Source organism: Nycticebus coucang, chromosome 3 (assembly GCF_027406575.1).
Source record: "Nycticebus coucang isolate mNycCou1 chromosome 3, mNycCou1.pri, whole genome shotgun sequence".
In the NCBI taxonomy this organism is placed as follows: Eukaryota; Metazoa; Chordata; class Mammalia; order Primates; family Lorisidae; genus Nycticebus; species Nycticebus coucang.
Window position 1 is genome coordinate 4,424,310 of NC_069782.1, and position 114,465 is coordinate 4,538,774.

Consider the following 114,465-nt stretch of genomic DNA (forward strand, 5'->3'; position numbering starts at 1 on the left):
GGCCTCCAGTGCAGGTCACATTCAGAGAAACACATCTGCAGCAGGAGCTCACAGGAACTTCCCAACAGGTTTTCCTCCACGCAATCCAACCTCCCCAGACAGCACCCCAGCCCATGGCTTTTCTTGCTCACTTAGGGAGTGGGTAGCTATAAAAAACAGAAAACCATGTAGACAGTTATTACCATGACCCAAAGTTGCTTATAGAAACTTGCAAACAGGGCTTTAAATCTCCACAGTAGGAGCCACTGTCCTCTGGCCAGCATCTGCCTGAGTTTGTGTGGGCCATGGAAGACCTGAAGTTCCCCTCTGTTCAATCACCCTATGGCTGATGAACTTAACTCTGAGTTTTTACCAAAAAGACAGTGACATTTACCTAGATTACAGTGGGAATCCCCTTCCTGATTGCATTTTCTCTCTAGTTCTCCCAACTCCCAACACCAGTCCCCAGGGCAGTCCACTTTACTAGGCTGGTGTCCAGCCCAGCAGAAGCACTAAGTGGGGGAGGACACCACCCCCCTGATTTGGGCTAAACCCAGCACTGGGAGGAGGCAGTACTCCTTGGGCACCCGGAGGCAGCCTTTTTGTTTTGCATTTGATGAATACCACTTCGTGATACCACTTTTCCCCTGCTTTTTGTTAGCCCAAAAGGATCATGACCCCATGTGTTTGTTTTACACCAGATAACAAAGCCGGTGAGTTACTGGTGATACAGGTGATGGCTTACCCAGCGCTTCTGAAGGTTAGGTGCTGGGTTAAGGGATGAGGGGCTCTCAGTGCTTAGGGGATCCCAAAGCTAAGGATATAAGCCATTTGTGGAAAATGCCCTAAAAGAGGCTAGAACAACATTGGGGTCCTCACCTGAAAAAAAATAAAGTCCAATAACTTCTGAAAATTGAAGACAGTGTAACATGTTTGCATATGTTTGAAGGGGCATTTGTGATTGTCTAAGTCTCATTTTTTTGGGAGGGGTGTTGGGGAGGAATATGAATTTAAAACAACTTATCCATTTAAACACTTACTTTACAATATGATTGCACCCTTTCTTCCCAGCCCCTGCCAGACGTGCCAGTATTCTCCCAACAGGGCACAAACCATTCTGACATTAATTGATGAAGATGGTAACTCCACGACCGTAATATTGACTAGGAGACATTAACCTCCTGGCTGCAGGCTGGGAGTTTTGAAATGCGATCTCCGCAGCTGTAGTTATAATTATTTTATGTCACATTGACCGGGCATGTTTACGATTTTTAACAACAATCTTAAAAAGTCCAGTGACATCTGTTGAGAGTTTGTTTAATTGTGAGTGTAAAAGAAAAATCATTAGAGGAACAGTCAAGAGATCAATTTTCTTACTGTTTAAACAACACGGTGGCCATCAGGCGATGGGGGATCTGGCGACGTGACTAATTTAATCTCCCAAATCGCAGCGCTCATGTATGGACAGGAGGGGATGAAAGACAATTTAAATAAAACAGAAAAGGGAGGTGGAGGAGGGGAAGAGCGAGAAAGGGAAGAGAGGAAGCAGAGAGAGCCAGAGCAGAGAAGAAATGAAAAAAAAAAAAAAAAAACTGGACATTTATCTTCCCATTGGAAAGTCCCATTAACCTCGGCGTTAGACTGGGCGCCCCGTTTTCCTGGGGTTCCACTTGGAACGAAGAGGAGGAGCACGCATAGGCGCCCCACACCAGGCGCCGTGTCCCAGCGGCCCCGAGCGGGCCGCCCCCAGCCGCCGGTCGGCGAGTTTGCGCCCCGCTCTGCAGCCACTTTTGTTCTCCGCTCCGGGCGCCGGGCCGCGGAGGGCCGACAGTGCGCAGGCGCAGGAGAGGCGGGGCGGGGCGGGCGCCGGGCCCCGGCCCCGCCCCCTGCCGCCCCGGCCCGCTCCATCCGGGCACTGCTGAATTAGCATCGTGCCGAGGCACAACTTTGCCGAGGCCCAGCGAGATCCAGGCGCGCGCGCCGGAGGAAATATAGTCCCTGCCGGCGGGCCACTCGCGCGAGCGGCGGCGGCGGGGCGGGCGCGCGCGGGGCTGCGCGGGGCTCCCGGCGCCGGGCGGTGGGGGGGCAGCCATGCGCCGGGCCGCGCCGGCAGCCCGGGGACCCGACGCAACTTGTCGGGCAGCCTAAGGAGTTGGGGCGGCCGCGGCGCCCAGCCGCCTTTCTTCACCCTCGCCAGCCCACTTCTCTTTTGGCCGTGGGGGAGGGGGTTCGTGTCCCCCCTCCCCGGAGGCCCAGTCTGCCCCCGCCCGGTCTGGCCCACGCCGAGCGCTACAACTTCCAGCGAGCCGGGGCCAAAGTGAGCGCAAAGTGCTGGCCAAGTTACCGGGATGGAACTGCAGAGCCGGCCCGAGGCGCTCGCTGTGGAACTCTCGCGCCACCAGGTAGGGGGCCCAGGATCCGGTGGGTGTGTTGGGATGTGGGGGTTCGTGGGACCAGGGCGCGACGCCCTCTCTTCCTAATGTCGGGGTCTTCTGGCTGGGGTGCTCAGAAGGGGCCCGTACTTGAGCCCGCCAGGGCGGGGGACTGTGGAATGTGCACTTGCATGGACCCCCTGTGATCTCCGTCTATTCCTTCCCGCTCAATCCTGCAGGGTTTGGGGGGCCGAGGGCTTGTGGGACCGAGCCCGTCTTAATCGACGCTGGGTCTGCGTAACTGGGGATGCCGGGAGGGGTCTCTTCGCGAGCTTGCCCCTGGGAGGGGGGCGAGGGGACAAGGGAGAGTGTGAACAGACCCCCTTCCGGCCTCCCTCTCCGGCCCCCAAGCTGGGTGCAAAACCTGCGCTGTTTGCAAAAGTAGTTTTGGCGTTGGTGCTCGGGCGAGCAGCGGCGTGGCGGCTGGAGCCCGAGCGGCATTCGGCGTGCGCGTGTGTGTGTTGGGGAGATTAGGACGCGACTTGAATATTTATGAGCTTTGCTCGACACGGACTCGCCGTATTTACTTGGCTCTTTGTTCCTCCCCCCTCCCCCGACACACACTCACACTCACTCGCACACGCACCCCGGCCTGCAAACTTGCGCGGCTCCGGGCGCGCCGCCGGGTGGCCGCGGCCCCCGCCCCGCCCCGCGAGCTGCCCCGATGAGGCGGCAGCCACAGGTAAGCAGCCCGCGCGCGCGGGACGCCACCCGGGAAACTTGGGGCGCGCAGCGGCCGGCCTGGCTCGCGGGGCGCTGCGTGGGGTGCCGAGACCCGTGGGACTCGGGCGCACCTGACCCCCGGCCGGTCGGCTTGAGCCCGCTCCTCCGTGTTTTTGCAGAACGGCGACCTCAAGAAACAGCTTCACGAAAGGCAGCCGCGGATCGCAGCGCTCACCGACAAACAAGTAAGCGAGGGGGCGCCTGGCCCCCACCTGGGGAGAGCGGGGCGGGGTCGACGGCACTTTGACAGCACCCAAAAAAGTGCCACCCTGGCGCCGCACACTCAGACTCCCAAAAGGGTCTGTCCCCAGTTCTGAAAGTTACCCACCCGGTCCCTTTTTCTGGAAAGAAAGAGCCAGTTCTTGGGGCGAAGGGGGGAGAGCGAGGCTCTGGCAGTGGCCGAAAGGGAGACGCTGCACTTAAAAGCGGCGAGCAGCCCGGCGTCCATTTTGACTTGGTGGACATGTTTTTGGAATGTGGAGATTTCTCCCGGCTCGGTATTCCGCTCCCCTCACCCCCGCCTCACGCCGTGGTGGGAGTGGTGGGGGAGGGGGGCAGTAATGGGGCCCGGACACCAAACTACTTAGAAGCAAATTCTGGGTTCCATTGCAAACCTTGTTTACAGAATCATTCCTCAGCCCCCTCCACTTCCCCAGCTTCACTTTTTATTCTTGGAACCTGACGCCAGCTCCCGGGGAACAAAAGGAAGGCGCCCCCGGGACCCCCAGCTTCTGCCCCAACTTTGGACTCCAGGCGTTGGCTGTAGGTGGGGACACAGGAGAAAGTCCCCGCTGTGGGGGGCGCGACTGCCGACCCCCTCCCGGCTCCCTTAGGAGAAGAAAAGTTGTCCATTGTGACTTAGTTGCGCTGAGCTCAGCGCCCGGGTTTCAGCACCACGAACAGATGCCGCCGCCGGAGCCAGGCCGGCCGCGCGCCCCCGCCCCATGCCCCTCCCCCTCCGCCCCTCCCCTCCCCCCTCGGCCCTCGCTCGGCCCCCGAGCTCCCGCCCTTCCCGCGCCGCCGGGAGCCGAGAACTTTGAGCAGAGCAGCCAATGGCGCTGTCGGGGCTCCGAGGCGGGCGGGGGCGGCGGCGGTGGCGCCCCGCCCTCCGCCCCCTCTCCTCCCTCCGTCCGCCCCGCGGCCCGCCCCCGCCCCCTCCCCGCGCCCCCGGGTATCGATCGCGCTTCCTTCGGAATGCCGCCGCCGCCGCGCCGTCAGCACCAAACTTGGACAGCTCCGGGCCCGCCCCGCCCCTCCCCCGCCGCGCGCTCCGCCCCGCCCCGCCCCGCCCCCAGCCCGGGTCGCCGCGTCCGGCGCCCGCTCCCCAGAGGAATTTCTGGTGCGGGGGAGAGACGTGGCCGAGATGGGCCGTGCTGCTGGCCCCCCTGCGGAGGGAGAATTCGGAGCCGGGCGTTCATTCCGAGTCTTTAAAGTTAAAAAGTGGTGGGAGGAGGCGTGCAGGAGAGGAGGGGGCCTGGGCTGCTGAAAGAAAGATGGCTGTTCGGCTGGTCCGCGCCTGGTCGGGGGCGCCGGACTGGACCGCGGCGGTCGGACGACGGCCCTGGCCCCTCTCTGTGGAGCCGCGGCCCCCGGCCGGCGTGGAAGCTTCCATTCCCGGCGGAGGGGGGCCGGCGGCGGAGTCCGGGAGTTCGCGGGGGGAGGGGACCCAGGCCGGCATTACCATTTTGATTGCTTTGATGCCATTTTTGGAGGGGGAGGGGTTGGAAGACCCTTCTCCGCGGAGCACAAAGCTGTTTAATCACTGTGTGGAATCAAACCAGATACTTTCTTTAAAAAAAAAAAATGCACAACCAAATCTGGTCCAGAGTGATAGCTGAGGGTTACTAAGCCCTTTTTTCACCGGGTAAAACCACAAGTTGTTGACTCTTGTGCTCGGAGTAGAAGATTTAAAAGAGAGAGAGCAAAACAGAGAAAATCCAATAACCCAGCAGCTTTTATTGCAACAATGTCTCTTTATGCGTGGTTTACGTGGCGATAGTTTTACTATTTGGAGTGGCTCTTCTGAGCTGAGGTTTGATCGTTTCTTCTGTATTGTAGCAACTGTTCCAAGGATGTTTAAATTTTTATGATAGTAAATGAGTAGCAATTTATTATGTGTCATGCTGGAATTTAGATAAGGCTGAAAGAAACATTTGACAATCCTGTGTGAAGGTTGCCACCCAGCTTGGGGAAGGAGCTCTGCTACTCCGGCTGCCTTTGCCTTTAAATTTGAACTCCACGAAGGATGCTTGCGAATGGACCTCCATCTTTTTGTGTGTGAGAGTGTGTGTTTAAAAAGAAAGAAAGAAAACAACAGAAAACTTTTGTTCTCCGGCCTTTAAACATGTTTCTTTTTTAAATGACTAAAAGCATCTGTTAGGCAGCCGGCTTTTAGAACTTGTGTTCGTAACTGCGAGCGTGTTGTTTTTCCGTTTTCCTTTGTGGCATTTTATGTAACAAGGGCTCATAAAAGAGGGAGGGAGGGGGCTGCGCAGTGGTGTAGCATGCTAATCAAGCTGCAGGCCTCTCCCGAGCTCCACGTTCAAGTCTCTCGGAGGTCACCTTTGAAACCCCTTGGGTAGACTTAACGTTACTCCTCCCTCTCTCCTGGGAGTGTTTGGAGGCGATTGGCACCGTGGCTGGGGAGAGGTCGATAAACAGGCCCTTGGAGGTGACACTGGGGGCTTTGAAGAGGCTCTGCTCTGGAGGACCTGAAACGTGCGAGGCAGAGAAAACGGCCAGTGTGTTAGGCTTTTTTTTTTTTTTTTAACTCAACATACCATTTATAGGCGGAATTCTTTCATAGAGTTGCTTGGGGAAAAGCTCATACCATCTCTTCCTCTACAGATAAGTGTGTGTGTGTGTGTGTGTGTGTAAGCTAGAATATTGGCTGTAAAGGTTAAGTTTCCATTGAAAGTGCACATGAGGAAGATGAACTAGATAGTAAGGAAAATGAGCAGAGCAGGGGTGACTCCGCACCCAGGCCTGTTAGAAGAGACAGCAAGCAGGGTGTTGTGTTTTTCAGTTTCCAATCATCAATTTCCCTTTCATGCCCTTGGCTCGGGAATTTTTTCAGTTACTTTTAGAACAATGACAAGTGTTTAAAGGTATTTGAAGGACTCACAGTAGATAGCTTATTGGTTAGAAATACATATAAATTTTCTGTTTAACTGTCCCAGCACCCCCTCCCCCCCATTGAGGGACTGGGGGATGAGCAGAAAATGAACTTATGTAGGGTTTTGCTATTTGAAAATGGAGTTTGTATTTTTTTCCTTAAGAAAAGAAAAAGAGGTATGGGGGAGTTGGTCAGAGCTCAGTTGTGGCTCACCCCAGACAGGTCAAGCTGTCTCTGTGCTGTGGCATCACCTCTCTGGGCTCCCATTCCCGTGGAGGATGGACCCTCTTCCTTAACAAGATATGATGTGTGAAGACTCCATTAGTTGCTCCAGTGGTTTTATACCCTGAATTTGCAGCACATGCAGAGAGGCAGTAACATTTTTATCTAAATTGTCAAGCAACAAGCACTTCTGTGTAAATAACAGACCAAGCATAAATACCAGAGGCTCCTTCTCTCCCCCCTTTGGAGTTCTTGCACAACATTTAGCTGCCAAAAGTGAGCTGGCATCTTCAGACTTGAACTTCATGCAAGTTCACCTCTATGGTAGAGTTTGAAGGGCCCCTGTTTGAATTGCAGCCCATGTTGGTGTGGCCTTGTGAGGTGAACTTGGTGCCCTGTGCACTGTCTGATCCATTGATTTGATGGACTCTGGATTCCAAGGGGCTGTCCTCAAGCACAGCAATAAAAATATGTCTTCTTGAAAGGTGTTATATCTTCCCCATGATTCACTAGCCACATTGAACACCAGAGGGATTCTGCCTGAGAAGTAGCCACCAAATGAAGCTGTAGGGTGGATTTATTCCAGCCCCCTCGCCCCCCCAACTGTTTATAGTCCTTTGGTAAAAGGACATTCTATTTTCTAAGCTCTCCTCCTGGGCCTCCAGGAGAGTAAATTTTAATCTTTCTGACTTTGAGTGCCAGTTCATATTCTTGAAACAATTTCACCACACATTAAAGAGAAAATTCATGCTGACTCCAAAAGCTCCACACTTGATGTACACAGGGAAGAGCAGGGAATTGAGACAGAAGATAGCACTTTTCGGCCTTTTGGCTAAGATCAAGTGTGAGACAGAAGAGCCGGGTCCTGGCCTCACCCTGTGCTCTCTGTGACCTTGGTCTGCCCAGCAGTACTCCAAAAGTTTCTCTTTCCTTCTTCCTCAAATCCCAAGGGGGCCTGTCTACACCCTCTCTTACCTGGAAGATGGCAATAGCTTCCTCATTGCATCCACTTTTTTTTTTTTAAACAGCTTTATTAAAGTTCAATTTGTATGTAGAATTCACCCATTTAAAGCATACCATTTAGTGTTTTTTCATACATTCACAGATCTGTGCAGCCACTGCCACCATCCAGTTTAGAACATTATCATTACCTCGAAAAGAAACCCTGTGTCTTAGCACTGCCTCCCTCCCCAGTCCCAGCCCCAGGCAGCCTCCTGTCTGTCTCTGTCTGTCTGTCTGTCTGTCTGTCTCTCTCTCTCTCTTAGCCTGTGTTGGGTTTTCAGTGATGGGATCATACTATACTATATTTATGTCCTATTGTGACTGGCCTCGTTTTCTTTTTTTGTGGTTTTTGGCCAGGGCTGGGTTTGAACCCGCCACCTTTGACATATGGGACCGGCGCCCTATCCCTTTGAGCCACAGGCGCCGCCCCTGGCCTCATTTTCTTAACATCGTATTTCAAAATTCATTCATGTTGTCACATGTATCAGGACTTCACTTTTCTTTCTGTCATAATGAAGTCCTGTTGTGGGGACAGAACACATTTATCTAGCCATGTGTCCACTGCTGGACAGTTGGCTCGTCCCCCTACCATTTGGCTCTTAGGAGTACTTCATCTTACCTTTGCTCCTTCTGGTATGCTCTTCACCAGAGTGAGTGTCTTAAAATCTGCATGCAGTCACCTGCCCACCTTCCTGGTCCCAGCCCTGGGGGGCTCCCCTCCGTGTGCACCTGGCAGCTGGGAACACCTTGCGGGCTTCCCTGCCTCTGGGGCGTTGCTTGGCATTGTCTGTCTTGATCTGTCTGTCGGGCACTTCGTTGACTCTGCTTCCTGTGCTGGACTGTGCTCTCAGGTGCCTGCGGGACTCCCCGCCCTGCAGTCTCAGAGCAGCACTGGTGCGAGGATTAGCCATGACTTGCCATCAGTACTAGTTGAGTCCCTGGGCAGTGGCAGGCGTGCAGCACATGGTGGGGGTTTAACATCGTGTGTTTGAAATGAGGGGACCCAGAGGTGAATAGGACCAGTTCCCCGCCCTTGCAGCAGGGGAAGAGTGAGGTGTGGAGAACTGTTTCAAGGAACTTCTGGAGAAGGGCTGTGAAGAGCCCTGCTGTGGGAACACAGCATCGTGTCTGGCCGAGAGACTGAGGCCAGCTTCCCAGAGGCAGCTGTGTGGGAGACGTGTCCTCAAGGACTCTGGGGGTTGTGGGCAGGAGGGCCTGCTTGCCAAGCTGCTGAAGGAAGATGGCCTGAGTGAGTCCTGCAGGTGGGAGGTATGGATGCTGGACAGTTCTCTGCCAGGCAAGCCGTGTGAGAGAGGGGCAGAGAGATGGTGGAGAAGATGAGCTGGGGGGTGTCGTGGGCTGGGATGGAGAGCTTTTGCTGAGGCAGGAAGGTGTGTGCAGAGGTCCCAGGACGGTGAGAAGGAAGGACAGTGGAGGAGACCTAAGTGCCCCAAGCCACTTGGGTGTTTGTCGCGGGCGTGGAACAGTCTTGCCAGGCCTCACTGTCATGGGGGACATGAGGCTGGGAAACTGCTAACCCCAGAGCCCCGGGTGACTGACCAGGACAAAATCAGCCTTTGGGGAATGGGGGTGGGGCTCCAGATGACCTTTCTCTGTCTTCCCTCTGAGCTCCTTAGAGCCAGAAGTCAGTAGGGACACCTCTGGAAACCTCCAGAAGGCGACTCAGAGGATCACTCTGCTGAGCTGGCTTGTGTGCCTCTGTACATAAACACGCATTTATAGTTGTGTGTATTTATTGGTTACATCCCAGTTTTTATTGATTTTATTTTGTTGACTATAACGTATATAATTATAAACAATGAATATAATTACATCGGCATATATCAATAAACATAATGTATGTGAAGCCTGTGTAACATGCACAAAATCAGTTAATAATCTGTTACTAAGACGAGAGGAAGGATTTGTTTTCGAAGTCAGGAAGAGAATCTCAGGAAGAGAATCGCCATTCTCCTACTGACGATTTTACTAAGGAAGGAGGTGCCCAACATTCTGTTATTTTTGTAACATTTAGAAGAGAAGGAAGAATTCTACTTTTGAAAAGCTTTTTTATAAAAGCAACAATGCTCATTGGGAAAATCACAGTGCATGTTTGAGACAGTCTCATATCGTCATCCTTGGTAGAGTGCCATGGTGTCACAGCTCACAGCAGCCTCAAATTCTTGGGCTCAAGTGATTCTCTTGCCTCAGCCTCCTGAGTAGCTGTGACTACAGGCGCCTGCCACGCCAGTTGTTTTTAGAAACGGGGGTCTTGCTCTGGCTCAGGCTGGTCTCAAACTTGTGAGCTCAGGCGATGTGCCTGCCTCAGCCTCCTAGAGTGCTGGGATTGCAGGCGTGAGTCACTGTGCCTGGCCCAGATCCACTTTTCATACTTGACATGGTATTGTGGAACATTTCTTGGGAGCAACTCAGGTAATTCCACAAACATTTAAGAAATTCTCCTGGTTTATTGTACCCTCAATGAATCCCCAACAATAAAAAAAAAAAAAAAAAAAGAAATTCTTGCCAGACACTGAAGGTATGGAAGCAGTGTGTGTGGGGTGTGTGATGTGACTTTAGCCATACTGACATCTCATTTTATAAAGCTTTACACTTTCAGAATGCTTTCAGTCTCTGCTCACACACATTTCCACGTGTAGTTGAGGGGCAGGTGTACTCACCATTACCTTCTGAGAAGGCCCAGGAAGGTATTTGTAGGAGATGTCTGGCCACCAGGCTCCTCCTAGCAGTAGGCAGGACCAGGTGCTATGATGGGGGTTGTGGGGAGAGCTCCAAGGAGGTGACAACTGTGCCAGTGTCTGCAGCACTGTCTCCTCAATCAGTCTGCTCCATCACCTCCCTAATGGACATATTTTTATTTGATTTTCAGAATAATCCTGTGACTTGGGTCAGGAGGCGAAGGTGAATCTTCTCTGCTGGACAGATCAGAGAAAGGCAGCTTCCCAAGGTCCTGCCCCCAGCCTGGGATGCCGTCTGGGTTAGCCCCCCACCTTGTAGGGAGTAACGTGATGTAGCTGGAAATGCAGAGGCCCCAGAGCAGTCGCTGAGGTCCGTGTCCAGCTTCCTGCCTGCTGGCTGAGTGGCCCTGGGCAAGTTGTGCTGCCTCCTTGAGCTGTTTCCCACCTGTGAAGTGGGGTGGTCCTAACACCTACCTCAGCCCAGCTGATATCAGATCATGGATGTGAGACAGCGTCTAAGCTACATGGTCAAGCATAGACATGGAAACTGTCACCACCAGGTGAGGGTTGGATTGACCAGAACTATGTGCTGCTCTTTCTGACCGTAGGAGCCCCGCACAGCTCTGCCCTGGGTACGCCCCAGGGTGGGGATGGGGTAAGCTTTTCTGAGTGAGGGTGTCGTATTTCCTATTGCCCTCCTGAAGGTTGATGGTGACTATGCCATTGTCTTCAGCCTGGCTAAGAGTTCACTTTGATATTTTAGAATCTTAAAGCACCTGCTGCTGGACTGTACAATTGATTTCAATTAACTTTGAGTTTCTTCAGTGAGATGGCGCTGATAATAACTTTGATAATCCCATGATGCCTCATTAGAGCTGCTGGCTATGAAGATTAGCCCTGTGATTTAGTGAGTTTTTCCTCCAACACCTTTGTCTCATCAGGACCCACATCCTGGGCTGGGTGCCTTGTGCGAGCTGGTAACAAGCCACCGCCTGCTCCATCCTCAGAACAGTGGGCTGGTCCTGAGGACATGATGATCCTCTTCAGTGGCTGAGGCTTTTAACACAGGGTAGACCCTTGGGATGCTCTGAGCCCTTGAGGGGGATGGTTAGGAGACCCCTTTGGGGATGTTTAGGGGTCCAGTCTGCAAGGCCTTGGCCCCAGATTCCCTCCAGGGTGCTGTTCAGAAAGCTTCTAACTTTTGTTTTGGAGAGGCCTGTCACAGGTAGATTCACAGCACAGGCTCTAAAATCCGGCAAACAGGAGTTCTGAGCCCAGCTCTGTCCTATAATTTAATGAGTGTTTCCCTTGGGCATGTTGGAGGATCGGGCTCTGTGTTTACAGGAATAACAGCGCATCTCAATTCAGGTAGCAGAGTGTTTGGCGCATAGTCATTGCCCAGAAAGCGACAGGAAAGCACCGTGGAAGGGTAAATGAGATGTGCGGTACCCAGAAGCTCCGGGCCCGCCAGGAGTCCCCAGTACGTGGGACTGGGACATTGCCTCCTGAGGCACTGTTGGAGCCACTGGGCCCTCAGTCAGCCCTCTGAGGGGTGCTGCTGATTTCTGCTTTGTGCAGGAGGAGATGAGCCCAGAGAGGTTGAGTGGCTGGTTGAGGTCTTGCACTTGGTGAGCAGAGAAGCTGGGCAGACCACTGGGCTCCCAGCTCCGTGGCCTGAACCTTTCCACCAGCAGGGCGTGTGGAGAACTGATAGTGTTTTCTGCCACAAATATGGAAAGTTGGGTGTGGACTGTTATATCAGGGCATAACATTTAAATAAAAATAAATATAATTAGAATGCCAGACAGTCCCCAGCAAATTCAGAACCATTCTGATGGTAATGAGTGTGACTTTCACCCTGAAGTAGAAAGCCAAAGAGCTTCCCAGGCTCTGGGCCTGGGCCTCGGCCTCGCATGGGTTGGGGATGTGGCAGGGTTGGAGGTGGGGGTGGGGGCTCTGCATGTGGGTCTCAGCAGCAGGATTTGGGGGGTGGGCTGACCCCTAAACATGTCTTCCTTCTTGGGCTTTTCCCATGAAGAAGAAGAGCTCTGCCACCTCTGCCCTCTGCCTTGTGACGCTTGCTTGGGCCCAAGCCCCTCGCTGTCTGGCTGGCTGGCTGGCTGCTGCCAGCCTTCTATTATTACTGATGTCATTATTTTATGCTTTAAGGTAGAAGAGACATCTTCTCATTTTGAAATGGCCTCTATTCTCTGAAAGAACAAATGTGCTTCCTTAAGTTTTTTTTTTTTTTTTGGTGGTTACTTATTGTTCGGTAGTAGCAATTTCCAGTGTGTGGGAGAAATTGCTGATGCAGCTTCCTCCGGCTACATGATGGCTACATGATGCCAACAGCGTGCCCCTCACCATCTCACGTTACAGTAGCACCTCTGTGAGTTGACTACCCAAGGGACCGTAACAAACTGGTCAGTGTGCCGAGGTGGTCCACGTAAGGGCTGAGGCCTGCGGTATTGATACATGCATGGGGGGCATGTCCAGTCTATGAAAATTAGGTCGACTTAATGGAGGTTATCAGTGCTGGGAGCTGGTCAGCCCTGGAGGTTCTGCTGTATTTATTTATTTATTTCTGGCTTGGTATTTGAACAGGTGTAATTAAAATGAAGCAGAAAGGAGCGTATCCTTGGACAGGTTTTAGGTTGGCGAGACGTTAATTGCAGTTTTTGCATTGTTGAAATTTGCCGTTTGATGCTAGGATACGTCCTTAATGTGGTTATGGTATACGTCATTTTGATGCAGATTTCTCACTGTATGTTTTTTGCTAATGACTTATTCCTTGCTAATTTACTTCATATCTATTTTGGACTGTGGAAATGATGCTAGATAAAAAGCAGATTTAAGCGGTTTTCTTCTTCAAGTTCAAAATGAGTCGTAAAGCAGCGGAGACAACTCACAACATCAACAACACATTTGGCCCAGAAACTTCTGACAAATGCGTGGTGCGCAGGGGCTCAAGGAGTTTTGCAAAGGAGATGAGAGCTTTGAAGATGAGCATAGCGGCTGGCCATTGGAAGTCAACAGTGTCCAACTGAGAGCTATCATTGAAGCTGATCCTCTGAGAAGTTGCCAAAAAACTCGGAAGAACTGAATGTTGGCCATTCTGTGGTCAGTTGGCATTTGAAGCAAATTGGAAAGGTGGAAAAGCTTGATAAGTGGGTGTGTAGGAGCTGACTGAAAATCGGAGCAATCTTGGTTTTCCAGTGTTGTCTTTTGTTATTCTGTGCAGCAATGAAACATTTCTCAATTGGATTGTGATGTGCAGTGAAAAGTGGATTTCATATAACCTGCGAGGACCAGTGGTTGGACCTCCAAAGCACTTCCCAAGGCCAGACTCGAACCAAAAATGGTCGTGGTCTCTGTCTGGTGGTCTGATCCACTATAGCTTTCTGAATCTCTGCAAAACCATTTCGTCTGAGCAGTCTGGTCAGCAAATCCATGAAAGGCACCAGAAACTGCGGTGCCCACGGCTGGCACTGGTCAGCAGGAAGGCCCAGCACTTTGCCACGTCATATAGCCGAGGTTTCAAAAGTTGAAGAAATTGGGCTACAAAGTTTTGCCATATTCACCCCGTCTCTTGCCAACTGACCACCACTTCTTCAAGCATGTCAACCGCTTTTTGCAGGGAAAACGCTTCCACAGCCAACAGGATACAGAAAGTGGTTGTTAAGAGTTCTCCCAGGCGCCCGTAGTCCCAGCTGCTCGGGAGGCTGAGGCAGGACAATCGCGGAAGCCCAAGAGCTGGAGGTTGCTGTGAGTCCTGTGACGTCATGGCACTCTACCGAGGGCAGTAAAGTGAGACTCTGTCTCTACATACACACACACACACAAAAGAGTTCGCCCAGAAGCATGGATTTTTTGCTACAGGAAGAAACAAACTTCTTTCTCAATGACAACAATATGTTGATCGTAATGGTACCTTTTTGATTAATAAAGTTATAATGATTTAAAAATCTGTGGTCCAAAACTGTGATTACTTTAGCATCAAGCTGAATGCTTTCTTGCCCGGGGTTGAGTCGAACCCTCAGCCTGGCGGATGGGGCGACAGGCCTGGCTGGGTCCTGGTCTCAGGGGAGATGCTGCTTCTCTGGGAGGGCTCTGAGGGCAGGGAGGGAGCATGTTACCCTCACACAGCAGGAGGTTGAGTAGAGGGGGCTGGTGTCAATATTACTTTATTTGATGACAATTCAAGAAAGAGGGAGCTGGCAGGTGCCAGACACGGTACTGCTGTGGGAGGGGAGAGATGTCTGTGGCTTTTTGTTAGGACAGAAGCCTCTCAGTTGCTTTTGATCCCCATAGACTGGTGTGTTCAGAGCTGGGATTTGGCCTGAGACTTTGGATTCTGTGGAAATGGAGGATACATGTCCCCAGACTTGGCCTAAAAGCACAGAATGTGAGAGTCAAGTGGGGAGAGTTGGCCAATCCCCTCATCTCTTGTTGGGAAACAGGTCCCAGTGGGGTGTGGGGGTGGAGATCACACCTGGGAACAATTAGAACAAACCTGGGGACTCTGGGTCTTCCGATCACCGTACTCCAGCTGTTTCCACAATTAGATTCTTCGTGTCACTGGAGTTTTCACTGCCAGGCTGGAGGGCAGCCTGTGTGTGAGAGTCGCTGGTTCCTGCACAGGGTAATGACCTTGTGTGGGGACAATGGGGCCATCAAGATGGACCTAGGGATACCCCAGTGATTTTCAGAACAGTTGTTAGACTCTCCAAGCAGTTGACTCCTGATTTGTACAAGTAAGAGGGGGGCAGCTTTGGCAGGCGCGATGTGTTCCGTGATTCTCCACTCGATGAGACCTATTGATCCCAGGGTGGAGGTAAGTCTCCTGCCTTCTGTGTCCTAGACTAGTTTGGAGCACCTGCAGCATTGCCACCCAGCCCCAACGGGTCTACTCCAGGGTTGGGGGGCGGGGCAGAGTCCAGTTGTGGGTTTGTGAGGTGAGAGTCACTCCCCCCCCATACCAAAGAAGCTGAAACAGCAATTTTTATGGTGGGGGGGCAGTCATTGTGGGAGAAATAACAGCTGCTTTTCCATCCCTTGAGTGCAGGCAGCAGAGTCACAAGTGTCAGCCTGGGGGGTCTGTAGGGAAACCCTGGGGCCGCTGCCTGGAGGCTGCTGCTGGGTGAAGCTGTAGTCAATTTGGGGAGCAGCTTTTTGCCCCAGGGAAGAGAGAAGGGCAGAAATGAGGGCTGGGGAGGGAGAAAGAAAGAAGAGGGGGAGGTATTTCTCTTTGATGTCATTGACTCAGAAAGCCAATCTGTGCATATAAATGAACTTGAAAACGTAATTAAAAATATATACATATTAGAGACTGTGATTCAGAACTTAATGTGCAGTGCTACTCAGAAAGTGACAGGTAGCATTTCCTACAATCAGCACTGCCGACTCCTGTCTGTGATTAATGCGTCTCAGTGGTAATAAATGTACCCCAGATAAATGCCAGAATTATTTCTTCAACTGCACTCTGACAGCCCCCCTGAATGTGGAGCTCTCTGTACCCACAGCTGCTGTTGCACGAAGGTTCCTCCAGGAACTTGTCCTGGCTTGGAAGGAGAGGTGACTAAACAGCTAGTGGTGCCACTGTGGACTGAGGTCAGAGCCCTGGCGGTGGTGACAGCCATGGCTCTGGGAAATGCAGATGTGGCCACCTCACAGAGAAGGTGCCAAGAGCCACCTGTGGCCACTGTCTTAAAGCAGGAGCTGGGACTTGTCAGCCCACAGTGTTCCACGTAAGGGACTGGAGGGCACAGAGGGTAGCAGTGCTTGCTGTGTCTGAAGCCCCTTTTCATATTCTCCAGGGTGTGCCCTGGCTCTGACAGCCAGTGTGCATCCCCAGGATGCTGCTTCCAGGTGAGGGCACCATGCCCAGGCTTGTGAGTGGCCCTTGGCACATGCCTGCAGGGTACCCGCTCTGTGCCAGCACCTTGCTGGGGACACAGCAGTGGGTAGAGGAGGCCCTTGTGCTCACAGCCTCATTAGGGAGACACACAGGATATGAGATATGGAGCAGGTTGGAAGAGGGCAAGTGCTCTGGGGACAAGCAGAGCAGGGGAGTGTGTGTGTGTGTAGGGCACTGTGTGTGTGTGTGTGTGTGTGTAGGGCAGTGGTTGGGAGGAGATCAGAGTTGAGCGGATGGTACAGGGGCTGGTCTAATGTGATGACCCTGCCATTACGTCCACGAGGTCTGAGCAGGCAGCCCTTTCGTGGGGCAGGACATTGAATGCTCACTGGAAGGTGGGTGAAGGCTGAGTTCAGCCCCAAGTGTGGAGGAATTACCTGATGTGAGAGCTGGATGGGGCTGGATGGGTTGAAGCCCCAGTGAGTTAGCAGAGGAGAATACCACTGGGCAGTTACAGAGAGATCAGGCTGGTCCTTGCCCGATGCTAAGATTCTGTGGTTCAGAAATAGTTAAGACTCACTAAGAATCCTGCTGCATTGCACTTTGTAATCCCTGACTGCAGTGGGGATTGCCAGCTCTGAGGCTGTAGGCCCTGAAGGGTCCTGCCGAGGCTGGGACACTGGGACACTGAGCCCTGCTCAGTGTGATGGCCCTGTCAAGGGGGCCAGCCCAGAGGAGGACAGCAGGGGTCTGTCCGAAGGGTCAGGGTGACCACCCACCTCCACTGGGTCTGGATGATGACGAGGAAGGAGCCAAGTGTTGTCATCTGGCAATTCCTCCCGTCTGCAGCCTCATTCCACACACAAAGCCTACCTGCGGCTACTGAGTGAGTCAGACCCTGACACAACTTTAAGACCCTAAGGTGGTAAGAAGCAGTGATAGTGCACTCCAAGAGTCACAGCTCACAAGGTATCAGATAGTCCAAGGATGCAAGAGTTAGCGGGTCTGTGGTCCTAGAGTGAGCCCCAGACTGCTGTGAGAGGAACTCAGTGGTGGTACAACCAGAGAGCTCTTGGAGGGAGTTTATCTCTCATTTAGATAAGTAAGTGGAGCTCAAATGCGTTCCTGCAAATAAAACAGTCCCACGGCTGCCACACGTCCGCCCGAGTCCGTGTCTCATTGAAGTTGCTTTATTAACGTATTCTGCTGAGTGGACTTGAGTGGGGGATGTAGCCTCTCTCATATTGTGGATCTAATTATAAACGCAGGGTCGGCACCAAATAAGCAGCCTTTGAAGGGAGGAGGGTCTGGCTGCTTGGCTAAAGTGTCCTTTAATGAACTTCTTTGGTACTTGTATCTTAGCAACACACTTTATTACATCCCAGTGCAGCCGGACCGCTGCACAGAAATTTATCCCACCCCCACCCCAGGGCCTGGGGCGAGGACTGTGCCCACTGCTTCCCCCAGTTTATGTTTGCATCCCATGCGCTTTGTTTAGTCGATGAAAAAGGCAAACACGGCTTGGAGAGCAAGAGCGGGAGCCTGGACCTTGCTGGCTGGTAGGAGGCGGCACAGGGCTGGAGGGGGGTGTGGTGGCCCCAGCCTGAGAGTTGGGCCAGTGTCCCGGGCTGGGCTGCAGTTCAGATGCTGCCTCTGTGGCTGTAGGCGGCCTGTGGATCTGCTGGTTCTTGCCCCAGCACTCTCTGGATTTGGGTGTTTTTATCTGGATTTCTTTCTTATGGTGACACTGATTTGGATATAGCGAAAGTGGGGACATTTGCAAATCTCTCATTGTGATCAGCAGCCTGTGGCTGAGGAGGGGAGACTGTTGAAGTGAGGCCAGTTGTGGACAAAGTAGACCCAAGGTTGGGGGCAGCCACACGAGGAAGGACGGCCCGAGGCTTGGGGCTGGGCTGACAGTCCGCAGACAGGCTCAGCTGCTTATGAGCCCCGGGGGTTGTGGCCAGTTACTGTCCTTGTCTGAGCCTTAAGTGTCTTCTCTGCTGCATGAGTTTCTTGTGACTGCTGGAACAGGCTGGGTGACTTAAAACAGCAGAAACTTGTTCTCTCACAGTTTGGGGAGCCAGAAGTCTGAGATTAAGGTGTCACGCTCCCTCCGGAGGCTCAGGGGGAAGATCTTCTTACCTCTTCCAGCTTCTGGTGGCTTCTGCCATTCCTTGGCCTGTGACATGTCACTCCAGTCTCTGCCTCCGTGGTCACTTGGCTATCTCCCCTCCGTGTCTGTCTTTTCCTCTTCTACGAGGACACCATTGTAGAATTTAGGGCTTGTCCTAATCCAGAAGGACCTCGGCCTAACTCATTACATCTACAAAGGCCCTATTTTTAAATAAGGTCCCATTCCATGGTTCCAGATGGATGTGGATTTTGCGGGGGAGGACATTCCAACCCAGTACAGCTGCTGGTTGAAGCTCGTCATGCCCTGGGCTAACCTAGCTTCAGGCTCGGCAGACTCAGTAAGTGGGGTATTCCCTGTGCTGTCCTTACAGCTGAGAGCCAGGTGGGCAAGTCTCCAGAACGGTGCACCGTTGTGAGCGGTGGGATAGCTGGGTTTCCTGAGCCTCTTGCCTGGAGGGTGAGGGTGTTTTGAATGTTTGGAATCAGGATTATCTGAGAAAATTTGGGGTATGTCATTTATTATAGTCTATGGCTTTTCAGAGGTGGACGGTTTGCCATTAATTTGTGTGTGCAGTTTTGAAAACCAGCCAGCCAAGAGTGTCACTCCCCAACCTCCATATCTCCTGGGCTTCTGTGGCACCCTCATGGTGGGAGGATGGAGCTGGCTCTGCCTGTCACTTGCACTGCTCAGAGGTTCTGTTCTTCCTGTGGAGGCACCACCTTGGCACGGTTCCTACCCCCGATGTGTTCTGAGGTGTGACAGGTGACTGCTTGCTGTCAGCGCAGTGGTGCAGGGCTTGAAAGGTGATGCTGGTAGGAGAGCTTGGGGGACTGTGACCCTCCTACTGCTGGGACACTGGCTGGGGGGCTCGGGCAGCCCCTGTGGCCATTCTGAGTGGCACTCTGAAGGCCACTGGGTCCTAGGTCCGGCCCATGTGCTGCTCTGGTGGGGAGCCTCATCCTGACTCCAGCTTACTTCCAGGTAGTGCTCCATGGTGACAACTTGGAGGCTCTCAAAGCAGTTGTGGATGTGGCATGTGTCACTTGCTGTCATTATCATTCCATTGGCCAAAGAAGGTGACATGACAAAGGGTGGGCTGCTGGGCTCCAAGGTGTGTAGCTGCTGGCTCCATGCACCACCCCCCAAGGCGGCCCCTTTGCACCTGTGCTTCCCACTACTCACCCCCACCCCTAGGTCCAGGAAGCAGGGAAGAATGCAACTCTGGAGCGGACAAGCCCTTTCTGTAGCACCCACAAATAAACTTCCAGTGGTGGGCAGAGGCCAAGCTGGGGTTAGGGGGCGGCCCCTGGAGCTTCCCTTCCTTCTTCCACATCACTGCTGCTTCTGACCCTTCCTGGACCCAGGGGTTTGAGGAGTGCCGACACCGGAAGGTTCCCCAGAGCCTCCTGGTGACCTGCTGCTCTAATGTGGTCCTTCAGCCTGTGTTCTGTGACCTTTGACACACTCTAGGCCCAGGGCGGGGGTGTGTGTGTGCATTGCCATGGTCTGAATGCTTGTGTCCCCTCAAATTCATATGCTGAAACTCAAGCAAGAGGCACCTTGGAAGCAGAGCTCAAGCCCTCACCAGGGAGACAGCCAGGGTCTTGTTTTTGGACTGCCCAGACTCCAGAACTGTGAGTAGTAAATTTCTGTTGTTTGTGAATTGCCCAGCCCAAGGTATTTTGTGACAGCAACCCCAAATGACAAAGACATTTGTTACTGCTAAACTTCAATAGTCTTTTCCCAATTCATAGGGAAAAGCAGTAATCTATAGGCCTTTCTCAAACTTCTTTTCATCTGGCATCAATATTTCTTTTCTTTTCTTTCTTTCTTTCTTTTTTTTTTTTTGAGACACAGTTTCACTGTGTCATCCTCAGTAGAGTGCCATGACATCACAGCTCACAGAAACCTCCGACTCTTGGGCTCAAGCGATTCTCTTGCCTCAGCCTCCCAAGTAGCTGGGACTACAGGCTCCTGCCACAACGCCTGGCTATTTTTCTGTTGCACTTGTCATTGTTGCTTAGCTGGCCTGGGCTGAGTTTGAACCCCCAGCCTCCGTGTATGTGGCTGGTGCCATAACCACTATGCTACGGGCACCAAGCCGGGCATCAATTTATCTTAATTCCTTGGTTCTTGGGTTGGAGCAGAGGACAAAAGGACATCATAAATACCAGATAGAAATTGACAGTTGGTTGTGATTATTTTGCAAACTTGGGTGGACTTCTGCCGGTGGCTTTTTTCCCACATGCTGTTAAATGCAGTTTTATTCTCTCTAGTGCAATTTGTCCTTGGTTGTGTCATGAGATTAAAGATGTCATTAGCTCACGGTGTTCTGCAAAGATGTTATCCCTAGGCCTTCCTTCCAGAGTAAGTTTGACAAACACTTACCAGTCCCCTCTTGGTTGTTCCTGCTGGTTGATTTCTTCCTGTGACAGGGAGCTCACTGTGTGCAGGGTAGGTCCACTCCAGGCATGGACTTGATTTCTTCCTGTGACAGGGAGCTCACTGTGTGTAGGGCAGGTCCACTCCGGGCATGGACTTGATGAACTGTGTTGATGGTGGGAGGCGGGTGGGGGAGTTAATGATGGAGTGAAGGGGGGCACACAGTGTGATGACCAGAGGTGACTGCCAGTGCTCTGAGTGCACAGAGGACCATGCCCAAGAGATTTCTTTCTCTGAACCCTGACCCTGGACAATAGCCTCACCTTGCAGATCCCATTTCTGGCCCTGTTAGTCTCTGGGCTCACGTGTAAGATGAAGACAGTGGGAGCAGGTGCCTCTTGAGCCAGAAGTATGAAGTGGAGTGATGGCCGCCAGTTCCCCTGCTGCTGCCTTCAGAGCATCCCCCTCTCCAGGGTCCTCCTGGCCTCAGTTCTTGCCTGACTCCAGCTCCCACCCTCAGCTTGCAGTGTCCCCTCCTGAATGCTTCTCCTACTTTTCCACCTCTGTGCCCTGTTCCTCTCTCCCCTGGAGGATTCTGGTAGCCCCCTGACTGATGTCTCTACCTCCAGTGTGTGTCCCCCACTCTGTGACCACCGCTGCTTTTCTAAGAGTTAGTCTCTGTGTTACTCTACTGTGCTTGCCCCCCATGCAGCCCGCAGCAGCAGTTTCAGGTGTTTGCTTCGCCTCTCACCCAGGAGTGACTCCCACAGAGGAGGACTGCTCTGATGGAAGCTGGGCCAGGCCCTGGAGCTCCTGTTGTACCTGCTCTTCCCCAGCTCTGGGACCCCTGGCAAGTTAGAGATGGCTGGGGCTCCAGCAAACACAGGTTAGAAGCCCATGACTGAGACATACAGTTCAAGAGCTTGCTGCAGCAACGGACAGGGTCTGTATTATTATCTGGCCTCGGGTCCCTTCAGCCTCACTTCTCAACACAGCTCCCAAACATTTCCAAGACGTACTGGACACCGGGGTTCACTGAGCCCTTTCCCGGGGTGGCTCTCCTGCTCAGTCTGCCCTCTTCTCTTTTTGTTTTCATAAGATCTGGCCCATCCACCAAGACATATGGCCTAGGTCATCTCCTTACCCTCAAAGAAGGTGGATACAGCTGGATTGGCTTGCGATGGTGGTAATGACGGCCATGGTGAGGTTTAGTGCTGATCATGGTGGTGACACTGGAGGTGGTTATTGTGGTGATGGTGACAGTAGTAATTATATGATAGTGGTGGCAGTGGTGGTGGTGGCAATACTGACCACTCCCTTTGGGAGGTATCAGTGTTTTCCCAGTGATACAGTTCAAGAGCTTGCTGCAGCAACGGACAGGGTCTGTATTATTATCTGGCCTCGGGTCCCTTCAGCCTCACTTCTCAACACAGCTCCCAAACATTTCCAAGACGTACTGGACACCGGGGTTCCAGGCGTTGTGGGAGGCACCTGTATTGTGATATAATTATCACAATACATACCCGTTAGGAAATGTTACCCCCAGAGTACAGTGGAGCAAGCAGACTTATTTTTGATGATTAAATGTGACTTCTTGATCAGGAGCTAGAGCTTGTGAGTCTTTGGAGACAGTCTTCCTCTGTCACCTGGGCTAGAATGCCATGGATGTGGCCTCAGCCTAGTTTATAGAAACCTCAAACTCCTGGACTCAAGCAGTCCTCCTGCCTGAGCCTTGTTAGCAGCTGGGACTACAGGTGCACACTGCCACACCTGACTAATTTTTCTGTGTGTAGTGGAGATGAGATCTTGCTCTTGCTCAGGCTGGTCTTGAACTCCTGGCCTCAAGAGATGCACCCGTCTTGGCCTCCCAGAGTGCTGGGATTACAGGTGCAAGCCACCTGCCTCACTGAGCTTGCACATCTTGGCTTTATCAGATTGTGGCAAATCAGACTCTGTAAGCTATGGTTTCTTGATCAGTAAAATGAAGCAAGAAGTGACTGTGTTGTGATGTGAGGTTATTGAGATTAGTGTGTCCAACAGTGACATTTCCCTTAATGAAACTTAGTGGGTGTGGAGGTGCCTTGGAAAGTGTAAATGGTCCCTGAGACAAGATGCTTGTGTGAGCACGTGTATGTGTAAAGCAGATGCAAAAGTTGCTTTGAAAGTTGTAAAGTCACTGAAGTTGACATCCAAATAATGAAGTCTCTTGTGTTCTTGAAGATGCCCCTACAGACCCCCACTGAATTAATACCAAGGTCACGTAAACAGAAAATGTTGCCAACTTCACTTTTTTTTTTTTGAGACATAGCCTTAAGCTGTCATCCTGGGTAGAGTGCCATGGTGTCACAGCTTACAGCAACCTCCAACTCCTGGGCTTAAGCAATTCTCTTGCTTCAGCCTCTCGAATAGCTGGGACTACAGGTGCCTCCCACAACGCCTGGCTATTTTTTGGTTGTAGTTGTCATTGTTGTTTGGCAGGCCTGGGCTGGATTCGAACCTGTCAGCTCTGGTGTATGTGGCTGGCGCCTTAGCCACTTGAGCTACAGGCGCTTGAGTCCTGTTATTTTCACCATGGTTTTCGTGACATTGGCTGTCACTTAATGGGTCTCAAGAATCCCAGGTCAGTCCTCTGATGCTGTCTGTTCCTCTTCTGCCCGGGTCTGCAGTTCTGTTGGCTGCCAGCGAGTTATGTGGAGGTTCTAGAACCAAATGCAGGAATAGAAAACAATCTTAATGTGATTTTTCTTGAAAAATAAAGCTTTCCATGAAGCAAAAAGACGTCAGGGCACCACGATCCTACCACCCTGCAAATTGAGTTGATACCTTATGGAGGAAGATTTCAGCACAGCCAAGTGTGCGTTTTAAGTGCTTTTGTCGTAACGCGTGACGTGTGTTCTTCATCCCAGGCGCATGCTCCCCCGCAGTGTGTTCAGGCTTCACTCAGAGCATCTGAATCCCCCGAGCTCTACTCCCCTGCGGATGCCTGGCGCCTCCCTCACACGGGGAATCTGTGGGGAGCCTGCTGCTAGCCCAGGAGTCTGTGTGTAACACGTTCCTGGGAAATCCTGGAGCTGAAGTTCCAGAACCACAGCACTGGGTGAGGTCAGCCCTTCCCTGGCCACCTGGCAGAATGGAAGGCTGGGAGGGCCACACTTCTTCAGCCCTCACTAGGTCTTTTGACTGTTTTGTGACGGTGATAATGGTGATTCTTGTGATGATAGAGATGCCGGTGGTGGTGATTATTGTGATGATAGTGATAATGAAGATGATGGTCATGACAGATATGATGACGGCGATGGTGATGGCTGTCATGCTTTGCTAAAGATCGAGGATGTTGGTGTGTGGGAGAGGGACCCAGCTCCAGGTCCTTGGATTACTCACCTCACACACTTGGGTAAGGTGTGGAATATTCCTGAACCTCAGTTTCCCCACCTGCAAAATGGAAATAATATCTTTATAAGCTACAAAGGCCTATGCAGATATTGCAGCTTTATTATTAGAACTCAGAGGCTACAAGGATTAGTGTCTAGACATTTCTGTTCATTTGCATTGGTTTTTCTTAGATTAGATTTTAAAACTATTTCTTCTATAATATTTTAAAACAAATACAAAAACTATAAAAGACCTGAAGAAGCCCCATTATCTGTGCTTTGGCGTGTATGTGGGGAGGACCTGGGTCCCAGCCCCCTCCCCAGCTTGTCTGCTGGCGCCCACAGGAGGCCCTCCTTACGTTCTTTGTTCTGGTTTCCACTCGGGGCTGAGCCACTGGTGGCTGCTCACACCAAGCCCCTGCCTGAGTCCGTGACCAAGTGACTGGGGGTGGCTGGGCCTCCCTGAGAGCCACCAGCATCAGCTAATTTTGCCTGCAGTTAACTGCTCAGAAGTGAAGGAGCCCAGCTCTATTTCCCATTTTAGGTTTTTCAGGAGGTTCCCCCCCATTTTGCTGTTACTTGCATCTTGATCCAAATCGGATTCTGTTTTGTTACGTGGAGCTTTGTTTCATTTCATAGCTCTCCTGGCTTTGATCTCCTTGGGACGGTTCAGGCATCTTCCCATTCCTGGCATCTCCTTGGAGCCCCAGGTGCCTCCTGTGGCAGAGTCTGCTGCCCCTGCAACACACACGCACCTCTAATGAGCTACTTAAAAAATAAGCATTGATTTCCAGATAAAAATCACAATTAATTTTAAATGCCCTCTGTAAACCTTGTTACAAATAATTGCCAGAAACACACAAAGTCTGAAATTAATTAAAATCGACAGCCTCGTCTGACACACGATGTGCTTCTCGTCTCTTAGCTGCATCTGAACCATGGCGCTGGCCTGGGCAGGGCCAGTGGCCACGAGGTGCCAGGCAGAGTGAGGTGGCTGATGGACTAGCTGAGCCTCTGGCCCGTGGAGGAGTAGAGTAGACCCCGGCTCGGGGGCATCCAGACCTGGCTGGCAGCCCTGCACCCTCCTGTAGCTGGATGAACTTCTGAGCCACAGGCTCCTCATCTGTAACACCGGCCCCACAGGGTTGCACAAAGCTGATGGCCAGCAAGGTTGTGCCTACCCCAGCTGATGCTCAGTGCCCGTCCTTCCTGCCCTCCTTCCCTCCCGCTCTCCCTGTCCCACACCAGCCCTGGGAAGGGAGTCATACTGTTTCATTCACTCACTCCTCGCTGTGCAGTGAGGGAAATGGAAGCTGACAGGAAACAGAGGTGGCTCAGAATGAGGATGTGATTTAGTCTCTACCGGTCCTGGCAGAACCAGGCGAGCACCTGGGTTCCGAGACCCCCCAGCCCAGCACTGTTTGTACCCACCACACTCCTGTCCTCTTGAGGGTGCTGGTGGAATTGGGGGCTGGAGGCCTGTGACACCCTGGCCCCCAGGGTAGCATAAGCCCCTTTCTCAGCAGCTAGGTGGATGTGCAGGGCGAGTCGGCCCTTCAGCTGCATTGCTATAGTAACCGGGTGCATTTGTATTAAGTTCCGTTCACATTCACCCTTTTGTCGGTTTCCATTCCAGAGCTCTCAGAATCACTCTGGTGTGTCCTTGAGTAGAGCACCCTGCGTAGGGCCGCAGCCTGCCACTTTTCTTCTTTGGTCCCTGTGTAGCTGTTGTTGGGGGACACAGAAAAACCAGCACCCCTCCCTTCCTTTCCGAAAGAACAGGTGCAGAGCCCGCCTGGCCAGGGATGGATTTTTAGAGGCCACAAGTGCTTCTCAGCCACTTAGCACCTGGGTCTTGGAAAGTGACATTTCCCCAGTCACCAGACTGTTTGTCCTTTGAGCCGGGGCTTCCTGGGTACCTGCCTCTCGCCAGGCTGTGGGGAGGGTACAGAGCAGAAAGGGACCAGCCACACAGGGTCCCTGCCTTCAACCTGCTCATAGGCAGGTCTGAGGAGTGAAATGGGACACGCAGAGGTCTGAGGGGCTCCTGAGAAAGCAACTCCCAGCCCAGCTAGGAGCTGCTGGAGACAGTGTCCCTGAGGAGGATGGGGAGGACACAGGAAGGGTGCTTGGCAGGGGGGGCAGCTTGGTTGTGGTAGTGTCCTGCCTCCCTCCCAGTCTCCAGGTCTCTGTCTGTCTCCAATCTCACGGGAAGCTTTAGACAATAAAGGCCATTCCTCACCAGATTTCTTCTATGCCTTTGGTCCCAGAGGTAGATGGGGACCCCCCACCAATGTCTCTACAGACAGTGGCTACAGAGAAGGGAATAAATCTTGGGACTTATTTACTTCTCATCTTGCAGAAATGTGTATTTGAAAGCAGCATGGTAAGGTGGAATGGTTTGATTTGATTAGCAAGTCTAAATGTATTAGCAGCAAGACAGAAACGATATTACAATTAGTGGTAATTAGCTGTGCTGATGACTCTGGGCTGCAGCACGGGGTGACAGATGTTGCTTCCTGGTCCCAGGTTAGGTTAGACAGAGAGGGCACATCACCCTTGCAAAGGGACTCATTCCCTGTGTCGTCAAGTCTGAGTAACAGCTGAGGGGTCACTTAGGAGAGACACAGGTGCTGGCACCCACTTGTGTGTAAACTGACTTCGTGGTGTTCTGGAAGGCAGTGGGCCCGAGTTCCACAGAGATGCCCTGAATTCGCACTGCAGACGACGGTGGCAGTGGCTTCCTTTGTACCCCACTCATCTTCTTGATGATTTTAATCACACATGGTCCTTCCAAACTCTGTTCACCGTGGCTGATGTGCGGGCTTTTCCCGAGCCTAGGCCCTGAGCTGCCTCTCTGGGCCCAGCCCTGGCCTGTGTCCTGCAAGGTGCTGGTTCTATGCTTAGGAGACTTCACACTGTGAGATCACATCTCTTCGTGTGTGTTTATGTCTTTGCATGTTATCAGCGACTACAGGCCAGGCTGAGTGGTGGGTGGAGACACCCAGGCCCTTGCACCTGTCCTTCAGGGCTTGCGGTCTTCTGATGGGGGCCAGACCTGCAGACATCCTGCAGAAAGAAGCCATGTGCCTCGGGGTGATGGAGATGTTCGGGAATTAGGGAGAGGCAGTGGGTGCATGAGTTTGGGAATAGGCTAAATGTACCACAATGTGTGCTTTAAAGTGGTCACTTTTTTTTGTGAATTTCACCTCATTAAAAAAGGAAGCAAAACAAGAAGGCATTTTGGAAGCCCAAACACCATACACTGGGCACATCTCAGAGGATTTAGTGACGTAAAGTTTCTGAACACACAGTCAGTGAGCGGACCTGGTCTCAGGCACCAGCTCTGCCTCTGAGCGGGGAAAGAACCCGAAGGGAGAGGAGCACTTTCTCAGGTGTGGGCCGTCTGCCTGTCCTCATGAAACATTTCTGTTCATGCCTCTTGCCTAGTCAGAAACAAAAAAGGGGAAATACCAACAGATACCACAGAGATATAAAAGATCCTCACTGAATATTATAAACATCTCTATGCCCAGAAATTTGAAAACGTGGAGGAAAATAGACAAATTCCTAGAATTATACTACCTCCGTAGACTCAACCAGGAAGAAATAGAACTCTTGAACAAACCATTTTCAAGCTCTGAAGTTGAAACAGCAATACAAAGGTTTCCAACAAAAAGAAAAAGCTTTGGTTTTAAGATAAAGTCTGAAAATGAAGTGAAACCAACTAGTGCCCTCTCCTGGGCAAGGCAAGAGTGGAGCCCTGGTGTCCCTGGCTGGAACCGCCCTGGTCCCCTGCCCCACTGGTTCAGCACCAGGGACAGGGCCTGGTGCAGCCTCTTTCTGGGCAGTGACTCCCCACTCATCTCTCTGAGTTGGCCAGGCAGCTGTGAGGAAGAGGAGGCCAGGAGCCTTGGTTTCTTCCTTTCTTCTTTATAGGGTGAGACAAGGCGGGGGAAGCTTGGGCCACACTATGCACCACGTGCTCGGAGTTCCAAAAATGGTTAGAAAACCCTTTGCTGTCAGGGGAAGGGCAGAAGGGTGGTGAGGGGCTGGGGTGAGCCAGGGCAGGAAGGCACCAGGGAGTCTTTCTTGGCATCATGTGACTCGTGAGGGACATCCCTGTGCACCCACTCTTTCTGGCCTGGCTGGGAACAGGGGAGGGACAGGAGCCCCACTGTGGCTCTGTGTGGCATCCACCCACCGGCACTTCCTGCTCTGGACCAGCATCGAGGTGGCCAGAACACAAGGCCAAGGTGCTGGCATCACCTTGGGCTCATCCCAGGATGGAGGGTGCTGATGTGTCTCAGCCAGGTGACATCTGGCCCTCAGTCCCTGGAGAGAGGAGGGTTCGAGGCACAAGGAGGGAAGTGAAGATGGGGTGAGGGCTTCTGGGTTTCTCTGCTCTCTTCTCTCAGTGAAATGAGGTGTGGTGTGGGGAGCAGGTAGAGGTGCGAGAAGAGGGGAGAAGGTAAGGACGCTTCTGTCCCAGACAGGCTGTGGCTGTGTGCTGGAGAAAAGCAAAGGGGAAGAGGAAAAACTCTGAAGATACTCTTGGCTTTAAATTCTAGGAGATTTGCTGCTCATCACAGCAACACCGGTTGTTAATTCATATTTCGTTTTGATTTACTTCTTCAGTGATTGGGTACTGAGTGGTATTGTACGCTCAAAATTTTCAGTAACAGAAAGAACATTACCCTGTTCGTTGAAACAAATTGGCTGGCATCTCTATCTCTATATACCACCTTGGTCTTATTAAATCTAAATTATATTCACACTTGGCGGTTCTGATTTGAACTGTAAACCCAGCATGGGAAGAAGGATGCCCGCTGTTTGGGGAACTCTCTCCTTCTGCTCTGGGTTCTGGTCTGATTGGACACACACTGTCCAGTGTCAGGCCTCAGCTGTGAGAGCCGGTCAGGTGGCCACAAGGTCCAGGAAGGGGCAGGTTACGGGCCCAGTGCATTTGTCTTCTGTTCAGACTCATTGTAAGTTGCACGGATATGGGACTTCGTGTGGCTTGGTGCCAGCACACGTGGGTATTTAGGGCGTGTGTGTGAAAATGTAAGCACGTGTTGTGTCAGGGCACATTAGTGCAGACCCCTCTGTCCGTGAGCATATATGTGTTTACGGCACAGCACGCAAACACTCTAGGCAAGAGAACTGACACTTCAGGCCTCCCGGTCACCTGACTGCTGAGGCTCCTGCAGAGCGACCACCTGGGCCGGCGTGTCTCACCCATGTCCCAAATATGCACCTGGTGCTGTTTCTGGTGATGGGGCCTGAGCCTTCCTTACCTCCTGGTTTCCCTGCTGATTTGTTAAGAACTGACATGGCACCACTTCCTCCAAGAAGTCGTCCCTGACTTAACAGTTGTAGGCTAGGTCTTCCCCAGCTGGGCCTGCAGCTTCTGGCGCCAGGGTCCTTGTTCTCTTTTGGTGCCCCCACCTCTTTCTCTCTCTCTCTCTTTTTTTTTTTTTTTTTGCCAGAGCTTGGAACACAGTAGTTGTATTTCACAGCGACTCCTTTCCCCTTACCCTGGCCAAGCATGAGGGGATTTTTCTCTGATCTTCACTTGGAGAACCTGGTGGGGTTTCTGAAGGTACAACCCATGAAAATGTGGGCCCCCTTCTCAGTCTGGGCCCCTAGGAGTGTTTAGCTCTTAGGCTGGCCCACACTCAGCTTCTGGGAATTTGCTGCAGTCATCTTGTGACCCTCTGGTTTCCAGCTCCAGTAGCTTCTGCTCACAGTGAGTGCGAGTCCGTCTTGGGTTTTCCCTGTGACCTCTGTCCTCGGGTGGATCTAGGAAAAGTCACTGATTTTGAGCTTGTTCAACTCTTTTCTTGTTTCGAGGGTGGGAGTGACACCTGCTGCCCTAGAAGCCCATATCTGTGGGCTGATTGGCCTTCAGTCTTTTCCATTGCTTCTTTGAAGGACCTAGGGTGCGCAGGGGACAGGATGGAGACCAGCAGCCCTACTCTTCTGTCTGGGCATGCGGACCTCAAGGGCATTCACCCCCCAAGGGACTGTTGTGTTAAATACAGATACACAGACTCCCCAGGCCTGTGGTTACTTGAGAGGGGGAGTTGGTCGTAATGTTTGCATTCAACTCTGACCACAAGCTCAGGGTCATCAGTGCCTGGAGTGGGAGCTTGTTCAAGTGACAGTCACCTGCACCATTCTGTCACCTCCTCATCCATGAGTGTCCTTACTGCCACGAACCAAGCCTGTACTAGGGCCTGAGTTGCCTGGCAGCAAAGACACAGTCCCTGTCTGCAGGAGGCAGGCACACAGCTCTTGTGCACACGACTTTGTGGGAGGCAGAGGGGCAAACTTGTATTTGTCCCAGGAGGAGGTCAGCTTCACTGGGATGGGGTGTGCAGTGTTTGCACTGCCCTGAGTGAGGACTCTCCTGTGCCCAGCTCTGCCCAGAGCACCCCTGAGCTGGTGCACGCTGAGGAGTTGGCACTCAACAGTTGGGGCTGCAAGCCTCCCTCCTGCAAGAGCCCACCCCACCCCCCGGCTCCCTGGGTCGACTCTGCAGTCGTATGACCCAAGACGGCTTCCTGGGTCCACTGGGCAGTCGTATGACCCAAAATGGCTTTCTGGGGCCACTGGGCAGTCATATGACCCAAGACAGCTTCCTGGGTCCACTGGGCAGTTGTATGACCCAAATGGCTTCCTGGGTCCACTGGGCAGTTGTGTGACCCAAGACTGGACTTCAGACTTCTTTGGCTTCGTAAGTTTTTCTCTCCTCTTAAAAAAATAATGAAAAGGCACAACGGGGTAAAATGCACAGATTCATAACTCATTATGCATTTTCCCAAAGTAAAAAAAAAAACTCCTTTTAATCACCTTTCATATTTTCATTAACAACATCAAAGCGATTAGGTCTGGAAAAACTAATCTGAATCCCAGTCTTCTGGTAAGAAGTTGATGAAGAATGCAAAGGAATTTGAATTTCAAAGCCAGGCCTTTATCTCTCCTTACTGTTTTCTGCTGTGAGTGCTCTCCCAGGACCAACCCTGTTGTCCATCAGGGGAGAGCCAGTGAGTCCAACTCACTCTAAAACATGCAGAGGGGACAGTGTGGGTGACCCCACCATGAGCCTGCCAACCCTGCCGCCACCACCACCATCAGCACAACAGCCTGGGGATCCAGTTGCTTAGCTGCCCTCCACCTACCTTCTCATTTGCTCATCAGTGGCTGCAGGGCACCTGTTCCCTGCTGGACTTTGGGCTGGGCCAGGTGGAGCCCAAGGTGAGACAGGACACAACTCTTAGGAGCTTGAGGCCCCGCAGAAGGCAGACGCAGTCATCGTGGGCAGGTCAGCGCACAGTGACCCAGAGGAGAGCGTCTTGGTCTCTGGGCACACCTGGGGGGCTTGCTGGAGGGGGAGGCACGCTGGGGCTTGGTGGTTTGTGGGAAGGCTCAGTGTTCCAGGGGCCAGACAGCGGAGGCAAAGCCACCCAGGCACAGCCACCCAGGCACTGGGCCCTGTTGTCTCAGCTGCTCCAGGCACTGGGGGCCGTGGAGCCGAGGGGGCTGCATGTTCGGAGGAACACAATGGGACACGACATATTGGCTCACTTCAACTAGAGTCAAGCACACCCAGGAGTTCTCAGCGCCTGGCTGGGTCTGTGCACGGCGGATGTCTCCTCGGGCACCACCTCTGCTGCCAGCCTGAGTCCAGCCAGTCCTGCAGTCATTAGGATGACCTCCTAATACCACAACAAGCGTGCATAGAGCAGGGCCGTTTCCCAGGCATGAGTGCTTTCTTTTATCATATGAGAAATAGCAGAAAGGATTCAAGGCAGGGCAGAGAAAACTGGAGAGTGCCTTGCCAGGTGGGAGGAGGACCTCAGAGCTGCCCATGCTGAACAGAATTCATAGCCACGTTGGGATCAGTGACGGTGACTTACAGGTCCTGCCACGAGTGAGGACCTCTGTGAATGGAAGACTTTGAGTGGGCTGCCCTAGGGGGAGCATTGAGAGGTGAGGCCCTAAGGGGAGCATTGAGAGGTGAGGCTGGAGGGAGGAGGACGCAGTGCCAGGCCAGAGGGCCAGAACAGGGCCTGTGGATGCCTGCTGAGGCCATTGTCCCCAAGGCTGGTCTGGACAGGCTGTGCTGGCAGCCTGGGGATCACTGAGTCCACGTTTCTAGGGAGTGCCAAGAGTTAGGCCTGGGATTGCGGCTGCTGTAGAAGTGGGGCAGGTGCAATGGGGTCTCGCTGGCTTTGGTGCCGCTGCTGAGGTAGTGTAAGGGGAGAACCTGGGAGCCACTGGCAGCTGTACGGCAGCAGGTTGGGAGTACTGGGTGTGGGATGGCTGCCCTGCACAACGGACCCTCCCCTCACCTGGTACAGCTCTGGCCAACCCCTTGGCTTTGTAGAGTGGGCTGGGAATTGCTGGAGGCTCTGGCCTGAAAACTGTGCAGCAAAGACCTCCTGCCCTTCCCTGCAGAGAAGGGTACATGGTGGGCCAGCTTCGAAGAGAGGGGAAGTTCTCTTACCTTGGGACCCTCCGAATCCTTCCTGGTGGAAAGCATGCTGACCTGGGGTTGGCCATACTGCCTCTGGTCTCTGGTCTCCCTGAGTATCAGTTGCTGGGGTGAAGTTGTGATCTTGGGGCCTCCCTGCTAGAGGAGTTGAGGATGACGGATGGAGTCATGACAGTGAAGGCTGCTCAGAGCATATGGGAAATGAGCAGGTTCAGATCTCAGCCTTGGCCCAGTTCCGTAGCCTCTCTGTGCCTCTATTTCCTCATCTGTAGAATGAGGACTCTGCAGGTCTTTATAGACCTGTGCCAGGATCTGGCATCAGCTGGCAGGCCGGACAGCCCTAACACAAAGGTGTTTCCAGCAAGCCAGCTGCACAAACTGCCCAGTTCTTAACACACTGTAGGGCCCTGGCTGTTCCCGAGCACCACCTCCCAGTCAGAGGGCAGGGAAGGCACCCAACGTCCATTTCACCAACTGAGAAATGGGCCAGGTACATGAAAGGCCGAGTATCCACAGTGGTTAGAACACGTCAGACATGGCTGTCAGCATTGAATTTCTGCCATCTCATTGATTTTTTTTTTATTAAATCATAGCTGTGTACATTAATGCAATCATGGGGCACCATACACTGGTTTTATAGACCGTTTGACACATTTTCATCACTCTGGTTAACATAGCCTTCCTGGCATTTTCTTAGTTATTGCGTTAAGACATTTATATTCTACATTTACTAAGTTTCACATGTACCCTTGTAAGATGCACCACAGGTGTAATCCCGCCAATCACACTCCCTCCGCCCATCCTTCCCCCTCCCTCCCCTCTCTCTCCCCCTTCCCCCTATTCTTAGGTTATAACTGGATTATAGCTTTCATATGAAAGCCATAAATTAGTTTCATAGTAGGGTTGAGTACATTGGATACTTTTTCTTCCATTCTTGAGATACTTTACTAAGAAGAATATGTTCTAGCTCCATCCATGTAAACATGAAAGAGGTAAAGTCTCCATCTTTCTTTAAGGCTGCATAATATTCCATGGTGTACATATACCACAATTTATTTTATTTATTTATTTATTTATTTTTGTAGTTTTTGGCCGGGGCTGGGTTTGAACCCGCCACCTCTGGCATATGGGACCAGCGCCCTACTCCTTGAGCTACAGGCGCCGCCCATACCACAATTTATTAATCCATTTGTGGATTGATGGGCACTTGGGCTTTTTCCATGACTTAGCAATTATGAATTGGGCTGCAATAAACATTCTGGTACAAATATCTTTGTCACGATGTGATTTTTGGTCTTCTTTGGTATATGCCTAGTAGAGGAATTATAGGATTGAATGGCAGATCTATTTTTAGATCTCTAAGTGTTCTCCAAATATCTTTCCAAAGGAATGTATTAATTTGCATTCCCACCAACAGTGTAGAAGTGTTCCCTTTTCTCCACATCCACGCCAACATCTCTGGTCTTGGGATTTTGTGATATGGGGTAATCTTACTGGAGTTAGATGGGTATCTCAAGGTAGTTTTGATTTGCATTTCTCTGATGATTAAAGATGTGAGACATATGAGCACTTTTTCATATGTCTGTAGGCCATGAACCTGTCTTCTTCAGAGAAGTTTCTTTTCAAGTCCCTTGCCCAGCCTGCGATGGGATCACTTGTTCTTTTCTTACTTATATGTTTGAGTTCTCTGTGGATTCTGGTTATTAAACCTTTGTCGGAGACATAACCTGCAAATATCTTCTCCCATTCTGAGGGCTGTTTGCTTGCTTTACTTACTGTGTTCTTGGCTGTGCAGAAGCTTTTTAGTTTGATCAGGTCCCAATAGTGCATTGTTGAAGCTGCTTCAGTTGCCCAGGGGGTCCTCCTCATAAAATATTCGCCCAGACTGATTTCTTCAAGGGTTTTCCCTGCACTCTCTTCTAGTTTTTTTATAGTTTCATGTCTTAAGTTTAAATCTTTTATCCAGTGAGAGTCTGTCTTAGTTAATGGTGAAAGGTGTGGGTCCAGTTTCAGTCTTCTACAGGTTGCCAGCCAGTTCACCCAGCACCTTTTGTTAAATAGGGAATCTTTTCCTCACTGAATGTTTTTAATTGGCTTGTCAAAGATCAAATAACGGTAAGTAGCTGTGTTCATCTCTTGGTTCTCTATTCTGTTCCAGACATCTACTTCTCTGTTTTTCTGCCAATACCATGCTGTTTTGATCACTATCGATTTACAGTATTGTCTAAGGTCCAGTAGCGTGATTCCTCCTGTTTTGTTTTTATTTCTGAGTATTGTCTTGGCTATTTGAGTTTTTTTCTGATTCCATATAAAACAAAGTATTATTTTTTCATGATCTTTAAAATATGACAGTGGAGCTTTAATAGGGATTGTGTTAAAATTGTATATTGCTTTGGGTAGTATGGACATTTTAACAATGTTGATTCTTCCCAGCCATGAGCATGGTATGTTTTTCCATTTGTTAACATTTTCACCTATTTCTTTTCTTAAGAGTTTCATAGTTCTCTTTATAGAGATCTTTCACGTCCTTTGTTAGATAAACTCCCAAATATTTCATCTTCTTTGGCACTACTGTGAATGGAATAGAGTCCTTGACTGTTTTTTCAGCTTGACTATTGTTGGTATATATAAAGGCTACCGATTTATGAATGTTGATTTTGTAACCTGAGACGCTGCTGTATTCCTTGATCACTTCTAAGAGTTTTGTAGTAGAATCCCTGGTGTTTTCCAGATATACAATCAAATCATCTGCGAAGAGCAAAAGTTTGATCTCTTCTGACCCTATATGGATACCCTTGATCGCCTTTTCTTCCCTAATTACAGTGGCTAAAACTTCCATTACAATGTTAAAGAGCAGTGGAGACAATGGGCAGCCTTGCCTGGTTCCTGATCTGAGTGGAAATGATTTCAATTCAACTCCATTCACTACGATACTGGCTGTGGGTTTGCTGCAGATTCTGCCTTCTCACTGAATCCTGGCCACAGGATCCTCTAAAATCCAAACTTTTTGAATGCTGACTTTGATAATTAAAGGAAATACTTATTGGAGCATTTTGGACTTTGGATTTTTGGATCAGGGATGTTCAATGGGTAAGTATATACAGATATTCCAGAATCTGAAAAATTTCCAAATACTTCTGGTTCCAAATATTTTGCATAAGGGATACTCAACTTATATTGCATTATGACTCAAAGTAAAAAGTAAAACATCTTTTAGACCATACTGATGTAAACAAGTGATCGATCAAATTCAGAAGTAAATAAGGAGGGAAGGGACAGATGTGTGCAGAATTCCAAGCAGTTGGGCAGCTGCCCCCTGGAGCAGGTGAGGTGCAGCTCCTAGCCCTTCACTGTGGGCTGCATGTTGCTGCTTCCCTCCGAAGGGCACAATACGGGAGGGAGGAGAAAGGTAACTTAACGGTGGAGAAACCGGACGAGTCACCACAGCTGGGAGTCAAGGTCAGCACCAGCTGTCAGGTCAGGGTGACAGTGCCCTTGGTATGTGATGGAAAGAACCAGAACCCAGAACCCCAGTCTAATCATGACAAAAACAAATTCTAGAAAGAGAGACATTCTGCAAAACACCTGACCAAGACTTCTAGAACTGTTTTGGCCGTCAAAGACAGGGAAAGTCTGAGGAACTCGCTGTCCAGAGTAGGCCCAGTGGACATGAAGACAGAATGTCATGTCTGGGACAGAAAAGAACATTAGGAGAAGCCAGGGAATAAAGGGTGAATAAAGGGTGGATTTAGTTAACAGTAACAATAACACATCAGCCTCGGTTCCTGGGCTGAGACAGACACCAGGCCAGTGTAAGATGTTCATAGCAGCGGGAGCAGCGCTGAGTACCAGAAACTCTGTGCTGATAATCTTCACAACTTGTCTGTAAGTCCAAAACTATTCTAAAATTAAAAAGTTTATTTTTGGGATGGCGCCTGTGGCTCAGTGAGTAGGGCCCCGGCCCCATATACCGAGGGTGGTGGGTTCAAACCCAGCCCCAGCCAAACTGCAACAAAAAATAGCCGGGTGTTGTGGCAGGTGCCTGTAGTCCCAGCTACTCGGGAGGCTGAGGCAAGAGAATCACTTAAGCCCAAGAGTTTCAGGTTGCTGTGAGTTGTGATGCCACAGCACTCTATCGAGGGCGACATAATGAGACTCTGTCTCAAAAAAAAAAAAAAGAAAGAAAAGAAAAGTAAAAACAAGCATATACTTAATGTGCTTTGAACTTCTTTAGAAAATAATTTAATTATTGATCTTTAAAAATTTTCATGGCACACCTAAGATCCTCTCACAGCGCACGGGTTGAGAACCACTGGTCTGTCAGGACAGTCTGTCCCTTTATAAAGCACTGATTTGCTCCCAATGTTTCTGAGTGATCACCTGTTATTTGGCTTGGTCTTCACAGGGTTGCTTGGGGTTACTGCAGGTGGCCTTGATGCTCCCCCAGCAGTGACAGGCTCTGCCTGGCCCTACAACCCATGACAGGGTGTGGATGGAGGGATCCAGACTTAGAGGGGCAAAACTCCCCAAGTCTCTTTCACCCCACCTGCCTGGCCTCTCTTCCCCCACATGTCCAAGGGACGGCGGCTGGACCTCTCCTGTCTCCAGTGCCCAGGCCAGTCCTCACATGGACACTGGCGTGGCTCCAGAGCTTCCCGTGGACTCCAGCCTGCAGGAGGATCTTGTGGCAGGAGCTGGGTGTGGAGGCCAAGAGGACTACTCTCGACCTTCACACTGGCTGTGTGGCCCAGGGCGGGTGCCTGCATACCCTGAGGCTCAGGCTTCTCCCTAAAGCAGTCTGAAACCCAGTTTTCTGAGGCCCGAGGGTGCTGAGCAGGGCCAGCTCCTCACTGGCCATCTCGTTTATACTAGGAAGCCAGGGAGGGGGCTCCCCTGAGGCCCTGAGCACCTCAGTTGAGAGCTGAGGTTGGAGTCGCGGACTTGGACTGTGCCCATGCCCCCTGAGCCCTGGCTTTTCATCAGATGCCCTGTCCTGGGTGCTGACCCTTTGGGGGGCCCAGACATAGTAGGAGCCGGGGGTTGGAGAGACCTGGGACTTTAGAAGAGGGAGGGGGCTGAGCTGAGGCTCTGCTGGGAAGGAGGGGCTGGACGGATGGGTCCAGAATCACCCAGACCTGCACTACTCAGCTCCATGAAGACGAAGCCCTGCCTTTTTTGACAGGTGAGTGGGCAGGGACACAGAAACCAGGCCTCTGGAAATACTGTGGGAGGAGGAGGAGGGCAGCTGCAGGGTGGGAGACAGGGATGGGGGGAGTGTCCTGGTGCCCCTGTGCCTGGGCGTCCTGGTGTTCTGCTCAGGACCCATGTGGGTGAGTGAGTGGTGCTTACCCCAAGCTGCTGGGTGGCTTTGTCCACCCCAATGCCTGGCATCTGGCGAGGGCTCCAGTTCGATGGTCTGATTTCCCAGCCAGTGGGCAGTGTGGTCCTACTCTGCTGTCCCCCAGCTCAGGCACCAGTCATTCAGCTGTGATCTGGAGGGGAAGGAGCTGGACAACCCAGAGTCGGTGCTGCAAAGGGTGTGGGGAGGGGATTGGGGAGAGGCTGCCTTTTGGAGGACAGAGGGGAACACACCAGATCAAAAACTGGGGCAAGGATGAGAGCCTGGACTGCACAGGAGGATCAGCCCTGGGGGATGGAGAGGCTGGAAGAGGCAGAAGCGAAGGGCTGTGGAAGAGGGTGGGCAGCGTGGCTGAGTTCTGGTGGGACAAGTGGTGAGCTCTGATGGGTGCAGGTGGCTACTATGGTGGTGGGGGTTGCAAGAGGGGATGTGCTGTCCAGGCCTGTATTATGAGGCTGTAGACCCCAAGGGACCCACATCTGGGGGTTTGGCAGAGGGTAAGGAGGCTGGAGTGGGGGAATCTCCAGGGAGGAGTTGTGTGGCCAGCCATGTGTAAAGAGGTGTGCAGCCCAAGCCTGGGACAGAGATACTGGGTTAGGAAGTCCTGCCTGGCAGGCAGCTGCCCTGGACAGGTGGCCCAGGTGGGGGTGCCCAACAGACACCTCCAGATTGGCAGTTTAAGCTGGATTGAGACCCCGGCTTAGACTGAGGGTAGTGGTAGGGCCCTCACCACATGCTGGCAGCCCTGTTGGGAGACCCCCCACACCAAGGGGAGGGAGGGGATATTCACAAGCCACTGAGCGTTGCCCTGGGCGTTGGTGTGTCCTACTGGCCTCATCGCTGCTGTATGGATGGGAAGCTGAAGACCAGAGCTGCCAAGGTGCTGGCCCTGCCTCACACTTCATGGAGCAACAAGATGACATGTGCCCCCCCCCCCCCCAAGCTGGGTTTAGTGTGAGTCTCCAGGAGGCCAAACTCTAGGGGTGGAAGAGGAGGCTCTCATTCCTCCTAGAGAAGGATTGGATAGATGGATGGATGGATGGAGTAGAACCGCTTCCTGTCTAAAGTCACATGAGAACATTTGCTGTAGGCAAAAACTTTCCCCCAAAGATCTCACCCTGGGAGGTATCTCCCTCTAAAATGTAGTTATTAATCACTGTAGCTGAAATTAGCATAATCGGTTCATTTAAATTCAGAGCTGCAGTGAGTGACAATCTTCTGTGGAGTCGGGGCTGCTGTTTTACTGTGGAAGAGCAGAGGTGCAGAGTGGGCCTCTGCTGCTTCCCGGGGGTTTCCAGGCAGCCAGGCCTGAGCTTGCAGAGAGGGGTCAAACAGGCGTGCAGGAGCTGGTGCCATGGGGGACCTGGGGTGGACCGCTCCAGGCCGCACCCTTTGGGAGTGAGACTTCCTATGGGAAGAGGGCTGGACTTGAGCGTGTCTCTGTGCATGTCTGTGATTTAGGGAAGGTGACAGTGAGACGACAATGTGGGGAGAAGAGAGAAGTGGAACCTCAGTGTCAACACTCATGAGCACGCTGAGGCCTCCTTCGCGCCTGTCCCCGCCTCACTGCTGTGCACACAAGCACGCGTGTGTTTCCACTTCCCACCAGGCCTGCGTGACGGACACACTCTGTCCCTGGCCCCACTTCATTGAAGAGGAAGCTGAGGCTTGCAGGACCCCCTGACACATGGGTGGTAGGGCCAAGGTGGGGACTTGATCATGCTCCTCTGGCTCTGGAGCCAGTGCCCTTCCACAGATGGCCTCTGGGTGCCCTCCGTGTGCCAGGCATTTAACCATTATGAGGGGGCCGGTGATTGAAGTAGAAGGCAGGTTACACGTGCAGCCACAAAATTAATATTTAGAAAATGTCTCGCATGGTCCCTGGCCTTCCTCTGTGGAGAGAGAAGCACTGAGCAGGGGCTCAGGGTGGGCCTGCTTCTCTGAGCTATAGTGGTGTCTGTCCTGGTTAACATTTCCTGACTGGGGGGGGTCGCCCAGAGTGCTTGGCCTGGCACAGGAAGGGCCCCTCACAGCCCCATGCCCTGCACGTTCAGGAAAGGCCTCAGGTTGTGCTGGGTGTCTGAGTGCTGCACCCTTGTGTCCGATCTCTCCTTCCACCCTCAAGCAATGCTTCTTACTGGGGATGGTAGTGATGATGATGGTGGTGACAGGGATTGCCAGGGAAGGCTGGGGAAGCCATGGGTTGAGCCATAGTAGGGCTTTCAGAGCTGGCTCTCTGGCGAGGGCTTTGCAACCATCACTTTCTTTCTCGGTAAAAACAAGACAAGAATCTGTGGTGCTGAAATGGTGAGCGTTGATGTGTCCTCAGCACCCACTGTGTCCCATAGCATGTCCCGTGTGACGTGGCACCTTTCCCTGTTGGCACCTGTCTTGCTCTCCGGTCCACTGCCAGGTGCTGGGAGACAGTTGTCCCACCAGGGCCCCTACAAGGTTGGGAGGGTCACAGCTGGTAGCAGAGAGGAGCCTAAACCTTGATTCTCTTATGAGATGTGACCCAGGGGGATCCCCTACACCCCCAGGGGACTCAGTTTCCTCACCTATAAAATGGAGCTGGCAATTTGTGCTGCCAAGGTTGCTGAGTGGACCAGAGGAGAGTGGGGGACTTTGCACTTTGCACAGTGGGAGTTGCTGCACAGCCCTAAGGACTTGTTAGTTTTATTGTGGTCACAGGGGCACTTGAGACAGCCCTGCAGCATGTAGCTCTGCTCCTGGTGCAGGTGAGATGTCATCCTGAGGCCTTGAAATGCACCTGGCTGAGTCCTCGGCCACCTCCCAGGCAGGGTGTGCCCCTCCCCCCCAATGCTCTGTAGGAACCTGAGGGCAGCCTTTTGTCCACTCTTGTGCCCATCCAACACCAAGTGTCCCCTCTGTGCAGGATGCTGGGTTGCACGGGACCTGAACTCGTTTGTCAGAGTTCTCTAGGGACACAGAACCAGCAGGTCGTGTGTGTGCAGATGATTCCTGGCTTAGGATGACTCAACTTACTGCGACTTCTCAACTTCATACTGGTTTGAAACCACACTCCTTGAATTTTGAAATTTGGTCTCTTCCCAGGGTGTGGAATTTGGTACGTCCTCTCTCATGCTGGGCTGTGCGGTGTGCTGCAACTCCCCGACAGCCGCACTGGTGTCCTCGTTCTGAGCTGTGCCAGGTTGTCTGGGATGAACCTGGCAGTAGGTCAGGTTTATTACATTTTCAACTTAATGTTTTCAACTTACAATGGATTTGCTGTGATGTGGCCCCATTCATGGTCAGTCTAGGAGCACCTGTACATGTGTGTTAGCTACGATAAGGAGTTAGCTCACATGGTTATGAAGGAGCTGTGGCTGGCAGGCTGGAGACTCCAGAGAGCCGACGGTGGAGGATCCAGTTCAGAAGGTGGCTTGACCCCAGAGAAGGTGGACATTGTAGTTGAAGTCCAAAGACAGGATGAGACCCATGTCCCAGCCGAGTGTAGCAGGCAGCAGCAGCGGTTCTCAGGTTACTTGCATTGGCTGAAGTTCTATGTTTCTTGTTTCCAGAGTGGAATCCAGAGATGGAAACCACTGCCTTGGGTGTGCCCCCAGCAAGAAGTCCCCAGCGACCCTCCAGTGGCCTTGGCCTCCTTGGGCAGCCCTTGAGGTCTCCACCCTTCCCCTCACCTGGAATCTCAGCAGTTCTACGGTCCCATGACGTGATAGATCCCAATATTTCTACCATTAAATAATATCATCACGAGGGCTGAATTGTCACCCGCAATGAGTAAATTAAATATTGACAATTTCATTGACTGTTAGATTTAATTTGGAGCCATCTTGCTGGGCTGTAATGGGGCTAGAGGTGACTTACTGTTTAATCCTGGCTGTCATCCTATTAAGTGTTGAGTAATGAGGAAAAGATACACTTGTCAGGGCTCCTGGGTGCCTCCCCAGGAGGGCAGGGGCTCGTTGCACATTTACTAAGTCATGGACTGAGCCTCCCCAGCAGTACTCTCCTTGTCTGTAACGTTAAAGAATAATGGTTGAGGGCGGCGCCTGTGGCTCAGTCGGTAAGGCGCCAGCCCCATATACCGAGGGTGGCGGGTTCAAACCCGGCCCCAGCTGAACTGCAACCAAAAAATAGCCGGGCGTTGTGGCGGGTGCCTGTAGTCCCAGCTACTCGGGAGGCTGAGGCAAGAGAATAGCTTAAGCCCAGGAGTTGGAGGTTGTTGTGAGTTGTGTGATGCCATGGCACTCTACCAAGGGCCATAAAGTGAGACTCTGTTTCTACAAAAAAAAAAAAAAAAGAGTAATGGTTGAGCGCTGCCTGTGGGCCAGGCACCTGTGCTGGTCAGAGAAACAGAACCAGTGGGACATACATGCCAATATCTAAGAGGCAACGTGTCATGGGAATTGGCTCATGAAATTACTGGGCTTTAGAAGTCCTGTCATCTGTCCTCTGCGAGCTGGAGCTCCAGGAAAGGGGTGGAGTAATTTCTCCAGAATCTGAGGACTGAGAACCTGGGGAGTGCTGGCGTGCACCCCAGAATCTGAAGGCCTGGGATCAGGGCTCTGACATCCGAGGGCAGGAGAAGAGAGAATTGGCCCTTCCTCCACTGTCTGTTCTGTCTGGGCCTCAACAGATGGGAAGGTGCCCACCCACACCAGTGATAATGGGTCTTTTTTACCCAGTCTGCTGACACCCAGAAATGATGTTTTACCAGCTGTGTGGCACCCCTTAGCCCAGTCAGGTTGACAAATCACAGTGTCTTTAGTGTGACACGTCACTTCTTGGTTATAACAACCCTGTGAGCTCAGGTGGTGTTTACCCAGATGAGGAAACTGAAGCTCAGAGAGGTTCAGGGAACCTCCCCAGGTCACACAGCAGAGGGGTAGTGACCAGGACCTCCACCCAGCTATCTCAGCCCAGAGCCCCGGAGGTGGCTCCTGCCTGTCACCTGCCACCTACAGGTGGTGCTGACGAGGTTGCTTAGGAGCCTCCTGCATGGGGGTGACCCTGTATGGTGCTGGACACCTCATGGGCACTCAACAGCTGTGCAGCTGACTTCTCACTGTTAACCGGCCATTTCTACTCTTTGCTCACTCAGGTCCACCCTGCTGCGCTGCTGGGCACTGTCCCTGTGGTGCTCGCTCTGGGCCTACGGGGCTGGAAGCTCCGTCCTGCTCCTGTCGCCAGCTTCACACTTCTGCCTTCTCTTTTTCATTCCTTCCCCCTGGAGGGCAGTACCCTGCGCCATCTGTCAAGTTCTCAAGAACTGCCCCATCCGTCCTTCTAAGCCCTGCTCTGACTCCAACACTGCCCAGAGTCCTTCCTCCAGGAGGTCGCAGCCCCTGCCCCGTGGCCCACCCACAGCGCTGAGTGTGGGGGCCACTCCCTAGACCGCCTCCTCTCCTTCCTCAGGTGCAGCTCTGCCCCAGGAGTCCTCCTTCCTTAAAGTCCCAGTAAGTGTAGGGTGGGAGGGACTTCGGTGCTTGGAGGGATGTTGATGCCTTGGCTGAATGATGGTTTTGTGATGTGAATAATTACTTCTCAATGACTGTAGACCCAAGTTGCTCAAGAGGCTGAATGATTTTACACAGAGAAGCAGGTAAAATGGGATAGAAGATGGTAACGTTGTGGCAGAGCTTGATGCAGAAACACATCCCCCACTGCTCACAGGGGCTTGGCTGGTGGAGGTGGCTCCTGCGGCACTCGTGGCCAGGCCATGGTGCCTGCCTGTTTGTTCATCCAGTAGCTGTTTATCAAAAGCCTTCCTTGGAAGTGGCATGGGCACCAGGACGAGAGGGGGAAGCTGGCGAGAACCCTGAGTGTGAGAGTCAGAACTTGGCACAGAGCGCTCAGGAGAGGGAGGGGCAGTGGCCCAGCGACCTGGAGTCCTCAGGAGGCCAGGAAGTTCTGGACAAGTGCTGGCTGTTTACAACAGTATTTTCCAAGGGGATTTGCAAATAACAAGAAAGGAACTGTAACCACGCAGTGATTAAGGAGAGGGCGTGATGGCCCTCTTTAATACAGTGGGATCCACTGTCTAGCTTTCTTCCCTCATAAATGTGGACCCTTCCGGGGTGGAGGAGTTGTTATGGATCACACTGCACTGGGGTGGCCCCCAGCTGGGGAGGTGCCCTGAGAGAAGCCAGGAGGGCTCACAGTCAAGGCGGGGGCTAAGCCTGGCTCTGCCTCTCCGGGCAGGGTGGTCTTGGGCAAGTTGCTTCACCATCTGTGCCTCAGTTAGCTCATCTATAACACGGGTATCATAACAGTTCCTGATAGAGTTGTTTGGAAGATCAAATAATACTTAAAATAGTATTTAGTGCCCTATAAACTCGTGAAATGTTAGGGGTTATTTCATTAGCTATGCTTGTGTGTCATACTAACTCAAGTTTGTGCATTGGGGTGGATAAGGTCCGTGTGAGCCTCAGAACTCTCCTGGGCCGTCTGCTCTGGGAGTGTATCTCTCTCCCTCTTCCAACCCCGTGGCCATCCCTGGGCTTATACTTACTGGCCTGTCTTCCTCCATCCTCTAAGCCGGAATCTGAGCCTGGGGGTGGCATGAGGGTCTCAGCCTCCCCCAGGGGGTCTTCAGTTCATCAGGAACCCCCTCCCCCAACACACACATAACACACCAGGAGAGAAAATACTCAGAGGTGTGCACTGTGTTAACAGACCCACTCTGGGGCCAGGATGGTGTTGCAAGCAGAGAGACTAATAAATTAGAGCAGGAAAAATAAAATGAAAGGGAATATGGAGAATTAGAGGGATCACAGCAACAAAAGCCCTGTGGGGCCTGTGACTGGTTGGTTTCCATGAGACTTGGGGGGCTGGGAAGCGGTACCCATGGGAGCTTCAAAGATGGAATTGCTGCAAGTTAGATGTCTAGTTTGATGTTAAGCTTTTGCTTAAAACAAACCGGGAAATTGCACCCCCCTAGCTAATGCCTCCTGCCCAGGGGATGGGACTTGTGAGAGCTGCTCTTGCCCCAGCTGGGTCCTCAGTGTCTGTGTGAAGGGTCCTGTAGGGATCTTCTGTGGCTCCAGTGTCTGTGGGCACTTGGCCTCGGAAGGAGGAAGGGGCTGCTCAGGGCTGCAGCCAGGCTGATGCCAGCTCAGCCCACTTCCTGCCCTCCCTGGGGGTCTGCAGAATGGGGAGGGGCTGCCAGAGGGGGCTCTGGAGGGGGCTCTGCCCCAGAGTTCTTAGCATTACAAGAAACCCAGCCCATTTACACACTGGGTGCTGCCACAGTTCCCAAACCTTTGGCGTTATTTAGAGGGGGCTCATAATTATAGGCTCATAAAGTCTCAGAATGATAGACTCTTTTTTTTCTAATTATACATGGTATGCAAAGACACATATTCATTGCAGAAGATATAGGAAGTGTAGAATAGGACAAAGAAATAGAAAAACAGAAATTTGTAATTTCATTCACGAGAAACAATCACCAGTAGTTGTTATTTAGATGTAATTTCCATTAGTCAAAAAGCCTGAACATTCTATGCTACTGTCCAGCCCACTTGGAACCATATCTTTTGTTCTCTTCTGCCTCCCCCTGCCCCAATAATAGTCAAAAGTATTTTTCCAATTCAGAACTGTTTTCAGTGACCTTACGCTGTTATGCTGTAGAAACACACCACAGTGAACGATTTCTCTAATGTTGGGCACCCACGAGGCGCTCATCTACGGTGAGAGAAGTCTTAGAATCATAGAATCTCTTAGAGCCACTTCTCATGATCTTTATTTCAGTCCTAGTCATGGCCTCTTTTCAAAAGGAACTTGAAATAGTGAAGGACGCAGGTGGGAACAGATGAGGTGGGACCCACAGGAAGCCCACAGAATCCGCTAAGCCTGAACTTACATCTGACCCTGTTCCAGTGCTGGGTACAGACCGAACAGAAATGCGGGCTTGACCCACCAGAAAGTACTTACAATTCATAACGGCCCTGGCTGGAAGCAGCTCTGGGTCTGCTGCTGTGCCCTGGATAAGTGAACTGAGGCTTGTTGGTAGAGCTGGGCACTGGACAACTTTGTGCTGGAATGATAGCTGGAGTGACCTCACAGTATTAACATCCAGCAAATGCACCAACCCCCAGAGGCTGCAAATTGTGTGGCCCCTTTTTGAAGTACAAAAGTTGGGCAGGGGCCTCGGGGCCTGTGTCCTGTGTCTTGAGTGCAGTGGTGGTTTTCTGAATGAAGATAGAGCAGACTTGCCTAGCTGTGCTCTTAAGCCCTGTGCATGCTGCTGTTTGTAAGTCATAGCTGGGTAAGAAAGTAAAAAAGGAGAAGGAAACAGCTCAGACACCCAAAAGGAACCACCTGAGCTCCCAGGAGCCAAGTCACGTCTAGGTCCTTGGCCTTGTGTTTGGGGCCCACATTGCCCTTGACTCTTGCCCTCAGGCCTTTCATGGATGTCAATGGCAACAGCAGATGCAAAGGCAGAAATCAGGCTGCTGGTTTCCATGGGCCCTCTGTTTGCTGCCTGTCATCGAGAGGGGTCGTGGGGAGGGCTCCGTGGCTTGGCCTCTCCCAGGAGGAGAACCTGGAAGGCCTGGAGTACTCGGAGCCCTTCCCCTCTATGTACATACATAGAGGCTGTATGTACTTGGCAGGGGACTGGGCCTTGCAGCTGGCTGCAGTGCGGGGCCCAGCCAGGTACTTCCTGGCCTCAAGTTCACCGTCTGTGGCTGAGTCAGTGAACTGCATGTGCCTCGGTCTCCTTGGTATAGAGCAGGCAGAGCCTCAATTTACAAGGTTGTTCTTAATGCCTTGCTACAGAACAGTGCTCAGAATGTCAGCTCTAACAGGACTGCGGGAGGCAGGTGTCCCCTCACCCCTGAAGGGCCTCACCATGGGGCCAGCACGGTTCTGCCGGGGAGGTCAGTCCTCCCAATGGGGAAGAGTGAGGGCCCTTCAGCCCCTCACCTTGGTGCTTCTCTCCCTAGATGGGCGATGAGCCTGTGAAGGTCAGAACCTGGTCTGTTGTTGTGCAGAGTTGATTCCTGGGTTCTGGTGCAGCTCCTGCCACGGAGCAGAGGCTCAGCAACTCACAGAGTGAGTTGAGGCATGTGACTTGGGTGAGAGGTGGGTAAACGAGTGATCCAGGAACGGGACATGATGACTTCGAGAACTCCTCCAGAGAGGGCTACAGCATCTTCCCCAACTCGCTGCTAGGGCACCTCAGACCCCCAGGGTTCTGGTCCCGCCTGAGAGGCCATGTAGGACTCAGGTGTGTCCAGGCTGACCCCTCGTGCTTGCCCAGAGCTTCCAGCCAAGGTCCAGGTAAATGAGGATGGCTTCACCCACCCACCCACACATACACCCTGGGAGGATCCTTGTCAGGTCCTGGAAGATGGAAGCCCCCCCCCCCCCCGGTTCCCCCGTCACCACTGTTCCTCCATCCAGCTAATCGCCCTGCAACCCAGGTGCAGGGGATCCAAGCAATGTGGGTATTCTGTCCTGGGGAACAGGCCAGGCTCATTTGCCGAGCAGGTGATAATGTAGAAATCATGAATCTGTAAACTCTGTTACCACCCCAGGTGGAGGGCTCAGATTTATGGCTCAGGAAGCACCAGCGTCCAGCCAGAGTTGGATCGCCCCATTTCCTGGGAGGGAGCCGTGTCAGACCCTGTCAGTTCATGGCCTCTTCCTCTCCTGCTGAGAGCAAGCCATCCTTTCTTCCTGGGGAAGGAAAGTTGCCCATGGGCTTCAGAGAAATATCATAAAATAACTCACATGTGAACTAGATCATCACAAAACTCTGAATTTCTCAGCTCTTAACGCTCACTGAGGGCTTTCCTGCTGCTGTATTATTTAATAAGTGTGGTAACCCAAGAAGCTAACCTCTTTTTCACCAGTGATTAGAGGGCAGGAAATTAAGGCAGAAGACCCGGGGAGTGGGCTGTTATGAAGCACCTTCCAGAGGCACAATAGTCCTTGGTGCAGGAATCTCCTGTGACCCTCAGAGGCTAAATACCCTTCCTCTCTCCAAGTCCCAGCAGGCGTCCTCAAATTTTTTAAACAGGGGGCCAGTTCACTGTCCCTCAGACCATTGGAGGGCCAGACTATAGTTTAAAAAAAAAAAAGAACTATGAACAAATTCCTATGCACACTGCACATATCTTATTTTGAAGTAAAAAAACAAAACGGGAATAAATACAATCACACCGCCTCATGTGGCCCGCGGGCTGCAGTTTGAGGACCCCTGTCCTAGAGGAAGCAACTGTGGCTCAGAGAGGCAGCTGTCTAAAGTGGGGACTGTGGATGACAATTGGGGTCCCTCCACTGACCTTGCAGCCTGACACTTTCCTTTAGTCCTTCCTTCTGGGTTACGATGAGTTGCCAGGTTTTAGTTTAACATTCCTGAGTGGCAGGGCAGGGTGAGATGGGTTCATTCCTCCGCTCAGCCCCTCAGGAGCTCCTGGGTCGTCTTCAGGCAGACGCCCCCATTCACACGCCTTTGCCTCACCACGCACATCTAGCTGAGGGAGGCACCAGGGTGGGCCAGCCTGGCGCAGTGGTGTCAGCTTGCTGGTTGGTAGGCTCAGTTAGCAGCGGGGCTTGGCTGGGTATCCTTTGTAAATTCTCTGAGTCTGCTGATGCCTGTGCTATTGCGACCTCAGTTTGCCAGGACTGAGGCAATAATGCAGATATGTCATTGATGGCAGGCTTTGGGCAGGGCCTCCTGGTGGCCTTCATTAAGTCCCGGCAGCTCCTAGAATCCAGAGGATGCTTTATTTGTATTTATTTTATTATTTTTTCAAGACAGGGTCTCACTGTTGTCCTCGGTAGAGTGTCATGGCATCACAGCTCACAGCAGCCTCAAGCTCTTGCGCTTAAGCGATTCTCTTGCCTCTGCCTCCTGAGTAGTTGGGACTACAGGTGCCTGAGACAATGCCCGACTATTTTTAGAGATGAGGTCTTGCAATGGCTCAGGCTGGTCTTTAACCTGCCAGCTCAGGCAATCTATCCTCCTTGGCCTCCCAGCAGAGGATGCTTTAGATGATCCAGGAGGATGAACAGATTGAGATGGGTATCAGAGGTGAATGCAAGATGGTGCCCACCTGGCATGGATGTCCAGCTCCTAGGAGGCCACCTCAGCATGTTCAGCAAGGCCCCCCAAATGAGATACATGTAAGCAGAATCTTACTTCCTCCTCTGTGTTCCTCTGAAGGGATGCAGTTTTCAGCTTCTGCTCAGGGCATCTCTGCCATCAGAGTTCTCACAGCCTGGGGCTAGGGCAGCAGGTGGAAGCCTTCAGAAGCTGGGAGAGACAGCGCCTGGGTGCACGGCCCTCCACGGTCTGCAGAATGTCCCAGAACCCACCTGCTTGTGACTAGCCAGTGGTGGTATAATTCCCACATCACGGGTGGGGAAACTGAGGCTCACAGGTGTTTGGCATCTTACCGAAGGTGAACAGCAGGTGGGGGTAGAGGGCTGGGCCGACCCCAGGTTTCCTGACCCAGGCCCAGTGCTGTTCCTTCTCTTGGGGTCACAGTGTGCTATCTCTAGGAGCTGCTGAGTCCAAATGTCAGAAGTGTCTTATGAGCACCTGCCGTCTGGCAGGCCTTGGGGTTTGATGTGCATGATATATAGGCCTAGGAGGAGCTGAGTCACCTGGCCTGCAACACTCAAAGTGGCTTTCCCTGGTGCCCCACGAGCCTGTTGCACGTCTGGACATTCATTTGGGCTCTTGCTGCTGCTTTACCAAACTGAGGCCACACTGAGGGTGAGACTTGGTCTCACCAGGCAGTCGCCACCACCAGCAGGGCCATTGCAGAATGCTGTCCCTCGATTGTATGTTTGCTTTACAAAGGAATAGGTTCGGAGGGGCACAGCAGTTGGGGTGCGAACCAGCTGCCAGTGTTTCAGATGTGTCCTGAGGAGGAGATGGAGGATGGGGGCTGGCTTGCTGCCCCTTATGCTCCCCCTTCCTGAACTCCCTGATTCCTCCCAGGGGCTAGCTCAGACTGAAACAGAAACAGGCTGCGCTCCCCTAGAGCCTTCGTTTTGTTATGTCCTAGGGGTCCCGGCGCTGCTGGACTATGTGTAGTCTTAGCTTTGGTCTATTAGGCCCTTCTGAGGCCAGAAGTCACCCCCTGTCCAGGCGGTCTCTGCATCAGGCTTGTGTCCTGGGCTCTGAGACCCCCCTCCTTCCTTCATTGAGTCAGACTCTTTCTTCACCTCGGGTCAGCCACTTGCTACACCCCATCCCCACTGTACAGATGCAGAAACTGAAGTTCAGCCAGGGCAGAGGGTTTGCTGGGTTGAGCCAGGCCTCGGCACCCCCACCGACCTGGGAAGCTTGGGCAATCCTGCCCCGTGCATGTCCCCCGGCTGGGTCTCAGCTCAGAGGCTGGGCCATGGGCCAGCTGTGGGCACCCTCTGCCAACCCTGAGCCTTGGGGACATACACTCGCACCCTGTGTGGGGGCAGCAGCTCTCAGGATGGTCCGGAGCACACCTGGGCTCTGTGGTCGGCTGCTTGAGTCCCCCTGGCTTCCTGGACCTCCCATCTTGGTCCCTGGCCTCAGTTTCCCCATATGTTCAGTAGAGATGGTGATGGTGCTTTTCCCAGGTGGGAAAGGCTAGAGAGAGATCCTTGCAGCTGTTCTCTTGTCCCTGGGTTGTGTGTTCCAGGGTACTGGAGCCGAGGGTGTCTCATGAGGCCAGCAGGGGGCCCATTGCTGCCCTGCAGATGGTGCCTGGCATGTGCTATCAGGTGGCCCCACGCTGGATTTGAGATGTTCCAGGCTCTAGATTTTCTGCCCCTTCCCTGAGTGGGGCTGGGATGAGGGAGTAGGTGAGCCCTCCAGTGCTGGGACCAGGACAGATCCTGAACCTGGTGTCTGAACTTGCTTCATGCTCCAAACTTGCTGTCCCACTTCAGGCTGCTCCCAACCTTGGTGCCACGCTCCCACCCCCAGGCCTTGGCCCACATAACTCCTCTTCTTTTAAGGTCCTACTTACTGCCACCTCTGGGACAGGCTGTCTCCTTGTACACTCGCGCACATGGGGCAGGGGATGGGTCTGTGCCTTCTGCACTGTGAGCCCCTGGGAGACGGGGCTACTTCTGACTCAGCTCTGTGTCCCTGTGCCTGAGACAGGCACCGTGTGAGCAAAAGATCAATGATGAGGTGAATACAGCTCCTGCCGGTGAGGCAGGGTCCTCCGGGCCTGTCCTCTCCCGTCCCTCTCTTGGTCTGTCACATCGGCAGGTCTCCCAGGACACAGGCCCTGCTGCAGCCCTGAGCTCGGCCCCCCGTGGGTGCACAGTGGCTCATCTGGGGGGCTCCAGAGCTGGGGTGAGACTGAGGCTTGGAGTGCTAGGGGCTTCCCTCCCTCTCCTCCTGCCCCCTGTCATGTTGATGGAGCTGGCTGAATTTCACAATTTCATTTTTTCTGTCCACCACACCGTCAGAGAGGTTAGGTGATCTCAGCTTGGCTTGGGGTCTGTCATCTTCAGGCCCTTCTGCCCCACCCACCTCCTCGACCTGCTGCTTTTCTGAGCACTTGAGAGGTTAAACCCAGAGCTGGAGGGGCCGCAGGAGAGACGAAAGAGAACGAGCTTCCTTCCGAGGCACAGAGGTGGGGTGCTGAGTCACAAAGGGCCAGACTGGCCTGACCCCATCCAGGGCAGATAGCCCCAGGAGGGCACAGGGGACTGATGTCACCGCTGAGGTTGGCAGCATGTGCCTGGGGCTGTGTGGCTCAGGAGGCAGGCAGTGTAGACGGGGACTCTGGAGCTTCCCTGTGGATGTCGCCTATTTGCGGTTGGGTGGCCGTGGGCAGGTCATGTGGCCTGTGACCCTTCATCTCCTCATGTGTAAAAGGGAATCACTGAGCAGGTGGGGATCCTGGAAGGCTCAGTGCCCCAGGGCTATGGTGGATGTGCTTGGTGCCAGACTGTAGTCATTCGCTAATCCCTCTGCCCCCGATGCTTGTTGAACCTTTAAAAATTGGAACAAATTGGAATGTTTAGAAGTTGATTTATTGATGCAAATTTAAATTAGGCTGCATGGAATGACACCAACTTGCTGCTCACCTCCCCACCCGACCCCAAGCTTTGGTGCCTTGGCAGGTGGGTTGGCATCCCTCCCCGGCCCTCCTTGTCCACCCTGCTCATGGGGCTGAGGTCTACCTGCAGACCCTAGGACAGTCTGGTCCCAACGACCAGGGCCGTTCTGTTCCATATCTTCATTCATTCGATTTCTAGATGGAAAACCGAGGCACATGAGTCCCTCCCAGTGATTTTTGTTGGTCCACTCCTTCTTCTGGCCTCTGAGATGTGCCAGCCTCCAGTCTCCTAACTTGAGACCCCCAAATCTGAAATTAAAATTCCCCTCTCTTGTGGGCCCCGCTGCACAGTGAGGCCTCATTATTCTGCTTATTAACACGAGGACACGGCGGACGGGATGCCTGTGACGTGGCTTGCAGCGGGCGGCTGGAGATTAGAAATGCTAATGTTGGTAATTAGGAATGTGGCCGAGGTGCTCTGGGTGCAGAATTTAGGGCCAGATTTCATGTTTAGAGTGTGAAAATAATTAAGTTGGCCAGAGAGTTTGGAGCAGGCCCTATTGCCAAGATGAGGAGTGAATAATTTCCTAGTGACCTCAACACTCGGGGCCTGGTGGGAGCTGGCAGTGTAGGACACTTTGGGTTGCACATCGATGCTCCCCTTTCACACAGGGGGAAACGGAGGCTCAGAGAGGCAGTGCCTTGCCTGGGATGCCCACCCTGCTGTGCCCGGTTGTGTTTTGAGGATGTGTTATCTTTGTCATCTCTGTCTTAACTATGGGTCCCTGCTAGGTTTTCACTGCTCCTGTCTCTGTCCTGTTCAAACCGCCAGAGTCCCACCAAGCCCGGTCCATTCCCCTTTCCACACCTCGCCTGTGCGCCACCCCTCCCCTCTTGCCTCTTGTCCAGGGGGTGTCATCAAGGGCTCCCAGCCCTGCCCTAACACTCCTTCCTAGGGTAGCCTTTGCCGCCATCTCCTCGCTCCTCAGCCTGCTCCCACTGTATAGCTATGTCCCTGTGGCCATGTCATCTGGTCAGTCTCCCAGCTGATGTGGGGATGGGGGAGATGTCCCCCCATCTCTGGACATCATACTCACCTTCTAAAACTGGGCTCCAGTGTACCCTCCGTCACCTCCTTCTCAGGTTCTGCTCACCTCTTGCCCAAACCCATTTCTGATAGTATCATTTTTCACCAACCTGCCACCCCCACATGGACAGCTCCCAGGAGGCACAGGGGGAAGAACACTGGTGTTGGGTGGGTGCACGGAGCTCCCTCCGTCATCTTCGACCTCCGTGGCCACCTTGTAAGGTGGCAGGTGAGGACTCAGGTGAGGACGCCAGCCTGAGGATGGAGCCCAGGTGTGTCTGACCCTAAGTTCCTCCTATCCTTTCTCTTATCTCTCTGTACCCTGGTCTTGTGTCATGTCCTCAGCCCTCAGCGGGGTGCACATCTCCCCCCAACACCGACTGTGACCCATCTTGCAGCCATGTTTGGCTCAGTGGGGTCTCCTGTCCTCAGCCCTCTGAGCTGCTCTTGGGGTCCCTGCTGGAAGCTCCTGAGAGGTCTTGGCGAGAGCAGGGCAGGTCTGTGCCTGCAGGCACCATGGCTGGCCAGTGCCCGCCCTGAGTTCACCAACTGCAGGTGCCGCCTGTGCACAGCCAAGGTTTGGGACGTTCTCGGTCTTTCCTGGTCCTCACCTGGCTTCCCCTGCTCTGTGGTTTCAAGTGTGTTCAGTATCAGAGGGCAGAACACTAGTGCTGAATGCCCTGCTGGTGGTCAGTGAGGGAGCCTGCCCTTTGTTCACACATCAGTTCCAGCGCTGTGCTCGGTGCTGCCCAGAGATGCTCGTCTAGTCCTGATCCCGGCCCTGGGTCCCAAGCCCCTCCTGGAGATGGTGCCTTATTTTTTCAAGCCCCGGTGAATATAACTTGGGATATCAGTTCTGTTCCAAATGAAGCAAATTAGCTGCGAAGCTGCCGAAAGCTGTTGGCCCTGCCCCCCAACCCCAGGGGGGTGCGGGTGTCTGGGTACCAGGGGGGTCCTCCAGCTTCCCCCCACGCTGCCTTTCTGTGAGGGTTAGAGCTGCAGTTCTTGCCATTTTAAAAATATATACATATTTTGAGAGAAAATCTGCATACATTGAAATTCAAAATCTTAATTGTACTGCTGGATACGTTTTGACAGTTGCATACACCCAAGTAACTTACACTCCAGTGGAGGTGAGATGCAGAGCGTTTCCGTCACCCCTGGATGCTATCCTATCTCCTGTGCCCGCCCAGCAGCCCTTCCCTGGGCAGCTCCTTCTCTGACTGCTGGTCACTCATCCCTGTGTGCTGTGGCCCGGAGCTGCTGCGGTGTGTTTGTTCAGCAGTTGACGGATATTTGGGTGTTTTTCACTTTTGGGTGAATGTGAATAAAGCAGCTCTGATTTTGGGGCGGTGCCTGTGACTCAAAGGAGTAGGGCACTGGCCCCATATGCTGGAGGTGGCAGGTTCAAACCCAGCCCCTGCCAGAAACTGCAAAAAAAAAAAAAAAAAGGCACGACTTATTTTTCATGCAAGGTAGTGTTTTGAGGACATGTGTTTTCATGTCTGTTGTGTAAATACTGAGGAATGAAATCACCAGGTCAGAGCAAATGTTCATAGTTTTATAAAATCTGATGAAATATTTTGGAAGTGTCAGCACCATTGCCCAATCCTGCAGTGGTTTGTGAGAACCCCTGCTGCTCCTTGATGGCGGGGCTGCTCTCTGCCTGCCCTCCGTGGTACCCTGGTCCCTGACCCCAGCAGCCTGGGATGCTCTCTGCCTGCCTGCCGTGTTCCCCTGGTCCCTGACCCGAGCAACCTGGGGTGCCCTCTGCCTGCCCTCCGTGGTCCCCTGGTCCCTGATCCCAACAGCCTAGGGTGCTCTCTGCCTGCCCGCCGTGGTCCCCTGGTCCCCGACCCCAGCAACCTGGGGTGCCCTCTGCCTGCCCTCCGTGGTCCCCTGGTCCCTGATCCCAACAGCCTAGGGTGCTCTCTGCCTGCCCTCCGTGGTCCCCTGGTCCCCCCCCCAGCAGCCTGGGGTGCTCTCTGCCTGCCCGCTGTGGTCCCCTGGTCCCTGACCCCAGCAACCTGGGGTGCTCTCTGCCTGCCCTCCGTGGTCCCCTGGTCTCCGATCCCAGCAGCCTGGGGTGTTCTCTGCCTGCCCTCCGTGGTCCCCTGGTCCCCGATCCCAGCAGCCTGGGGTGCTCTCTGCCTGCCTGCCGTGGTCCCCTGGTCCCCGACCCCAGCAGCCTGGGGTGCTCTCTGCCTGCCTGCCTTGGTCCCCTGGTCCCTGACCCCAGCAGCCTGCCCCTGAGCTCCATGTGTGCCTGTTAGAACGGGCGCCCACCCAGGCGTGATGGTCCCCTCTCTGCTTGTCCATCAAGGCTCCTTTCTCTGTGGATCGTGGTCCTTCAAGGTTTTGTTGATGGAGATAGTTTTTAGACCTGGGTGTGTCTTGAGTGAGTGGAGTTTTTCACCATCCTGCTTCCTTGTCTCAGGTGAAAGTCCATGTGAAGCGACCCTAAAGAGCACCATCCAATGAAGTATAACGGGAGACTCATGTGTGAGTTTGAATCTTCCAGTAGCCACATAAAAGTAAAAAGTAACAAGTGAGAGCCGGTCAGTGGCTCACGCCTGCAATCCCAGCACTCTGAAAGGCAGAGGTGGTGGATCGCCCGAGCTCAGGGGCTTGAGACCAGCCTGAGCAAGAGCAAGACCCCGTCTCTACTAAAAATAGAAAAACTAGGTGGGCATTGTGGTGGGCGCCTGTAGTCCCAGCTACTCAGGAGGCTGAGGCAGGTATGAGCTCAGTGAGGGCGCTGACCAGGAGTTTGAGGTTGCTGTGTGCTGTGATGCCAGGGCACTCTATGCTGGGCAACAGAGTGAGACTTTATCTCAAAAAAAAAAAAAAAAAAAAGAAGAAGAAACATGTGAAATTAATTTTGGGGGCACAACATGAATTTTAATCATTATTTTGTGTAACCAATATGTCTAAAAATACCATTTTAATATGTAATTTTTAAAAATATTAATGAGATATTTTACTTTTTCTCCATACTGAATTGAAATCCCACATACATCTTACACTTAGAGCGCATCTCAGTTCAGATTAGCGGCTCTTAAGTGATCACCTGGCAGGAGGCGGAGGTCACAGCCAAATCTGGAGCTCAGAGGAAAGAGGTTGGTTGGGATTGCCTCGCACAGTGAGGACGTGTGGGTTGAGGGTCAGGAGTAGGCATGTACGTGGGCCGTCTTCCCGTACTGTCCTCACTGGACACTGCCAGGGAGGAGTCTTGGAAGCCTGTGAGGGTGACAAAGTGGGATCCACAGCCCTGTTCTGTTTCATAGCTCTTCCTGGAGAGCATGCTGCCCATTTATCCCAGGAGTAAAGGCACAGATTCCTCAGGACACTCCAGAGAGTGTCCTGTATTTAGCCAACAAGGATTTCCCCCCCGCTTCTCCTAGTACGTTTAAATCAAAATCTAGAGCTTATTTTTTGACACATTATTTGAACAGTTAGAAATGCTGCTCCTTCTAAAACACTCCGGCAGAGAGAACAGGATGTTGCCTGTCTTGGAGGGCAGCGGCTTGGCTGTGGGCGTATCGTCACCATGTTCAGTGCGGTGTGGAGTGGGCTCGGCCCCAGGCCAGCTCAGGGTGGGCTCTGCATGCAGTCGGGGCTTCCCTGAGGGCGATAGAGATGGGGCAGGGTGCCTCCTTTCTTGAGCTGGACACTTTATTTTCCTAATTTCATTGATTCTTCTCCACCTTGTGTAGGTGGCATCATTATCCCCATTTTAAAGATGAAGAAACTGAGGCTTAGGAGGTCAGACAGCTTAATCAGAGTCACAGCTGCCTAAAGCCATGTTGCCCTGTCTCTCACACTAACTGGCACTTTTTTGGGGCCTCCTAGGTGCCAGCTGTGCACCACAGGTGTCACTTTTAACTATCAGAGTAAACCCAGGTGGCTGTTAATTGTCCCCGTTTTGCAGATGAGGAAAACTGAGGCTCAGGGAGCTTGAGTAACTTGTGCATGGCTTTATAGCCCATGGGTGACAGGGCTGGGATTTGGCCTTTAATCTCGGGGCCACATTTCTGCAGCTCCAGGCTGGGCTAGAGGGAGCATGTTGGTCAGGGCCAGAGGTGACAGTCACCCTGACTGCATCGCAGCTTTCTTCCTTGCTGCCAAGTGGATATTTCCACTGGGCTTAGATATGTTTAACCAGGCGTGGAGATGTCAAAGGCCTGGAACTTTCTCCTGAGCCCAGCAGGGCCACCCTCATCTGCACAGCCGGAGCCACCTGTATTTTCATCCTGAGTAGTTTCAGGGCGGACACTGTAGGCAGGGCCTGGTGGGACTTGCAGAGCTCAAGGTGGGTCTGGCATCCGCAACTGACAGGGAAGAATGAGTCTCAGATGGGGCAAGGGATGTGGCCCCAGATGGTTCCAATCCCAGACTCAGGGGACTCCTGGACCCCTGTCCCCTCTGGTTTTGAGCCATGCACTCCCCCTGTGCTTGAAAAACCCCTGGGGCTCTGGTGCCACCACAGAACCCAGACATCTTAACCTAAGGGCCATGGGTAGGAATCGGGCTATTGCCGGCCGTTCCCTATGGGCCTGACACTCTGTCTCTGGACGTGCCATTCTAGTGTACCTCGTGCCTGTCCCTTCTGGGCCTAAAAAATCCCCTGCTCACGCAGTCCCTCCCATGGGTGGGGATGTCCGTAAGGAGCCCTCCCATGGAGCCTCATTCACTGTTGTCACTGTGTCGCCATGAGCCTGGTGGTCATGTCACCCCTATGGTGAGTGGTCTTGCTCCTGTGCAGAGCTTACTGGGGGCCTGGCTGTTCTGTCACCACCCTGTAGAACAGGCCCTTCCCTTCATCCCTTGGTAAACAGGACGGGCAGATGGGCGAGGATGCAGGTGGGAGGCTGGCAGCACCCCAGATGGGGGAAGTGGCTAAACAGCAGCCATCGGGACCCCCCTTAGGGTCAGGAGTCCCAGCAGAGAGGTACTGCTGTTGCCAAATCAGAGGGGAGGAAACTGAGGCCCAGAAAAGCCCGTTTGGTTTTGTAGTAACACATGCCATGTTATTTTCTTCTAATTTTTCACCAGGAAATCCCTCCAACTGAGTGGAAATGGGTTGACAGTGCCGAGCCTTGCAGGATCTGTTTATCAAACAGACGGCACTGAAGCAGCCTGTTGGTCTGTCTAATGGGGACTGCTAACGACATCAGCTATGATTGTATAAATCATTTGCATGCAGTCACTTTGCTCAGAAAACCCTTACGCTATAGTGCATCGCAGTGCAGGGGCGCACAGTGTAAGGGTTATGTTTAGTCTGGCCTAATGATGTGGATTCTGAGTTTATGCAGTCAGATTGAGTGGAGTCGTACCATCGTACGGTCGTCTCTTTTACTTAAACTTCATAGTACCCAGGAGTTCTCAGCAGAAATCAAGGATGGACCTATAGGCCCTCAACCTCACCTTCACACCTTCCAGGTTTGGGAAGAGAGCCCTCCCTGAATGCAAGTGTGGCGAGTCTCCAGAGCACTGTGGTTTGTGCCGGTTTGGCGCAGCCTGATCATGAGGTGTTTGGGGAATTTCTGGCAGAGGCTTGAGGCCAGGACCACCTGGGGAGGAGACCAGGACCGTGAGTCAGTCAGGTGGACAGCAGGAGGGGATAGGATGTGAGTCCTAGGGGGGCGCTGGGCCTGGATGGAGCAGTTTTCAGGTGGCCACCCCAGTTCTGCAGGATTGGGTCGTGTGCAGGGGTGGGAGGGAAGCGTCCAGTCCTACTCCTGAGGGGGTTGTCCTGTCCTGTCCCTCAGGGCAGAGCAGGGTGGCTATGGAGGGTGAGTGGCCACAAGCTGAATTTCTGGCCATGTGGGGCCTGGCTCCCTCTACCCCGTTGTGAAGGCTGCCACTGTAGTGTCCCAGTCCCCTGTCATTGGGAAGCTGTGGCTGTGGGAAAGGAGGGCAGGAGCCAGTTTTGAGCGTCCACAGACTGAGTTGGAATTGTTGCTGGGAGCAGGGAACAGACAGATGAGGCCATGGCTGAAGGGTGGTGTGGACCTTGGAGGGTGTGATGGGTCAGCCAGTGATTTCTGGGTTCCTGCCAACCACTCATGGGACAGGAGTTCCTCATGTTGTAAAACTCATTTGCCACCTGGAAGAAAAACTCGGACCCCACTTCAGGTATAAATCAAATGGTGATTTGGGTGGGTGCGTAGGTGGGTCGCTGCCCCAAAGGGCAAAACGGCATTGAAGAAAGGAGCAGGGTGATTTTTACACTCTTTTTGTGCTACGTGGTAAGCCAAGCAAAAAACAGAAGCAGAACGTAGCCGGTTAGCTCAGGAGTGGGGTTACAGTTAGGGGGCTACAGCGTGGCAGCTGCATGGGGACAAACTTGGCTTGGGAAGTTTTGCTTGAGTAAGCTTTTCACCATTGTTTAGCCATTGCTAGGGGGTTGGGGTAAGTTCTACCATTGTTTTACCTGTTGCTAGGAGTTCTTGGGAACTCAGGGAACTTCCTTATACTGAAACTTGTTTTCAGAATTAACCCAAGGAGGGGTTTGAGATGTACAGGGACTCAGGCTGAGACAGTTAGGGGCCTTTAGGGGCCCTTTGGTTGGGTACCACACTCAGGCCCTTAGCTCCTGTGTCTGGGGGACTGGGACCCACTTAGGTCCCATTGAGGGCTCTCCAGAAGTGGGTGACAGGCAGAGAGAGCGGGGTGTGGCCAGAGGGTGTCCTCCTCTCTTGTGGATGAGACACGTCTGACTCTCCCACCCCTGGGTCCCAGGTGGCCCCTTGCCTCACCATCCAAGGACTGGGTAACACTGGGTCATCTGTCCACCAGCTGATCCTATAGTCAGCTGCAGCCATTCTGGGCCCGTGATGGGGTCACGATGTGATCTGGTTACTACAGCCACATCTGTCTGGTGACTGGGTTGGGTTGTGGCTCCCACAACCTCCTGCTGGATGTTGATGATGCTGAGCCACCAGCTTGGGGGGGGGGTGGTGTCTTGCCCTACACCCTGCGCATGACATGTCTCTTAACCAGACAGGGGAGGGAGTGTGCGAGCACACACACATCCTACCTGTCATTCCCCAGCATCCATAGCCAAGGTCACAGTTGGGCTGGTAGCTGTGCCTGCTGCCCCTGGAGCCTCAGAGGCTCAGTGACTATTTGCCACCTTCAGGGAACGTTCCTGACACTGCAGGACCCTGAGCCCCATGGGTAGACCTGGACCCTTGGGGTGCCTGCCTTTCTTCCTGCCCAGGTGTCTCTCATGCAAAATGAACGTGCAGCATACGCTCCTGACCTGGCTGGATCCCTTGTGCAGCCTCGCCTCTCCTGTCCAGTTGTGGGTCACCATCACATTGGTTCTTCTCAGTGACCTGCTTCACCCTCTCCCCTAGATGCCTGGAGGTAGGGAAACTGAGTCAGGAGATGAGGATTCTGGTCTAAGGCACACCTGGATTGTTTCCATATGCCCCTCTCCTGCCACAGGTGCGCCATGAGAAGATGATTGGCACCTGTAATCCACAACAGCTGTCATCTCCCAGTTATAATGGCAGTCACCAAGCTGTCATGATCCCCCCCATCCCTGCCTCTGGAAGCACTGTGGCTGATTGTGCCATGAGAAGCAGAGCTCTGGACAGGGCAGTCCATGCACACACATGGGTGACGCTGGTACACTTACTAAGTGCCTTCTGTATGCAGGGCTGTGTTGGCAGCCCCACCCACATCTGAGGTGGTGGCACCCCTCAGGGACACTGGGCCCTGATATGTGACCTTCTTTCCAGCCCCACCCCTCACCCCTGCCTGGTCTGATCCTACAGGTCAGGGTGGGAGGAATGAGGGGGAGGAACAGCCCCCCGGGGTGTTAGGAGGAGTGACTGCTTGAAGCCCCAGGGCCCAGGGCCCTCTCCTGGGGTTCCCTTCTGGGCACCCCCCTCTTCATCAGGTCACTTGGGGCAGGCCGCGTCTTCCTCTGCTCACGTGTGTGTTAGGAGAACTATGGTGATGAGCTGGATGGCACTTTATCAGTGTTGGCACCACGCTGCCCACTGGTCACCTCTCTGTGTTGGGAGAACTATGGTGATGAGCTGGATGGTACTTTATCAGTGTTGGCACCATGCTGCCCACTGGTCACCTCTCTGTGTTGGGAGAACTATGGTGATGAGCTGGAAGGCACTTTATCAGTGTTAGCACCACGCTGCCCACTGGTCACCTCTCTGTGTTGGGAGAACTATGGTGATGAGCTAGATGGTACTTTATCAGTGTTGGCACCATGCTGCCCACTGGTCACCCTCTGTATCGGGGGGACCTTCCCATCCACCTTGGTGGAGCAGAGGGCAGCAGGTCTCGATACTCTCTTGGTGTCTGTCCCCCCAGACTGTGGGTAGAACCTCACATCTGCACACAGGCCCAGCGCCGGGTGGGTGCACAGTAAGCACTTGCTGAGTTTAGTGCCAGCAGGTTAAGAAAACAAGTGGTCTAATCCTGTTGCCCAGGGCTGCAGCAGAGATAGCATCTGTGAATTCAACCAGAAGGGCAGGACCCCGCTGTCCTTCATAAGAGCTTGTTAGCATGTAGGGCCCTCTTTGGGGGGATTGTGGGAGCCCCCACAGTTGCTGGAACGTTCTATATCTTGGTCTGGGTGGTGGTTACTTGGGTTTAGACATTTGCTGGAATCCAGCGAGCTGTGCGTGCAGCTCTGGCCTGCAGTGGAGGTAAACCCCACCCCTGTCTTCAATGGGCCTTTCCTGTGCAGGACCGGGGTCGGCCCGTCACCCTTTCCATGTGAAGGCCGCTGTGGGGGCACCTCCAGTTAGGAGAGTACCCCGAGGGCTGTCATCGGGCTTCCTGTGGTTCCAGTGCAGATGTGCGTCAGCCCACTGCACGTGGAAAGCAGACTTTCTAAATGACTGCTTTTTTTTTTTTTTTGCAGTTTTTGGCCAGGGCTGGGTTTGAACCCACCACCTCCGGCATATGGGGCTGGCGTCCTATTCCTTTGAGCCACAGGCGCTGCCCATAAATGACTGCTTATTTATAGAGGTCTGGAGGCTATGGGGGGAGGCAGTGTGGAATGGGGCTCACTGTTACTGTGAGGGCAGGCACCTCTTGTCTCAGGGCCCAGGGAGGCAGCCTCTCCCCACTCTAGGGAAGGGCGAGTCATCCCCTCCTGTCCTGTCCTGGCAGCCCCCTCCTCAATGTCAGATTTTTCTGCATCATTTTGGGGAATAGATGAGAGCCTCCAACCCCTGCCCCAGGCTCCTCTAGCAGAGACACCCCCTCCCAAGGTTTTGAGGCTGCCCCTCCACCTGGGCCCTGCCTTCTCTCAGAGACACAGGTTAGAGGAGAAAGCCCCTTCTGTGGGCGAGGGCACTTCTGCTCTAGGGCTGCCATTCCAGGCAGTCTCCCTGGATTTTGGACATTCCCAGAGGCTCCTGGTTGAAGTCCTGCTCGTCTCCTGGTCTTTGAGTCCAGTTCTTTGTCAGAGACGGCCTTTGTCTTCCAATTGAGTGGGGGCAGGAGAGGTATTTTAGCTGGTCTTGCTGACATCCTCCATTGCAGAAACAATGTGATCTCCGACTTGTGCAGAAGTTTCCAGAATGTCTCCACTCCTCACTCTCCCCCATACACGCCTATAGTTGCCAGGGACCTTGCCCTGCTTTTTGCCCACCCTCAAGATCACAGCCCCCAATCCTTAGTCCAGGATGCCATTTAGAGTGAGTATTTCCTACTAAATAGCATAAAATTACATCCTTTCAAGTTAATTAAGCCACTCTGTGGCACTGAGGGCTGCAGAAGGGACGTTGAAATGTCAGAGCACAGTGGCCACTTGTGTTTCCTGGTGCTTTCTGATTACAAGTGCACCCCACCACCAAAGGCCTTTTCAATTGGTTAAGTGGCCCTGGGCAGCCCGCCTTGCCGGCCCCAGCCTGGTCAGGGTCACCGGGACCGGGCCAGGCAGAATCCGCCTGTGTCTGGCAGCTGGGCTGCTGTGTTCAAGTGTCTTGGCTCCCAGCGTGGTCTCAGTAAACAGATCTGCTCTGGAGCCAGTTGTGGGCAGCGACCTAAGGTCGGAGCTTTGGAAAATGACTCCCCTCATGGGGTTTGATAAAGCTGGTTTCAGAAGAGAGTTCTTATTACAGACCCAGCATTCAGGTCTCTCAAGAGTCACTTGGGAGTAGCCCACTTCTCAGGAGCCTCCATATACTGGGGGTTGTTCCCTGGCACCCTGGTAGAGAGCAGGATGCAGGGTGGGGTGGGACTTCTCAGGCCAGCAGGTCCTGATAGGAGAAGATTCACAGGTCAGAACAGCCTCTGTGCCATAGGGCCACTGATGCGCTCTGCCCCTCAGGAAGCAGCAATATATCAGGTCCAGAGGGGCGAGAGCCCAGCCATTGCCCGCCCCAGAGCACTGTGTCTACACTACGCGGTGACCTCCAGTGAGGCTCCACAGGCAGCCAGGTTCCAAGAGCCTGCACTGGGTCTTCATCACCCCCAGGGGAGTAGCTGAGCTCCTGGGCGTGGCATTCAGGGCCACTGTTGATCTGGCCTCTGTCTCTTCAGCCTCCTGCACCACCACCTCGCTCAGCTCCATCCCCCTGAGGGTGTCCTGCCCCATCCCACCGTCCACCTGTCCCTTCCGATTCCTGTGTGCTTTCCTGATTGCCCACTTGGAGCTGCCTTCAAGGTCCAGCTCAGACACCACCTCTTCCAGGGAGCCTTCTTGCTCCCTAGCTCCCTTCTGCCTCCTTTATGCCTACTTACAATTGTAAAACGTGCAGAGGCACTATAACAAACCTCCACGTCTTCCCCTCAAACGAGTGAATGTGGATATTCGGCAGGTTAAATGTGATCACTTTTTTTTTTGAGACAGAGTCTCACTCTGTCACCCTGAGTAAAGTGCTGTGACATCATCATAGCTTATAGCAACCTCAGACTCTTGGGCTCAGGCAGCCCTCTTGCCTCAGACCCCCGAGTAACTGGGACTCCAGGTACCCATAACAGCGCCCGGCTAGTTTTTCTGTATAGAGATGGAGTCTCACTCTGGCTCAGGCTGGTCTGGAACTGTTGAGCTCAGGTGATCCACCCTCCTCGGCTTCCCAGGATTACAGGTATGAGCCACCACACCCAGCATGTAATAACTTCTTTCAGGGCTAAAATGTCACAGGGGCAATAGGCTCCTTCCACATGTTCTTCCTGTCACCCTCCCCAGAGGCCACAGTCACAAACAGGGGGACCTAGCCCTGTTTGTGGGCTTTCACCGTGTGAGCAAGCTGTGTGCCATCCTGAGAGGCTGACTTTGTGTGAACAGCGTCATGGGCCACTTGTGCTGTGCACCTGGGGGTTTGTCTTCAGTGCTCTCAGGGTGACCTGCAAGTCTGGCCATGGGAGGTTTTCTATCATTTGAGAACATCCTGGCTGGCACTGTCCCCAGCTTTCCTGGTTGCCAGTGCTGTGACCGTCCTGTGCTGGTGATGTGGGTACCCCCGGCATGTGCTCGGGGAGGGTGGGATTGGGGGCCTGGCAGTCTCCTGTGTTGACACGGTTGCCCTGCTGCCAGCCCTGCGGACACCTTGCGTCTCCCTCTGTCCTGCACACGTCCTGCCTCACCGTCGTCCTGGTCATTGCTGCATATCACTTCACTGAGGTGCACAGGGCTGAGGGCCGTGGAGCCCCTGGAACCACTCATGCGCCATCACTCTCGGCTGCTCCCCAGGCACCTGCGCCAGGTGCCACCTGCCCCCCTCTGTCCTCCTCTCTGTCAGGGAAGGACAGTGATGCCTGGTATGACCAGAGCCAGCGTTGGAATGAAATTCAAATGCAGATTGGTCGGCCTCCCCCAGCACCTGGGCTCCAGGTATGTCGAGCAGGGTTGACACGGAGGCGGGGAGCAGCCGGCTGCCGGGTGGGAGTAGGCTGGAATTTCCCCAGGTTTTCCCAGGAACTCGCAGTGGTGCCTGACAGTCCCTCACGGTGTGCCTGCAGTTGGTGGAGGCGTGATGTCGGGGAGCGGGAGCAGGGCCCCAGCCGAGCTCATGCCGATGTGGAGCATCTCGGTGCTCCTGATGGTGATCAAGGAGGCAGCTGGATTTCATCTGTGAATAATAAACTGGCTTCACATGACGGTAAAAGTGGTGCTTATGTTATATTAATATTTATTAGCAGTTATTGATGTTGGAACCGGCTTGTTATCTTTGACGCACATCACAGCAGTTCTGTAAAGACGCGAGGAGAATTGCAGCGCAGGAAGCAGTCACAGCGCTGTGCTCTGCGGCTGTGCACACAGTGGCGTGGCACAGTGGTGCGGCCAGTAGAGCCGCTCAGCTGCCTGGAGGGGAGGCCAGCAAGGTGGCCCAGGGAGTCCTGGGGCTGCTTTTCCACTTTCCTCACCCGGCCAGGCGTGGCCCACTCCTCACGTGTCCAGAGCTCTGTGGGCAAAGGCAGCGGGGGCCTCTGTGGTCCTCTCCAGCTCCAGGGACTGGCGGGCACAGCCTTTGCCCTGATGGCCACCCTTGGATGGTGGGTGAATGCTCTCAAGAGCCACGACCATCCAAGCAGTCACCTTTTGTAGACAGTTGTCCTGGTGTCTTCAAAAAGGCTATTTCATGGGAAGAAGGGGTGACGCGGGGCTGCTGTAAATGAAAAGCTGGATGGGATCCAGCTTCAAAACAGATGGCAGCCTGGTGTTTGGGGTGGTGTGAAGTTAGTAGTTGCACAGTGGCGGTACGTTGAAGTCGGGGGCATTGCAGAGGCTGTAATCTACTCTAGAAGGGCTTCGCTGCGTGTTTCTTAGATTCTCACCTGCATATCCGCATTGACATCCTCCTGGGGTCAGTACAGATGAGGAGAGATGCAGCCTCCCTCCCGTGTCTGCGGGGTGGGGGGCGGGGAACCAGAGAAGAAGGCCCCCAGGCCGTGGCCACCTGAACCAAGCCGTGCTGCTGCCTGGTTGGGTTCTGAGCATGGGTGCCCCTGACGGGGAGCAGGGGCTTCATCGTACCCAGCGGCCGACACTGCACCCACCCAGATGGGGTACTCCAGGTCCGCCTGGGGCTCTGTGAGCACCTCTCTCGAGTCCTCAGACACTCTGCGAGACATAGCCGCACTTGTAGAGGCAAGGGGAGTGGAGGGCTCACACCCCTTCACACCCCTGAAGGAGGCCTTCAGGGATCTGGCCTAGACAGAGACAGCGACCAGGCCACATGGGGTGTCCTGTGGGAACAGGCCCTGCCCGACTTCCACAGCTCCCCACCCCCCAGACTTGGGGAACCCACAAACTCTTTTCTCCTGAACCTCAGTCATTTTCTCTTCTTGGTGGCCTTTCTTTTTGTAACTTTGTGTTGCTGACAAGTGGAACTCCATGTAGGGTGGAGGCCCTGTGAGGGGCCAGCCTGGGAGCCTGTCCTCAGGGTGCAGACAGGTCCCAGAGGAGGCACATTCCTCCTTTCCACACCGTGTCTTCTCTTCCCCAGCAAAGCTGAGAAGAGGCCTGAGTTTTGGGCTGTGCACGTGGCCTTAGTAACCTCTCTTCTGCTTGCAGCCTCTCCATCTGTAAACCAAGCGGGGAGGACTGCAAGGCTTCCAAATCTGGACAGGCCGGGGCACGTGCTCCCCTCGTCGTTTGCTTTCTCTGAAGGGAAAAAGGGTCTCTTGCAAGTTAAGTAAGCCACTGAATTAGCTGCTATATTAGTCACTTGGGTTCTGAGATTTTAAAATATAAAACCTCTCAGTGGACCTACAGCTATGCCCTTCCCCAGTGCTGAGTGCAGGGAGTCTGGTCCTTCCTTCATCCAGTGCTCAGAGAGCCTCCCAGGCACCGTGCTGGCCCCTGGTTGCCCACTGCCTTACATCCTTACGTGTCCTGCCGATGAGGAAGCTGGGTGGGCAGAGCTGAGTGGTCAGAGCCAGAATCTCAGCTCGTCCACCCTGCCAAACCCTCAGGAGCCCTTAGAAACATTTATTAAAGCCATGTGCAGCTTCTGCCCTGGCTGGTAGGGTCTCCTCTCACCTGTCTCTGCTTGTGTGACCCTCCTAGGGTGACTGGGGACTCCTCTGATGCAGGAAGAATTTGAAGTTATCTTTGACTTTTATGGCCCTTTCCCCCTATTAGAATGCTTACCACCGTAAATGTAGTCATAAGGAGCTCATTTATCTTGGCAAAGGTGCAGCTATAAACTATGTGGTGCTGGTGGAATAGCCTCCCAGATGATTGTTTCTGCCCCTATAGATAAATTCCAGCACGGGAGCAGAAAGGTCAGTCCTGCCCCATAAAATGTCTTGTCAGCTTGCTAATTAAGGTTTCTAAGGAAATGGAAGAACCAGGGCAGGCCTGGGAGCAAAGAGAAACCAGTAGGGATTGGAGAGGGTGAAGCCAGCCCAGCACCAGCAGAAAGTGGATACTTGGTGGAAAGTGTCTTTTTCCCTCCCTTCTCTTCATTCTTCTCTTTCCTTTCTTTCGACAGAGTCTCACTCAGTCACCTTGGGTAGAGTGCCGTGGCATCATAGCTCACAGCAACTTCAAACTCTCGGGCTTCCGACTAGCTGGGACTACAGGTGCCCACCACCACACCCGGCTAATTTTTCTATTTTTAGTAGAGACGAGGTCTCGCTCTTGCTGAGGCTGGTCTCGAACTTCTGAACTCAAGCAATCCCCCTGCCTCAGCCTTCCAGAGTGCTGGGATCACAGGTGTGAGCCACCGTACCTGGCTTGGAAGTTGGCTTTTGAGTCTGGCTTTTTTCATTTGACAGTGTTATTTTGAGATCCATCCATGTTGTGTATTTATCAGTGGTCTGTTCCTTTCTCTGGCTGAGTTCTGGTCTACTGTGTGCAGATATCACAGGTCGGTCATCCAAGTACCTGCTGGTGAGCATTTGGGGTGCATCCAGTTGAGGCTACAACAAACAGAGCTGCCACGAACATTACATGTATAAGATTCTGTGTGAATACCTGCTTTTATTTCTGTTGGATAATGCCTAGGAATAAAATGTCTGGATCATCTATCGGGTGAATGTCTTACTCTTCTTGGACTGCTGTAACAAAAATGCCATGGACTTAGGCAACAGAAATTAATTCCTCACAGTTCTGAAGGCTAGGAAGTCCAAGGTCAAGGCAAGGGTTTGATTCCTGATGAGGGCTCTGCTCCTGGCTTGCAGACAGCCGTCTTCTTGCTGTGTCTGCTGGGGGCAGAGAGGAGGTGGAGCACAGCAGCTCTCTCTTGTGTTTAAAGAGCACTAAATGAGGGCTCTACCCTCGTGACCTAATCACATCCCAAAGGGCCCATCTCCAAATACCATCACATTGAGGGTTAGGGCTTCAACATGTAACTTTTTTTTGTGGGGGGAGGGTGGAGCACAAACATTCAGTCCATAGCAGTAAGTGTACATTTAATTTAAGAAACTGCAGGGCGGCACCTGTGGCTCAGTGAGTAGGGCCCCGGCCCCATATGCCGAGGGTGGCGGGTTCAAACCTAGCCCCTGCCAAACTGCAACAAAAAAATAGCCGGGTGTTGTGGCGGGCGCCTGTAGTCCCAGCTGCTCGGGAGGCTGAGGTAAGAGAATCGCGTAAGCCCAAGAGCTGGAGGTTGCTGTGAGCTATGTGATGCCACGGCACTCTACCCGAGGGCAGTAAAGTGAGATTCTGTCTCTACAAAAAAAAAAAAGAAACTGCCAAGCCGTCTTCCAATGTGATTTGTATCATTTTATGTCCCCAAGATCAGTGGATGGGAGTCCCAGTTGCTCTACACCCTTGCCAAACCTTGATCTGGTCAGTCTTCTCCATTTTAGCTACCTAAATAGGATGTGGTTGTACCTTTTTGGGGTTTTAATTTGCATGTCCTTAGTTATGTTGAGTATCACTTTATCTGCTTTTTTTTTGCCTTCAGTATGTCTTCTTTATACTATTCACATATTTTGTTGTTTTTTTAAATTGGGTTGTTTTTAGATTATTGCGTTTTGAGAGATCTTTCCTATGTTTTGGATACAAGTCATTTGTCAGCTTATTTTCCTGTGTTTTTTCTCAGTCTGTAGCTAGTTTTTTATTCTCCGAATACTGTCTAACTTCAAAAGTTTTTTTTTGTTGTTGTTGTTGTTGCAGTTTTTGGCCGGGGCTGGGTTTGAACCCAGCACCTCTGGCATATGGGGCCGGCGCCCTACTCGTTGAGCCACAAGCACCGCCCGAACTTCAAAAGTTTTTAATTATGTTGAAGTTCAGTTTATTGATTTGTTCTTACCTGGATTATGCTTTTGGTGTTCTATCTAGAACTCTTTGACCCCAATCTCAAAGATGTCTCTTAATGTTTTCTTCTAGTAGTTTTATTATTTTAGTCTCTACATTTAAGTCTGTGATCCATTTGGTTTGGTTTTTTTTTTTTAAAGGTATGGTATGAGGCATGGCTTCAAGTTCCTTTTTGTTTGTTTTTATTAATAGTATGTGGCTATCTCCTTATTCCAGCACCAATTATGAAAAGATTATCCTTTTCCACTAAATGAATTGCCTTTTCAGCCTTTGCTGAAAATCAGTTGACCATGTAGGTGTGAGTCTACTTTGGACTCTATTCTGATTATTGATCTATTTGTGCATTTTAACACCCACACCAAACTGTATTGATTAGAGTAGCTTTATGACAGGTCTTGGGGTCGAGAACCGGAAGTCCTTTCCTTGTTCGCTTGTTGTTTTGTTAGTTTCAGAGTTATTTTGGTTATTCTAGGTCCCTTATAATTTCATGCACATTTTAAAGTCATCTTGTCAATTTCTGTTTTCAGAAATGCCTGCTGAGATTTCGATAGAGGTTGTATTGAGTCTATAGGTCAATTTGAGGAGAATTGAAATCTTGACAATACTGAAGCTTCTGATCCATGGTTATGGTATATCTCTTTCTTTACTTAAGTCTTTTTAAATATCCTTCAAGGATATTTTTTAAATATCCCTCAAGGATATTTAAAACCTTGATATTTCAAGGTTTTCAGTGTACAGGACTTGCACAGTTATTGTCAGATTTATTTCTGAGTATTTCTTATTTTTATTTCTTGATGCTATTACAAAAGGCATTTAAAATTTTTCAAATTTCTGAATGTTGATGGTAGTGTATAGAAATACATTTGCTTTTGTATAGTGTTCTTTTGTCCTGCAATCTTGCTTTATTTGTTCTAACAGCTTTCCTTTTTTTAACTGCATCTACTGAGGTCAGCATATAGTTTTTCTTCTTTTGCGTCTTATTACGGTGAACAATGCTGACTTCCAAATGGCAAGACAGCCTTGAATTCCTGGGATGAAACAACTTGTCACGACAAATTATCCTTTTCATTGTTGTTGGAATTGATTTGCTAACATTGTGTTAAGACTTTTTGAGTCTGAGTTCAGGAGAGAAATGTACTGGTCAGTGGCCACTGGTGATTTGTCTGGGTCTGAGTGATGGGTGCCTATTCCTCCACCAGGCAGACTCATGGGGTACAAATGTGGCCATGTAGAGCTGCTCTTTCTTCAGGGGCTGTGGGTACTAGTGGTTCCCACAGAAGGAGGCATTAGTCAAGCAGGCCCCCCCAAAACACATCTCCTATGCTTGTGCAGGCCTAGAGGCCTGGAAGGGTGTCATTTCCCTTCCCCTCCCTGAATGCCCCCTTGCTGCTGGTGTGGGGATCTTGTCATAAGTTGGGGAGAGTCTTGGGGGGCTGGGACTTGGGGCCCTGACATACCCAGCTCACTCCCCAACAAAGGGTCCACCAAGGACATGTGTCAAGGGCCTGAAAAATATTCTTACATTTTGACCCATTAATCCTGCTTTTAGCCTCTTTTTTGAGGAAGTAGTCTGCAATGTGGAAATGGCTTTATCCACAAAGATGTTCCTGTCACCGCAGCCTTGTGTATCACCTGGAGAAGGACGGGGCTAGACCCAGTCACTAAGAGGATGAGCTTAGCTGAGGAAATTCTGTAACATCCACCAGATGGAGGACTCCATGGCCATGAACAGAGTGATTTATAAAGTTTGTAGTGATTTCGGGAATTCACACGTGTCCTTAAGTGAAAGGAGAAAACCAGGTTACAAAATTCTGTGTATAGCCATATAAAAAACTGACTTAAAAAACTTAAAACAGGACACTGAGGTACAACATGAGTGTTTTCTGGGCACTGCTTTTCTTTCTCTTTTTTTTTCCTCTGGTTTATAAAATTTCTTCAATGAATATAGATTTTAAAAGTCATAACTAAGAAAGGGAAGAGTAGAATTTGATGTTTCTACATCAGCTGCCCCCTGCTCGGCTAGGCTGGTGGGATGGCTGCATCTGAGCCACCATGTGTGGGGTCTCAGCATCTGTGTGGGGGGGTCTCAGCGCTTTGTGGGGTCTCAGCACTGTGTGGGGCTTAGCATGTAGGGGGGTCTTGGCGCTTTGTGGGGTCTCAGCACTGTGTGGGGCTTAGCATGTGGGGGGGTCTCAGCACTGTGTGGGGCTTAGCATGTGGGGGGGTCTCGGCGCTTTGTGGGGTCTCAGCACTGTGTAGGGCTTAGTATGTGGGGGTCTCAACGCTTTGTGGGGTCTCAGCACTGTGGGGGGCTTAGCATGTAGGGGGTCTCGGCGCTTTGTGGGGTCTCAGCACTGTGTAGGGCTTAGTATGTGGGGGTCTCAGCGCTTTGTGGGGTCTCAGCACTGTGGGGGGCTTAGCATGTAGGGGGTCTCGGCGCTTTGTGGGGTCTCAGCACTGTGTAGGGCTTAGTATGTGGGGGTCTCAACGCTTTGTGGGGGTCTCAGCACTGTGGGGGGCTTAGCATGTGGGGGGGTCTCGGCGCTTTGTGGGGTCTCAGCACTGTGTGGGGCTTAGTATATGGGGGGGTCTCAACGCTTTGTGGGGTCTCAGCACTGTGGGGAGCTTAGTATGTGGGGGGTCTCAGAGCTTTGTGGGGTCTCAGCACTGTGTGGGGCTTAGTATGTGGGGGGTCTCAACGCTTTGTGGGGTCTCAGCACTGTGTAGGGCTTAGTATGTGGGGGGGTCTCAACGCTTTGTTGGGGTCTCAGCACTGTGGGGGGCTTAGCATGTGGGGGATCTCAGCGCTTTGTCGGGTCTCAGCACTGTGTGGGGCTTAGTATATGGGGGGGTCTCAACGCTTTGTGGGGTCTCAGCACTGTGGGGAGCTTAGTATGTGGGGGGTCTCAGAGCTTTGTGGGGTCTCAGCACTGTGTGGGGCTTAGTATGTGGGGGGATCTCAGCGCTTTGTCGGGTCTCAGCACTGTGTGGGGCTTAGCATGTGGGGGGGTCTCGGCGCTTTGTGGGGTCTCAGCACTGTGTGGGGCTTAGTATGTGGGGGGGGTCTCAGTGCTTTGTGGGGTCTCAGCACTGTGTGGGGCTTAGCATGTGGGGGGGTCTCGGCACTTTGTGGGGTCTCAGCACTGTGTGGGGCTTAGCATGTGGGGTGGTCTCAGCGTTTTGTGGGGTCTCAGCACTGTGGGGGGCTTAGCATGTGGGGGGGTCTCAGCGTTTTGTGGGGTCTCAGCACTGTGTGGGGCTTAGCATGTGGGGGGTCTCAGCGTTTTGTGGGGTCTCAGCACTGTGGGGGGCTTAAACATGTGGGGGGGTCTCAGCGCTTTGTGGGGTCTCAGCATCTGTGTGGCATCTCAGTGTCTCTCTGGGGGTCTCAGCGTCTGTGTGGGACTTAGTGTGTGTGAGGGATCTCAGCACTGTGTGATGTCTTACTGTCTGTGTGGGGAACTCAACATCTGTGTGGGGCTTAGCGTGTGGGGGGGTCTCAGCACTGTGGGGGGCTTAGCATGTGGGGGGGTCTCAGCGCTTTGTGGGGTCTCAGCACTGTGTGGGGCTTAAACATGTGGGGGGGTCTCAGCACTTTGTGGGGTCTCAGCATCTGTGTGGCATCTCAGTGTCTCTCTGGGGGTCTCAGCATCTGTGTGGGGGTCTCAGCACTTTGTGGCGTATCAGCCTCTGTGGTGGTCTCAGCACTGTGTGGCATCTCAGTGTCTCTCTGGGGGTCTCAGCACTTTGTGGGGTATCAGCCTCTGTGGTGGTCTCAGCACTGTGTGGCAGCTCAGCCTCTGTGTGGGGGTCTCAGCTCGCCCTGTCTGTCTTCCAGGCTTTGGGAACCATCACTGCAGTGCCTGTCACGGGTCCTCAGGTCAGCTCCTTGCAGAGGTTGGCCGGGCAAGGAGCGGCAGTGCTACCTCAGGTAAGCGGGCCCTGGGGTGTCCGTCTGTCTGTCCCCAGCCCCTCAGCACTGAGGTTTGGGGATGGCACTGACTTAGGTGGGCTGCTACCCCTCTGTCGCTCCCTCGGCAGCGTCTTCCCCTCCTGCTGCCTCTGAGCATTCTTCAGTGGAGACATTTGGACCAGATCTGGTTTTTCAGTGAGGAATTGTGAAACCAATTTAGTGGGTCATGACCAGAATTTTTATTTTAATGGAGTAAACTAGGCTAAACAGAAGTTGAACTCAAACAGAATATAAAATGTGGCAGAAGCATTGTTCCTCGAACAATTTGTTTCTATACTGGGTCACAGGGCAACGTATTTTTAACTATGGGTCACAGTCAAGAAAGTTTAAGAAGCTCTGGACGTGGTGATTCATTTTAGGAGGTGGCTCACGGCTGCTGGGACAGGCGTTCTGGGTTCTAGACGAGGGTCCCCTGACGGGCTTTATGCTTTGGACGAGGCACTACAGAAGGGCTAACAGGCACCTGCTTTGTCCACCACTGGCCTGGTAGGCAGTAAACTGGTGATTATTACCCAGTATCCTTAGTATCACTAGCTCAGCTTTGTTGAGTACCTGCTGTATACACAAGTCCTGGCCAAGGACTGGCTGCCAGCTACAGAGACAAAGATGGCCCCCACCTGTCCTGGGGCTTCAGGGTGGGATATGTTCCCCCAGCTTGAGGATGGTGAAAGGCAGCTGTCCTGGCTCCCCCACCCCCACACGGCAGCTTCCCCCACTTGTGCCCACCTGGACTGAGTCCTGCCCCTCTGAGGCTCAGAGTTTGGAGGGAGGACACACAAAGAAACAGATGCTCTGAATCCAGAGGGATGGGGCTGAGTCTAAAGGATTCACAGGCCTATAGGAGCCCTTAGGGTGCCCATTGCACACCCGAGGGTCCCTGTTGCACACCTGAGGGCCAAAGAGGGCTTCCTGGAGGAGATGGTGCTTGAACCAGGCCTCACGGTGGGAAGGCATTGCAGCTGGAATGGAGGCAGGCCTCCGGAGAGAGCACCCAGAGAAGGTGCGGGGTGAGAGACAGAGGCACAGGGGTGAGTGGGGCAGCCGGAGCAGACAGGGAGGGGAAGAGGCCAGTGGGGCCTCTGATGGGACCTTGGAGTCAGGCTGCCCGTCAGTGGGCAGTAGGGAGCTATGTGAGGCTTCTGAGCGGGGAGGGCTCCTGGGAGAGGCTCTGCACCTCAGCCCCAGCCGTTCTCCTGTCACCCTGCTGCCTCTGGGCTTCTGTCTCCTGTGTCACCCTTGCTGTCCCTTTCCCACAAACATCTGGACCTGCCTCCAGGCCAGGCAGCTTGGGCCAAAAGGTGCCCAGTGCATGCCTGGTCCACCTAACCTGCTAGCTGTGCTGTCCCTGGAAACTCAGGGGAGTGGAACTGGCAGCCTATGGTGGGCTGAGCCTGACGGTGGCAGCTGCAGAGCAGAGGAAGGAGAGGTGTGGGGACGGGGAGGACCCCAGAGGCTCCTGGCGCAGGGGCACACATCTCCTGGTAGTACAGACGAAAGGTCACAAGCACCAGGATCCCCAGATGTGCATCATCTGGGTCAGAAGCCCACACGTTCAGGCCAAACCCGGAGTCCTGGATGAGTGTTATTTTCCATGTCTAGCGTCTAGGGACCAGGCCTCCTCCCCCACACTCATAGTTTGGGTTACTAGGGTTAGTGGCCAGGGTCAAACAGAATGTGTGGGCAAACCCCAGGTGACCAGGGAGGAGCTGACAGGACAGGGAATGGCCGTCAGCACAGCCGAAGTCCTTGCTGACCACACACAGGCATCTTTCTGCCCCATGCTGGTCCTTTGCAGAGGGCAGCAGTCCCAGCTAGGGGCTGGTAGGACCAAGAGGATTCTGTCTGCAGTTTGCCATGTCAGGCATTAGTGTTTGTGTTGGGCTGTGAGCCTGGCACTGCAGGCCAAAGGCCCTGACCACTGGTACCCAGAACAGAGCTGCAGGCTCAGCTGGACCCACGCTGGCCACCTCACCCAACTACAGAGAGGCCCCTGATACTGGGAGGGCAGGTGCTTTTTGCTGAAGGCCTACTATGGCAGGGTATTGGGAGGCCCCCAGAACTGAGGGCCAGCTCCACACCAGGTACTGGGGTGCTTGGGATGTGCCTTGGGTCGCAGAGCCCTGAGGGGCCTCCCTGAGCCCCTCTGTCCACCTGTATCCCTGGAGGCATGGTAGAGTTGCTGGGTCAGAAGTGCTCTGTGGCCTTCACCAAGGCCAGACAGGCCTGCGCAGGGCCTGGGCTCAACTGCCCCTGCTCTGACGGTAGCGTCGTCATTCTCCAGGATGCCTCTCCCCTCCCAGCCTCAGTGCGCTCCTCCTGGACAAGTGAGCACCCCGGCCTGCATGTGCCTGCAGCAGGGCTCCAGTAAGACAGGAAGGCAGAGCCCGCTTCTCCTGTCTCTAAGGAGCTGATGTTCGTGTGGACCACCCGGGGTTGGCGTGGCCTCATTTGGGGGCTGAGGTACAGGGTGCAGGGTGATGGTGCCCACAGAATTGCTGGTGACAGGCCACAGTTAGGGCACTTGGCAACTGTGCACTTTCTCACTCCCAGTCCCAGGTGGGTCCCATCACCTCGAGGCATAGATGAGGGACCTGGGCCTGGGAATGTTCAGGTGTATCCCCAAGACCACCCAGGCCCCAGAGGAACCAGGACTGGCCCCAGGCAATTTGTCCTGGGCCCTGGCCTGACCACTTCTTGGCTACCTGCAGTACGGTTTCACTCTGGCTAGAACAGGATGCACCAGTCTTATGCGCATGGCTCACTGGTTTCTAGGGGCACATGACAAGTCCCCATCCAGATCAAGAAGATGTGGGCAGGGCCTGGGAGCCCCCCAGGTCCCTCTGGCCCCTGGGAAGTCTCTGGGTTAGATCTTGTAAGTCCTGCCTCTGGCCAGAGCTGCCCCTGCCCTGTGCCTGTCATCCGCTGCCCGCATGTGTCTGTCTGTCTGACCATGCACCTGTCCCTCCTCCCAGGTTAGGCCAAAGACTCTGATTCCAGACAGCCTCCCTGTCACCCCGGGCCGAGACCGGCCACCCAAACAGCCCCCAACATTCCAGAAGGCCACCGTGGTCAGCATCAAGAACCCCAGCCCTGCCCTCCCCACTGCCAACAACACCGTCAGCCATGTGCCAGCACCCGGCAGCCAGCCCCAGGCCCTCGCCCAGCCCGCCACCCTCGCCTCTCCCCTGAGCAGTGCCGGGGTGGCCTACGCCATCATCTCCACCTCCCCCAGCAATGCTGCCGCCATGGCCCCCAGCACCGCCGTGTCCGTGGTCAGTGACAGCATCAAAGTCCAGCCCCTCCTCATCAGTGCCGACAACAAGGTGAGTGCCCACAGGCAGGCTCTGGAGGGGATGTGCCCGTGTGGGAGGCCTCCGAGCCAGGTGTCCAAGAGGGTCCAAATGAGTGAGGCCCAGGCAGAACGAGTGATCAGGTGGTGGAGTGTTCTCGTGGCCAGAGGAATGAATGGGGTGTGAGCAGGTGATGAAGGCAGGAGTCGGTGCATGGGCAGACAAATGAATACGTGGTTAAAAGAAAATACGGCTGGGGCGGCGCCTGTGGCTCAACGGGTAGGGCGCCGGTCCCATATGCCGGAGGTGGCGGGTTCAAGCCCAGCCCCGGCCAAAAATAAAAAAAAAAAAAAAAAAAAAGAAAATACGGCTGAATGAATGAATACCAGGGGCAAAGGAGTGATTTGGTCAACAAATGATCTACTTAAGTCACTGGAGTAATTTAGCAATCAATTAATCAATAAAATATGTGACCGAATAAATGCCTGGAAGAGAGCTGGGTACTGATTGTCCTCCTCTGCAGGTGGTGCCAGACGGTTGGGGTGTTCCTTTATACCCCAAGATTTAAAACTAACCACTGAGACAGACTCTCCCCTTGCTCCTCTCTGAGCTCCTTAGGGGCTACACGGTCACTACCACTTCCTCTCTTTGGCCTTTTTGCTCTGTTCCCAATTTGGGGTGTGCCAAGCTGCCCCCTCTTGCTCAGGGCAGGTATGCTTGCCTTATCCCGGCCTCAAGCCAGCCTGGACGTGACCATCACCTGACTTTATGTTGTTGCTTACAATATGTTTCTGGGGACATTGTGCTTTCAGCCCTCCCACCCTCGACAGTGTCTTAAAGGATTCCCTAAGCCTAAAGAGTCCTCATGGGCCCCACTCAGATGGCAGGTGTGCCCCAAGATAACACCTGAGCCAGAGGGGCTGCTTAGCGGATGTTTGAAGGAGCATATCCATGTCACTGCAGCCACACCAGCATTCGGTGTTGGCATTTTAAATGTTTTTTGCTCATTTAATAGGTACGCACAGATGCCTTGTGGAAAGTTGAATTCCTTTGGTTATTATTATTTCCTATACTTCGTAAGAATTCCATCTCCTTCTGTGCACTTGTTTGTGGATGCTCTTTGCCCTTTTTTCTATCAGAGATCTTAATGTTTTTCTTTCCAGGAGCATTAAAAGGAGTATTTTTCCCCATACAAAAAATTTGGGGTTTTAAATATGTTGTATAAAGAAGAGTTTCCCTTAAGCCAGAAGAAGAATGGAATACACTTTCTCTTTGCGTTAAGACCCTCGAATTCATAAGACAGTAACCATGTTTTTAGGGGGAAAAATAAAGTTCATGTAATTCCTGGTTTAGGCCAGACCCTGGCTGATGGATCCTGTTGAGTTCCTCTTCCCTGGATCCACACACACACACACACAAAAAGATTATTTCCCAAGTCTCTGTCCAGAAAAATAAAATAGTAGAGCAGACAGAGGGGTTTCTGGGCCGAGGAGAGCCTGGTCTGGATAAGTGGACTCCAGATTAATTTTTAGCACCTTTGATGCTAAATCCCACCCCCTCACCATCCCCAGTGGGGCTGCACTGGGCGAGCCCACCTCCCTCTTCCTTACCCCTCTTGCAAAGTGAAAAAAAAGTAAGACCTGTCCCACCTGCCTGCCCAGGCCAGGTTTGATTGTCTCTAGCCCAGCAGCCTCGGGGGTTTGGGAGAGGCAACTGCAGCCCCTCTGCTCTTCTCTGCCACTCTCAGGCAAGGAGCAAGTCCAGGCCCCATTGGCCTAAGCTGACCTGCCTTCTAGCTCAGGTGAAGGAGGCCAAGGTTTCCAGGGCCCTGCCGCCTGAATCTGCACAGCCTCCCTGGACACAGGTGTCGTCAAGGCTTTACTGTGAGCAGGCTGAGGCTTGGGGCAAAGCGACCTCCCGAGGCCACTCACCCCGGAAGCTGTGGGCAGGGCTGGGAGCCATGCCTTCTCACCTTCCCAGTGCCTCCACTTGGCGGGAGGGGTGGGAGGAGCAGGTGTTGGCCACTCTGCAGGCGCAGCCCACCCTGCCAGGTGGTGCCTGGCCCAGGCTCCACTGGCCCTGCCCCTACCTCCCTGGCTATCCCTCCCATCCCATGACTTCCTGGGCTCCCTCCACCTCTCCCCGATTCACGTTTTCCAGGTCATCATCATTCAGCCTCAAGTGCAGACACAGCCCGAGAGCACGGGGGAGTCACAGCCACCTACAGAGGAGCCATCTCAGGGAGCTCAGGCCACCAAAAAGAAGAAGGAAGACAGGCCCCCGACCCAGGAGAACCCAGAGGTAGGGCGGTCCTTTCTGGAGGGCCCAGGCCCTGCTCAGGCTGTGGTGCAGTCTGGGGCTGCTGGAGACGTGGTGCTGTGCAGAGTGGGGACAGCCTTGTATGGAATGGTCCCCACAAGCCACAGGCACAGCCGCCCCTGTGCAGCGGGTGCTCCTGGGCCTCACCTAGCCAGCCAAGGTTCTGGCCAGTCTGTCTCAAGGAGGTGGGGGCATTGGCTGAGCGGCAGTGGGGGACAGTGATTAGCACCGATTCTAGACGCACTTAAGTCCCAGACTGCCAGTGTCCAGCGGTGTGACCATGGGCAGGTCACCTCACCATTGTTTGCTCATCTGTAAAGTGGGAATGGTCAGGCCTCCTTCCTCCCAGGGCTGCTGGGAGCTAATGTCTGCCAGGCTCTGGGGACAGCGCCCAGAAGGTGCTGTTGTTCATTATCACTGTCCTGGGAGCCCAGCTGTGCCCCTCAGTCCTGAACTCCAGAGGGGACGGTACTCCTCTGGGGCAGCACCTGGCCCTAAATTGCGCTGCCCCTTGCCTCTGCTGGTGAACAATTCTGAGAATGGGAAGGTGAGCAGAGCAGGACCTGGGCACATCAGAAGTCAGCTGCTACCTCCGGCTGGTGCAGGAGAAGGTGCCTGGAGAACACTCTAGAAATTGCACCTAACACTACCTTCCCCATCCCCTCTGAAGGAGGAGGGAAAATAGGCTCTTAGCCCTCCATGCCCTGATGGACGTGTGAGCGGCAGCAGCTGATTCAAGGCCATCCTCTTGGACTTTGGGCTGCAGTAGGTGGGCGTGGCCCAACCCACCTCTGCCTCCTCCTCTCCAGGATGCTTCCCACCTGCTTCCCTTTGATCTCCCTCAAAGATTCGGTTCTGTCAGGGTTCCCTCCAGGTGCCCTTCCCTGACCATCCCACTCCCCCTCTGGGCTCCTGCGGTTCCTTCTTTCTGTGACTGTGCTGTCACCGTCAAAGGTCAGTCACCCATCCGTTCATCTCTTCCTTTATTCACCAAGCATGACCTGCAGTTTGTTCCCTGCCAGGCTTTGTGCCTGGGGCTGGGGGTGCCCAGACAGGCTAGATGTGGCCCTGGTCTTAGGGAAACTCACGTCTGTGGACAGAGACCGGCATGGCTGTGGAGACCTCTAATTGTGTTAAAAAATACCAAGTGTCATCAGAGAATTCTAAATTGAGAGCTATGGGAGATGAGGGGAGAGGAGAGGGCCCTGTTTCCCTGGAAGGGCTAGGGAAGGCTCTGCAGAGGATGGGCATGGTCAGCACAGACGCAAGGAGAAGGGAGGATCTCAGCAGAGGGTAAGAGGCAGGGGGCTGGCATGCAGCTGGGCAGGAGTGTGCAAATGTGGAAGGACTCACCTGGAAAGTCAGCTGTTCTGGAGGGCTGCAGGTGGCATGCAAGCATGAGAATGCCTTGATGGTGAGGTTAAGACAGATGTCAGAACCTGACCCTGTAGGACCTGAATGCAGGCTGCTAAGGTACTAGGGAGCTATGGAATGCCTTTGAGCAGGAGAGCGACTTGATTATTGTCCTTTGACGTGTCCCCACATCCAATAAAGTCAAAGAACCACTAAATGAGACTGCCACGTCCCCTCTGTGGGCCCAGGCCCAAATGTCTGAAGAGAGACAATTCCATTCTGTGGCAAAGTCTGAACCCCTACTGTGTGCATGGGGTGGCCCTAGGCTGGCTTCTGAGCACCCTTCTGGCCCCCCTTGGGGTTTTGCTGTACCCTTAACATTTGGGAAGGTTTTTTGGTGGACTCTCTTTGTTCTCACAAAGTATATCTTAGTCAATCATTGTGTATTTACACAATTAGTATAATTACATCTAACTACATAATTAGTGTAAATATGTATGATGAATTAAATAGAATTTGCAATTATGATATGTCCTGGTATAAAAACCCTTATTAAGGAGACCAAGAAAAGTTGTGCTGCACAGACCTGCCGGACATGGGGTCTGTCGGTGGAGCATCTGAGTTGAGAGCACTGGGCAGCTGCCACCCAAACCCGAGGGCCTGCGAGGGCAAGGACTTGGCAAGGGGTGAATTGGCATCTGTCGGCCTTGGCCTCCGTGCACCCGCCTGTTGGTGCAGGGCATGTGCGGGAGGCCAGCCCTGTGGCAGCCTGGAGCAGTGCTGGCCAGCAAGAGGTCTGGCAGAAGGGGTAGCCACATTTACCAGTGCCCTGGAGTGATGTATGGGACCCTACGAGGCATCTGGGAGGAGCGGCAGACATGACAGCAGCCACCTAGAAGAGTGTGTGCCACCGTCCTGGGCGCTTAGCCTGGCCAGATTCACAAGGAGCAGTCCCTGCACTGGGACAGCCCATTGTACAGACGGGGACACAGAGGCCTGGACACAGGGATCATCAGTACTGGAGTTGCACTCAGGCCATCTGGCCTTGGAACTTGGGGTCTGTGCTGTGCTGCCTTAGAACTGGAGAGGCCTCCTCTGCCTTTGGTCAGGCTGAGTGGTGGTCAGGTTTGGGGCTAGAGCTGAACCACTTAGGACAATCACATAGAGGCTCCTCCTTCTCTCTCTCCTTCCCTAATTTTTCCCTTTTGAAGCTCCCACCTTTTCCTCCAAATAAAGACTGTGGGTGTAAAGGGTCCCTTTACTAGCCTTCCCAAGGGACCACAAGGCTGGCCTGCACTCCCATCAGGGCCCCTGGACTTCTAAGAGATTCCAGCAGGCCCGTGGATCACCAGACCATGTAGTTGGGCCTGCATCCCTCTTTGCTCTGGCTGCTAGGGAGCTCGCAGCAGAGTGTGTGATCCGCCTGTAACCGTTGTACACGGCCATGACATAGCTTCATCTTTCTTTCCTAAGTTCACTGTCCTTTCTCCTTTCTTCCTGTTTGTTTTATGTTTCAGCGTGTCGTGTTTGTGCTCTACAAATCCTTTTCCGGGGGTGCATATCGGTAAGGAATGATAATCTCACTGGTGTGCTCCACTCTTCCTATGGCCAAGGTCACAATCTCCTTGAAGGACTGGTTATGTCCTTTTGTGGGTGGCTGAGGTGGTGCTGCTCACTTCTTTTTTTTTTTTTTTTTTTTTTTGTAGTTTTTGGCCAGGGCTGGGTTTGAACCCACCACCTCTGGCATATGGGGCTGGTGCCCTACCCCTTTGAGCCACAGGTGCCACCCATGTGCTGCTCATTTCTGAAGGACACTGCTCATCTGGGTCACCGGGAAGCCACAGTCTCCCGTGGCCCTAAACCCAGAGGTCCCAAGCACCGGCATGTTCTATGTACCTACTCTGTGCCAGGCGTGTGCAGGACCCCTGTGCACGGCTCACTGTTAGGCCCACACTTCCACCCACGGAGGCGGGATTGTGTTCCCCTTGGGGTCAGCACACCCCGGGCTCAGGGCAGCCAGGTGGCTCCTTTAGAGGTCTCGTAGGAACTCAGTACTGGAGCCCAGCAGGGCCTTGGCCTTTCTGCTGTCCCACAGGTTTTCAGCAGTGACAGAAAATGAGCAAAGAGAGCAAGTGGGAGGGGGAGGGGGAGGCTGGGGTGGAGCAGCCTGCAGGGGGGCTGTGGAGACTGAGGCTCTGGGCAGTGTGTATGTGTGTGTGGTGGGGGGCTGAGGTTCTGGGTAGTGGGGGGGGAACTGAGGTTCCAAGCAGTGGGCAGAGGGGAGACTGAGGTTCTGGGCAGTGGATGGGTGGGGACTGAGGTTCTGGGCTACAGGGGTGGGGGACTCAGGTTCCGGGCAGTGTGGGGACTCAGGTTCTAGGCAGCGGGTGGGGGGGAATGAGGTTCTGGGCAGTGTGGGGGACTGAGGTTCTGGGCAGTGTGGGGACTGAGGTTCTAGGCAGCGGGTGGGGGGAATGAGGTTCTGGGCAGTGTGGGGACTGAGGTTCTGGGCAGTGTGGGGACTGAGGTTCTGGGCAGTGTGGGGGACTGAGGTTCTGGGCAGTGTGGGGACTGAGGTTCTGGGCAGTGTGGGGACTGAGGTTCTGGGCAGTGTGGGGGACTGAGGTTCTGGGCAGTGTGGGGGACTGAGGTTCTGGGCAGGGTGGGGACTGAGGTTCTGGGCAGTGTGGGGACTGAGGTTCTGGGCAGTGTGGGGGACTGAGGTTCTGGGCAGTGTGGGGACTGAGGTTCTGGGCAGTGTGGGGGACTGAGGTTCTGGGCAGTGTGGGGACTGAGGTTCTGGGCAGTGTGGGGGACTGAGGTTCTGGGCAGTGTGGGGACTGAGGTTCTGGGCAGTGTGGGGACTGAGGTTCTGGGCAGTGTGGGGGACTGAGGTTCTGGGCAGTGTGGGGGACTGAGGTTCTGGGTGCGGGGGCTGAGGTTCCAGGCAGTCTCCTTCACTGGGCACAGCTGGCAGAGTGGAGCGGCCACCTGAGCATCACCTCCTCGCTGGCCCTTCGTGTGTGCGCTGTTGTATAGCACATGATGCACATTCACAAGCCTGCGAGGTTAGCAGGCAGCTGAAGCTCAGGCCATGAGGCAGCAGTGTCCCCACACGTGGCCGTCACCCCATCTTGCTGCCAAGCTCTACAGCTGCCTGCTCCTCCTCTCTGGGTGATGCTACAAAGCAGGGAGGGCAGGGGTTACAAGGTTCATTTTACAGAGGGCAAAACTGAGGCTCAGAGGCAACCACGTACTGGGTCACGGGACTATGTGCCGAGCCCATTGGGCTCCTTTCCCAGAGCTCTCTCTGCTCCTTCCCACCTTCTTCAGGACAGAGCTGATGCCTTTCCTGTGACCACCCGTTATCCCAACCTTGGGCAGCATTTGACCAAGTCTGGCATCTGACTATCCTTTGAGGGGCAATTGGGGCAGATCCCAGCCCCACATAAGCCCCAGTGGTGGCCCGGCTCAGCGCCTCTGTGGGCATGCACTGTCCATGCTACGCTCTTAGGACAATCACATAGATGCCTGTCTCTCCCCTGCACTCCTACAGTGGATCCCAGGAAGCCTCCCTCCTGCTCACCCTGCATTGAGAATGGTCTTTCTGAAATGCTGAAATAGCCAAGTCGCTGCCTGAAATCCATCAAAGCACACGCCCCACCAGGATGGCTCTGAGTCTCTACTTGAATGGACTCCTCTGCTCCAAACCACAGTGATGATGTGGGCAGAGGCGGTGAAGACGCAGCCATGTGTCATCCCAAACACAGCAGCCAGCGGGACCAGTGCCCCAGGCTCTTGGGCTCCAGAGTCAGCCCTGGGCCAAGGGCAGCACAGAAGGAGGACAGCTTGTAGAGTAGCGGGTCCCAGGAGTTCTCTGGGCAGATGTGGACTGGATCCAGGCACTTCTGCCCCTGTGGCTGCCACCCTGTGCCCTGGGCCACAGCTATACCTGGGAGGTGGGCCAGCACCGAGGCAGCTGCAGACTTGCTAGAAGGGAAGGGAGAGAAAAACAAAAGGATGATGTTGCCCAAATAAGTCTAAACGGGATTCAAAACATGGATTCTAGTGCCAGTGATGGCAGTCAGTAAAATCAGCATTTGGAGCAGGGATTTATTCAAGATGAACTTAATTTTGTGTAATACTCCAGCAACAACTTTGAAATAAGCATGTTTAGGATGCTCAAATACATGAAAAAAGAAAAATAATATCTAGACATAAATAAGGAGCATCGAAGCAAAAAATCGAAGAACAAGATTAGATGAAGAGCTGATCATGAGAAGCATGGTGACCAGATAAAATTTTAAAGTTTCCTAGACAGCAGGGCAGAAATAATTAGTGCTTTGGGATAGGGCACCATGGATGTGGCATGGAGGTGCGAACACGTGAAAGAAAAAACACACGGGGGAGGGAAGGACCAGAGGAAAGTGAGGCAACTCCCACCTCCACCTCGTCGGGCTTTCAGCAGAAGAGAGTGGATGAGGGAAGATGTGGACAGGCAATACTGGGAGAATGTTCCAGAACTGAAGAGCAGCGGTTTGAGTTCTTAGAGCAAAAGTAGGCAGGATTAACAAATCTAGGAGACTAGAACTCTATGTCAAAAATAAGGAGAAAAATCATAAAACGCTAGCTGGGTAGAAACACAGACGGACGACATGCACCATGGGCGTCCTGCAGCTGGAGGACAACAGAGTATTAAGTATCTGCAGACGGCTGAGGGAGCATCTCCGCCAACTCTGGATTGGATACCCAGTTACGCTGCTTTTCAAGAGTCAGGGCAAAGTAAAGACATTCTACACCCAGAAGCACTGAGAGCTTTATCACCCACAGACCGTCCTCACGGGACTGTGCTTTAGCAAGAAGATTGGTAGTAAAGGCAGAGACACGGGGTTGGGTTTAAAAACAATAGTGATTGTTAAACTACAGGTACATTTATTTAGTATAGACTCAAAAGTTACTCAGTTTGGTTTTTCAAAACAGGTACAAAGAAATTTCTAGGCAGCAATGACAAATTGCTTGGAGGTGATGTTTTAGGGGGAGTTAGAACGTGCAAAGATCATGTGTCATGTTGAAGAGAAAGGTAAAAATTTAAATAGCCTGAGACCTCATTAGAAAAACATGTAGTTCAGAACATATACTCACAACGTTTAGTTTAATCAGTAAAATGAGGACAAGCCTAGCTATAATTTCTGAATCAGCAGAGGAGAAAAAGGGAATGTGGAACATTTCTTTTTTTTCCCCTGAGAAGACAGGAAATGAGGAAAAAAGAAAAAAGATGAGAAACTGAAAATACAAAATGAAGTTGAGGAAATAAGTCCAAAGACCTCAAACATAATAAATGCCAATGAAGTAAACTCCTTTTCCTAAATAGAGAAATTAAAACCAACTTAAAAACAACAAAATCTTATGAGAGATATGCCTAAACAAAACGCACAAGATTAGAAGCAGAGGATTAGGAAAGATATATTAATGTAAATATTAGACACTAAAGGAACATCCCTCAAAGTGATTCAGCAGTCACAAACGTATGTGCCTCATGGTAACGTAGCTGGGAGATTTGTAAGTGGAGAGCAGAATTAAGCAAGGGTGACAGATCCACAGAACACAGTTTTGAAGACAACGTCTGTCAGAAAAACTGCCCCATCATGTGGGGTGAAAAGACTTGGCTGAGCTTCCAGTACAAATAGAGCAACCACTTATAAACCCTGCATGCCCTGCAGATGGATAATGAGCAAGAAGAGATTATTTTTTCATTTTGGGAATTTCAAACTAAAGCAAAGAATCTACAAACTGGGAGGTGCGTGAGTGTTGTCCGGGCAGGGAGGTCATAGTTCCCCAGGAAGACGGCAGAGCAGAAAGCAGCGGCAGGGAAGGGTGTGGGGACATCCAAGAGGACCGGGGGCTGCAGGTCACAGTAAACAGCAGCACCATAGGCTTCCTGGAGGTCAGAGGTCTGTCTCCAAGGGCAGCGTGAAGGGGGAGTCTGTGAGCCGCATCGGGCAGAAGCTGGGACTAGGTGGGGGAAGGTAGGAGAGAAGCTGAGGCCCAGGGAGTGGCTGATGGTGGCGGGTCTCACAAAGCACCAGCCAAAATGCGCCTCCCACTGGGGCTGCATCTGCAGTCTGAGAGGCACCCAGGAACTGGGAGGGTGGCAGAAACCCTGCTTGACCTAGTGGAGGGGCAGAGGAGAGGATCCACTGAGGCCCTGTGTCCGAAGAAAGAAGTCAGTGCACTTGGCCAAAGGAGGAGCCTTGGAGTTGCCTCTGGAAGACCAAAGTGGTTCCTTTCCCCACCTGCTGCAAATAGCTGGTCCAGGAAAGTTCAGCTCATTTAATTATGTTCAGCAAAACCCGGAGCTGGCCTAATATCAAAGTAAAGACACCATAAGGCAAAACACATGAAAGAAAAGCAGTTTTTACCGTGAAATCACGAATACTCAAGAAAAAGAAATCTGATGTTCTAAGATTTTTTTTTTGCCGTGTTTGGCCGGGGCCAGGTTTGAACCCACCACCTCTGGTATATGGGGCCAGCACCCTACTCCTTTGAGCCACAGGCGCTGCCCCTCCTATGAATTTTTAAAAGAAATACTTAAACAATCAGCACAAAGTAGAAATACAAAGATTTAGGAAAGAGAGGGCTAAGTGCTGGAGGGAATGAAGCGTGAGCAGGAATCATTCAGGAAATAATAATAAAACCACCACAGAAGCAGGTAAGTAACTGGATGAGCACAGGGTACCACAGACACAGGGGAAGACACCGCAGGGGACATGAGAGGCGGAAGTGAGGAAAGTGCATGATTTTAAAAATACTGAATTTTTAGCAAGTGGTGACCTGCAGGAGATGAGCAGGAAGATACAGCACACGAGTAATGGGGGCTTCGAGGAAAGAAGCCAGAACCGGGGAGCAGAATAAACACAGCAAGACTCAGCCGTGATCCCTGCAGCCATGTGGATTCGGCTGTCCTGTGGGAGGCAGGTGGCTCCGTTTCCTTTTCATTACCTGTCCTCACATAAGTGTGGGGGAAGGGGGAGTGGAGGGGAGGGAGGGGCTGGCCTGGGGAAGCCACATTCCTAGCATCCCCCCAGCCCAGTCTTTCTACATCAGACCAGTAGGCCAGCTGCCAGCTGTCGGGGGTGTCCTAGAGTCCCTGCCACTGTCCAGTTAGCTACAGGACACAGAAGTAATACTTCAACCAGTGGCACCGGAGTGCAGCTGGACTGGTGTTGAGCTGCTGGCCGAGCTGCTGCTGACCCTGGAATTCCCAGGCAGGCAGCGTGCAGCCTCCCTGGCCACATCACTGGCTGCATGTCGTACAGGGCTGGACTTGATGGACCCTACTATTTGTGGTGTGGTGATGCTTCACTTTTAAAAATATAATTTAAGAAAAATGTACTGATGTAGAAGACGACTTTAGCCTACATCCTGAAAGGACACATTGGGAAGCAGAGAAAGCTGATGTGTGTTCCAGGATCGGAAAGTGCTCAGCTTTGAGGCCCACCTGGTGAAGTTGCTGCTAACGGAAACAAAAGAATCCTGTAGGCACCCAGGCCAAAACAAATCAAGCTACTTTAGAGGGAGAGCAGTTTCCACAGCTGCATCCAACTTGCTGTATGATAGAATAATCACTACATGATGATAAAGGAAGGAAGAGCTGAGGATTTTACATCCAGCTAAGCTGTCGTTCAAGTTGAGAGACTACAGATAAAGTTTTCAGTCTGCCCAGAACCCTGGAAATGTTGCTTCCCTGAGCCATTCATGAGAAACTACCTGAGGCTGGACTGCAGACGGCCAGCTGACACCTGGGGAGAACTTGGGACCAGCACTGGGGTGAGCTACAGACATACTTAATTACAGAGGAAAACTGAAACGGGATCGTGATGTCAGAATTGGATTTAAATATTATATGTTCCAGTAACGATTTGTCTAAGTAAAATTGGGAGGTGAAGGAGGGCAGGCGGGAGAGGAAGAACAAGCTCTTGGATTAGCTCAGCTCTAGCAGTTGGGATGTTAAATGAATCTGAGAATATCACTTAAAGCTGACAAATTAAGGAGAAGTATTTTTGACATCGTAGAAGTAAAAATTGGAAAGGACTAAAACAGGATTTGAGATGTTGTAGAAAATCCAAGAAAATTGATTAAAGAAAGATTACTACAGATAATTCAGGAAGTCAGCATGGCAACAGGGTGGAAAATTAATGAACAAATTATCACTAATCTTCCTGGAAACACAGCAGCCTGTTAGAAGCTTTATATACAACCCAATTCATGATAGCAACAGAGAGATTAAATGCCTAGAAATAAACATAAAAATATTCAGTACCTCTTTGAGGAAAATTTAAAATCCCTTAAGACAAAAAGAAAAAAACAAAACGAGCAGAGAGTCACATCATTATTTTGAATAAGAAAATTTAATAATATAAAATTGTTGTCATGCTGTAAGTTAATTTTTATCATTTTAACATCCTGCTAAATATACCAACTGATTCCCTTATTCTCAGAACTACTTAAGATGGTTTCTAAACCTCACATGAAAAATAAGCAAGGAGAGCTGAGGATGCTCTGAGCAGGGATTCTAACCCTTCCCGGTATTAAAATATCTGTGAAGCCTCGATAACAAAATATGGCAGGAGCTCACAGAGAGGCAGATTTCAGGAACAAAATAGAAGACCCAGAAATAGGCCCAGATATGTACGCGATAATTTAGTATATGATTAAAGTGGCACCTTCAACCTGTGAAAAGTAGACAGCATTTTTAATTAATGGTACTGGAGCAAATGGGTAGCCATATGGACAAAAAATGAATCCACGCTTCACCCCAGACTCACCGGGATAAATTCCAAATGTATCAAGAATTAAGTATAAAAAGTAAAACTATAGGTACTAAAATAAAACAAACTACTTTACAACATTAGAGTCTCTAGCCAAGATTCAAAAAGCCAAACGGTGCAAAGAAAATTGATAGATTTTACTACACATATATATATATTTTTAAATCCACATGTCAACAAAATAAAACACCCAGCCTCAGTGAAGCCTGGTGGCCTGCTCTGAAAGCATGAGCCACGTGTGGTGACTCCCCCACCCCAAGAGTATAGTGTGGGGAGGGGGCAAGTAACTTCATGGTGGAGGAACAAACACACCTCAACCAGGTGCCCAGGGTCTTCACCAACAGCGAGGACTCAGGTTGGTGGTCTGTGTCCTTGACATGGCATGATGAGAAGCCACCTTACCTCCCTGGTCTTCCTCCCTCCACCATAGCCCTGGTCCACTTGGGAGAGGAATACCAGACAAATCCCAGTGGAGGGACATTCCCCAGAATACCTGACCAGGCCTCCTTAAAACTGTCCAGGTCATCAAAACAAGGGAAGTTTGAGAAACTCTCACTGCCCAGAGGGGCCTAAGGAGACGTGACTGCCGAACATCATGAGGGATCCTGAGATGGAAAAAGGACATTAGGTAAAACCAAGGAAATCCAAATTACAGGTGATTGTTAGTAAGTAGGGATCAGTATTGGTTCTTCAGTTGAGAATAATGTACCGTAGTTATAGTAGAACTGGGCGAATTAGTCTTTTTTTTTTTGAGACAGAGCCTCACATTGTCACCCTTGGTAGAGTGCTGTGGCATCAGCATAGCTCACAGCAACCTCAAACTCCTGGGCTCAATTGATCCTCTTGCTTTAGCCTTCTGAGTAGCTGGGACTGCAGGTGTCCTCTACAACGCCCAGCTAGTTTTAGAGAAAGGGTCTTGTTCTTGCTCAGGCTGGTCTCGAACTCCTAAGTTCAGATAGTCCACCCACCTCGGCCTCCCAGAGTGCTGGGATTACAGGTGTGAGCCATAAGTGAATGAGTTTTACAACTTCCCTATAAATCCCAAACTATTCTGAAATAAATAAGACAGCCTTGCAAGTCCAAAGATAAAACGTAAACTGGGAAGATACAGCTGCAAGTCACATCTCAGTCACCAAAATGTTTGCTCATTAATTCAGCACATGTTCATTGAGCACCGCTCTGCACCAGGCCCTGTGTTAGGCAGTGAGGACGATCCTCTTGCGGTGTGGTGACCACAGAACTCAGGGCAGCTTCTCTTGGCTCACAAGAGGCTCATGAGAGGATCTCACTCAGGTCACCTGCAAGGGTGTTACTTAACATGATGTATCATGGGAGTGGTGCCTGTCACCTCTGCCATGTAAGATAACCCGGTCCCATGGTACTCTCAGGCCTGCTCAGACTCATGGGAAGAGAATTAGAGGGGCCGTCACACCAAGCAGTGGGGTCTCGGGGCCATCGTGGCATTCTGCCTTACCATCACGAAGAACATAGACTGGAAAAAAGCACAGTGAGCTCTGTGTCCAGTGCAGTAACGTGACCTTTTTAAAAGTTAAAAACAGGTAAAACTAAGTACCATCTTAACTTAGGTATACATCCATAAGTGATTAGAGCATGTGCATGTATAAAAACAATTCGAGGGGGTGATGATTGCGAAACTCCAGTGAGGGAGTGTGGAGAGAGGGCGCGAGATGAGGGAGGAACCCAGAGATAGACACGCAAGGCGCTGGGCAGGTCTCGGGCTCTGGGTTCCCCAGGGGGCTCACGCGCAAGCAGGAGACACCGGTGTGAATGTGTTATGAACCCGGGATTGTCGTTAGCCCAGTTGTGTGCATGTGAAGTCTTCAAAGTGGGTTTGGAAAAGTGTACTTACCCGGTGTATTTATTCCAGGAGCTCCTCTACACTGAGCTGTGAATGGTCTCTGACTGGGCATGTTGATGTCCTGCTGTTTCTTAGAACCTTACTTGGCCTCTGGAGTTGAGGGGCCTCGGCAGTTGGGTCACCCATGAGGTCTGGCCCTGTACCTACTGCAGACATGCCCGTCAAGGACATTGGGTGATGACCAGGGAAGGCCACGCTAACGTGTCTCTTGTTTTCTTCCCTCAGAAAATCGCCTTCATGGTAGCGCTAGGCCTGGTCACAACAGAACACTTGGAAGGTAAGGATCTGAGGAGCGGCAGGCTGGGCCAGGTCTGGCCCCAAAGACACGTGGGCCGGGCACGATGGCGAGAGGCCAGGGCCTTGGCAGCACACAGCAGTCTCCAGGGGCAGAGCGTGGCAGGCATAGCCAGGGGGGCCTCAGGATGCCCCAGGTCAGACAGCAGCGTCCAAGTGTGACCCACCTTCTGGGAGTCTGCTGAGTGACAGAGCTGGGTTAGTTGTCATCAAAGATAAACAAAACACACAAGCCTCCAGGCTCTGCCTGGCTCTGTGGTGGTGCCTGCACCCATCACGCTCTCCTGTGTTGATGGAGAGGCCCTGTGGGTTCCTTGTCCTCAAAGTGGAGGCGGCTTTGTGATGTGCTGTGAGGCAGATTGCCCAATGTAATCGTTTACTGACTACTCAAGTGTGGGCAAGTTACATAATTTCTGTGTGCCTTGGTTTCCTAATCTGTAAAATGAGACAATAACTGAACCTTCGTCACTGGATTTCGGTAAAGCACAGAGCAGCGCCCAGCGCCCCGCTGAGCGCCCATCCCCTCCCGTCATGTGCCGCCAGATGCAGCAGCCAGCGTCAGAATGTTAGTTACGTAAGCAGGCAGGTTGGTGTGACTCTGTGTGGGTGTTCTTTGACTTTGCCAATGAGGGCAGATACAGGGGAGCCATGAACTTCTTCACAGGATGATAAGGGCAATTGCCGGTGGCCTGTGAACATCATCGTAGAATCTGAGGCCTGAAAGCCCTAAAACCAGCACACATGGGGAGCTGAGGCCAGAGAAGTTGATTCACTCGCCCAAGGTCACATAGCCCATCGATTTGAGGCCCAGGTTAGAATCAGGACTCTGGCTCCCAACCCAGAGCCTTCCCCACCACCCATTACTTCTTCTGCTGAGAAGTCTTATGACCTGAAAGCCCAAGGAAATCTGGAGGTAGCATGGCCTTCACTGCCTCCTGAAAGTGAGGAAAGGAAGGGAATAAACTGAATACTCACAGTGCCTGGGCACTGGCAGTCTTTAAGGTGGAGAGTCTCTCAGCTGGAGCCCAGGGAAGAGACGGGGCTGGCCAAAGGCACATGGCTTGTCAGGGCCACGTAGGATAGAGTGGTCCTCCCTGAGCTCAGGGAGCCCAGAACACTTGGGGGTGGGTTCCCTTCACATCCCCTGGGTCCAACTAGCTTCCCAGCAGCAGCATTAGATGTCAGTGGGTGGGACAGAGAAGAGGCCCCTGGGTAAGGAAGGCCTCCCCAGCAGCTCTTTCTGGGATGTCCCTGAGCTTTCCTCCTGGTCATCTGAACTTGAGCGTAGGGAACCCAGCTGTCCTTGGCTGCCTTTGAGGACTGTCTAAGCTCTGACTTTGGAGCCAGGCAGGTAGCATGGGGTGTGGGAATGGAAATCTGGAGTCTGGCTCTTGCTACTCGTGATCATGGGCAGCTCCTTTCCCACCCTGAACCTTCGTTTCCTCTTCTGCAGCAGGAGGAAAACTGCATCCTTAAAGTTGGCCAGTTGCTGTGGGGAGTAAGAGACGTGTTGATTGTGGCTGCTTTTATAGACAGTGCTCACTGGGAAAACCTCTCCCTGTCCCCCTCCCATGATCCCCTAATATTAATTTGGACCCTGACATCCATAGAGTCAGAGGTCCCTTATTGGAACACACTGAATAATATTGAAGAGGTTTAAAATGCAAAGCAGGTCCAGGAGAGAGACGAGGGGCTGACACCAGGCAGCAGCAGCAGGAGGTAGGTCTCAGGTCCACCTGGCAGCCAAAGCAGAAAAGGATAGAAGAAGTTAACTGGATGCTAGAAGCCCCCGTGTACACAGGGCCACGCATCTCACGCTCAGCAAAGCAGCGCTCACTAGGCTCCCTGGGAAGGGCTCCTTCTGGGGGCTGTGTGCCGGGCAGAGGGGACCTGAGAACAGACACACACCTGGCCTCCTAGGAGCTGGAGGCCGCATGCTGCAGCGCAGCCAGGACTGCACCTGACCACGGTCCCAAGAGATGGCCATGGGGCAGATAATGACACACAAGGGGGACCCTGTGCTGAGATGGAAACCTACCATCCTTTCACCAGTCCGTCCTTCATCCCAAGGTCACCAGGGCTGTCCTATCATGGAGTGGCACAGATGCTGGACAGAGCAGCTTTGGGGCAGGAGGGGACGGTGGTACCAGGGCTTGGTGGGGCACCAGTGACTGCTGTTCTGCGTCTTCCTAGAGATCCAGAGCAAGCGGCAAGAACGGAAGAGAAGAAGCACAGCCAACCCTGCCTACAGCGGCCTTCTGGAGACCGAGGTGGGGCCTCCCGTTCTCTCCTTCCCAATCACCTCCTTGCCCACCCCTCGTGGGAGTGGGGCTCTTTCTTCACCTCCTGAGTTCAGCATCAATGGACAGAAGGGTGCGGAAGATGACAATGTCAGTTGCGTCCCTATAGGAGCTGCCCCAGGGAGCAGGTTGTAGATGCAAGTGCCCTGGCTTTCTGGAGCATCGCCCTGAAGTAACAGATAGGGCTGGGTGCTGGGCCTCATCTAGACAGACTGGCCAGTCAGTGCTGGACTGGGAGAGGCTGGGCCCAGAAAGAAAGGCCTGGAAGGGGCTGGGCTGGGCTGGGAGTGACTGGTTCCTTCTCCCACATGCCTGTTCAGAGTATCCATCCCCGTGGTTGGAGGTGTGACTCTGAAGTCCCTTGGTGTGGACACTCAAGGCCAGGGAACCTGAGGCTGTGCCTAATGTCGTTGCTGCCATTTGCACTGAGCTTGTGGCTCCACGTGTGCCCCCAGGGTAGAGTGGGGCTATTGTCAGGGCCGCATGCTCCCTCCTTCACAGGGAGGCACTGACCCCACATGCCGTTTCCTCACATGTACCCCAGGGCCACAGTTCTGAAATGGGTAAAATAGGACATTAAAAGTTAATCTCCAAGACAAGAAATTCCCTGCCCATACAGGTCCCATCCCAAACTATGTGCCTCTCCGATGTCCACTGTGGCTTGACAGGGTGGAGTAGGGGACTCAGTTGTGATCAGACACAGTCCAGTAATTCAGGGCTGAGCACATCGGCCCCTCTAGTTAGCATGCTCCCAGGGAGAGACTGAATCTGGGGTGAAAGCTGCCTGCTCTTGTACATTAAAGCCCGAGTTTCTTAGGTTAAAATCCCAGTGTCATCTCCATAAAAACTCTGCAGAGTCCATCGGCGTGTTTTTCTCAGAGCTCAGGGCTTTTTTAGAGGCATCCCATTTCCTTAGGCCCCCAACATCTAAAGCCCGGGACACCTGTCCTGGGTGAAACACTGTATGTTCCCAGAGGTCAAGATGTGGCATGCTCCAGACTCAGAGTCTGTAAGATCTGGAGGAAGGATAAAGGAAAAACTGTTTCACTTCCCCAGGATGTTAGTTGCTCTAGGCTAAGTTGTCCAGAATCTGTAACTTGTAAACTTGAACTCAACTGGGAGGGACAGTCTCTCATGGAGCAGTGGTCACTTCTGGCCCTGCACCTGCCCTGTCCCAGGGAGGCCCACCCACAGGGCACCTTCTGGCTTTGTCAGCCTGTCCGCACCTTTCTCTGCTTCTGGCCTCCCTGTTCTTGTTCTGAGAACTTGCCCCACGTGAGCAGTGTCACTCCCGTTCACTTCCTCCTCGACCTGAGCAATCCTTGTCTCCAGACTCAGATCTTAACTAAGAATGTCACTGAGTTGTTTCTCAACCTCCACCCAAGAAAGTGGCCTATTTTCTTTTTTTGCTTATAGGAAAGGTTTTTATTGGTGAGCGAGGGATGCTGCAGAGCAGCACCAAGGAGGAGAGAAAAGAAGAGAAAGGGGAGAAAAGAGAGAGAGAGGAAAGTGGGGGGAGAGAAGGAGACTGAGAAAGACAGGGAGAGAGGAGGGGAGAGAGAGAGAGTTATATAGATTCCCTTAGGGGAAGTCTTAGAATGGCGCTGGGAGGGCAGAATAGCCAGTAAGGAGTTACTACCCTGGCCGAGAGAGGCGTTAGGGGCAGGACATAGTTAATCTTGGTCTGTAGAAAGTAGGAGGGGCTTTTGTGGGGCGATTACCTAACATTCCTCCCTTCTTGATTTATTAAAAAATAGAGGGTTGGCCTTGGGATAGGGGGCTAGAGTTCTCTCTTCTGTAGTTTCTTCCTGCTGAGAGGAGCTCATAGTTTCAATTGGCCAATTATGAATTTTTTTGTTGGGAGGATGTAAGTTTTTCTATTCAGACTGTTCTTTTAGCAGTGGTTGTTTAGAAGTGGTGTTTAGGAAAGTCTTGTGGTTCGGAGTAACTTAGCTCATTCATGAAGAACAGTTTCTCTTGTTGTAGGTTTGGAGTATCATCTGAGTACCAAATCTGGATGGGGCCGGTGGTGGGTGCTGGTTAGAGTGCTTTGGCAAATGGACACAAGCCGATGGGGTGGTGAGCGCCGGGAGTGCGAGAGGAAGATAGGGAGCTCCCAGGAGCTAAAATCCCATGAAAGAGGTGGAAGTTACCCTTGGGAGTGTTCCCTAATAACATCCCACTTCTGACTCCATATGAAAGGGGGGGCACTCGACTGGCAGAGATCTCACAGACCACCAAGTTTTGTAGGAATGGTTTTTGTTGGCGAGGGAGGGATGCTGCAGAGCAGCACCAAGGAGGAGAGAAAAGAAGAGAGGGAGGGGGGAGAAAAAAGAGAGACAAAAGGGGGGGAGAGACGGAGACTGAGAGAGACAGAGAGCCCTATTTTCTATATATATCAGGACCTCATTGCTTTTGATATGTTTGTTACTGAAACTGCCCACACTACTCTGTAGCATCACCCTCGTATCCAGACTGTGTGGCCAGGGCCAGAGATGACCTAAGCAACTCAAGAGTCACCTCCAAGCCCAGTGACCCCAAGCCTTGGACAAGCACATGACCCCAGAGGGGCCCTTCCACAGGTCCCTCCCTCCCCTGGCCCCGAACACAGCCTGACCACATCGAGAGAGATGATTTAAGACTATTTCTTAAATCTAGTCACACAATTCTAGAACCATCATCCTGTCATAGCCACTTTGAACCAAGGTCTGAACTAGTGTGACCTATGGTTGCCAAAGCAGGACTAAAATTGCTCTTCTGGAATGTACTGGAAAACTGTGTCTCTATGTGACACTCTGGGCCATAGGCCAAGAAGTGGGATTTAGGGAGTGAACCAGTAATACTCCCCATTTCCCCACCTGGCTCTAGACCAGTGGAGAAGGGAGACGCAGGGCGGACTGAGGGAGAATGTGACGTCCCCTTCGTTACTATGTTACCCAGCTTGGGAACTTCTAACTAAAGTCCTTCCTGACGTGAGCCCAGGGGAGCAAAGGGGACTTTCCTGACTTCCCTTCCTGCCCCGACCATCCTGCTTCCTGGCATCTGTCTCTGTTTCTGCCCCTGGAAGGGGTGCCCAGCTGGAGCCCGGAGCCCTGGGCAGGGAGCCTTGCCTGGGTTGGGTCCTGGGCAGTAGCGTAGTTGAGACTCAAGGTGATGGGTGTGTTCTGCTTTCATCCCTTGCAGAGGAAGCGGCTGGCCTCCAACTATCTCAACAACCCCCTGTTCCTCACAGCGAGAGGTAAGTGCCAGCCACAGCTGTTCCAGGGCCAGGGCACATTGGGTTCTGGGTTGGGGCTGGGACCACCCACCAGCCCAGAGGGGGAGGACGCCAGGCAGGGAGGTGCCTCCCACCTTCTTGCTCCTCAAACCTCTGTCTGCAGCCTCTGCCTGAGCCGGGAGCTGAGTCTGGGGCAGGCCGACAGCCTGTGCCACAGGACTGGGCATGGCCTCTGCCCAAGTAGCCTAGCCCAGGTGCTGCCTGCCTTCCAGACAGCCCCAGAGAAAGCCTCTCTTCTCACCACACGTAGGTGCCGTCTGATACCTCCCGGCCTGGGCTGGAGGCTCTCGTCACATCTTGCCCACTCTGGTGTCCTTGCTGTACTGAGCACAGACTGGACTTGGGAGTCCTGGGATCGCAGCCCAGCTCTGTCTGTGACTCACTGTGTGACAAGGGCTAGACCCCACCACCACCCCACCACCCGGGCCTAGAATAAGAGACTTGGGCCAGATCCCCCAGGGCCCCAGCTCTGGCAGGCTAGAGCCTAACCTAAGGCCTCCATCTGAGGTTGCTGCCCCCACCAAGCTCTGCTAGCCCTGCCCTACTTGCAAGACCTAAGGGAGCCACATTCATGAGCACAGCCAGCAGCAGGCCACTTGTTATTTTCAGTTAGAAAAATGTAAATAGTCCTAAGGGCAGGAAGTGACTGCCAGCTTCTATGGGCTTCTGGGAATTCTATGTAGCTTTCGACAGTCATGATACCTCTCTGGGCCTTGGCTTACTGATCTGTAAAATGGGCCCGCAGTTACCTGCTTCTCAGTAGGGACAGCGAGAGGAGGAGTGTGACAGTACTTGCTGATCTGTTGGATACTGTGCAGACACAGGACCTGTTTTTCCCACTGGATGGCATTATTTGCAGATGGATCTGACTAGATCTGAAAGGAAAATCATTTTTGTGATAATTATAATATATGGTTTGACATCATTTATGAGCATGAGAGTGGATGATAGCTGAAAAGAGTTGAAAATAAGTCACGTTGAGGGGGTCCTTGGAGTGATGGTTCCCTGCACTGGGCAGCTAGTGCCACCAAGTAAGCTCAGAAGCCTCAGTTGAGCCAGTTCCCAGGACAGAGACCCGTACTGGCATCATGCCCTGGGGTAAGAGCTCAGGCATCCAGGGGGCCTTGGGATATTCCCATCATGTCCTGGGGTGGGAGCTCAGGCATCCAGGGGGCCTTGGGATACTCTCAGCATACCCTGGAGTGAGACCCTAAGAGTCATGGGAACTTGTGGGATTTATATCATGCTCACAGGTGAAAACCAGGCATGACTGGGGCCTTGGGACACTTCCGTAAAACCATGGGGAAAGAATTCAGGCATCATGGCAGCTTATGATACTCCCATCATGCCCTGGGGTAAGAACTCAGGCATCATGGGGTGGGGCCTTGGGGTACTCCCATCATGCTCTGGAATGAGGTCCCAGGTGTCACTTTGGGATACTCCCATCATGCCCTGGCGCAAGAACCCCTGCCACATGAGGCCTCATGGACTCCAGTCCTGATTTGTGCTCCTCCAATGCCCACTAACGCGTTCTTCTTCCCTGTGCTAGCCAATGAGGACCCCTGCTGGAAGGTATGTGTTCCCTCCGTCTTCACACCTGGGGGGTGGGCCATGTTTTCAATACAGTCCAGGAGGCTCACTCCTGGAAAGAAGGGAAGGGCCCTGGAGTGGAGCAGAAAGCCTTTGGGGTTTACCCTTAGGGCAGAGAACTTTGAACAACATCCCATCTGCCTCCAAGCCTGCTGAGCAAAGTCAGGCATTGCCCAGAGCTCCATGTATAAGTTCAAACAGGCACCCTTTCTGCTATACACTGGTGATGTAGGGACCCCGGGCGGCCATGAAGGCACAACCAGAAGCAGCCAGCTTGGTGCCAATGTGGTGCCAGCTGGCCTCCACCTCAGCTCTGCTGGCCTCATTGTGTGGCCCTCTCTGGTCCTCTGCTGCCCTCCCAGAAGGGGCTGAAATTGGTAATGTCCAAGGTCTCATTCCACTTGCCACATTTCTTTGATCCTGTGAGGCCACCCCGGCCCACACACACACCACATCCCTGCTTCCCGGGATATTAGCTGGTCATGACCTCATTCATGGACATGGCCTCAGAATTTGTTCAGCATTTTTCTTTACTAAATTTCTGATCTAATTGTAAAAGAATGTTCTAGTCTCTGCATGTTTATAATGGTCAAGCCTCAAGAAAGCAACAGAAGATTCCAACTCTGGGTGGGCGGGTTCAGTAATTTTGTTTTCTTGCTGGTGGGTTCAGTAGTTTTGTCCACAGACACTTGTGCTTAAGGTAGGTGTGGGGACAGGGGCCACCTTGACCCTGAGCCCTGCTACCACAGAACCCACAGCCCTGGAGGGGCCTTGGCTTCCAGGCAGAAGACCCGGATACTGGTCCTGACACTACCTCCAGATTGCTCTGTGACCTTGGATAACTGTGTCACCCTCCCTGGGCCCTTTCTCTGAAATGAAGGGTGTGAACAGGGCTCAGAGAGACCCATCTTTCAAGGATGTCCAGTGTTCTTGTCACATGGGCAACCCCAAATAAGAGCCCTCTGGTCTCTTCTGAGTCTAAACTTGGAAGGTGCTGTTGACACATGGACAGAGATATAACTTGCAGGGAGAAGGGTCTCCGTTGGGTGGTGGGAAATCGTTCAGAGTTTGCAGGTCTTGAGAAGGTGGGGCTATGGAACCCTGTCCTCACTCACAGTCAGAACAGCCCACCGTGTGGCAGGCAGGCTGTGCAGATGGTGAACTCCTTGTCCCCAGAGGTGCGTGGGTGGAGATTGAACAACCAAATGACGATGACTCTGTAGAAGGGACATTTGACGTTCCCTTGTCCTCAGGAAAGGGGAAAGCTGCCCTTTACTGTGCTCCCATGCAGGGCTGGCACGAATGGAGAATTTCAAAGTGCTTTACCCTGTTGCCTTCCCAGCAACCTGTGGGGCAGGTGTTGTAATCCCACATTTCAGACATGAAACTGGGAAGCTGGGCACTCACTCCCCCAGGGTGTGGGAGACTCATGCTAGGCTGATGTGCTGTTAAAGGTTCAGGAGGGGCTGCCAGAGGACGAGGGCCAGGGGCGTCTTGTCCCAGCTTGTGGCCTCCCTCCCAGAGGCAGTGCAAACATGAGGCTGGGCCAACGCCCAGAATAGAGTACAGTACACACCCTGGGAGTCCCTGCCACGGCAGGACACCCTTCCTGTCACCTATACCAGGTCTTAGCAGGGGAGGATTGGGACACTAGAGCCATTGTGCTGTACTCCAGCTCTTAGAGACCCCAGCCCCTAGTAAATGTGGTCAGTGCTCCAGAATCCTGTGTGTCAGGCAGCTTCTCGTCCTCCTGGGACCCAGGCCTGTCCCCATGCTGTCATCTGCTGGGGCTTGTCCCCCTCTCCCTAGAGCTGCTAAGAAATGCTGGTGAAGGATCAGCCCAAGCAGGCTGGAAGGCAGGTGCCTGGGCCTGGCCCTGGCTCACCAGTCTGTGCCTCCCTTCTCTTCCAGAATGAGATTACCCACGAAGAGCACTGTGCCGCCTGCAAGCGGGGGGCCAACCTGCAGCCCTGCGGCACCTGCCCGGGGGCCTACCACCTCAGCTGCCTGGACCCCCCCCTCAAGACGGCACCCAAGGGCATGTGGGTGTGCCCCCGGTGCCAGCAGAAGGTATGAGAGGCTGTGTGGCACCTCTCCCCAGACCTTGGGCCCTGACCCTGGACCTCAGGGCCTGGACTAGCTGTGACATCAGCTTCCTGGGGTCCCCACTGGGCAGAAGAGGGGTGAGAAGAGGGGCTTGAAAATAGTACAGGCTCTCTCAGCCTTGGCACTGTTGACATTTGGGGCTGGAGAAGCGCTGACTGCAGGCGCCGTCCTGGGTGTTGTCAGGTGTATGCGCAGTACCAGCAGCAGCCTTCTCTCCATAGTGGTCTTTATAAAGAAGAATCTAGCTTTGGGCCATCTAGTCTAAGGAAATAATCCAAACACAGATCGAGTTCTATGCACAGAGAAGCCCCTCAGACTTTATTTACAAAAGAGGACAGGGGGAATAGTCCAGCTTCCTCACATTACATGCTAGTGGAATGAATTTCAGCACCGCGTTTGGTGAGGCACTGATAGTTGAAAATCATGTTTCACAAGTGAGGTACTTTGGGACTTGTCTGCTGTATGGAATTAAGTTATAAAAATAAAAGCAGCCTTTGTGAACTATACAGGCTGCTGTACAATTTGATAATCGGCTTTCTGGAAAAAAAAAAGCAGAATAAAATCCTGGGAGGAAACCCCTGGGTGTGACTCCTGGGCGAGGCGGCGGGCAGCAGTGAAGTAGGCCCGAAGTGCGCTTTTCCTAGAATGTGTGACTAGGGACTGCAGGGGAGCTGCCCTTATCCACGGGACCAGCGAAGGTGGATGTGGTAGGCTGGGTACCCTGTGGGCTCCCAGCTTTTGGGGGGATGTGGCGGCTGTGCCATCAGATCTCCCACATTCCCTGGCTGCTCTCAGGTCCCAGGATGTGGGAAGAAGATAGGTGATCACTCACTCATTCATTCCAGAGGTATTTGAGCCTGCTCCTTATTCACGGCCCTGGTGATGAGCAGGCGGAGAGACACCTAGAAGGTTCCTGCCCTGATCTTACTGAGCAGCCTGAGTAAGCCAGGCCACAGGCAGGTGTGGGACCTGGTTACAGCTGAGGGACCTGTGGCTCAGTGAGAGCACGCCTCCCTTGGGATTAGCACAGTCAGGGTGCAGGCCCCAGGGCCTCTCCACTTTTCATTTCCCCGTCTGCTCTGCAGGCCTTAAAGAAAGATGAGGGTGTGCCCTGGACCGGGATGCTGGCCATTGTGCACTCCTATGTCACCCACAAGACAGGTAAGGTGTCCTTGTGGGCGGAAAGGGTACCTGCTCCTATCTCCATCCTCTCTCCCTCAGGCCTCTGGGTTCACTATGGGCCTATAGAAGGCTGGGTGGGTCTAGCTCTTCCAGGCAAGTGCTTTGAAGAGGACTTGGCCCGAGTTCTGGGCAGGTTCTGCTAGGGAAGTCCCCGGGGAGCAGCTCCAGTCCCCCACCAAGCATTTGGCCAGAGCCATTGCCTCCTGGATGGGGATAGGGGGTGGTGGCCTGGGCCATGATTCCATTTCTTCGGCCTCTCTGGTGTGTTCTATGGACCAGCTACTGCTTACCTGCCTTCTCTGCTTACCTGGCCCTCTCCTTCCTAGTCAAAGAAGAGGAGAAGCAGAAGCTGCTTCGACGAGGCACTGAGCTTCAGAATGAGCACCAGCAGCTGGAGGAGCAGGATCGGCGGCTGGCTTCAGCAGTGAAGGTGAGCACAGGGCAGGGGGTTGTGTCCCTAGAGCCCAAGTGTAGCTCTGGCTGGCCTCGGTGTGCACCAGTGATTGGGAGGGCACCGCCCCTAGTATCACCAGGTATAGATTCAGGGCTTTGTTGTTCAGTCACTGAGGCCTAGGAAGCAGACAGACTCACTAGACCCTCGGCAAGGGTGCAGATGGAGCAGAAAGCTCTGTGACTCGTTCAACAAATATCAAGCAACTGAGAACATCCTGGCTCTGCTCCTTATCAGTTCTCTGACCTTGGCAAGGCTCTGACCTCTTTTGTAAAGTGACATAATTCATCCCCCACAGGTGACAGACAAGGTGATGAAGATGATGGTTACGGTGGTGGTGATGATGGCAGTAGTGATCATAATGGTGGTGGTAGCAGTGGCAATGGTGATGGTCTTAGTGGTGGTGATGATTATAGCAATGATGATGTGATGTTGGTGGTGCTGATGGTGATATTAAAGGTTATGGCAGTGATGGTAGTAGTGATCGTGGTGATATTGGAGATGATGGTGGCGGTAATGGTAGTGATCGTGGTGATGGCAATTTTCATGGCGATGGTGGTGGCAGTGATGGTGGTGATCATGGTGATGGTGGTGGTGATGATGGTGGCAGTGATGGTAGTGAACATGGTGGTGGTGATGGTGGCAGTGATGGGAGTGATCATGGTGGTGGTGATGGTGGCAGTGATGGGAGTGATCATGGTGATGGTGGTGATGATGGTGGCAGTAATGGTAGTGATCATGGTGATGGTGATGGTGGCAGTGATGGGAGTGATCATGGTGATGGTGGTGGTGATGGTGGCAGTGATGGTAGTGATCATGGTGATGGTGGCAGTGATGGTAGTGATCATGGTGATGGTGATGGTGGTGATGATGGTAGCAGTGATGGTAATGGTCATGGTGATGATGGTGGCAGTGATGGTAGAGATCATGGTGGTGGTGATAGTGGTGATGATGGTGGCAGTGATGGTAGTGATCGTGGTGATGGTGGATGATAGTGGCGGTGATGGTAGTGATCATGGTGATGGTGGCAGTGATGGTAGAGATCATGGTGATGGTGGTGATGATGGTGGCAGTGATGGTAGTGATCATGGTGATGGTGGATGATAGTGGCGGTGATGGTAGTGATCATGGTGATGGTGGCAGTGATGGTAGAGATCATGGTGATGGTGATGGTGGTGATGATGGTGGCAGTGATGGTAGAGATCATGGTGGTGGTGGTGGTGATGATGGTAGCAGTGATGGTAGTGATCATGGTGATGGTGGCAGTGATGGTAGTGATCATGGTGATGGTGGTGATGATGGTGGCAGTGATGGTAGAGATCATGGTGGTGGTGATGGTGGTGATGATGGTGGCAGTGATGGTAGTGATCATGGTGATGGTGGATGATAGTGGCGGTGATGGTAGTGATCATGGTGATGGTGGCAGTGATGGTAGTGATCATGGTGATGGTGGTGATGATGGTAGCAGTGATGGTAGTGATCATGGTGATGGTGGTGATGATGGTGGCAGTGATGGTAGAGATCATGATGATGGTGGTGATGATGGTGGCAGTGATGGTAGTGATCATGGTGATGGTGATGGTAACAGTGAGAGGAGTGATTATGGTGGTGGTGATGATGGTAGCAGTGATCATGGTGATGGTGGTGGTGATGGTGACAGTGATGGTAGTGATCATGGTGATGGTGATGGTACCAGTGATGGTAGTGATCATGGTGGTGATGGTGACAGTGATGGTAGTGATCATGGTGATGGTGATGGTGATGGTACCAGTGATGGTAGTGATCATGGTGGTGATGGTGGTGATGATGGTAGCAGTGATGGTAGTGATCATGGTGACGGTACTAGTGATGGTGTCAATGGTGGTGATGGTGATGTTAGAGATGGTAATAGTGACAGTAATGATGATGGTGGTAATGGTGATGGGGTTGGTAACAGCAGTGCTGGGCCCTGGCAAAACTTTCAATGCAGCATCTAATGTAATCCTCAGTAACCCTATAAAGAGGGTTTGTGTTTATTCCTGTAACATATTTCATCTCAGGGAGGTCATTGCACAGGCCAGTATGTGGCGTCTGACTCTAGGCTTCAGTCCTTACTGCTTCACCTTTTTGTCATGACTCACAGCGGGACAGAAAAGCCTGAGTAACTCTGCAGGCAGGAGGCAGGACAGACAGCTGGCCAGCAGGCCAGGTCTTCCACAGCTGCTATAGCTGCTGGTAGTTGGAGGAGTACGGGGGTCATGGGGAGGAGGGTGTGATTGCATCACAGCCACGAGGGGAATGTGGCCACGCTGCTGCATAAGTACACTTTTTCTAACCCTACATTCCAGAACAAATGTCTCCTGTGTATCTATCTAGCAGCTGGTCACTTCCAATTCTACTGCTGGCTGTTTCCTTCAGGACCTGCAGTGGAAGGGAGATGCTGTGAGAGTGAGGGCTGAGAGCTGGCTGCCCAGATGCCTGCAAAATTGGGTTCTGAGACCTTTCTCTCTCTTTCTGACCCTTCTCCCCAACAGAAATGCCTGGAGCTTAAGACAAGCCTGTTGGCCCGCCAAAGGGGCACCCAGTCATCCCTGGACCGCCTCCGGGCCCTCCTGAGACTTATTCAGGGCGAGCAGGTGCTCCAGGTCACCATGACGACCACCAACCCTGCCCCATTGCTGGCAGGGCCCTGGACCAAGCCCTCGGTGGCAGCTGTGCAGCCCACCCTCCAGCACCCCCAGGGCCACAACTGACCCTGAGGAACCTGTCTTCATACCCACAGGAAGTTACTGGAACCCTGCTCACGCGACCTGGGGGTTCTGTTGGCCTTAATTCAGAAACACTATGAATTTCAGACAAAAATAAACCAGAGGGAGATGGAGGAGAGGAAGAAAGCAGGGGTGAAGTTCTGGCGGGGGTGGGGCCCTGCAGCCTTCTGGAGACACCTGGGAGCCAGGTGGGGTTGGGGCCTGTGCCCTTCACCTTCAGAGGGGACACCTGGGAGCCAGGTGGGATGCAACTCGCTGGGGCGATGGTCAGCCCACATCCTACTCCTGCCATCCAGGCCCGGCCCTCTCCACGGCTTCACACTGTCCCAAGGCAGAGAGAGGCTGAGGCTGTGGAGGGGACAGCATGCCCTGCACGTCAGGAGGAAGCTGTGAGAACGTGGACGTAGCTGAGTAGTAGAGGTAGTTGGTTGTGCATTGGGAAGAACTGGGTAGCGGGTCTAGTAAGTCCCCTGACACCCTTCTCCCAGAAGGCCCTCCTGGTGCTGGGCCAGGCCTGGGGTTCCCCCTGGGGAACTGCTGGTCAGTATTACTGGGAGCAGGAAACACACCTATGTCCCTTGGAAGAGCCTCTCCAAGGCAGGGTTGGCCTGTGGGCTGCTGCCTTGTCTTGGCACCTCGGGGCTTTGCTCCTTCCTTTTGCTGGTCTACTGGACTCATTTTGCTACTGATGCATTTTTCTCATGGAGTTTTTAGGGGAGATGGAGCTGCAGCCAAGCAGGAGAGGCATTTGGCAGGTCTCCTATTTGGGGTTGAATCATTCAACGTAAGACTACAGCCTTTTACTTCCTCCTGCGCGTTCCACTCCTCTTTTCTTTGCCAGTACAGACACTATGCCAAAAAATATCTTTACATTTTTGTACGGCATTTTTATTGTAAGGTTTAATGTGAAGAGGGGGCTTGCTGACTTTTTTTTCTGCTCATAGTGTCTGCTTCGAGGTACGATGAGCAAACCGCCCCTTGGGGAGGCTGGCCAAACCGGACCCACCAGACGGATATTTAGGAACTGGGGTAGAGGGTGGGGGGAGGTGAAAGGGACGGTGGCCTTGGGAGGGGTTGGCCTTGAGGGCATGAGACAGACAGCTCTTGCTGTCTCCTCTCCTTGGCAAAGTGGAGGCCCCCACCGTGGTACAAGGGCTCCTGTGTCCAGGGGCGGGGGCCCATGCAGACTTGTCACATCCACCAGCTCTCCAGTCCCGAGGGACTTAGCACAACTGGATAAGCATCCAGGGGCCACAGGGCCTCACCCTGAGCATATCACATGGTGCCGATTTGCATTGAACGTGCGCATGTGAGTGGCGCGCGGCTACGTCCACAGACACGTACACAGCAGAGCAGGGAGGCTGGCCGGTTCCCGCAGACGGCCAAGGTCTCTCATCCTTATCACGACTCCGGGAGAAACTGTGCTGTACGATACAGATCTATTTTAATACACTTAACACTCGGTTGAACCAGATTTTATATTCTTTTATGGATGAGCAGAGTGAGCTGTGTGAGGCGCATGTCTTTTGTCCGTCACTCTCTATGCCAAGGACGCTTCACCGTGTGGCTCGCGATGTAAATGTCTTCAGGTTCCTTTTTTGTCCATTCGTTTTTCCTTCTCGGATGGATCGAGTTAAAATTTTTTAAAATGTAACAGGAGGATATGAAAGGTTGGACCCAGAAGGGGTAGCTGCCAATGTGTCTTGAGACTTAGTTTTTCTGGACCAAGGAGGACTGTCCAGTGGATAGTGAGGGTAGAGAAAGTGTTTGTCTTAAATATGCCCATGTAGTTCCCTTCTGTACGATGCATTAAACTCCACTGATGATTTCAAGCCCTGTGCTCTGGTGTCCTTGCCTTCAGCAGAGAGGCCCCGGGGGTGCCTGGGGCAGCCCAGAGGGCCTTGGAGAGGCCAGAATCAGGGTCCTGCCCCCCACCCAGAGGGAGGAGGGAAGCGGGAGAGAGCCCAAGGCACTAACTGGGCCCTCCACATGCCGGCCCTGCCTAGCCCCCATTAGGGCCAGGAGCAATGGGGGACACACAGGAACCCAACGGGCCAGAGCCCAGGGTGGTACCCCTGCCCCCTCGCTGGCTTTATCTCTCAGTCCCCCGGCGTGCTCTTATCTGGCAGCAGGCTCACAGCTCCTATAACTTGGCTTCCACTGGCTTCCACCTGCACTTTTTAAGAACAGCCAGAGTGGGGGACAGCCCCCTGGAGTCCTACCCCCTAACATGTGTGGAGGGCCTCTGATTGGGCCAGTTGTTCAGGGCTCTCTTCTGGAATATCTGCTGTGGCCACAGGGTGGGGTTGAATTTGAAAGTGACTTCAGGGCATAGAGAGGCAAAGGGGTGGCTGGGGTGGGGGGTGGACAGTACCCAGCAAGGCCAGCTTCATAGCCTGCCCAGGGCCTGGAGTTTGTTGGGGATGGGGGAGCAGATTCAAGTCTGTTCTGTCTCTTCCCCATCCCCACCTTCATGGCATCCCACAGAGCTGGCCTCAGCCTCTGTCCCAGGGTGCCAAGAGGAAACTCTGGGTCCCCTTGGGGGTCCCTGTACCCGTTGTCCCCAGTGCACTCCTGTCCTCTCGGATCCTTTCTGGTCGGGCTTCTGTCCCCTCCCCCACCACATGCCCCTTGATTCCCCCGTGCTGCCCAGTGAAGGTCAGGAATAACCCTGTGGCAAGATGCAGCAGAGCCACGTAACATCAACCACACTTTCCATCGAGGAGGTGCCAGGATTTGGCTCCACTTGTCTCATTGTCCCCTGCCTCTGCCCAGGTCTGCACCCCTCGTGCCTAACCACTAAGTGCCAGCCCAGCCATGCTCTGCTCTCTCCTCCCGAGTTCCCTGGTCAGCCTTGTGCAGCCTCCTGGCTCCTGGTCAGCGATGGTGGCCACCAGTGGTTGGCCCTGCAGACATCTCAGTCTCTGCATGGTCACCTCCAGACCAGCCCTTCCTGGGACCTGCAGGCTTCCTGAGCCAGCACCCAGCAGTGGCCCCGGACTCTACTCTGCCACCCATGCTAGTTGTGGGGAAATTTGCCAGTTCTGCTTCAGAATAAAGGCACAGTGGGCCCTGTCCCACCATCTGCTCCAATGTCACCTTGATCTCAGCCCCATCTCTCACCTGCACTACCTGGTCCCTCCTCTTCTGACTGCAGTCACCAAGGTGTGATGGGGGCTCCGTTACATCCCTGCTGTCACAAAGCTAAATGTGGTACTCAACTTACTTGTTTGTGGCTTCCAGAGCCACACCCCTGCACACGCTGGCCTCCCTGGCTCATTTCCTGCTCCTCCCCCGGTCCAGCCTCTGTGCGGCACCTCCAGGCCTTTGCATGTGCTGTGCCTCCTGCCTGGCACACTCTTCCCCAGCCCCACTTCCTGACTGGCCCCTGACTTGAGCACAGGCCCCGTGGAGCTCCCTAGTGTCTGTCCTGCATTGCTCTGTGGACTCTGCAGGCTTTTCCTCTCTTGTCTTTGTCCCTGCACTTCAAGACACGGGTGTCTGTGCTCAGCTTTGCTCAGGAATCCAGCATCTATAGCGGTGCCTGGCATACAGTGGGTGTTCAGTCTGAATATTTGTGGAATGAACCAAGCAGTCCTCAGGACAGAGCTGCCAAGCCTCGGGACTGTACCCACCCTGGCTCAGGGCTCTGCCCTGGGGCACCCCCATAGCCAGTCCAGCTGCCAGGTGAGGGTGAGCTGGTGGAGGAGAAAGCTGAGGCTGGAAGGGATGGAACTTCCCCCGCCCTGATGCAGGACCCCGGGGAAGCCTCTGCAACCCAGTGTGGGAAATCCCCCTCTCTGTCCTGCTCCTCCGCCCCAACAACACAGCTCCCACCCTCCCTTCCAGAGAAGACCCCTGCATGGGACAGCTCTACCATTAGGAAGGGGTGTCCCACAGGGTACAGAGGTCTGCCATTAGTAGCTTCAAGCCCCTCCCACAGCACCCAGGTGACCCTATGCCAGGGCAGCCCTCAGGATAGGACAGTGGCAATTCCAGCTCTCCCATTCCTCAGCAACCTCTGACTCTGTTGGACAACAGGACCCACAACCTGCCTTCTGCACATACAGGAAGCTTTTCTTTGCCATATCCCAGTTCTCTGCTTCACTATTCTTATGCTTTGGGGCCTTTATTAGGTAAAATAAGGGTTGTTGAACACAAGTGGACCAATAACTGTGAGGGTGGATCTGATAACCAAGATGGCTGCCAAGCCACTAATGGCACCTAAGTGCTGGACAGAAGGGATAATTCACAGCCCGGGAGGGATGGCACTTTGAATCATTTGTGGAAGTTTTCCATATTTAATATTTAATATTTTTAGACAGTGACTGTAAGTAAAACCACAAAGAAGGGAGTACTCTATAAAAGGTCTTTATGTGTGTACTGGGGGTTTGAATGGATTCCCTCCAAAATTCAGGTGTTGACAATGTTGCAGTGTTAAAAGGTGTGTGGCTGTTTAAGAGGTGATTAGGCCACGAGGGCTTGCGCTCAGCCTGCGCCCCCTCCCTGCTGCCTTCCTCCCATCTCAAGGAGCCATCTTGGAAGCCGAGAGCAACCTTTCCGAGACGCCAGACCTGCCAGCGCCTTGATCTTGAACTTGTCCCACTCCAGAACTGTGAGCACATAAATTTCTGTTCTTTATAAATTGCCCCTCGGTGGCATTTTGTTATAGCAGCACAAACGAAGATAAACCCATGGTAGACCCCTTTCCTTAGGTTGCCTGCAGTCTGCTTCCTTATGGCTCCTGCTCTCTGGAACTTGCCAGAGCTTCCCCTCTGCCCTGCATAATTATGTCATCTGCAAGGACAGTCAGTTTTAATCTTGAATTAGCGCAATAGCCTGGGCCTCTGAAACAATGTTGAATGGAAGTGGTAAGACTGGGCATTTTGGTCTTATTTCTGATTTTAGAGAGAAAGTATCAATAATTTGACCATTAATAGATAGATAGAAGTTCCCTTCTGTTCTTAGTTTGCTTAGATTTTTTTTTAAATCATATGGTTTTTAAATTTTGTCAAATGCTTGCGCTACATCTGTTTTAAAAGCGGTGTGGATATCAACTTTATTCTGTAAATATGGTGATTCATATTCATTTTTAAATGTTAACCTTGAATTCTTGGAATAAACTCTACTAGGTTATAATTTTATTTTTATATTGCTTTATTTGATTTGTTAATATTTAAGTATTTTCATATTTATATTTATGAAGGATGTAAGAAACTATAGTTTTTTTTCTCTATTTGGAATATCTTTATCGGATTGTGGTATTTGACAAGTTGGGAATGTTCTGTTTTCTGAAAGAGGATCTTTATATGTGATAGAATTCACCAGTGAAGCCATCTGGGCCAAGAGTTATATATATGGAAAGGAGTTTTGTTGTTTCATTTAAAATGTTAAATGAATTTAATATTTAGATATTCATTTCAATTTGTGTCCGTTTCAGTAAGTTGAGTTCAAAGAATTTGTCATCTCATCCAGATTGAATTTTAGTATAAAATTGCTCATAATGTTTTTATTATCATTTTACCGTCTGTAAGCTCTTAAATTGATTTTTCATTCTTAATTTTTGGTTTCTTTTATCTTGCTTTGTCTAGCTAGGGGTTTGTGAGTTTTATCTTTTCAAAGAACTAACTTTTGTCTTTGTTAATTTTCTCTGTTCTCTGTTGTTTTTTGTTCTTTATTACTTCCTTCTACTTATGTGAGTTTACTTTGTATTTTATTAAGGTGGAACTCTAGTCATGGACTTGAGACTTCTTTTTCTTTCTTTTATTATAATATAAAGATTTAGATTTTCCTCCAGGTACTACTTTAACTCTGATGCACAAATATTGGCATTTTATATTAACATACATGCAAATTAATTTGAATTTGAGCTGAAATGATTTTCTCACTTCATTATGTTTTCTTCTTTGGCACATGAAGTATTTAGAAGTATAGTCTCCTTCCCTTTAAATTTTTTTTTCATATGCTTAGAGCTTTCCTAGATATTATTGATTTTTATTTCCAATTCAGTTGTGGTCCTCACGTGATGTCAATTCCTTTAAATTTATTAGGACCATAGACGGAGTTGAAATACATTCTTTGTAGTGACGTATCGTAAGAACGGAAAAGCAAGTATCCAGTGTGCTCAATACTAACGTGAAGCCAGTAGATAAACTAATACACATCCACACAAGAGAAAAACTCGAGTTGGGGGGAGAGGGGAAAGAGAGGGGGATTGGTGTGTTCCCACCTAATGGGCACAATAAAATAAAAAAAAATGAGTACACAAAATTTATTAGGACTTGTTTTATATCCCAGAACTTGGTCTAAATTGGCAGTGGTATCATGTGCACTTGAAAAGAATATGCTGTGTTTTGTTGTTGGTTGTAGCTGTGAATATGGACTGGGTCGAGGAGGTTGGTAATGTTACTTTGCTCTCCAGCTGATCTTTTAGTTGTTGAGAAAGGGGACCTAAAAATCTCCCACTGTGATTATGGAGATGTGTGTTTATCCTTTAATTCTGTCGTGGTTTTTTTCTTCCTGCATTTGATGTTTGTTATTAGGTGCGTTCACATTTATGACAGTTATGTCTTCTAACGAAAATGCTCTTTGTATCGTTATCAAAAGATCCTGTGTCTAGTGATAACTTTTTGTCTGAAAGTCTATTTAATGTTAACATAGACTCCTGGACTTCTGATGCTTCCTGTGTGACTGGTATGTATTTTTGAATCCATTTACCTTCAACTTGTCTTACTCTTATACCTATTTTGAGAATATCTGCCCTTAATTGTAGAGTTGAGGGCCTTAGAGATAATCATTGATGTGGTTGGTAATATATTATTTGTTTCCTGTTTGTCTCCTCTGGTTTCTGGTAACTCTGTTTATCTTTTCTTGCCCTTTCTTTAAATTTTAGAATTCACTTTTTTTTTCTTTAGCTATACCTTTCACACTATTTTTAGTTGTTCTAGGGATCATAATATACATCCTTACTTCTTATCTTTTTGGTTTTCTTAGGGTTAATATTGTACCACTAAATGCAAAAGGTAGAAACCTTGAAATTACACACATAAGTCTCCTGCCATACTTAGTGCTATATTGTCATGTGTATTAAACAGACCTATATTTTAAACCCCCAAGACTAGTTATAATTTTTGTTTTAACTAAGCCTGGTTATGTAAAACTTAAGAGTATTCTTTGCTATCCAAATATTTACCATTTTTAGTGTATTTTATCACCTCCTAAATATCTGAATTTCAATCTGTTCTCATTTCCCAGCAGCTTGAAGAAATTCCTATGGCTTTTTTGGGGGGTGGGGTGGGGTGAGGGAATGCAGGTCTGCTGGTGAAGAATTTCTTAGTTCCTTTTTACCAAAACAAATTGTGTTTATTTAGCCTTCATGTCTGACAATGGTTTTTTCTGGGTTTTGTTTGGACCTTTCCCATGAGGGCAAGCACTTTGCTGTTCCTTGGTTGTGTTGGAGCAAGATGTGGTCCCACTGTCTTTGACCTTCATAGTTCCTGCTGATGAGTCAGCTGATTGCATTGTTTGTCCTCTGCATGTGATGCTTTGCTTTTATCTGGTTACTTTCAAGATTTTCTTTTTCTCTTTGGTCTTCAGCAGTTTCACCAAAGGTACTGTAGGCATAGAATTCTTTGCAATTATCCAGTTTGGGGTGGGCTGAGATTATTGCATCCAAAACTTTGTCTTTTATCAAATTTGGGGTATTTTTTGGCCCCAGATTTGTATGTTTTCACATGTCCTTCTCTTTCTCTGTCTGCCTCTGGGGTTCCAGTGACACGTCTCATAGGTCCCTGAGGTTCTCTGTATTTTTTTTTTTTTCAATTTCTCCCTCTTTGTTCTTTAGGTTGGGCAGTTTCTATTGCTTGAGCTTCGGGATCACAGACTCCTTCCTCTGTTGTCTCCATTCTCCTATTAAACGCAGACTGTGTCTTCTTTAAATTTTCGGATATAAGCCAGCTGCGGTGGCTCACACCTGTAATCCCAGCACTCTGGGAGACCGAGGTGGGTGGATTGCTTGAGCTCACGAGTTTGAGACCAACCTGAGCAAAAAGTGGGACCCTCATCTCTTACTGAAAATAGAAAAAACTGAGGCAAGAGGATTACTTGAGCCCAGAATTGGAGGTTGCTGTGAGCTATGATGATGCCATGGCACTCTGCCCAGGGGACAGGGGACAGCTTGAGACTCTGTCTCAAAAAAAGAAAAATTTCAAATATTGTATTTTGTTTTCCTAGGATTCCCTATTTTTATTTCCATTTTTACTTTTTATTGAGATTTTCTAGGTTTTCATTTATTGTAAACTTATTTTTTATATACTTGAGGGCATTTATAATCCCTACTTTAAAATACTCGACTGTTTTTTTCAACATCTGCATCAATTTAAGGTTGGTCACTTTTGATTATTTTGGAGTGAGTTACATTTTTCTGAATCTTTGTATGATAAATAAATTTTAATTATATCCTGGATATTGTGAGTACCATGTGGTAGAGACCTTGGGTTTTATTATATTCCTCTGTGGAGTGTTGGGTTTTGTTTTGTTTTGTTTTTCTTTAATAGGTATTTAACTTGGTTTGATTCAAATTGCAGACTTTGCTTATTAGAACCTCAGTTTAGTTCTTATGTTCTTAGCTGCTGTCTGTTTTATAATGTGTGGCTCAGGGATCTGACAAAACTTTGAACAGAGCTTATGCACAGAATTTACTTTCTACTTACCGTTGTTGTCCCAGACTCTGTCCTCTGTTCTTCAAGCTGAAAAGACTGTGTTTTTCTTTTCTTTTTTTTGTGGTTTTTGGCCGGGGATGGGTTTGAACCCGCCACCTCCGGCATATGGGACCGGCGCCCTACTCACTGAGCCACAGGCGCCGCCCAAGACTATGTTTTTCTATTGGTGATGCAGCCACTCCAATAAAGGTGCCAACTTTTGCCTCGATCAGGTTAAAGGCAACACAAGTGAAGCTTATCTTGTGCTATTTTTATTTTCCAAGTATGGACTTTCCTCCAGAATCTGTCATTCTTGTTTGTTCTCCAGGGCCCTCGAATCATTTTGATTTTTTTTTGCTTGTTTTTGTTGTTTTGTATTTTTTCTGGATTTCATAGATGTTAAATGCAGAAAGGTCAGATTTGATAGAAGTTATTCAGCCATAGGGAAGGGGAATGCACATGTATATAGTTCCTTTTGTTTCTCTGCTTGTGAGGAATTTGGTGTGTCTCCTTCCCTGCCTACTTCTTTTTTTTTTGTTTTTTAATTTTTTTTTTTTTTTTTGTAGAGACAGAGTCTCACTGTACCGCCCTCGGGTAGAGTGCCGCGGCGTCACACCGCTCACAGCAACCTCTAACTCTTGGGCTTACGCGATTCTCGTGCCTCAGCCTCCCAAGCAGCTGGGACTACAGGCACCCGCCACAACGCCCGGCTATTTTTTTTGTTGCAGTTTGGCTGGGGCTGGGTTTGAACCCGCCACCCTCGGCATATGGGACCGGCGCCCTACTCACTGAGCCACAGGCGCCGCCCCCTGCCTACTTCTTTAAAATCCTTTTTATATACATATATTGGTCAACATATATAACATTATTCAATCCATCAACAACACATAGGATTGTTTGGGGAGTTACACATTTTTGCATAAGTGGTATCATGCTTTATTTTTGGTTTTGCAACCACCCCTCCCCACTCACTGTAATATTTTGAGATCTATCCATGTTGATAAGATGTACATATTCTTCCTCATTTTAGCTGCAGGACACTCTTCAGTCTTATGGATATATCCCTCAATTTATTTGTCTTTTCTTCTACTGATTACTGTTTGGGCTGTGTCTA

At 52.1% G+C, this 114,465-nt stretch overlaps 1 protein-coding gene across 7 annotated transcripts; it reads left to right on the forward strand.

The window, feature by feature from the left end:
- The first annotated feature begins 2,059 nt into the window (after nucleotides 1-2,059).
- On the forward strand, nucleotides 2,060-109,770 carry PHF21B (PHD finger protein 21B). Of its 7 annotated transcripts, XM_053582291.1 has the most exons (14): nucleotides 2,342-2,381; nucleotides 3,254-3,319; nucleotides 10,364-10,732; nucleotides 72,902-72,994; nucleotides 76,009-76,359; nucleotides 78,487-78,627; nucleotides 90,931-90,982; nucleotides 93,193-93,269; nucleotides 96,483-96,537; nucleotides 98,126-98,148; nucleotides 100,078-100,236; nucleotides 101,358-101,433; nucleotides 101,781-101,884; nucleotides 104,419-109,770. In XM_053582291.1, the coding sequence occupies exons 3-14, from the start codon at nucleotides 10,670-10,672 to the stop codon at nucleotides 104,635-104,637; spliced, it is 1,413 nt and encodes a 470-aa protein (XP_053438266.1). In that variant the 5' UTR covers nucleotides 2,342-2,381; nucleotides 3,254-3,319; nucleotides 10,364-10,669; the 3' UTR covers nucleotides 104,638-109,770. The 7 variants fall into 7 exon arrangements, with proteins under 7 accessions (XP_053438264.1, XP_053438268.1, XP_053438266.1 ...); XM_053582289.1 differs by lacking the exon at nucleotides 10,364-10,732 and having other exon boundaries at nucleotides 2,060-2,381; XM_053582290.1 differs by lacking the exons at nucleotides 2,342-2,381; nucleotides 10,364-10,732 and adding an exon at nucleotides 2,913-3,093.
- Nucleotides 109,771-114,465: the final 4,695 nt, after the last annotated feature.

What these genes read in the sequence shown, in the direction of transcription:
- PHF21B (XM_053582289.1), top strand. Translation starts at nt 2,328, where the DNA reads ATGGAACTGCAGAGCCGGCCCGAGGCGCTCGCTGTGGAACTCTCGCGC. An exon ending in GAGCGGCAGTGCTACCTCAG is followed by an intron (nt 72,995 to 76,008) that starts GTAAGCGGGCCC and finishes CCCTCCTCCCAG; the next exon opens with GTTAGGCCAAAGACTCTGAT. An exon ending in CGACCCAGGAGAACCCAGAG is followed by an intron (nt 78,628 to 90,930) that starts GTAGGGCGGTCC and finishes TTCTTCCCTCAG; the next exon opens with AAAATCGCCTTCATGGTAGC.